General features: G+C 41.4%; 2 protein-coding genes across 3 annotated transcripts; both read right to left on the bottom strand.

Moving 5' to 3' along the window:
- Positions 1-14,503: 14,503 nt before the first annotated feature.
- On the bottom strand, positions 14,504-73,801 carry Egfl6 (EGF like domain multiple 6). Of its 2 annotated transcripts, none has more exons than XM_013144886.3 (12): positions 73,513-73,801; positions 58,055-58,167; positions 52,306-52,398; positions 47,970-48,089; positions 45,106-45,225; positions 42,618-42,752; positions 40,527-40,649; positions 33,000-33,326; positions 31,869-31,949; positions 27,960-28,064; positions 25,328-25,593; positions 14,504-15,360 (listed from the first exon to the last, which is right to left on the bottom strand). In XM_013144886.3, the coding sequence occupies exons 1-12, from the start codon at positions 73,584-73,586 to the stop codon at positions 15,265-15,267; spliced, it is 1,653 nt and encodes a 550-aa protein (XP_013000340.1). In that variant the 5' UTR covers positions 73,587-73,801; the 3' UTR covers positions 14,504-15,264. The 2 variants fall into 2 exon arrangements, with proteins under 2 accessions (XP_013000340.1, XP_003463076.2); XM_003463028.5 differs by having other exon boundaries at positions 27,960-28,061.
- LOC100717994 (eukaryotic translation initiation factor 4B-like) lies at positions 21,568-24,116 on the bottom strand. The gene has a single exon (XM_063242710.1). It carries the CDS (start codon positions 24,099-24,101, stop codon positions 22,017-22,019), a length of 2,085 nt encoding a protein of 694 aa, XP_063098780.1. The 5' UTR covers positions 24,102-24,116; the 3' UTR covers positions 21,568-22,016.
- Positions 73,802-113,372: the final 39,571 nt, after the last annotated feature.

Genomic DNA, 113,372 nt, shown 5'->3' with positions numbered 1-113,372 from the left:
TAACTGTGGGCATAAAGTAATCCAACAAGCGTTGATTGCAGAGTAGCATAGTTCGGTTAATTAAAGTAGTAAATATTAAGCAGTCAGGCGCACCCTGAACATCTCAGCTATGCATGGCCCTTGCCTGCAAGGTGTCAGGAAACTCACAGTGAAGTAGAGAATGTGAGATTCTCCTTTGCTGATCCTGTACTTCAAGATAATTTACGGAAAGCTTTAAGGAAACCAAGTTTTCTGGCTTGGATCCTGGGTAATTCTGTGACTGAGAAGTGTGATAGACTTAGCTAGAAGGAGGGAGAACAAGACCAGTGACTGTCACAATGGTCAGGATAGAGGATGCTTGATCATAGTTTGTGTAGTTTGGACAATGTTTACATTTTTGTCAGCATCACAGCATGATTATAAAGGAATCTTGTTTTCTCGTGACCCGTCACTGTCATAGACTGCTTTGTGTGATGCTGATGTTCTGTGAAATTAGAGGTCCTGCTGTGCCTGCTCACCCAACTTAGAACTGTTGGGGTTTGCTTTTCTTTTTCTCTGTGGCCTTTAAACAATTACAGTAATAAAATGTTTGCTATTGTAAACTTTAATACAATTGCCACTTAAAGGTCATATCTTGTTAAAGAAAAAAATATATACCACGATGTTTGTTAAAGCATGATAAGGAAGACTTTAACAATAGATATTGGGAGCATTATGACGGGGTCTTGCATTAGGGGAGGGAGATCAGGCCTAACTCCAAATATGGCACTGGCAAATAGGAATTTATAACCAATGAATGGAGTCAGAGGGGTAGTTGGAAAACTACCAAGAGGAAACATCACAGATGAGGGGGATTCTGGCTAAACTGACCTAATAAAATTGTTGGTGAAAACAGGCCTGAATCAGGCATCATCTGAAGGTGGGAGGTTTTTTTTTTTTTTTTTTTGTACCGGTGATTGAAGTCACAACTTCACACTTGCCAGGCAGACGCTTATACCACTGAGCTAAATCCCCAGCCCTGGGAGGTTGTTTTCTTTTGTTTTATGTTGATGGGCTTTTACTTTTCCTGATGTACTTACCTTCTCTAAGAAGCTCTCCTGATTACTTGCACCACAGATGGCTACCTTTCCTGACTTTGTCATGAGACCTGGTTTCCTGACCCCTAACCTAGCCTGTCTGTGGACTGCCTATTATGCTTAGACTGCTTTCTCCTCCTGTTACAGCTGGTTTATCATTTAGCACAGTAATTTAGCGGCACTTTTGCTAAAACTCAGTCTTAAAAGAAAGTGTGCAGACAGCTCTAGGAAAAGATATAGGAGTGTGATTAAAGTTTGGCCAGCAAAGGATCCTAGTCAACTTTTATTTTTGTCTGTTAAACACATCAGACGATATAATTTAGCAGAGTTTATTTGAGCAAACAACAAATTGTGAATTGGACAGTGCTCAGAGAACCAGAAAAGGTTCAGGTAGCTCCATATGCAGTATTTATAGATAATGGAAATAAAGTACTCCACAGAAATAGGTTGATTGATTGCAGCTTTGCATTTGCCTTATTTGGACACAGTTTGATCCGTTGGCAGACTGTGATTGGCTGAAGTTTAACTACTTGTGATTGGCTGAGACATGGCTATTTATTATATTTGTAGGTTAGGTTTTCAGGTTATGTACTGGGTTAGGTTACTGCCCTTATGAAGGAGCTCAAAGTACAGACAGTCTCAGGCTGGTAACCTCCTACTTATTTAACTTAACAAGACAGTGGTATTTCTCTTCTTTTCCCATTGTCACTTTTTGAGTTCGTTTTCAGAGTACTCTTCCTCTTCCTTGGAAACAGCCACTTAAAATACAGATACTATAGGTCTTCAGATCAACAATCTCTGGTTTTAAACAGTTACCTAATAAGAATACTTCCTTTGTGATTAGACTTGTAACATTCAATTCTTAAATATCTAATGTTTGTCAAAACAATTGTGTTGTGCTGGGGGTGTAGCTCAGTGGTTAAATGTTTGCTTAGCATGCATGAGGCCCTGGATTCAATCCTTACCATTAGAAAAAAACAAAAAACAACCCTGAAACAGTTGTACCCTGAAGGGATCAACCTGAAGGGGTTAGTTTATAAACCAGAAGTCACTTTGGATACTGTTAGTGCAGCTTTTTAGGGACATTACACCAAATTTCTCATGAGCCCTGTCCTGAGGAGGAGAGAAAGAAATTAATCAGCTGGGAGGCTGAGATAGGAAAACCATAAATTCAAGCCCAGCTCAGCAATTTATTGCTTTGGCAAGACCTCACTTCCAAAAAAAAAAAAAAAACATTTAAAAGGGGCTGGGGATGTAGCTCACTATGAAGGCTCTGGTTCATTCCCTGGTACTGAAAAGAAATTAGTTAAAATTCTGAAAAATAAAAATGACCCAGGATCCAGATTTTCCTTTGGTGTGAAGGAAAAATATGAGATCATCTAAGAGGCGGATTATACTTACTGTGTAGTCCTGCTTTGTCCACTACAGTTGCTACATATGCCTATTTACACTCGGATAAAATTTAAAAAGCAATGCCTCTGCTGCCATATCTGAGTGTCAGGTTCTCAGCTGTCACCTGTGGCCAGTGGGTACCATATTGGATTGCACAGCTGAAGAACACTAGCTTTGCTGCACAAAGGTCTGTTGAGCAGTGCTGAGTGACTTCAGGAATGAAACTATAATAGAGCTGGCAATGGATACTCAGAAGTTTGCTGAGCAGTTAATTCTCTTGGGCAATTTTTATGTAGGCAATCTATAAAAATATTCATTCCTATGATAATTAATTATACTTAGTTTTCTTGTCCTTTTTTAAACTTATCCAGCTGTTTCTATACTCTGCAATTCTTTTTGAAGAATATCCTTCAATGCAAGAGAAGCCCCCTTTCGATCTTTACTAAGTCTCTGAGTGGCAATATTAATATTTTGAGCTCACACAGACAGCTCTTTCCTACAAATTCCCAAGGAATGCAGGCAGAAACCTTAATGGGTTCTCTGGTAAGCTAATGCTACACATCATTCAGGGAACAGTTACAGATGTTTTCCATGGAATGAGGTCAGTAAAACTGCATGTTTCTGGGCCCTAAGGTGCTTACTTAAGTTCATTTCCTGATTAAACTGGGACTAGACATGGGGCTTAACCGGGGATTTTGTCATAGGTCACAGAACATAATGCATGAAATTAAAAAAAAAAAAAGAACTGTTCAAATCTCAGAAGTCACAGAATGTCCCAAAGCAACAACAAGGCATAGACTATAGAAACAAAAGCCTTGTGTTTAAGTTCAACAGTTCATATTGTAGGCCAGTGGAGGGGAAATGACAGAGCAGCAGTGAACATCCCCAGAGAAAGGAGACTCATAGAAGTTTTAGTTTCTGCACATACCAGGCAGTGTCTCACTTGTGGCCCACTGATGAATTAAAGCAGTGATTCTCAGCCAGGTGTGCAGGAAGTATGTGCTAAATACCTGGGGGAACTTCTGACAAAAACCCCAGCCAGCCTGTTCTCCAAGCTATACAGGACAGGTTAGAATAGGGAGGGACATTGTGCCTCTGGTTTCAAAACACTTTTCGACTAGTTTGAACATTTCACTTCTAAAAATTGTGTAAGGACTCCCTTCTTGGGTATAGCCTTTTCGACTTAATTGTCATTGATGCTCAAGTTGTATGTTTACTTTTGTTGTTGTTGTTGTTGATGAATAACTTCAGTACAGTGAAGTATACAAATATTAAGGTTACATCTTTTTTTTTTTTTTTTTTTTTTGGGTACCGGGGATCAAACTCAGGACCTCACCTTTATCAAACAGGCACTTACACTGCTGAGCTAAATCCCTGGCTAAGGTTACATCTTGGTAACACTGTATCTATACACACACACACACACACACACACACACACACACACATATACACACACATCCAGCTAATCGTCACCTAGACTAAGAGACATATAAACACTTCTCTTGGGCTTTCTCTATCTATTCCTTCTGCCACTATGGCCAGGTTCTATTTGACCTTTGTCTCTGTAGATTAGTTTTGTCTGCTTGACCTTCCTGAAAATGGACTCATTGTGTGTACTAGTTTGCATCTAGCTTCTTTCACTCAATGGCATGTCTGTAGAATTCATGTGGTTTTTCCTTCTGTGTAGTATCTGTTTTACAATTGATAGATATCTGAGTTTCTTTAAGGTTTACACTATGATAAATAAAGCTGCTATGAGCCTTTTTATCCATGTCTTTTGGTGGACACATGCCTTTATTCGTTTGAATATTGTTATGTTTTTATCTAGATGTCCCCACCCATAAAGCTTTGTGTGCTTGTGGGTGGGGCTTTTGGGAGATGATTGGATCAGAGGGCAGTTTATCTGGTTTGCCATTGAAAGGTGGGGTCTGGTCAGAAGAGGCAGGTCACTGTGCACCTGACTTGGAAGGGTACGTCTCCTGTCTTGGCTCCTCCTTTGATTCTCTTTGCTTCCCTGCTACCAGGACAAGAGCAACGTCTCCGAATGCCCCTCTGCCACGCCGTCCTGCTTTGGAGCCAGCTGCCTATGGTCTGAAACATGAATTAGAATAGACCTTTCCACCTGTAAGTCATGGGTATGGGTACTGTGTCTCTGTGACAAGAAAGGAACTAAGACAAGAACTGGTATATACCCAGGAGTGGAACTGGTGACAGAGTAGGTGTATATTTGTTTTAGTCCACACTGTCAAAAAGTTCCCTAAATGCTTGTTCCAGTTGACAATCCCCTCAGCAAAATGTAAGAGGTCTAGTTGCTCCATGAATTGTCACCAACACCTGAATTGTCAGTTCCTTTAATTTTAGCCATTCCATGGTAACCTACCTAGGTCAATGTTTCTAAAGAAAACTAATCAGAATGACTTGAACTTTTAATACATTCCCAATGGCCAGCCTGGATATCAGGCCAAATCTATTAAAATCTCTTGAATCAGGACCTAGATATCACTATATTTTTATACTCCCCAGGTGTTCCCAATAGGCATCCAAGACTCAGCACCATTGCCTTAAGTTATTCAGATTTTATTTTAACTTCACTCTAAAGTTTTCTCCAAGAGCCACCAATTTTTTTTACTCATATTTTGTTTCATTTTGTTGAGACAAGCTCTCACTACATAGTTCAGGCAGGCCTTGAGCTTACCATGTAGTCCAGGCTGACCTTGAACTTGTGGCATTCCTCCTGCCTCAGCCTCTTGAATGCTGAAATTAGTTATGTGCCACCACACCTGGCAGAATCACTTATTTAATGGTGCAAATAAAATGTATCAGTCTTTTAGAGAACTATATAAGTAAAACATGGCAGATAATCTTATATAAACACTCTGTTCCTTTCCCTTTATACATGAGGCCTGATAAACTCAGAGATCATGTAAAGCTCATTCCCTCCCATCCTTTGGAATCTTAGCAAGAAGCTGACATAGCAGATCTGAATTATTCTGGGGGAAACACTCAGTAGCAGTGCTCAGTAGTAGCACCTTATTGTGCCACCTTCCTTGGCTAAACTCTGGAGGCACCCACTGTCTAAAAGAGACCTTTTCCAGCTGGATATGGTGGCATATGCCTATAATCCCAGTACTGTGGAAGGCTGAGGCAGGAGGATTGCAAGTTCAAGCCAAGCCCAGGCAACTTACTGAGACCCCTGTCTCAAAACGAAAAATTAAGAAAGGACTAGGAATCTAGCTCACTGTGAAGGCCTTGGGTTTAATTTTCAGTGCTAAAAATAGAGGCTTTCCTGGAGCAGAAGCTCCTATCTCAACCTGTACAAGTGTATATGAATTGGAATAGGGACAGGTGGCCTCAGCTGGAGTCAAATGTACCTCTCTGGGGAGCAATGATGACATATTTGGGGATTAGGTATGTGTTGTTGCTTTCCTGCCTATGAGCTTCCTAGGAAACATAACCTAAAGCACCGTTTTACACAATGTCTCATTACAATTTAGAGTCAGAAACTAAAGCAAAGAAAAATTAAGCAGCCAGTATTTGATCATAGGTGATTTCATTCTATCATAGCAACATAGAACCTACAGTAGGTATTGTTTGATAAATTAGTGTTTTCCTCACCTGACTTCTGCACATTGCCAAATTCTATCAATAAACATTTAACTATTTAAGTCAGATTTTAGAAGATTTTTGATGATGTGCAAGTCATTGGTGTAATTGAAACTAAGCTGTTATACGCTTGAGTGGGCCTCATGTTTTTGATCTCTTATAAGCAGAAAATAGCTGGTAACTTTTGAAACTTATTCATCAGTCACACAGATTTTGCAAATCTGACTTGGAATTTCATCATTGCATTTACCTCTATTTTCCATTGCATTTTTCATTGTCATTCCATTTATCTGGTGCCTAGCGATGCTGAGCATCTTTTCCTCTACTTATGGGTCATTTGGCTATCTTCTTGGAGAAGTCTCTATTCAGGGATTTGCTCATTCACCTGATTTTTAAAAAATGTGTTAGTATGTTTTCAGTACATAATGATTACACTCCTTGTGTACACCCAGTTTATCAGGTGAAACAATTCAGACTGAAAGCCTCTGTGAGGCTGAACAATACCTTTCTTTCTTGTTCATTTAAAAAACACTGTTGGGATATGCAGATCCATCCAGGATAGAATCTAAGAGATGTTAATTTAAAACAGCTATTAATAGAAGATTTTTTCTATCACAAGAACAAAGAATCCTTAAAAGTCTAGTTCATTGAACCAGCTGGACTCTGAAGGATTTAAATAGGTAGAAAGTTCTTTTTCCTCACCAGTGCCTTGTGACAAGCTCCGCTGCTTGTCTCCTGGGCCCCTTGCCAGCTGCAGGGCTGGAGCTGGAGGCTCAAGTTAATCCCATGGCTTTGCCAGTCACTGTCAAGTGTAAAGGAGCAATCTCAGTTTAGGCCATTACCATCTGCAGTCTCATATACAATCAATATACTCCAATCACTTGTTCAATTCACAACCCTTGGCTCAGGTACGATCTGCATCTCTGTGGACCTATGAAAGACATGCAGGTCAATTTCTATGCTTTATTTAGTCACCCTTTTCCTAGTCTCTTCACTCTTTTTTTGTTCTCTGCAGGATCACAGCAGGAGGAAGAGAACGGGAAAACAGACTTAATTGATTTGTGTGTGGGTTGAATGGTGTGTCTCCTCAAAGTTAGATTATATCTACTTCCTAACCCTAGAACATGTATATGGGACTTTATTTGGTAAGAAGGTCCTTGTCAATGTAATTAAATTTAGGTTTTTGACATCAGATCATCCTGGACTATATTGGTCCTGAATCCAATGACAAGCATCATTATAAGGCACAGAAGGAAAAAAAAAAAAGACTCAGGGACAGAGCAGAAGGCCATGTGAAGTTGGAGGTGGCCTTAGGGTTATGTGGTCACAAACCAGGGAACTCCTGGAACTACTAGAAACAGGAAGAAGCAAGGGAACATTCTCCTGTAGAGCTTTTTTGGGGAGCATTGACCTGCTGACCCATTGATGCCAAACTTGTGGCTCAAGAATTGTGATAGGGGGCTGGGGATTTAGCTCAGCGGCATAAGCACCTGCCTTGCAAGCAGGCAGTCGTGAGTTCGATCCCTGGTACCGATAAAAAGGAAAAAGACAAAAAAAAAAAAAAAAGAATTGTGATAGAATACATTTTTCTTGTTCTGTATCATCCAGTTGTTGGTCATTTGTCATGGCCACCACAGAATTAATGATATTGGCATCAGAATTTTCCATCTGTTGGTGTTGAAATACAGCCTCTGTTGTTATTTCTATGGGTTCACATTTGGGACTTTTCAGAGAACCCTCCTTGTTCTGGTGGCCCCTACTCTTCCATTCTCTCATTCAGATGATGCACTTTCTGGTTTGCTATCAGCTCCTGCTTTTGGAGGAATGTCCCACACAGACTTGCTGCTGTGTCACCTCATTTGAAGGCTTCTTGGGTGGGTTCCTTCTAAGATAATCTACAGGAAGCTACTTGCTTGGTGTATACTTCACCCTTGGGAAACCCTCTGCAGCTAACAACCCCCTCAACCCTGGAAGCAGAGGCCACCCCCCCTGCAGCCTGTGTCATTGCTGTCACAGGCAGCCTTACCCAGACTTAGCTGGCTTCCCACCTACTGGCTTCTCCAGGAGAGCAAGGCACTGTTCAATGGAGGGGCACCTGTGTGTTTCACAGGTGGAGGCGTCTGCCACTCTACATGGTTCTCATGTTCTCACTCGCCTTGAGGAGGGGGCAGGAAAGAAGTGTCCAGACCTCTAACAGCCCTCTCCCAGTCTGCCTTCTGCACATAAGCTGAAGAGCAGTGAGGAAGCAGGGCTGGTGGAAGTCATTTTGAGCTCACGACTTAGCCCTGCGTACATGGTCTAGCATGTCTTTTTTTTTTTTTTTTTTTTTTGTACCAGGGATCAAACTCACAACTTTGCACTTGCCAGGCAGATACTAGCATGTCTATTTAGAACGAGTATATTCTTAACATTGTGCTCAGCTCTAAGGCCTTGTAGGAAACTCCAAGTTAGGAAAAGCTCCACTTAACAGCCTCCCTTCTTGTTCTGTTTTCTACACTGTTTGTCCATGTTCATTCATTTCTCTAGAGTGGAGGTTATTATTTTATTAGGTTTCTTGTGTTAGGGTCTCCTGATATGTAGTTCAGATGGATGTTGAACTCGTAGCAATCCTTATCACTCAGTCTCTCAAGTGTTGAGGGGTTACAGGCACACACTACCACACTGGCATGGAGTGGGAGTTATGGTGTCATGGACTTGTGGTACCAGAATTAGCAGGGAAATGATGAAAGACCAGTATTTCTGGCTTCAGTCTCCTCTTGGTGCATGTCATAAGGTAAAAGTTCACGGGCAATGCAAAACTTTTTACTAATTTGTTGCTAGTGGTTCTTCAAAATTACATTTAAACTGAAAAATATAGAAAAATATGAAAGAAATGAAATAAGGGGATGCCAACTTCACTCAAAATCCCTTGCCTTTCTACTCAGTTGACTTTCCCCATGCCATATAGACGCTTCTCAGGAGTACAAATGACCAATCAATACATGAAAAGATGTTCTATATCTCTGACCATTAGAAAAATGGAAATTAAATCAATGCTGAAGTTCCATCTTACTCCAGAAAGAATGGCCATCATCAAGAGATCAAATAACTGCTGATGCAGCGGTGGGGAAAAAGGAACCCTTCTACCTTTTTAATGGGACCACTGTGGAAATTAGTATGGAAATTCCTCTAAAATCCAAAATTAGACATTGCATTTTACCCAGCTATTCCTCTTCTAGGTACCTTTCCAAAGGAGTTAAGGACAGGGATATGTGTGCGCCCATTGTTTATTGCAACCAACTCATAATAACTAAATCTTGGAAGCAGCCTATGTGCCCACCAACAGATGAATGGGTAAGGGAGATATGGTTTTTATTCACAGTCAAGTACTACACTGCCAAAAAGAATACATGTGAGTCATTTGTGGAAAAAAATGGAGGCACCTCGAGACCACAATGTTAACTGAAATAAATCAGACACACAAGCTTGAATATCATATGGTTTCTCTTATATGAGAAACTTAAAATATAGATAAAAAGCAAAATAAAATATGAATAATAGGACGGAGGGACATAGATCTTTTTAAGAGTGGGAAGGGGACCAAGAGATGGAGGGGTGGGAGAGGGAGAGCAGAGGAAGCAGATGTGAAATGAATGGAGATGTGTCATGTCCATGAACGAACCCCCATGAGGAATGTAATCATTATGTACTGTAGACATGGGCTAATAAAGATTGAAAAAACAGTCCTGGCTGAAGTCCCTCTCCCAGGGGTTGGTTCTGCCTCTGTGTCGCAGATGCAGGAGGAACACAGACTGCCGGTTACTCTGGTGCTTGCACTGCCCCGTGAAATGCCCCATTTCCTTCGGCCCTCTGGCTTTCATCTTAAAGGGAGGTCATTCCATAGCGCAGTTCATCAGAGTAACAGAGACGTAAGTGATGAGCCACAAAGCACGGTTCTCTGTGGCTTCCTTCCCTTTTGTTCTCGCACTGTGGGACCTCCTGGCCCTTCCCCATGGACAGATCCTGTAGGTGCCATCCACAGCACATATGAAGTAACCTGGGCTTGCTGCCAGGAAGCACCATCATCAGCAGTGAGAGCATAAAGGATAGCCATGGCCTCTCAAGTGTCTCCAGGGGGTGGACACATTTGGCCAGAAATTTACCTTCCTGATTTATGGTGTCTGAGAGCAGCACTTTTCCAGTTCAGCTTCATTTTTCCTCCAAAGCAACTTAACACATTGGAGCCATTGCATCATTTAGCTCATACACCTAAAAGTGCTTATATTACTTGTTCTTTATTTGAAACCAGACTCAAAGGCCGCCTAGTTTTCTGGCTACTGAAGCCGTGGAAGGTGTTGACACTTTTGTCACTACAAGAGTGAATCACTTAGGCTGGTGCGATGCCTGGGGTAATTGCATGCCCTCAGCCCCATATTTTGAATTCAAGTGATGGACTTTGGTATGTTGGGACCACCTAATTTTGAGATCATATTCTGAACACCAGCTCAGGTACCCCTTCCGCCCTAGGCAGGGGACAGCCACATGACCTACACTGCACTGACTGTAACCCCTGCCTGGAATGTGAATTGTGAGCAGAGTACTGTAGAGATTCAACATGGTGACAGATCATCCAGAAATGGTGACACCCTTCTTAACCTGTGCCCACAGTGGCTCCCTGTCTACACTTCTGCTTCTAGCGCTGGGGCCTACTCCCAGGGTTGGCTCCCCAGTCTTTCTTTCCATTTACCTGCACACTCCTAATTTCCCTATTGTCACAATCCTTTGCTATAAGTTAATCAGGTTCCCTTTCTGCAGCTTGTTACCAGCAAACATTGACACAAACATTTTAAGGTGGCTTTGGGATTTGGGGAAAGTCAGAAGAGAATCTGTGTTGGCATGGTGCTGAAATTTCCTTCTTCCTCGTCCCTTTGATTGAGGCTTTGGAAGTTATTATAAAATATTACTCAGGAAGCTGGACACTTAACATTCTTATTCCCAGTGCCTGAATCATAGAAAACTAATTTCCCTTCGCTTGTCAGAGACCAGCCAAGTGTGACCTAGAACATGTCAACTTTGACAGGGGTGATTTGAGAAGGAAGGAAATGTCTGCAAGCCTGGATGCTTCAAGTCTCAGGGTGACTGAATTGGAGGTTTTGGGAGAGGCATGCATTCACAAGACACTAGAGAGAGAGAACAGAGATGCTGAATTTGCTGTCTGGCGGCAGCCACGCAATGCATACAGTGTGCCACAAGAGGGCGAGGCTGGAATTGAGGATTAAAACAATGCACAAGGCAACTGGCAAATGTCTCCTGCTCAGTGCGGGAGTGTAGCTTGGACTCATCAAGACAGAAAAAGGGAGTGGGGTGGAGAAACTTTTAACACTGTCCAGAAAGAACAATGGATGAGATACCGGTGAGAACTCCAGGCCCCGGAGCAGTAGGATCATTTCCTCAGGCCTCTGCCCCAAAGGAAGTTGACCATTTCTCAATGTTTCAGTGACATTCACCTCCAGCAAGCCTGCTGCTGTCCAGGGCCACCCCTTACGCTGTATGGAAGGCCCGGGGACGTCCCCAGTGTTAGAGCCTTTGGTGAATGGATTACACAAGAGTCAGTGTAACTTCAGTCACAGCCTGCTTGGTGTTGATGGGCATTTGCTGTTGACGTCCCAAGTCATCTGGCAAAATGTCACACAGATGAGGTTCATCTTAAAGGGAGAGGTAAAGTGCCCTGGTTTCTCTTCAACTCATGCATACCTTTTGCTTTTAAAAGGAGATAATTCTTCCATTTTCTGAAATAAATTCCTATTGATGTGTGACACATATATTGAAAAGTCAGTGCACAAATCTTAATGCTCATAAAGTGAGCATACACATTCAAAAAGCATTAAAAAGCAGACTTATCAGCTTTCCAGAAGTTTATCCCTGGTGTTCCCTCCACAGTACCTTCCTGCAAGAGTAAATGTCAGCCCCGCTTCTCCACCAGAGATGAACTTTTCCTGATTTTAAAACTTTTATGTAGTATCTGCCGGGAACATTTATGTAGTATGTGCGCTCTTGCTTTTTTAATAGTTTACCTGTGTTGCTATGGGTAGCATTAGGTTGTTCATTCTCATTTCTTTATAGCATTTCCTTGGATGAACATTTACTTTGGTCCTTTTTTGTATTTATTGATGTATTTATTTTATTGCTTCAGGGAATTGAACTCAGGATCTTGTGCTTGTTAGGCAGGTACTTATGCCACTGAGCCATATCCCCAGCCCTGGCTCTTTTTTAAATGTTGACCCACTCTAAACCTTGGAGGGCCTCAAGCTTGCCAAAGGAGTTTTTAAAAAACCTCACTTAAAACCAAGGCACTGAGATAATTCACCAATATTCAATAAAAGCCAGTTTTTAAAGCAACAGAGACATGCGTCTAGCCACTATCTTTGTCGTCTTTTCTTCCTTGGGGAGAAATGATCAGTGTCTTCAACTGCTGGTCTGATAGCACTGTTCCTTCTATAAGGACTGCATTTATCAAAGTTATGCTTTATAGTCATCATCCAATTCAACCTGACAGGTTTCCAAAGTAGTTCAGTGTTCTAATAGGTAACACTTTGACTGAAAAACAAGTAACAGCTTTTGGAGCAAGTTATCAGATCAAAACATGCTCCAAAACTTGATAATTCGCCCTCAAAATGGAGAATGGTTTTACTTGAGGTTATCACCTAACTGCTATCTTACGATCTGACTGGAGCAGGAGTTAAAGAGCTGTCTTGGGAAAATAACTTCCAGAAAGTCCAAGTCCCTTTCACCCATAAGTGAATTGGGCTGTTATCGAGGGTGGGAATGTTATTTGCTATGTCATGGCCTGGTAAGGAACCGACATTTCTATCTCTTCTCTCATCTGCAAGCTAAAAGTCTGCTTTTGGGCAGTGAATCTCTGAGTACCTTGGGGTTGACCCACCTTCTGCACAATCCAGTGACAACTTCTGCTCTCTACTTTATTTTTGAGGATATTTCTATAGTGAATGGCCTGAGAGAAGAGAGACAGTGCCTCCTGGTGCACAGACTGGATCCTTGATCAAGTCCTTTCTCCTGCCAGTGCAAAGTCTGAGCAGGTTTTTTATCAACCTTTTTAAAGCATTGGAGGCTTCTAAAACTCAGGGTTTTCAGCTGTGGCACAAGCCCACTGTGTACCTGGTGTGTGCATTACCCAACCTGTGGGACTTGGCTCTGTGGCTTAATTGTTTCAGAGGATAGCAGACAAACCCGGAGAAGCTTCTATTTGGGAACTATCTCAGACATGTTTGTTTGTTTCTCTCTTTTTTTTTTTTTTTTGTGGTACCGGGGATCAAACTCACAACCTCACGCTTGCCAGGCAGGCACTTAGGCTGCTGAGCTAAATCCTTGGCCCTCAGCCATGTTTCTTTATCTGTCTTATTTTATTTTATTTTAAAATTGTTATTAATACATCTTTTCACTGCATTCCTCATGGGGAGTTGTACATGCACATAACACATTTTCTTTCTTATTTATCCCCATCCTCTCCCCTCCATTCACTTCTTGGTCCCCTTGTCTTTTACAAAAGATTTACCTCCCTGTTTCTTGAGGGTTTTTTTTGGGGGGGGGGTCTTTTCCTTTTTATCGGTACCGGGGATCGAACTCACGACTGTCTGCTTGCAAGGTAGGCACTTAGGCCGCTGAGCTAAATCCCCAGCCCCACCTCCTTGTTTCTTATCATCTATCTTTTATTATGCTCTTTGATTTATTTGTATGTCGGGTTTATCCTGTAAGAGAAACCATGTGATGTTTAAGCTTGTATGTCTGATTTATTTCACTTAACACTATGACTGGACCTGTTTCTGAGACAGAATCTTAAATAGTATTAAGATGCTTCTCCACTGATTGTGGGATTATGTCCCAATAAACCCATCATATATAAAAAAATCATAAGTCAAAAATGTATTTCATACATGTCACCTATCGAATAGCATAGGTTAGCCTTAGCATACCTGAAATGTGCTGAGAACACTATTAGCCAGCAACTGAGAAAAATCACATAATACAAATTCTGTTTTATAATAAAGCAGTGAATATCGCTTGTAGAGACACAGATGGGAGTTTTGTAGACATGATATGATACAAAAACACAGCATCCAAAACCTGCCAGCACCACAGGAAAATATGGGCTGCTTCTTCTCGTGATCCTACACCTGACTGGGAGATGCGACTCGCTGCTGCTGCCCAGCTTCATGAGAGAGGATCATGTCACACAGTGATAGCTTGAGAAAAACCCAAATTCAAAATTTGAAGTATGGTTTCCATGCAGTGCATATTACTTTTGCATTACCATAAAACTACAAAGACTCCTAGACTGAACCATCATGAGTTGAAGGCTGTATGATGTTATCTTTAAGGAATACACTATCATGCAATGCTCTTCTTAAACTTGGGTGACAAGAGATAAAAAGAAAGTATCACTCTGTTTTGGAGTGCTATTACCTGTTAATTTAGTTTTTGGTAGTTGTCTGACACTGAGTTCAACTATATACGCCAATTTGCTTTGCAGTTATGAGGTCTCACAAAGTGATCATCTTTCACATAATAGTAATGATAAGAATAGAAAATATTTCCATACAGAAAAGAATGAAAACTTCATTTCCAGAAAAGCAGGTAATCATACACACATATAAACATATAATCAACAGCAAATTTTCTTGCTTAGGAAAATCTAAGTCATAACACAAGGTAGTTATTTAGATATTATTATTACAAAGACTTTAAATATACACACTTAGCTATGAAACAGCAGGCTGAGCCACAGAGACAAAATTTAAATTTAGTATCATAGTTTCCAAGAAGCACCATAAAAGTCAAACAGTTAGACATCTCTCTGTGAATTCTGTTGTTGTTGTTCAAGAAATGTTGCATGGAGAAATTCAACAGCCTCTTAGAAAAATAAGATATACTGGGTAGAGAGGAAGGGATGAAGTATCATTGCTATATTTTTATAATGTACTGGGGAAAAGATCAGAAATGATAGAGAAGACACAGTGGCACTGTATCTAAAGCAAATATCAGCACATCTGATATAAGAAAGACACTTTACAGTGTTTCTATTGATATGTTACAATTTTCAGGTTGTATGTCTAAAATGGGGAGTCTTATGATGTCACATCAAAAAAACAGAGAACTGACACAAAAAGCCAAATTTTATGATATAAAAGACAACAGTAACGGTCAACCTTGCACAGTTAAAGACCAGGGGGACAGGAGCCTGAAAGGAGCAGGACGCCGTCCACTGCAATTTCTCCAGTTTTGCCTTTGCCACGTTCTGCTTCAAAAATTATCTAACAATAGAGAAGGAATAATAAATTACTTCAAAATATGCAAAACAACAATCTAGCCAAACTATTTAACAGTTATTAATAAGCACTAAACCCAGGCATTATTATGGTTTAATCTAGATGCCCCCCAATCCTCATGTGCTCATAGGTGAGGCTTTTGGGATGGTAACTGAATCACAGGAGTGTGATACTTATCCCTGATGCATTTATAACTAAATGTGAGGTTGGGAGGTGAAGCCTGGTCCAGGAGCTGGGTCACCTGGAGGTGTGGCCTGGAGGGATTTAACTCCCTCCTTCCTTAATCGCTCTCTGCTTCGTGCTGCCACACCATGAGCAGTTTCTCCTCTGTGATGCCCCTCTGCCATGCCACCCTGCCTTGGAGCCAGCTGACTATGAACTGAAACCTCTACAAACTGAGCTAAATGAACTCCTTACAGTTGTGGGTGTTGGGTATTGTGTCTCAATGATGAGAGAGTAACTAAGACATGCATTATTATTGTATAGAAACTGGCTTTGGCATTCACTACATAGTAATCTTTTGACTATATAGGAATAGGGTTTTCAGACACTGGGTATCCACACTGAGAGCTCTGTTCGGAGAAAACAAAATTACAGCTAACTCTAGATTCTGAAAAGCCCTATAAAGCTAAGAAGGCTAAGACATAAAGGAAACTTTGGAACAAGAAAGCTTTAAAGAAAATAGATAAAAACAACAAAAATAGTTTTCCTTATAAAAACCAGGTTAAAAGAAATTGAATATTTCCATGAGCATCTAATGCAAAACAATATAGTCAAAAGGGAATTATTTTGATATTCAGATTTTGGTAGTTTATAGTAGTATAGTTTGCTTATATGTTTGGAAATTGTCTAGAATGTCATTTTTCATGTGTTAAAATGTTTCACAGTATGATGCTGTAACCATTTTAAGAAATCTATTAATAGTAAAAAGAAAAAGCAACTTTTTGTACTTTAGAAATTCCCAAAATCTATAGAACAGAGGATGAATACTAAAGAGAATTATCTTTGAATACAAAATGGTAGAGAACTCATTTAACAAAATTAAATATATAGCAACTATTTTATATTTACTGGCTTATCTAAAAATATTTTCAAGTAGCTATGATAAAATAAACATTTGATAAATGAATGTTTATATGTTGCTTCGATATTATAATGCTTTTAAAATAGTTGTCTTAGCTGGGCATGGTGGTGTACTCCTGTAGTCCCAGGACTTGGGAGGCTGAGGCAGGAGGATTGCCATGTGTTCAAGACCAGCCTGAACCGCACAGTGAGACCTTGTCTCAAAAAAGCAACAAAACAACAAAAAAAAACCTTTGTGTTACTTTTATAATAAGAACAAATACCAAAAATACTTTCCAAATTAAGTGATGATGAAAATAATAGCTACAATTTATGGGGCATCTATTCAGTATGATTCAGTATGAGTAGAGGCTTGACTCCCATACTTCTGATATATTTCCCAGAAATAAGAGAATAATGGGCCTATGTATTCTATAATTTCAGGATCAGAAATAAGCAGACTTAGAAGATAGAAAGATGATTTTGATTCAAAGATAATTAAGGTTTCCTTGAAACAAAAGCATTAGAGAAAAAAGAATACTTAATTTAGAACATGTTCTTCTTCTTCTTTTTTTTTTTTTTTTATCGGTACTGGGGATCGAACTCACAACCGCCTGCTTGCAAGGCAGGTGCTTATACCGCTGAGCTAAATCCCCACCTCCATGTTCTTCTTTAAAATCACACACACACACAGTCTGTCAAAATGGAGTTTGACAATAGCCCATGCTGATTATGGTTATAAATAGATAAACATGTATTCACATGAAACATAAAACACAAAATATGAAAACATTCGTTACTCTGCTGTAATTATAAATCTACTTTTTTCAAGAAAGAAATTGACCTTGTCTTTTAAAAATATTTAATAAATTTAAACTTATAGAAAATTGGCATTTTAAACTGGGCATGACACCACACACCTGTAATCCCAGCATTCTGGGAGGCTGAGGCAGGAAGGTTGCAAATTTGAGCCCTACCTGGGCATTTAGCAACCTAGGGAGATCTTGTTTCAAGAAATGGGGTTGGAAGGAGACCAAGGATATGGCTCAGTGCAAAGGCCCAGAGTTCAATCCCCCATACCATAAAAATAAACAAACAGAAAAACTACAAAGAAGCTAAGAAAACCTGCGTTTTAAAGAAAGATCCTTGAAGAATCATGCTCATAGTAGCACATGCTTATACTCTAGGAGGCTGAGGGAGGGGGATCACAAGTGTGAGCCCAGCCTGGGCAATTTAGTGACTTAGCAAAGATTTTGTCTCAAAATGACATATAAAAATGACTGGGGATTTAGCTCAGGGTGAAGACCCTGAGTTTAATCTTCAGTTGGAGAGGAGAAGAGAAGGCAAGGGAAGGGAGAGACAGAGACATAGAGACAAAGATATGGAGAGATGCAGAGATGGAGAGACAGAGACAGAGAGAGAAAGAATATGATGCTCAGTCACTATTATAGACTCCCTTCTTGCTTTGTAAGAAATTACAATTTTCAGTGTAATAGAGAAATTTAGGCTTGCTATCATTGCTGTATCCAACTTTTGAGGCTTTCTGAAGCGAATACAGAAAATCTCGGTGGGGGTGGGGTGGGAGTGACAAGAGCCTGTGACTATCATTGCTCAGATCTCTCTTTTGCTTTCAAGATGGTCACATTTTCTTGAGAACTGCTGGAAACAAGCTAATACTAAGAAGAGACAGCACGACTGGGTATAGAAGTCTTTTCTTTCTCTATTCTCTTCTCAGGAGGGAATGCCTTTCAGGAAGACATTCCCTTTGGATTATTTGATAGAGGAAAACTGAGCCAAAGAGCAGCTCCCTCACAGCAGCTGCAGTGAACAGGATGATGAGGGTGAGCATGTCTACATCTTGGGATATGGCGTCTTTTCTATCACCAGTATCCCCTGGAAAATTGAAAATAAACATCACAGTAATTATTTGGCATAGTAATTTCTGTGTGTTTCACTACATTTTCCTTACCCTGTCCCCCACAAAATGTAGGCAGCCTTTTAATATTCCCTTTTATCAGACTTGGGATATGACAATCAAAACATGCTTTGCTGGAAGACAGTGACTTTCTTGGTGTTTGCTCCTGGCACATTTAACTGTTTTGAGGAGACTATCCTAGTACAAGGTGGAGAGCTAATGAGAGAAGCACTGAGAGGAGAAGCTCACTTCTCCACAACTAGGAAGAACCACCACTGCCTTGCCTTGGCAGAGGCCTGAGTGGGCGATGGTTGCCTGATGCTACTATTTCAGCTGGATTTTCAGCAACAAGATTATGGCATTGAAGTTGAAGAGATGAATGGCTTCAAGGGTCACATGGGGGTATCCCTAGCCCCACAATGAAATGAAGATGTGCTGTCTTCTTCTGAATGTCTGTGCCACTCCAGTCTTTCAGAGGCAGGAGACACCTTACAGAGCAGCTCCTCTGCGAAGCCCATGTGAGCAAATAGTGGGGATTAAATCCCTCCTGACTAATAGGGGATTGAATTCCCTTCTGAATTCACATATAACTTCATTTCATGGAAGGATATAACTTATCTGTTACACTCAAGTGCATGCATTTAAAGTCACCAACCATGTGCTACAAATATCTATGGCAAATTTGACAATGGAAAACTGGAATACATGCTTTAGTCTGGATTATTCAGTGTGATCAACCTCCAATATCCCCCATCAAGGTTTCTCACAGTCTTGAAAAATTCAGGACATAGGTGCCAGCACTGTTGCCTTACAATGTGGTGGCTGGCCAGGCTCTTGGGGACCATGGCTTCAAAATGTGAATTTAGAATGGCACTGTACTGATAATGTACTTTCTCCCAAGCTACCAGAACGTGAACTTGATCAGCATGGAAATAATTGTGAACGTCACACTGAGACATATTTCAACTGTCCAATGGGAAATGTCATCCATACATAGCATGGCTTGGGGCTGCCATCCCCCAAGCATGCTGCAACCATGACAATGTAAGCATGTGGCTTGAATTTATACTGATGTAAATGCACCGCAATGAGAATACATTTGAATTACTGCATGCGTCAGTCCTGAAAATGAACTAACCACTTTTACTGCAAAGGGAAAGAGTGGTTATGAAATTCATTAACTAGGGCCCAATATACAGTTTTATTTATAGTCATGTCTTATGAGGAAATTAAAATAAGACATTCTGCTTTAATTAAAGTGTGGTAAGTAAATGAAAAGATGTTAAACTTAACACCTGACACAAGGGACTAACTAGACTTTCTGTCTGGTTCCTATTGCCAAGAAATGGGATTGTACTCACATTAATCATCATCTTTCACAAGCAAAGTATAAATGGATTCCGATTCACGGATCTCCCAATTGTGCTCCCTCTGATCCCTTCTTCCTGTATTTCCCTTTAAGTTTTTTCTTTCACACACTGACCCAACTTTTCACCAGGGTGCACCTTGGCTGTATCCAGCCTCTGGTCCCTGTGATTTTTTTTTTGAGTTTTAAACATCAAATTTATTTGTAGAAAAACAAAACAAAACAAAACAAACCCACAGGATGGGAATTTACATCTCAAGACATCTCCCAGGTAGTAAGTCTACAGGTTACAAATCATTTTCATAGAAGATATTTTTGTACAAATTTTACATGTATCCAGGAGACCTAAACCAGTCCCTGTTTCTATTTAGTGGAGGCAAGGAAGGGGAGTGGGACAAAATAGCTTTTTTGTATACAACTATTCAGAAGAGCAGACGTAAAGAGAGTAAACTACCTTTTCATTATCTACAACCAACGGTTTTAGAAGAAAACCCGTTCAACTTTGGGTATGTCTAAAAGCTTGCGTCCTAATTACTTACCAACCCCACCAATTAATGGTAATTTACTAGGTATACCTTTAGTCCACTTGGTAAATGGCTCATTATGCCCACTGCCGCAGCTCACAGGCACAGGGCACACACCCTCTGCAGGGCCAGAAAGGCTACCCTAGGACCAATGGGAGAAAGGCTTGCAAATAAAGAGACCAAGCATCATCTGTCAGCAGCACCAGTACTGCCCAGTGAGAAGAAATCTTATTTACCAAGCTGACCCCCCACTAAAGCTATTGTGTTCCAAGAGAAAACAGGACCTTGTGAAATATTTACCATTTATTCTCTCAAGCTAAAAACCACATCCCCTCCCACAAGCAGAAAGCCACACACTGACCTAGGCCATATAATAACCCAAGCATTGGTGTGGGACTTCAGTGAAAAGTTATGAAAACAAACTAAACCCCCAGCTCCCCCAATTGAGGTTGTAAGAAAAGCTTCCATGTAACTGTCCCTATTTCTCTACTTATTCATCACCAAAGATCAACCTAGAGCATTCTGGTCTATAAAAAGGGTCAGAGCAGGAGGGAAGGAATGAATTAAAACACATCAAAGAACTGATTTTTTTTTTTTTTGAGAAAAGCAGTGATTCTTCATGTCACAGCATCCAGTGGCTGAGATAAAAAATGCCTAAGAGGCCGCATCTTTAGATCTAGAGACTAGTTTTAGGGAGGTTAGAGCAGCATGAAGAACATGAGATTGTTAGGAGTCTGAAAAAAAATTTTTTTTGTTTTGTTTTTTGAGCCAGTCTCATTATTATATAGTCCAGACTGGCCTTGAACTCACTTTGTAGCCCTCACTAGCCTCAAACTTGCAGCAATCTGCCTGTCTCAGCCTCCCAAGTGCTGGAATGACAGGTGTAGGCCACCATGCTGGGCCCTAAGAGTCTGGATGTGTTAAAGCTTCAAGGTTTCCAAAGAATGTAAATGTATTTAAACTTTCAGAAATGGTAAGAGAAAGGGCACAACCAAGACACAAGAATGGGAATTCCCATGACCCCTAAGTGCTTCCTGCTCTAGGAAATAACCATTCATGTGTTTATCAGGTCACACCACTTCCCCCTACTACCTGGTGCAAAATAATCCATCACCTCCCTAAATCTCTCCTCCAAGCACAACTTCCCCATTATTTTGGTCCCCAAGCAATTGTATTCTTCAGTGGCCTGTAGACACACTCTCATCTACCCCCCTAGGGGGTAAACACTAAAGGCATTTCCCCTAGGCTGGCTCCATCAACTCAGAATAAAAATAAGAGGAAGGGTTGGCAGCCTCCTGGAGACAAACAATTTGAAAGAGAAAATGTACCTTTCCAAGGATGGAAAATTTATTCAGATAATGCTTGAGAATTCATATAAGCCACAACAAGAATGAAAAGGTAGAAACCTCACTGTTCCTTATCCCTCCCCTACTGCTCAACCACTCCAGATATCATATCACTGTCATTACCATTTTTGCTAAATGGAGGCCCCTAGGCACTAATCACACAGGCAATTGCATGGTATCCTAAGAACACAACACAACTTTTCCATTAAAAAGCTGTAGTCTCTGTTTCTGACTATAATGGTGATTCTCCGGTTACTTCAATACTTTAAAAGGCTGCAGCAGCATGCAAAAGAATTTCATTTTAAAAAAAATTTAAGAAAAGTCTCCAGGAGATGGTGAGCTTTATTTTGCCTTGACTGGATAGAAGTTTGATTGGTCTTGAATTCCAGGCTGGAGAAAGACTAGGAGAAAGCACAGGATGTAGAGGTCTAGTCAGTGTAGTCTTCTCCTTCATTATCATCTTCACCATCCATGCCGAGAGCAGCATACTTGCTTGCAGAACTGAACTTGGAGGCTGGATTTTCCTCAAGTTTCTTTGGCTCAGGTGAAGATCTAGAGTCTTGATCCTTTTTGCCATCTTTCCTATCTGACTCCTTCCAAAGGTCTTTGTTCCCTCCATCTCCTGGACCACGGATGGAGTTCCCAGTTTGGCCTTTTTGGGTACTCATTCCATTATTTTCATCTTTCCTTGATGGTCCCTCCTCAGAAGGCTGAGCTGGAGCTAGTTTCCCCCCACCACTTGTAGGAGATTGGTGCTCTGTGTCTGAGCTCTGAGATCGAGCAGGAGCGTTAGAACTTCGCTTCACCCATGCATTCTCCTTCGGTGGAGGGGCTGGCATTACTTTTAGAGGCTGATCAGGTTTGGGAGGCTTACAAGTTGGAGAGTGACAGTCTTCCTCCTTACTGAGTGTTTCATTTTCTAGAGACTTCTCACTCTCTCTTCTTCGGGCATCCTGGTCTAACTTACTTCTGCCAGATGGGGCTGAGGTTCCAGTCTGTGATGATTCGCTTCCTGTCCTTGATCTTTCCTGTTCCTGAGTTTCTTCACTTCGCCAGCTTGGCTGTCTTTCCCAAGGCCGTCGTTCTAGTTTCGGCTCATCCAGCTGCCGTTGCAGCTTCTCCTGCTCTTTCTGTAGCCGTTCTTCCACTTCTCTTTCTCTGGCAGCCGTGTCAACAGGCTTTGCCCCTCCAAAGATAGAAGCTGCTCGACTGGACTGGGAGGTACTAGCAGAAGAATCATCTTCCTTAGGAGTACTCCGAGGCTTTAGGTTCAGTTTGGGTCTTTGGGGGGGACCTCTGTCATCACGTCTATAATCGTCCCGTGAGTAATCATCTCTGGAGCCCCAAGGTCGATCATCTCGTCTGTCATACCGGTCTTCATATCGGGCTCCTCCTCCTCTGTAATGATCATATCTACGGTACCCACTACCAAAGGCTCTTCTGCCACTGCCTATTCTGGAATCATAGCCTCTATCATAGTCTCTGCTGCCTCGGTCATCATATCGAACTCGGCCTTTATATCGATCCATACCCCGGCGTGGGCCATCCCGATAGCCATCTCTATCCCGATACCCATCACGGTACCGGTCTGGATCATAACGATCTCGATACTTGTCGCCAAAGCTATCATCACCTCTTCTTGGTGGATAGTCATCAAAGCTGTCTGTGGCAGGACGTGCCCTCCAGTCTGTGTCTGTTTTGTCAGAATGTCGATTTCTATCTCGCCAGAAAGAACGATCATCCCGGCCTTTATCCTGTGCTTGATCAGCAACATCCACTCGAATTCTCCTGTTACCTAGAGACTCTTCATTGAGACTCAGGGCACTGAGCAGGGAATCCAGGTCCTCAAACTCAGCATAACCAAAACCTTTCAACCTGTCTGGATTGCTGGGTTCACGTGGCAAACGCACTGCACGGATATTTAAGCCTCTAAAGAATTCCTTAATAGAGTCTTCTGTCACTTCATAGGGCAAGTTTCCTAGAAAAGCAGTGTAGGGTGGCGATTTGGGAAGACGGCTCCGGTCGATATTGGGTTCCCGAGCAGCTCGTGGAGCAGTGGGAAGGATGGAACGGTCAATTGGAGGTGCCCTATACACATCATCATCGTTACTGTGCCAAGGGGTTGAAACATCTCCTTCCAGGTCATCTGTTTCATCAGCCCAGCTGACTGGTTTGGGAACATAGGTGGTTCCTCCACCAGTCCCTCTATCCTCAGCCAGAAAGTCGGTTAGGGGGATAGTCTTCCCCTTCTTCTTCTTCTTTTTTGCTGAGGCCGCCATGTTGGGAGAGGGAGAGAGAACCCAAAGGACCCGGATGAGGCAATCACGTGATGATAGCGGGTGCGTCGTGGTAGGAGAATCTACAGTGAGAGGGGGCGGGGATGTGAGGACGCAGACAGGAGGCGGGGAGCCACAGTCTAGGTTTGTAAAGCGGCGCGAGGAGGTGGTGCCGGTCCCTGTGATTTTGACCCTTCCTTCTAAAGAAATAATTCCTGCGAAGGTCACCAGCCACATGTTGATAGTCAAACTCAACAAACAATTTCTTTTTATTTAATTTGTTCTTTCTCAGTGTTTCCATAAACCAACTTCTTTATGACTGTTTTATAGGCCTACCTCTGCAGTGAAGGATTAATTCAGCAGATCTGAGTTGTCTAAAACCTGTACATTCTAAAGAAAGTTGGGCCTGTGACTGGCTCCTGGAAGATAACATTTAACGTTGGAATATCACATCTGACAGATTACGATATTATTTACCTGAGACCTAGGGTCAAGCCAGATAGTTTATTCTAGCAATGCAATTTATGAAGACGATTTTTTTTGGGTCTTTTTTGATTTTATCGGTACCAGGGATCGAACTCACGACTGCCTGCTTGCAAGACAGGTGCTTATGCCGCTGAGCTAAATCCCCAGCCCCACAATGCAATTTATGGTGGGAGACTTGGATTACATGGTATCAAGCTGACCTCTGAAGAGTCTGGAGACCGACTAACTAGTCATCCACATCAGCAGATGCGGGGGCAGACCGACTGACTTCTTAACAAAAACTTTGAATACCAAGGCTTGGGTGAGTGTCCCTGGTGGGAATACTTGCTGAGTGTTGTCATGCATGGCTTCTGGCAGAACTAAGAGTTCCCATATGACTCTCCTGGGGGTGGAAAATTATAAGCTTGTGCCTGGTTCCTCTTGGATTCTGCACTATGTGCTTCTATCCTTTGCTTATTTTAATCTCTGTAAATTGGTATCATGAATAACAGCTTTTAGAGTTCTATGCAAACTTCTGGTGAATCACTGGATGTGAGTGTGATCTCGGAGACACCCCTTCTCCCCACCAGCAACAGGTACTTTCCCAGTTCAGTTAAAAAATAACATTTAAAAAATCATCCTCAGGCTACCATTTGTTACACCACACTCTGTGCACAGAATAAATGAACAAAACATTTTTTGTTTTTACCTCTTAAAGAATGTCCCAACTGGTATGGGAGGAAGCTGGCAAGAGGAGCCAGGCACAAAAACACAGGTCTTTTCCATGGAACATGATATGCATGCATCTGACAAGTATTGGCATTAGTTGTATTGATTAACCTCTTTGCCTATTTTACTCCGCAATGGAAGGTCTTTAATTATAGGAGGAATGTATTCATCTTTATGTCTCCAGTGCCTAGGTACTTCAGTGTTTTGTTTTGTTCATTAAGCCACTGAAAAAAATGTACGTATCTACTTTAACCATTTTTTCCACTTACACTTTTGGTAGCATCAATCCCTTGATGCAACTGAATTTTTCCTGTCTTCCACTTTTCATCCTCACTCTTGGTCTCTTCCCATGCCAGTGCATTGTTACTGTTTTTTACAAACACGCGAAGTTTCCCTACTTTGTCTCCTGCCAACCGGTAATCGAAGAGCAAGCAGAAGTTGCTTTGGGGCTGCAGGTTTGGGAGGAGAAGTTTCAATCGTCCGATGTCCTTCCTGTGCCCAGCCAAGGCCGGAACTGTCATGTAATAGCCAACAGCTTAAGAGAAGAAAAAAATGCAATTAATAAGGCCACTATAAAGGGTTTGGCTTTTCTATATGAAATAGGTATAAAAATAAACAATAGTGTCCCATAGGGAAAGCTGAAGATCTTTACATTTTGAACACAGGGAAAAAATATTCATTCTAAAATGGATTTTAGGGATTACACAGTTGAAATCCTTTGTCATTTAGAAAGGGAAATTGAAGGTCAGAGAAATGGGGGAATTTGTCCACAATCACAAAGCTTGGAGTAGCAGATATGGGGTAAGAATCTAATTAAATAGGCCTTTATCACTGCAGGTAATTTGCAGCTAATAAGGACCTTATGTTCCAGAACTTTATTTCCACCTTGATTGTTGGACTCTTGAAATGCAGTACCCCACTGAGCCAGTGATCTGCCCAGTGGCCAGCTTCTTAGGTGGGCCCATAAACTGGTGTTTAATCTACAACACACCTGGATTTATCCTGATGGTTTCATGTACCTCAATTACCATGTTCAAAGTGTCGCTCTGAGATCTGACTTAGAATGCCTGAAAATCTTCTAAGACTATTTTAACCTACGGGAGTAGACTTCTGTTTATCTCCAATCTTCTGATTGTGGTTTTGATGAACCTGAGCAACAACTCCTGCAGACTGGGGTCTGAGGAAGTGGAGAAGAAGGTGGAATTCCTATAAAAACTTAGGAGGATGACATTGAGGTTGGGCTGGAATCTTTTAGTGCAGTTCCCACAGACACTTGCAGAACCTAATGCCTTAGTTTTCACTGGACTCAAACACTGTCAGGTCTTTTCCAGCTAGTAGAGCCATTAGATTCAGCAAGTTGAAATACAGCATGCCCAGTGGGGCTTAAATTTCAGATGAACAATATGTTTAAGACATACTAAAAAGTAGTCATTGCTTCTCTGAAACTTAGACCTCCTATACAGAAACTGTATCAGCCACACTCTTCTGTGAATCACTCTTCCAGCTAAATCTCACTTTGAGCTGTCTAAGGTTTATCCCTTTAATAATACTGATTGATCTCGTTTCTTTCCCATATTTAACTCTGTAGAGAAAGAAAGACTTACCTAGAGAGGAGGTGCAGGAAGGGAGAGTGTATGACTTGAGTGATGGAGAAGCTGAAAACTCCAGGATTATTGTGGATTGGGTGCTTGTAAATAGGAGACTTCCCACTGATGGGACACTCAATGTAACACATTGCTGCCTGTGTGAGCTGTCAAGATCTCAAGATAACATGTGGCCTCCCAGTGTGATACAGCTCTTTTAGACATAAATTTAGAGAAGCTTCAGGAAGAAAAAAGGAACTCAGCTTAGTTATCAACAAGGTAGCTTCTCAAAGATGTGTTGTGTCCAACTGGTTAAATGTGCCCTGTGTTCATCCTGAATCTTCAGTTATAGTTCTATTTGCACAACTGCCAGTGGGATAATGCATCCCTTCTACCCTAGGCCCACACTTTAAAGAATTTCTTTGGAGATATTCAAGTTTTCTAGTTGTATGTAAAGGCTTCAAAGGAAAGACTCAGAGAAAAATTAATTCCAAGGAAGGATGTAGAAGAATCTTTTAGCTGAAGGCCGATCCTATATATCTCCAAAGTTGATTGGTAAAGAATTGAAGTCCCTGAGATGTAACAGTTGACCTTAGTTGTATAGTCAGCTTTAGGAGAGAGGAATTTGATAAGTGCTCCTAATGGCTCTGCAAGAAGGACACTCTACCTGAGAGGAAAGCTTGAACTCATCAACAGTGGTGAAGAAGGCAGCAGAAAGGCAGTAAGTAAGCACATGGCTCAGAGCTGTGTTTGAGGAAACTCTAAGATCAGGGGCCCAGAAAGAGATCTTTCAGCAACTGAAGAGAAAGTTCGGTCCAGGAGTTCAAGCTGCTGACTTGACACTCAATGTAGCGACACCCTCAAGTCAATTTGAGGCCAAAGGGAGGGGGGACTCTAGTAAAACTCTCAGTTTAGAAAGATGTCATGTTTCAAGATTTACTTTCTCTGGAAGAACAAAATGAAAACTATAGAGCACCACTGCTTGGTAAACTGGGCCAAAAGAACAGCTTCCTCCTGCCAGCACTCCTAAGCTTCACATGACTCCATGCATCTTTCTCTCTCAGAAACAGGAAGATACATATAGAAGAGGTTTGCTGCCACATCATTTGTGGGGGCAGGTAGGTGAGAGGAGATTAAAGAGGGAATATATGCTGGACTGAGTTTGCTATCCATCAGGGAGAACTTGAAGGTCTACAGTTTTTAAAAAATGACAAACAACATTGACCTGAGGAGTGACAGGAATAATAACCCTCCGTCACTGAGAAGCCTTCTTTCCCTTTGTCACAGTATAGAATATGAAATAGTGAAACCTAAATACCATTATCTCGATCAGCAGGATTCCAGTCAAAATCATCTTCTCTGTCTTGTTTCCAGTCACACACTCCGTTATCAAAGCTGCAGTCAGCAGAGATATTTAAACCTGCTTTAAAAAGAGCATATTTCATAACCATGAAGAGCAGTAGAAATATAACTAAAATTTGGAGCTTTGGAGGGAAATGTTATATTTTTAGATGTGTAGAGTATAGATCAGTGGTGGTGAACCTGTGGCACGCATGCCACAGTGGGCTGTTTGTGTCATTGAAAGGTCTAAGGGGTTCATTATCACTGGTAGAGATTAATGCAGCTGAAATGCCCTTAGGAAAAATGCCACACTAGATAACCTGTTTTGAGTTAAATCTTTGAGGTCATTCTCAACAAATTATGTTTTAATCTTATGAAACAAAAATGAAAACAAAAAAATCTGTGCTTTTTAAAAGACTAAGTAAAGAGCAAGACCTCCTTGAGCAAAGCAAAACAAGCAATATAACCAATTGATCATAAAATTTAGCCAGGAATATAAATTCTCCTTTACATAAATAAACAAGTAAAGACCTTGCCAGAACTTTCTAGATGATTTATCATATACGACGTTTCACGTAGTACATGACACATGAGTTATCAACATTCTTGTAGTACATCATGTTTTTTGTTTGCTGGATCATATGATGTTTTGACATTTGGGGGATTTTACAGACTTCTCCATCAGGGCCAGCTAAATTGAGAACATGTCTCCTCGTAAAGAAACCATGGTCTTTATCTAATTCGCATGTACTGTTATGGTTTGGATCTGAAATGACTTCCAAAGGCCACATGGTATAGGATTGTTTACCACCCTGGTGCCTATTGGGAGGTGGGGCTTATTGGGAAGAGGTGAGTCACCAGGATGGGTTATGGTGGGGCGGGATGGGGCATTCCTTTGAAGGGAATATTGGGACCTGGGCTCCTGTCCTCCCTTTCAGCTTCCTGGCCATTGTAAGGTGAGCAGCTTTGCTCTACCATCCACTCCTCACCAATATGTTCTGCCTCACCACAGGCTCAAAGTGATGAGGGCCAAGTAACCATGGACTGAAACTTCTGAAACTGTGAGCACAATAAATCTTTCCTGCATGCAAGCCGATGGCCTCAGGTATTTTGTCACAGTGACAGAAAACTGTCAAACACACACACACACACACACACACACACACACACACACACACACAGAGTCAGTATTTCCCCTGCCCTAAATCATCTCAGTGCTAGGTATCAGGCAGGTTAGGGGCAGAGTCTGTTCCCCAAGGCCTTCTGCAGTTATCCAGACCCCTGGCCATAACCTGATGCTTCTTCTCCTGGGACCCTGTGTGGCATATTGTGCACCCTTCTCTTAGGAAATGTGATTAATAAATCCCTCTTTCAATGCCTTTGGCCTCTCCATGTCGCTTAGTCACTTTCAACAATTAAAACAAATGATGTACTAAATGACAAAACCTTTTTCTTTCTTTACTTCAGAATCCCAACATTCCAGTTAGAAATTTGCCATCAGCATGTTGGATCAACTGAGTGGACATGCTGCCAGTCTCTACATTGCTTATGGGTTCTTTATGGCAGAATGACTACTTTGTTGAGATGTAGTGGAGAAATATCTTTGCAGAGTCAGTTAGTGTAGGTTTGAGGCTAGCTGTTCTGGTTACTTTTATGTAGATCAGAGGCTGACAAACTGACAACCTGGCCTATTGCCCATTTTTCTAAGGTTTCATCAAAGCACACCTGCTCATTCATCTCCATACTGTCCATGGCTGCCTTTGTGCTCTAAGGACAGAGCTGAGCAGGTGCTGTCAACACCATGGGGCTCACAGAGCATAAAATATTTACTACCTGGCTCTTCCCAGAGAAGCATTTGCTAACTCCTGATGTAGATATCAAAAAATAGCACCGTGAAAAAGGAAGATTGAGAAACTTATCAAAAATGAATTTTGTGACTTTTAGCTATTTATGCTGAGGAATAAAGGAAGGGGGAAAATTCAAAAGCAGCTGATTTTGATCATTTCTATTTGCCAAATATTTCAGAAATATTATGTTATTTGATTTGATTTTTCAAAAATGTTTATCATCAAACCCAATTTCAGGAAAGTAAAACTGAGGTTCAGAAGTGACTTGTCCACATTTTGCAGATGTTTAGTGCTGAGATTGAACCTGAGTCTCCAGTTAGACTGGAATCGAGGGCTGTCTGTTCTGTATACACCTTAACAAGCACAACCTACTCCTTTTCTTATTTCTCTTTCTCCTTCACTCCCCATTTTTACCTCTGTTATCAAAGATAATTTTAGTTCCAATTTTCACATGAAAAAATGACAATTCTTGCTTTCAGTCATCAATATTTTTTATGAGTGCTTTCGTAGTTTGAGGTATTGGTGTTGCCATCCCAAAATCAATGGAACATCACTTTTTCAGTTGGTTTATGTGGTGGCACATTTATCCCAAACTCCCTCCTCCTGCTCTTCAGTGCACAATTAATGGGGCATGTAAAGTGAGATAATGGGGTATTACATAGCTAACCTATCCATAAAGAGGTAAAACTCAAGACTTTGGTCTCTTGAGCATATTTGCTCATTAGCATAACAATGATCTGCAAAATGCTTTCAAATCCTTTCTCTGGTTTAACCCATGCCAGCCTTAAAGTAGATGCTGTTGGTGCCACGCCAACATCTGTCAGTACTTAGGTTCCCTGGTAGGCATGTGGCTCTTTAGTGCAATTACAGCTCTGGGTGTGCGGGTGTTGTGGGGCTGGAGCATTCTCGGCCCAAGCCAGGTGTGCTAGAATGCTGGTGATTTCTTTCCCTGGGGACAGCCCTCAAGCAGAGATGGACAGAAAATGCTAGACAGATACTTCTGTTTCCTTGCCTTTGGGTGGGACCAGTAAGTGCTGGGGTTGGATGTGAACTGGAGTCCCACTGGAATCCAGGAGCTCTCCTGCCTTGCAGAAGAGCTAAGTGGGATGCAGGTCCACTTCCCACAGTGATGCCCTTCCCTGCTTTCACAGGAGGCAATGTGTGCCGGAGACTTAGCAGCACTCCCTCAGAGCGGCCTTCAGTCAAGCTCATACAGGACTTGGTGCATGTACTCTAGGTCCCTAAGGCCTCCTGTAGGATCATTCTGAGCTTTGTGGGCTACACTGTCTCACAGACTTCCCCAATGGGACTGAGCTCTGGGTCTCTACCGTGGAAATATGCCTGGTAACATACCCTTTTGTTGACTCCTTCTCTCCCCATTTCACTTCTCTGTACCCATCCATTGTTTCCAGAGTCATTACCTCCATAAGCCACTGGCACCCAAGTTCTTGTCTCGGGTCTATTTCCAAGAAAACCAGTCTAAGCACCTAAGAGAGGAGTGTTGCTCTCATGAGTGAAAGCAATAGAGTAAGTATGTCTAAGTGACTTGCTCAAGGCAAAGAGCAAGCAAGAGAGTCTGAGTGCACACTAGAGCCTTCTGACTGGGACTGAACCTCCCCACACACACTCCTTACTCAAGGACTGCTGAGATCACGAGGCTGTGGCCAAGGGCAGCGTTTTCCACTTTCTGTGCTCCATTAAGAATCATGGAATAAAAAGTAAAGTAAAAAGCACAATCAGTCTGGGGATTCCAAGGGGCCCAAATAGTTCCTTACATACACTTAGTGAGTTGATGTTCTATCCACATAGAATGCTTGCCTCAACTTGGGAGCAACAGAGAGAAGAAAACATTACAGCATTGTAATTACTGGTACTAATCACGCAAAGGCCTATTATTTTAATCCTGGTACTGTGCATCATGAGGCAATGACTTTTTCCTTGGGCTTTTATGTATGCAGCAGTAATTCAAAAACAACCACCTCATCCTAGGAAGAAATGAAAACGACATGGGGCAGTGAGTGCGAGAAAGCTTTATTTACCTTTGTATTCCAGTCTGGAACTCAGCGTTTTTCTTGGGACCAGATCCAGACCCAAATTACCTGCTTCATTCACCTTAGGAGCTGATAAAGAACACTTGATCAGTTAAGAAAAACTTATACCCCTATATGCTGTGAAGGAATAAATCCAATGCCTGAGAAAGCAGGCCTTATCATGGATTGCAATCACAGCGAGTATTCTAGCAGTGTCCCCCTGCCATTTCCAAGTCATTCACATTGGTGCCAGCGTACCAGTTTAGAACATCTTTTTCTAGAGGTTCTCTTAGTGAGCTAATTGTTTACACACATCCCTTCTCACCAGTTTCCAGAGCTGTACTTCCTGCAGACTTTCAAGGGAGCTAACATCACTGGTATGCTATTACTTGTACTGGTGAGCCTGTGTCTACTTGTCCTTTGGTTTATTCCAACTGACATTTGTACATATGGTCACCAGTCACTGAGCCAAGAACAGACGTGGCAAAATATTAGAGGGAGCAACAGGAGATGGCAACGGAGTCTTCAAGTTGAGATCCAGGTTGAGTCAACATGGAAACTTCCTGAAGGGGCTAAGACTTATGGTGGATTCTGCACAGCAACCAATGAAAAGAGGAAATTGGTGCTTACCTAGTTCATGCAGAGAATTTAAACTCTGCCTTAGCACTTTTCCCCTTCTGGTTTTCTTTTTTGACTTTTAAAGGCATAACCGCACAACTGTGCCATTTTCATAGAGCTGGGCTGTGACAACTGACTTTGAGAAGTGAAAAGGTGGAGCCTGGTAGATCCACACAGTGACAGTCTCTCTGATGCGGGGTGCCTGACAGCCAGACAGCTGTGCTTTCAGGACCAGCAAGCTTCCCATGCTGTCAGAGGAATGGGGGAGCTACACCAAACAAACGCGAAGCACCCAGGTGAGGGAACAGGATTTGGCCTGCTTGTTTCCCAGAGCAGCAGGTTGGGTTTGGCACCTGCAGAAGGTATTCATCTCTAGGCCTCGCACTGAGAGATGCCTGCTTCTTAGTGTGTAAGCCCCAACCCATTTTACTTAAAGTGTGAAACTATCTAGTTTTCCACTTGTCAGGAGGAAGCACAATTCATCCTTCATGAAATGTATAAAATAACAAATGTGATACTCACAAAACACATCTCCTCGGAGGCTTCGCTCCTGCTCCACGTCATTCTTCAGGGCCTTCTCTTCACTTTTCTCTTCCTTGAGTCCCTCTTTGAGTTTTTCTCTATTCCCTTTCTTGTCTCCAGGGGAGTTCCCACCCCTGTGAAGACTCTCTTCATAATTGATGGGCTCTGAGGTAGCCTTAGGGGCGCGAGTCCCAGTGGGTCTTGGGGTGACATTTTTCATTTTTATCTTCTTTTTCATGCTGTTTTTGTGAGCAAGCAACTTCTTAATCCTGTCTTTGATGGTCCCAGGCACTCTGGAGACTTCCCTTACAGAATTTTCAGGGATAACTGAAACAAAAAGTAAATAATTGAGAAGTACCAGTAATTAGTGGCTGACAAATAGGTCACTATTAAACAGCAGAACACATTGGAAGCGCTGTAAGTTCGTGCTTCCAGAATCAACCCATACGAGGCTCCACCATGTGAGATTTTTAGGAAGCTATATTTGCATCTGTTTTGAGCAGCTCTAATGTTATGGTGGTTACCTTCACTACTTTTTGTTAAACACTTCCATGTTGCTTCAGAAACTAGTAAAATACCTGCTGCTACTCAATTGCACTACAGATCTCAAAGCAATGGAGTTTTTCCAAGGCCCTCTAATATTTCTGCTTTCATGTTGGCACCAGCCTGATATTGTCTAAGGAACTCCAGGAGTTTGTTCAAATTTGATATTCAAACAATATAGCCAGGCAGCATTAAGTTGAACCATATAAATTGTCGGTAATGTGCTGTTTGTGACCTACGAACATGGTGGCTTCCGGTTCACTGTACACAAACTTGATATCCTTTCCTCCCACTTTCTCCTCTTTAAGTGCTTAAAACTCAATCAACCACTATTTAAACCTAAATGATTTCATTTATTGAATTTTTATAGAACCTTTTATATATACTATTTTATATCCACTTCCTACTTGTGGCCATGAAATTAAGTTGCTTTTAAAATCATACATCTAGATTGACAGGAGTCAGGGACTCCTAGCCTGTAGTGAGTCAGGGACTCTGGGGAGGGGGTAATGTTAGTGTAGAAGAACTGAAAAGGTAGAACAAGGTCATTAATCTCAATATTCTTGTTTTGTAGCTGGGGCAACTACGTAATGGTAAGTGACTTGCCCAAAGTCACTCAGCAGCTGGGAGTAGAGCTAGGACTGAGAGTCAAGCATATGAATGGCTCTTTTCCTGATTCTCCTGTATTCTTGCTTTCAGGGTTACTTTTCCCTATATTGGTTCTCTATCCATAGGCCTCAAGGTCTATGATTCAAAGATACATGTCCTTCTTCTAGGCATATACATAATAATTAAGAATATCTAATAGGTGTGGAAAAGTAACAGTTTAAAAAATTAAAAACATTGATCTTTAAAAACCTAATAAATTTTCCTGTTATAACACCTATAGGTATGAGCTGGTCTAACGCTAAGCAGAGGGTTTGTAAACACTTGGGTCAATGCACTCAAATCTCCTGCTTGGATATAGGTTAGACTTTAGAGGAAATTGAGAGAAGGAAGAAGACATCATTTCTGATGCTTAAAGTAATACTATAAAAATTGTGTTGGGATTTTATTAGGATTTTTTTCTTGGCAATGCTTTACTCTCTTCTCCTGCTTTGTTCCTTCTTTGTCATTTGCCTCACTCAATCTGTATCAAAGTAGTAGAAACATAAACAAAGAAACATTAACAATATTTTGAATAATCAAAAGAAAATGCTTTGAAAATAAATATGCTCTTAATTAGTACATTCCTTTGACATCGATCTAAGGGTCAGTAGGACAAAAGTGCAACTTTTTTATTTTCAGTGAAATGTCCTGGTTATTTATCACTGTGACAACCTGTACTTATAAGTTGAAATCAAGCAGTACTCACAGGAGTAATGCATCATTACTCACGTTCCTGACCTTCATGGGGTCTCTTGAGCTCCTTTGCCACAGGTTGCACGTTCAGCTTTGATTATAATGTGCTGGTCACACATCGACCTTTCTCTGGAGGCCCCACTGTGTAATTCTGTCTAAGGTCCTCTGAATCATATCCCAGTACTCAGCATGAAAAATTAACAGGAAACACTCATTCCCTGCAAATTAGCTTTGTGCAATCACTAACATAAAACCTTTAATAAATAATGAGGAGAGGATTTGAGCTTACAACAGGCAATCCTAAACATCTGCTTTTAGTTTTTCACTTTGAAGTTTCAAATTTTCATATCAAAAAAAGAAACAAACCCATCAAAGCACCATAACCTTTGTATCAACAATTTCATTCCCTTCATATGCAAAGAGAAAGCCAAAGCTGAACAAAAATAAAACTGCAGTCTATTGATATACATAACTGGATTCAGTTTTATCACTTGATATGTATGACTGATGAGTTTTCGAAATTCTTAATTATTGCATCATTTCTTTGGGAATATGAACATACGGGAGGAAGTTACAGTAGAAAATCTTTGGTATGTTTGAGAACTCAGACACACAAACAAGGAGTGCCAAAGTCTTCAGGTCATGGGCCAGTTTTGAAGTTTATATTTTGGGGGAGGGAATAGAGATTTTTGTAAATACCTGCTATGTCTACAACATTTACCTATCCGAAAATCTTGATTTTAATTTCACATCTTTGGGGTAAGGCTTTATTAATGGAGATCACTGTTAAGTGAGATTTTCCTACCTAGGAGGAATATGACTTTGACCTTCGTTCACTTGTTGTTAGACCACTATCATCTGCTAAGAAAAACGTTCCCAAGATCTGAGGTGAGGTCTCGCTCCTGGGAGGTCAGGCTTAACCATGGTGGAGGATCTATTGAATTGTGGGACCCAGGGAGCTAGAGTTGACCCCTTTAGATGAACATGTCTTCATTCTGTACGGATCATTTCATTTAATCATCAAAATAATATTCCTATTTTGCAGACAAAGAAACTGAGGCACTGAAAGGATAAATCATTTATATTCAGTCCACAGGCGGGAAGCCAGGGGATCTGGGAGTCAAGCTAAAGTAATCTGATCCCAAAAGCTGTGCTCCTGGTAGCTCAGTGACACAGTTTCATTTTCTAAATTGAGTGTTACTCCCCTAATTGGGTTTTATCTAAGTTTTTAATTTCTTGGGATGAAATATAGCTGCTGTCAAACCAAGACCAAACTGTCTAGTGGTGTATTACTAAGACTCGTGTATCCTAGAAGAGTTAAAAATAGACATACTTACAGGGAAGGTGCCTTTTCCCTTGGGTACAGGTGGTGTAGTAATATTACTACAGTGCAGAGTCCGGATTCTCAAAACAACAAGCTCATGAGAAAAGCCACATAGCAGGGGTAGGGTGTAGCTCAGTGGCAGAGTGTTTCTCTAGCGCGTGCAAGGCCCTGGGTGTTATCCCCAGCATCATCCAAAAAAATTGTGCCATCAATGCTTTATATCGTATAATAGCAATTCATGGGCAGATGAATCTATTTCAACATGCTTTATGATGCTGAATGTTAATTGAAAGCAATTCTCTTATTTTTGTTTTTATAACTTGTTTTTACAAACATAAGAGCAGACTTTTTAGTGTCCTTTAAGTAATAGGTTTGTTAAAATTGATTTTCAGCAGAAATATGGTCATTTATTTCACAGAGAATGAAAGCAAAAAGGAAAAGGGCTGGACAACAAGTGAAAGACTCAAAGATAGTTTTTTCCTTTAAATAAACATTCTAGTGAAAGACTAAAGAAATACTTCAGCTGCAGAATGGATAAATAACAAAATGCTGTTTGCACATGTCAAAAAGAACAGTAAATTTGAGGTTTCAAGGAATAAAGAAAGTTTTGTTTTACCCCTAAATATATTTAGAGTTGTATGCTCAAGGAAAAACGGAAGTTTTCTTGACAAAAGAAATATTTGTGAAACCACCACCACCACCACCACCGAGGCATGGTGACGTACACCAGTAATTCTGGCACTTGGGAGGCTGAAGCAGGAGAATCTATGTGAGTTGTAAGCCACCCTGAGATACAGTGAGTTCAAAGCCAGACTATACTAATTGCGAGATCCTGTCTCACAACAAACAAACAAACAAACACAGGCAAAAATGAAGAAGAAAAAATGTTTGTCTTAATGTGAAATTTTAATTTCAAAGCATTGGGTTACTATACAGAAGACACGGGCTGCATACTGTGACCCAGTGGCATGCTGAAAGCAGTTGTTTTCCTGGGGGCATGAATAACACACTATTGTGGCCCAGGGATCAAAGGATGAGGAAGATGACTCCAGGTTTACTCTTGGAAATTTTTTCTAATGTCTTCAGTTCTTAGACCTGGGGGTAGAGGGAGGGCACGTGGAAGTGAGGTTTCCACTTAGAGTAAGAGGTGTCTTCCCTAGGGTGCTACTATGTGTCACAGCATTTTTGCATTTGCCTTTATAGCATTTTAGAGCTGAATAGCTGGCTCTTAACAGAAGATTGAAATGGTACTAATAACAGTAACTACAGCTAACTTTTTGAGCATCTACTATATACCCAGTAGAACTAAGCTCTCTCATTTAACCCTCATGATGAACTTTGGGAAGAGGCATTTGTCTTAGTGTTGAGCAGAGCCTGAGACAAGGATTTGGGTGCACGTGGTTTATTTGAGAGGTGATTCCATGAGGCACAAATAGAGGAGAGGGCACAGTGAGACAGGAAGAGAGAAAAGCCAAAAGATGGTGTCTTGATAGGGAGGTAATCACTGTGGGTAACTGGGGCTCAGTCCCACTAGGAACATCTGGGATCCAATGTAGAACACGCCCTAGAATAGCTCTACCGTCAGAAGGGGAAGGCAGGGTGTCTATCCAGAGATGCCTGTCCCACACTGGTTGAAGGTTTCCCTCAGCTGTCAACTGCCCCCCGCCCCCCCGTGTCTGGGCTGCATCAGGGTGCTGAGTTCTCTTTCAGACAGAGCTCTGATTCTCATGCTTATAGCAGCACAACTTGTACTAGCTAAATCTTGGAAACTGCCTAGATGCCCCACAACAGATGAATAGTTAAAGAAAATGTGGCATTTACACACAGTGAAGTACTGCTGTGCCATAAGGAAGGATAAATTTGGGTAATTTGTAGGAAAATGGGTGTGCCTTGATGCCATGTTAAGTGAAATGAATCAGACACACAAGCTTCAATATCCAATGGTTTCTCTTTTATGAATAATTCAAAGGATAGTTAATTAAAGAGGAAAAACAAAAGATAGGTACTAAGGAACAGGATAGATCTTCAGTAAATAGGAAAGGGGACCAAGCCATGGAAAGAGCGGGGAAGAATGGGGGCAAAGATCCTAAAAAGAATGAAGACGTGTTATGCACATGTACCAACTCCCCACGAGGAATATAATCATTATATACTGCAAAGGTATTAATACAAATTAACATTTGAAAGAAAAATATAAAAAATAGAGAAAGCCCTAAGGCCAAAAGCAGGGAAAGTCCATTGTACCATGGCTAGGGATAGACACGGAAGTGTTGACTTTGCCTCCTTGGAGTTACAGTGGCCTGACCCATGATAAGTACCCACAACAGGCCTACCATAAGCTCCATTATAGATAGGAGACACTGAGCTCAAAGGGGTTAAGAAACCTGCTAGAGGTCCCAGCCAGTGCGAAGCACAGCTAAGGTTTAAAGCCAGGCCTGGAATGCACATATGCACATGTTCAAACTTGGTGGCATCAGAAGATGCATGGGCAATAGGTTCCTGAGCACTCATTAAATATGGGAGGTTGATGTATTCCTTATCCTGTCTGGCTTTCTCTCTCTCTCTCTCTCTTAGCACCACACCATTGGGTACTTGTGCCCAGAAGGCTAGACACCACAGTATTGAGTTGCTGGTGACTGAGCAGTCACTTAATCCTACTCTTACGTCATCGTAAGAGTCCCACCCAGAGCCCCGAGCCTGAAGGCCTGTGGTCATGGAGTGTCTACTCAGTGGGACTCCCTGCTCCCTTCTTGGATTCCTAACAGTCATTTTGAAGACAGAATCTAACATCCACCCATTGGTCTTAATCTGCCACGGTTACCTACTTTTATTTCACATATCTTAAAATATTTCCAGGCACAGTTTACGCTTTTCCACACTATTTCTTCCCCAGTCTGCAGGTTGCCCTGTTCTTTGGCAGTTCTTCACAGTGCTTGATTTCTAGAGTCATTTCCTTTGGTTAGATTCTCAGTGGCACTCAGCCACAGCCCACTGGGGTACCATGGGCTTTTATGAGTGTGCAGCTAAATGCCCATCATGGTATACACAGCTCATCTTTGTGTGAGCAAGTGGATGCTGTTTGTATGATCAGGAACATTGACCACATGGGGGCATGGCAAATGACGCAGGGCAGGGTATGATTTGCAGCCGTACATGGTGGAATATGGGAGGATTCTGCTAAGGGGTGCATGAGATATTTGAGACAGGGAAGTAAACAAGGGAGCACAGTGAGGCAGTGCTACCAGGGATATGAGTGGAGGGATAAACCTAGGACACTTTAGATGCCAGGAGACACCATTCACCAGGGGAGGGCCTGCCACTGCGACCACAGCTGTCTTACTCTAGGGGTTCACCATGATTTCTAGCTCTCTTCTCTTTCATGGTGTATGAGAGGATTATTAGGGTTTTTTTGTGTGTCTTTTTGACACAAGGCTGGCCTTGAGTTCACTTTGTAGCCCAGGCTGGTCTTGTACTTGCAATGATCCTCCTGCCTCAACCTCCTGAGTACTGGGATTACAGGCATGCGCCACCACACCTGGCATTATTAGGGCTTTTTGCCCTCTGATTTCAGACATCTCCAAGCTTAAATAAGATCTTATACATGACTGACTATTCTTCTCTTGCTGCAACAAACCATAAGGCCTTAGATTGGTGTCCTAATGCCATAAAGTGGCCAGGCCACTGTCAACCTGTGTCCCTAAGTAACTATATTGAAAAGCAATTTCCTGAAAACTTTCTTTGGACATAACACACGTGAGAAGTAGACCTTTCTTGTTAACAACAAGAAAGTGTCATTTTATAGTTGTATACCTGGATTATAAATTTAAAGTTTTAACTCATAATTATTAAAGAAGTCACCAGCAAGAACAATGGAACACTTTACTATGCATCAGAAAAGCGAATTCAGGCTTGACTGTGAGGAAGTGATGCTCTCTGCTTCAACATACTTTGTTTTAACTATGCATTCTGGAAAATGTCCTGATTCACTTAAAGGATGGCTTGTTACTGCATGATACCCTAGGCTATCCTGACAGATATATTTCCTCAATGTGTTCTGCCTAATGTCTTTGTTGAGTAGTTGAAAGTATGTTGTGACCAGAAAAATATGAAGGACCTTTGCTATTCTTTAAGTTTGTGACTACAACTTTAGTGAGTATTTGAAATGTCTTCCAACTCACAAAGGAACAAGGCTGAGGCAGAGTTAAATTGCGAGAGAGAGAGAGAGAGAGAGAGAGAGAGAGAGAGAGAGAGAGACGAGAGACAAAGAGAAATGAAGGGAAGAAGCTATTGCAAAAACACCATGTCCAGATGCTACTTACCAGAACACTGGAATCCACTGCCTTTGTATCCCTGCTTGCATTTGCACTTGAAGGATCCTTGGGTATTGAGGCAGTTGGCATGGGGGCTGCATGCATGGATACTCACAACACATTCATTTATATCTAAAAATGTGAACATCCCAGTGAGCAACTTTATGATAACAGGGTTCACTGGGACACTATCACTTAGACTCGCGCAACTCCAAGACAAACCACTGAACACCATCAGCAAATCAAGTGCTGCCCAAAAATGGAGCAGTGCTGGGGCTGGGGATTTGGCTCAGCGGCATAAGCGCCTGCCTTGCAAGCAGGCAGTCGTGAGTTCGATCCCTGGTACCGATAAAAAGGAAAAAGACAAAAAAAAAAAAAAAAAAAACTTTGTTTACCAAAAAAAAAAAAAAACTACTAGGGGCTGGGGATTTAGCTCAGCGGCATAAGCGCCTGCCTTGCAAGCAGGCAGTTGTGAGTTCGATCCCTGGTACCGATAAAAAGGAAAAAAAGACCAAAAAAAAAAAAAAAAAGGAGCAGTGCTGGCTGGGAGCCCTGGCTTTGCCTGACCATGCCTGGTGGCAAGGAGCGACTCTGCAGCTCACCTCCTCGCAGCCATGCCACCTCCCACTTACTCATTCCTGGCCTGGGAATCTGCAACACACTCAAGGTTTTTTCTTAATTTTTTCATCTGTCTAATTTAGAACTAAATAACAGTATCAGAAAGTAAATTCTATATTTTGAAGGGCTTGCAACTCCTAACAAACAAAAGACAAGATTAGCCAGGAACCACTGACATCATCAGAACTCAGAGGCATAGGTATTTTGTTCAAAGCCTCCTGGAAGAAAGGATCAGGCTGGTCTGAGCTCGTTTGTTGGATTTAGAGCTGGAAAATTTGCCAAATTCCACCCAAATGAGAGGTTCATTTGCTCCACTCTCCATCCTGCTGTCTATCTACGCATTGGTAGACATGGCACATAAAATGGCTTATTGTTTTTTATCCAGCCATAAAGTGAGCTCACTTTGAAAACCTTGGAGCCTTGCTCAGTGTCAAGTCTCCAGCTCAACCTGTGGAACTTCCCTGGATGTGTCAGCAAGGGAGCACACATTCTGTAACACAGAACTAGATGGATCTGCAGGAGGGCATGGGAACAGAGTTCATGACAGACATGGATACTCTGAGCCTGTCTCAGACAGATGCTGTGTTTGAGAAGTTTGGAGGGAAGAGCTGTGGATATTTCACAAGATGATTCAAACACAATTAAGGCAGTGTTGCCCCAACATGACTACCCAAGACATATCCTGTGAAGTCCTGAGCATAGAGTTGAAAGAAATCCTATTTTTCCAAAGAGTTAGCTTTCCATGTCATGAACACACCTTTATTACACAAGTTCACATGCACAAGTACGTAAAGGGGAATCTAGAGGGAGCCCAAATTTCACAACAGAACAATATAACAAGGCCAAGGAGAATGCTTTTAAGGGCCTCTCCAAACACCCCACCTCTTGTGCCATTGAGACTTGGGGTCCCTTCTCTAAAGGATAAAATATTTTACTTCACAAAATTTAAGTCAATAGCTGATAGGTATCAGAATTTTATCAACGAGTGATTTTGGTGACTGCGGGAAGGGAACATTTTATTTGGAGCTCAAGCTATGTAAGAACTGAAAGAAGAGAGAGGAAAGAGCATGTGTCCTTGTCATCATTCATTTTTCTAAAGCCACCCTTGTGGAAGCTGCTATGAACAGATCACCAAGATCTTGTTAGTCTTCCTTCTATCAAATACAAATATTGCTTTATCATTTTCATTTTATATATGTAATTGGAGACAACCAAACCAATCCCACAAAACTCATCTCAAGATGTATCCCTCTCTACAATAGAACTATATTGCTTAAATCTTTATTGACCTGACTTCATATGTGTTGTCACTGGAGGGAGTCCCTAAATGACAGAAACTTAAAAAAAAAAGCCTCTATATTAAGCTGGTCACTACAGCAGACTGTTCATCTGACAGACTGAAGTGACATCAAAATATCTGCATAGAAAGCTAATAGGCTTGGGGGTAGGAGGAAACAACAAAGAGGTGCCATTAGTTCTTACCCACACAGTCATATCGTCCACTGCTATATTTCAGTTCAAACCCAATGTGACATTTGCAGTAGTAGCTTCCAAATGTGTTCACACATCTCCGATTGAAGGGGCAGACTGCTTTACCAGAGGCACATTCATCAATGTCTAGGGTGTAGAACCAGAAGGTGTCAGCAATGGCAAGAAAAATAGCCCTGCACTTTCAGCCCCAGCATGCAATGAGCATGCGCATGCACATGCGCATGCGCAGCCCCCTTACCAGGAACTGATTATCTGATGCCAGTATCCTTTCTTTCAGGAAGTACTCTAGATCCCCACCAGGCTTACACCCAGTTCTTCCCTTAATGTCTTTATGCTCCGTGCACATCTTTTCTTAGCAGCGTTTCTTCCCTGTAATGTCATTACTTATAGTCGCATCTGCTCTGATGTCAGACCCCAACTCTTTAGGGGTAAGGGGCTTGTGCCTGGCACTTGAGATTCACACATCATATGTGCAGTAAGTGAATAAATATTTTCTCCCAATAATATTTACATTGTAGAAAAAAATAGCCCCTTATCAAGTTCCTCCTACTGCAGAACTGACCCAAAACACAGAAATGTGGTCGTGGAGGAATCTACTTCTACATACATGGTGGGCAATGGTGACTGTGTAATGATGCAATGTTAGCCCAAAATAGGTGTGGTCCTCTTCTACCACTGAGAGTGACGTTACTGAGGGGCTGACAGCTGTGTTGACTGGTCACTAATTCAATCTCTGCTTTAAGTTTCGTACATCAAGTCAACTAGGTATTTTGCTGTCCTTCCAGACTGTAGTTAAATGTGCAAGCTGGTGCAGGCTTATTGTTGTCCTTGCATTCTTACAATGACAAGTAGTGGACTGACCAAAAGTGTTTTCAGTGATCACTTTCATGCCCATCCTCTTTCCTTTTTGGCTAAAATGGCACGCAAGAAATCCAATGGGTAGAAATTTGGATTCAGTTTGGCTAAGATTCAGCCTTGTCCTATGAGTCTTATTTTACTAAAGAGTATTAAATGCTGTGGTTCTACTTCAATCTTCAATTACTTTCAAAGAGAAGACACCATTTTTAATTTACACATATATTTTTTTAAAGTGTTCAACCGATTTAGGACCTATTTGGTTGAGCATACTAAATGCAGTTCTGTATATTTAGGATAAATGCCTAGCACCTTGACTGAAAAATATTTCTATTGCTTTGAAGATTATTAAATCATATGGCTATTTGATATTGAGTCTAAGATTAAGAACTTTTACAACATTCAGGTTTGGATTGATATTCCTTATAGAGGCTTTATACTTCATCTAAATATTACGTGTGTTTGGTGCAATTATTATAAGTATGTACAGTTTGGTGGATGATCATAATTCAGACTTGCAAACTGAATCACAAGATATATAGTGTTTCAGTCACCCAGGGTGCCACGTGGGGTGCCTCAACCATAACCTCTTAGCTCTCAGTATTCATAGCTGCTGTAGGCTGCTCGCTGGACCTGTGACATTCTGTTTCAGTCTCCATCTGGGCCAGGCTGGGAGTACTGGGGAGTCATGCTCTGGAGCAGCCCCCCATTAGTGAAGGGCAGAAGTTGACAGAGTCACCCCAGCACCCTTGCCCTGGCGGAAAAGCTTCGAGCAGCCTCCCCCATCTCCCAGAGGTGCCTGTAGCTCATTTAACCTGTTCACTAAAGTCACCTGGCACCAGTGTCATCCTTTCCCTGAGTCACTTGTCTGTTCCTCCACTGGGTGTTTCCTGAGATCGTATCCGTACCAACTATTCTGCTCAACTTCCATGGAACCCAAAGCTAAGATACGAAATAAGACAAAGGAGAGCAAGAGACTGTAGTTCTATGCCATGGATTTGATGAAACCTAAAGTTTCATTAAATGAAGGCTTTGTATGGTCCTTGATTAATATTGTTGATTTAGTCTGCTTATTTTCTCCAGTCAAAAGTAACTATGGAATACTTAGCTTACGTAATTTAGAGCAAGTTTTCTTGGTGAAATTGGTTACTTGCTAATTTAAATTAAACAACATAGAAGGTATATGCTATTTTCACTAATGGTATGTCCAAAGATATGTAAATACGTTTTTTTTTTTTTTCTGGGAGAATATTTGCTTGAACTTAGAATATCGCTCAAAGGCCTTAAAATCTTACTCACCAAGTGATGACATATGAATAATGGAGCTTCTAGTAGATGGTACTTGAAGTAAAACATGCAGGGCAAATACACTAAAATAAAATTATTTTTATCTTTTTTTCCCCCACTGTGCATCAGGCAATGAAGAATGAAGAATACTAGAGAAACATTCTTTTTAGCATCCACAAGTATATTTATAAGCAGAAATGACTGCAAACAACCTGTTAGAAATGGACACACACTCATATACTTGGAAGTTCGCAGTGATATATAAAAAAGAGGTTATTCAGTAAAGGGGAAGTCGAGGCAGGAGAAGTAGAAGTGGAGGCCATTCCTACCGTCCTACCTAGGCACACCCTTCCATTTGAGGCCAGGCGAAGTCCTGAGGATGGACACAGACATCGAGGTCCTTCCTCTGTGTCTTCGCAGCCATACTGGCAATTGGTCTTGGCACAGGTCCGAGAGTCTGCAAGAGTAGACCAGAATTAGCCTGTCCCTCCTGAGATGTCAGGCATACATGCTAAGAAGCTATCTCTGGATTCTGAGATGTTGGATGCAACATGTGGAATAGCATTAAAGGACAAGTTTTATTGTATGTGAGTCCCAAGTGGAAAGCCCAAAGGAATCAGAGCAGATGTTAGTGACTTGATGGCTCCTGGTGAATCCTGCCCATAGTCTGTTTGCTTGGGTGAGGCACTGACCCTGTAAGTAAGACATTTAGCTTTTTGATTACATCTCTTTCTCTTCTTGTGTATTCTTGGGCCAGTCCTTTGTGTCACTTGGCTGATCTCTATGGGGTACGAAGTAACTGCTCATTTAAACTGTCAGTCTGAGTCAGTAGGGTAAAAGACCCCATTTTTGAGAACCCTCCATGCATAAATAACCTCAATAACAGTCATTGGACCACAAGACCTATATTAAAATATATGGCAGATACTGCTGATCAGCTGCCTGAAAGCCACCCTGGACCCATTTTTCTCTAGTTATTCTCAACACGGGGGCTGGAAAACCAGGTATTTATCTTTTTTTTCCAGTTCCCTTATGGCAAGGAGTAGCCATGTGATCAGTGTGGCCAAAGAAATATAAAGAGAACTCCACTGGAGGGGGTGGAGCTTCTGGAGAAAGATATTGCTACATTATAAAATGGTATTCATCCATTAGTGCCACTTCCTTCCACTGAGTTTTGTCTACCTTTGATGTGTGAATGACAGCTGGAGCCAAAGCAGCCATATTGCCACTACGAGGCCACTAGCATAAGAATAAAGCTAACGGCTGAGGATATAGCTCAGCAGCACAGTGCCTGCCTGGCAAGCACAAGGTTGTGAGTTTGATTCTTGTTGCCAAAAATAAATAAATAAATAAATAAATAAATATTTAAAAAATCAAATCAATAAAAGCATCCTCACTCTGAGAATGGCAGAGACTGTGTCCTTGCTGAGCTGCCATGGAACTGCTTTGCCTCCAACTTTTTCTAGTAAACGAGATCATTTAGTTGGCTTTTTCTGTTACTTGTTGCCAAACATAACTTCTTTAGCAGGGGTCCATCGTACATGGGGATCATAAACACCTGAGTGCTAAAATATTCCTATGGTTTCGGCCTGATGTCTACAACAATGGTGAATACAGTGGTTCCATCCACCCTCTTTGGCAGCATGCCAGTCACCCAGTGGGACAAAACAGATGGTGAGGGGCCAGGCGGAATCCAATCAGCACCGAGAAGAGAGGTCCTGGACACTAAGCTATAGACAGGGAGCACAGGGAACCCCCAGACAGAAAGAAGATACAGGAATAGGGACTGAAGGTGACTTAGCAAGCACCTACTGATGGTTATGCTATTCATGTCTTCTTCTGTCTTTGGCAATCCTCTTTTAAACTTTTTAAAAGTAACATAACTCTATCTTTTCATTTGGGGAAAGAAATCTGATCTAGCTCTCATGAATGTTTCAGAAGCATCTCTTAGCATCTTTTTGGAAACTTGAAGAGATCATTGTAAAAGTGGAGACAGTGGTCCTCTTCCCAAAGGGGGAGGAGGCTCGGGCAAAGTTCTACTTGGTTGTTTTTCCAAGGGCACTGGCTTTGTAAGAACCCATCAAACTATGTATTTGCTTCCATGAGTTTCTGTATAATTTATAATAAGAAGGATTTTTAAAACAGGACACTTTGAATGGCCACTTTATCTCTTGAGCTTGCTTGCTAATGGAAGATCTGAATAACTAGTGGTGTGGGGGCACCTTGCCAAAAAGAGTCACGACAAGGAGGAGCCGGGAGTTGGGGGCCGTGAGCTGTGCACTAGGCAAGATTTTATAACCTTGGGAAAGCCCAGGATGCGCCAGGGAGTCTGCGTGACTCTGTAAACATATGGAGCTGAGTTTGCTGGGGGCTGCAGGGTAGAGAAAGGAGAGATGAGAGAGAGGAGGGGAGAGGGGAAGGCAGGCAGGGAGCATGGGTTTGCTTTTCAGCTGCAACATAAAACCTGAAAAGCCTTTCCTCTCCATAAATGAATGGATGTAGACTCTAACCCTCCCACAGGACAGGGGTGTTTCTTTGTCACAGAAGGCCTTTTCTTTTCAGGAATGTGAGTCGGAATGCATTTCCAATGGGAGCCGCTAATCTTTAGGAGTGGGACAGGGGCGTGAGAATGGTAGCTGGAGGGGAGGATCATGCCTGGGATTGCATGGAAATGTATCGCCTCTCCAAAACAATATGCGCATGTTGGTCAACGTGCTTGATTGCAGGATGGAACCCAACTCACCCCTGCCTATATGGAGATACAGATATAGATGCATAATTTATTTTCCTCCCAGTCTGTCCTTTTCCTTTGTAAAGTAAGTGTCCAGAAGAGGTGAAGCCTATAGAGACAGAAAACAGACTGCTGGCTGCCAAGGGCAGTGAGGAGGGAGGGAGGGACAGCTAATGGGGATGGAATTCTTCCTGGGCTGAAGGTGTTCTAGAATTTGACAGTGGTGATGGCAGTGCAACATTCTGAAGGCACTGAATGCCACTTTTAAAACTGGTTATAATGATGGACCTCATATTTTATATATTTTACCGTCCTTTCTTTTTTAAAAGTAAGTGCCCCCAAGATGTTTTACTTTGGGGCATTGTTGGAGATTGAACAAAGATCACTGAAGTCAGCCTTTTCCAATGCATCAAGTGGCAAAAGCCAAAGCTCAAACGCTGGCCAGGAGTGGCCTGGGTGCTGGAACTTACTGGCACAAGTCGCATCTGGCATGAGCGTGTGGCCGCTGAGACAGAAGCACTTGTAGCTGCCATGTGTGTTCACACATCTGTGCTGGCATAGCCGGGGTTTGATTCCACACTCGTTCACATCTGCCGGGGTTGTTGGAAAATGGAGAAAGGTTAAACGCATGGAGAGGCACCCGGGTGCAGAAGGCTAGGTACCAATCTTGGAAAGCGCAACTGGGCTGGCTTCCCTAGAACCCAAGGCTACCTAGCTGCCTCCTGCTCTGCCATCAAGTGCCATCTCGAGAGACTGGTGAGGATCTGAGGCCGATGCTCATTCATCATTGGAGAAAATGGAAATTGGTAAAAACACTTTGAAAACTGGCAGAACCTACTAAAGTTAGATACAGATATACCTGTACCCTTGCAAATCCAGTCCTGAGCACATACGTAACAGAGATGTGGACTTGAGCTCACCAGAAACCACAAACATCCACTAAAATGATCCTAATAGTACTAGTTTTAATAGCTCAAAATGCAAATTAATCCAAACACTTCCCAGGAGGATAGATTGATGACCTGAATACACATGCATTGGAATACTATACGGCAGTGAGATGAGCCTCACAAACATGATACTAAGTGGAAGAACTGAGGGACACACATGCTTACATACTGTGTTACTCTATTTATATAAAGTTAAAAAAACAGTTATAAATAATCTGTGACCTATGAGGTCCAGATATGCTTTTCTTTTTGGGGTGGAAGCGAGTAGATGGAGCATGGGATTACTTGGGGAGGTGACTGCTAAGTTTCTACTTCTTTTGATTTAGATACTAGTTTACATGGGTGTGTGAAAATTTATTGAGTCATACACATTTGCTATATGCACAAATCTATGTGTAGACTACTGGAATTAAAAAGTTATAAATACACAATTTAGAAAGATCTGCCTTGTATGCTTTCCTAGGCAGCTTGTGACAGATGCCAACAGCATGGCCTCCTTTCTGTCACTGTTTCAGGTGGCTCTGGACTGGCCCGATTATCTCAGCTCACACCCTTCCAGAGGGAGCCCTGCCAGGCAGCTGGGTGGTGAGAACAGAGGACATTTAATCCCTTGTAAAGGGGTTCACAGGGTGTTGTTAAGCAATAAGAGTAGTGCAAAAGCTATAAGGTCATAAATGTGTAAATCAATAAAGAAATGAATAAAGAAAGAAAATGTAAGAAAAAGGCAAGACATGCTCTTAATGTAAACCATGCTTGTCTTTAGGTGGTAAGACCTAGGGCAGTGGTTCCCAATCATTCTGGCACCAGGAACCAGTTTTGTGGAAGACAATTTTTCCACAGATGGGAGTGGGTGGGTGGTTTTGGATAATTTAAGGGAACCCTCAACCGAGGTTCCTCACATGCGCAGTTTGCTATAGGTTTTGTGCTGCTGGGAGAATCTAATTCACAAACTGATCTGGCAGGAGGGGGAGCTGAGGTGGTGATGCCAGCAATAGGGAGTGGCAGTAACACAGAGGAAGCTTTATGGTTCACCTCCCCTTGTCTGGTCCTGTTCCCAACTGGCCATGGATGGGTACTGGTCAGTGGCCCAGAGGCTGGGAAGTCCAGATGGAGGGTGCCTTTCTTCTCTGTGTTTTTCAGTACTCTGTGTTTTTCAGTACTTTCTAAAAACCAGTGGGAACACAGAATTGCTCTTGAACATGTGGTCTTGCGTAGTGGCCCCAAATCTTACATCGCCCAAGGAAAGACAAAACCACCACATTCCACGGAAAATGCAAAATCAGTGTGGCCATGGGCACAACAGCGTGCCTTTCTCTCCTGACAAAATCTGTATGTGGGGCTCTTCCAACATCCTTGCCGGACCTTTGAAAGTCCCTTCTCCGCTGCCTGTGCCCTCTGCCCTACCCTCTCCCCAACAAGATCCTAACAGCATCAAGCAGGAGAGGAGGCTGAAAACTGACAACTGGACCTAATGGCAGGAATGCCCCATCACCTGGCTGTAACTCACAGCTGACTCCCTTGTCTCCTGGAAGGAGCATTATTGGGAAAGGCTGCAGTTGAGGGCTGAGGCCTGTCACCCTGAGTGGATATATGTGGCCTTTGATCAGGCTGCACATGGCAGGGAGGCTGTGGGGGAAAGACAGACCCAAACTTGAGCCAACTGGACCACTTCCTTAGGGCTAATATTTTACCAGGACTTGAAAACCAGCATGAAGAATATGGTCTCTCTTTCAAGTCTCTTGAGAAAGTATCTTGGCATAGAATCCAAAATATGTGGAAAATTGAATTTTGCAGTGTGCAAGCTGTGGTGAAAGATATAGCTTAGGAGCACATGATTCTTTTTTTGTTTTTTGGAGATGGATCTCACTGTGTAGCCCAGGCTACCCTCAAACTCAAACTTCCTGCTTCAGCCTCCCAGGTGCTGGGATTACAGATGTGCATCGCCATGCCTGGCAGGAGTGCATGATTCTTTATGTACTTCTCTCAAGCAGTGGGATAGAGATCTAAAAAGCACCTCTGGGGCCCTGGCCTTGTCTCCATGTGGGCAGGATGACACGAGAGACAGAGACTCTTCTCAGAGGCTGCAGGGCTGCCAAAGGATGGAAAGGCAACCCTCAGTGTGTGCTGTTAAGCTGCAGGCTTGGAGGCCAGGGCTGGGATGCCTAGGGAGCAGAGGAAGCCAGCCTGCGGCTCAGTCTCCACTGTCCCTTCTAGAACTCTGGCAGCCTTTCTTAGGGACAGCTGGACTGAATTTGCTGCTCTTTGTTCAACTTCCTAATAGGATACGAGACAGTGTTTCAATGCCGCAGTTTTGTTCATGTCAAATTTCTTACCCTCTGTTGATGTTTGAGTTCAGAGCATTCTTTTTTTGCAGATGGTACTGAGGATCCAACCCAGAGCCTTCGCACTTAGCTAAATCTCAAGCCTTTTTTGTTTGGAGACAGGGTCTTGCTAAATTGCCTGAGTTGGGCTTGAACTTGTGACCTTCCTGCCACAGTCTCCCAGGACCTGGCTCATACCATTCATTGCTGGAGGAGGTGTTCAGTGCATTGCAGGGTGTTTAGGACGATCCCTGGTGTCCATCCACCAGATACCAGTAGCACTTCTCACACTCAATGTGAAAACCAAAACTGTCTCCAGATATTATCAAGAGTTCCCTGGGTGGCTAAGTCAAAATTGCTGGTCTACTGCACTGGCCAGGCCACTGGCTCCAATGAGATATTTTTATGCATCATCCAGATCTCTCGACATCAGCACTGTAGGATGTTCTGTGACATCCCTGGCCTCTCACCACTAGGCAATCCCCTCCCAAATGTCTTCGGACACTCACCCTGGGGTAAGGTTCCCAGATTTGGCAAATAAAAATACAGCATTTCCAGTTAAATTTGAATTTCAGACAAATGATTAAACCCATATAAGATTTGGAACACACATGCATTCTACAACTGTTTGTTGTTTAACTGAAATTTAAATTTGAGTGGCCATCTGAAATTTGAACTTCACATAAATGGCTAATCCCATACAATACCTGAAACAAACATACATTTATTTATTGTTTACCTGAAATTTAAATTTATTTATTAAAATACAGTAGGCATCTGTATTTTATCTAGGGCATGAAATCAATGCAGTTTACAAACCACTGTGTTAGATATTATAAATAAACACTTTAAGTCCTTCAGATAAATAGCCTAGGACAAATGTCACCAACTGTCTTTTAAAATGTATCAGTTACAAGATGATGAGCAGCATTCACCGAAACAGTTCCATTGTTAGATATAGATAGCATCCCATAAAAGGATTCAAGAGTGCAAAGATACGGATAGGGCAATGCTTGGCTGAGAGCTGTCCGCAGTGGCAGTACGTTAAGACAGCATAAATGATTGGTGGGAAGGTCTGTTTCATCACTGGTGACAGTGATCACAGCAGGGGCCAGGAAGTGATATTGGCAAGTAGAAGGGTGATCCGCGCTGACTGAGGCAGAAGCCCCTGAGAGTAGTTTTGCCAGAGAAAAGGGCCCAGAGGATGTAGAACAAACTTCTAGCTAGATTGTACTAAGAATTAAGGGTGGCCACTCTTGCTTTGTCATTTATATCATTTTGCACCGCTAGGTTTGATAAAAATAAAAAAGTACATTGTTAGGTACTTGTAAAGGCTCTTTTACTGGATATCTTGACAAAAGCCAGAAATTTTACATTTATCATGAGGAGAGATGGGCTGAAAAAGAATCTTGTCCCGAAATCATGCTCATGTGAAGATTCAACTGCAGTAACCTAAGAAATCCCAGGTGCCACATTTGTCCCAAACCCCGCTGCAATAGTGGAATTTGTGCTCCAGCCGCAGCTGGTGCGCTGACCTTGGCTGCAGCTCTTCCCGGTATATCCTGGAAAGCACCTGCATTTGTTCGGTCCCACGCACTCGCCGAACTTGCACCCAAGTTCGCAGGTGGCTGTGAAAGGAAAAGATGAGGTGAGCACAAAGGTACAGAAGTGGTTGCTGTTTTCTGGGTGATAGAGACTGCCTCAGGGCTGTACAGAGGATGCTCTGTCTGCTCTCTAGTCTAGACAAAGGTTTCCATGAACGAGATTGTCCATATGAACGACATTGTCCCCATGAACGACATTGTCCCCATGCCTGCTCCCCACTAGTGCCACTTTTTCCTGCTCCTTTGCTTAGCATCTTCCTGCCTTTTGTGGTGTGCAAAGAAATATACAGGCTCCCAGACCTCAGTCAGCCAGTTGTGCATGTCATCACAAAACACGTAACCAAAAAGTGAAGACACGGAGCCCACAGTAACCCTGGGCAAGGTCCAAGGTCTCTCATCCTTCTTTCCATCTCATGCCATATTTTCTGTCCTAGTTTTCTTCTGAGTGGTCAAATGCTTTTTAACGGTGTGCTTATCAGTCAAACGGACAATCCACAACAGATTGGAGGCAAGAGAGTGCTCCCTCCAGCCCTCAGGATGGGAACTCAAAGGACGATGAAGATGAAGGAGAAGAAGAAGAAGAAGAAGAAGAAGAAGAAGAAGAAGAAGAAGAAGAAGAAGACGACGACGACGACGACGGAGGAGGAGGAGGAGGAGGAGGAGGTGATGATACAGGAGGCGGCATGATAAAGGCAGGGTTTGCTTTTGTATGCTATTCACTTCTGAATCACAACACCTCACACAAAGAATGCAGATGATCAATGTTTGTTTAATACATAATGTAGGAGGAGAAACGACTGGGATAAAATGTAATTGATTGATTTGGGGACCAAAAAACCCACGTGTGGTGGCACACACCTGTAATCTCTGCACTTGAGAGGCTGAGGCAGGAGGATTGCCAGGAGTTTCAGGCCAGCCTGGGCTACACGGTGAGTTGAAGGGCAACCTGAACTATGTAGAAAGAGCCTGTCTCAAAAAAACAAAAGGGTACTGGGAGAAATGGGCTAGAGATAATTTGGGATGTGATGGCCTAGAGAGTACTGGTAGGATATACTGAGAGAGAATTGGAGAAATATGAGCTAGAGAGCATGGAAAGAATGGCCTAGCATATACGCAGAAGAAAGGGTTTAGAATACCAGGAGGAGTGGCCTAGAGAAAAGAAAAAAAAAAAAAGAAAAGAAAAATATAGTCAAAGATGATGGCTGTTTGAGTCCACCTCACAAGGAAAAGATGAGTACACTGCAGGCTCTCAGCCATTTCTGGGCCAGTAGGAGCTCAGGAGACGATCCCCCAACAATGGCCCAGGAATGCGGCTCATGGTCTGCCTTTCTGTTCCCTGGCTCAGCAAGCCTGTTCCTAAAGCCTTTAACCTCACGTTCTGTTTTTGTAGTTGTGAAATTCATCACCCTTCTCTCAGTTTCCTCTTCTCAAAATCTCAGTGATCTCTGTTTTTTTCCTGGTCCCCAAATCACTCAGTTACAGCACTCTATCCCTGTTTCTAACACCAACGGAGCCTCTGAAGAAATGTTTCCTCAGTTAATGGAAACCGCCTTGTCCCCTGATGTCCAGGATACTATGCTGAGCCCTCTTCTCTCCTCGCTTTTCCTAGTATGGCCTGTGACTGGTGCCTCACTGTGGCAGGGTTCACAAGGCCACCTTCTTGTTTCCTGGCAGGCCAGACTCCTGTGCAGTTAGCACCCAGAGCTCTGGGTGCGACAGGAGGAAACGCGACTTCTTTCTAAACAGAATCTCTGCCTGTTTTTTCCTCTGCTCCCTTCCTTGCTTCCAGAATCCTCCTAAGAGCAGCCCACAGTGGAGTCTTTGTATATGAATCTCTTTTTTCAGGCCCTGCTCCTAGGAAACCTGATATCAGACATGACATTCAAGGGTCCTAGAACCCAGCTCTGAGCATGTCACATGTCACACAAAGTCCTCCTATGATCTGTTGGCTCCTGAATACACAATGGATGCAGAACCAAGTCAGACCCACCATGACCTGGCCTTTATCTTCTTTTTTAGCCCGAGTTTCCACTGTCTCCTAGATGTGAGGCCAACACTATGGCCAAAGCTCTCTAGAGCACCCTTTGCTCTCAGCCTCTTTCTATTTTACCTCTCCCTGGAGAGCCCCTCCCCCACGTTCTGGTGGTTAGTGTCCTACTTACCCTTCAAGGAATGCCTTCCTAGATTTCTCCAGCCACATATGAATTTCCACCCAACTTTGAGAACTCCACAGTGAAATGGACCAGAGCAATTGGCCAGTCTTTTTCTTATTAAAAAGTTAGGTACAGTTTTGCTTCTATCCTTAACTTCTATCTATTACTGAATTCTAAGTGCTTTTAGGACAGGGACCTAACATTCATTGTTATTTTTCCTGCAGCATTTATTATAATACTGTAAGTATGCTTTACAGTGTGTGCAAATATTTTTGAGTACAAGAATAAATAGTAATGAGTAAATAGGTATAGAACATTTAGTTTCAGGGGAACATTTGAGGGCCCTAGATAAATCATAACTGAGAAGGCAGGGAAAAATGCTTTCCAACAAAGTTTTTCCACTTTTAGAGACAAAAGAGATAGATTCTAATTTCCATTGTCTATTTTGTTGCGAATGTGTACTTGGTGATGCAGCTTTAAGTTCAGATGTTAAAAAAATAAATCTTATATTTTTTTAAGCCCTGAAGAGCTCTGATTGTTCCTGGAAACTGACTTCCAGTGTGATCCAGACAGGAAAGCCCAGGATAAATGCCAAATAACACACAGGAGAAATGGTGAATAATACCCTGGCTCTAAGGTCAAAGCTTCAGAAAGATGTTTTCAATTTACAGTAACTTAGGATCTGTGACTTGAACAGCTAATACATAGCAAAGGGAAATTCAGTCTATGTCCAAAAGGGCCAGAGAGTGAAGTATGCTTTCCACAAAGTACAACTTTTTTGTCCAGTTCGCCCCACAACTCCTCCATCTGTAGTTTTTCAATAGGGATTTGTTTGTGGACAACTCTTTATTACATCTCGCTAATATTATGTACATTTTAAGCTTAATGATATGGAGTTGATGCATGCCCTGTTTTAGGAACAGATTTAGACAGGGCAGAGCCCAAGAGCTGGAAAACTCCAGCACACACAGAAGCAGGGGCTTGAGAGAAACAGAGGGCGAATAGATGGATAGAAGAGAGGCCCATGCAGACTGGGGCCTCCCAGCTCAGGCTTTGGCTCTGCTTGTTTGGCCAGAATGATGAGTATTCTCCTAGCTGTGTGGCCCACTCTGATTTAGAAATCAGAAACCCAGCACTCAGGGACTAAGGACCCTTGGTATTAGGTGCTTCAAGAACTGTATCATTTTAGCTGGGCATGGTAGACCATGCCTGTCATCCGAGTGCTCCAGAGGCTGAGGCAGGAAGATCACTGTGAGTTTAAGGCCAACCTGGGCTACATAGGGAGACTCCATTTAAGAAAAAAACAAAAGAAAGAAAGAAAGAGAAACAAAGAAACATATGACTTTACCATCCAGAAAGACCATGCAAATTGAATAAAATGTGGCATGTACTTTAGACCTAAAAGTCATGCAACTTACAACTTAAATATTTGCTCGGGGCAGTAGAGGTGCCAATGATCTTTTCAGCTTGCAAAACTTGCATATTGAACATTCTGCTCAAATCTTCTACACCTGACCTTTTAAAGTCTTGCTTCAAATTCCTTCATGCCTGTGTGTATATATATAGTCATGGAAGCATTGAGGCTGTGATTGGCTGTGCATATGGCAGCCACATTGCTCTGATCAGTTAAAGAATAGCCCTTCTAGAAAGCCCAAGCTCGTCCTCATTTATGCACCAGTGACCAGCCAGGCCTTTACAACTTTCCTGGCAGTAGGTGCTGAGGTTCATGCGACTGTAAGAGAAGTTACAAATCATGTGTCTCATGTGACTCTTACCCCTTTCCACCTGACTGACTTCAAATAAAAATGTTATGTTGTCTAGAAAAAAACATACAGCCACATTTAACCCTTCTATCACCTGGTACTTTAATAAACAGAAAGAAGTCTGTGATGAGATTCATTAGTCCCTTCTGACTAAATAGCAGTTTATAAGGTATTTTCTGTGTGTTCCAGGTCATAAACACACTTTTTACTGCTTATGCGTTGTACTCTCTCCATGTGGCAGGGGAGGAAATATTTAGTGAGCTACCTACCTTGTCCAAGGTCACTTATCATTAGTCAGTCTAGTTGACAATGCCATTGTTTGTGACACTTTTATAAATCCAACCATAGGGAGGATCCATTTACCCATTTCATTGACACAATTCCCAGGGAGATGTTCTAACTTCACCTAACTGGGCAATGGTAATATTCACTTTTTTTTTCTTTGAGATAGGGTCTTACTAAGTCACTAAATTTCCCAGGCTGAGACTGACATTATAATCCGCCTGCCTTGGCTTCCCAGAGTGCTGGGATTATAGGTGTGCACCACCATGCCCTGTTAATCTTTATTTTTCTAGCATCGTCACACTCTTACTATCCCATCACAAGGGAACTGTGGGGATGTGAGGATGGGGCATCAATGACTTCCACTGTCGCATGGATTTCAGATATTATCTAGTTCTACCTTCACCCATGGCCAATCCATACATTTTTGAATCAGCTAGAGAGGAGGAGGGTAGCTGGCAGCAATAGAAGGTAGCATTTTTATTCCTGAAACTATCTAACTTCTCTCTCTCTCTCTCTCTCTCTCTCTCTCTCTCTCTCTCTCTCTCTCAAGTGCTTTTATGGAACATGTAATTACATTATCACACTTAGCAGATAAGGGGCTGAGGTTTGGACATTTGCCACCTGCTATGGAGACAGGGACAGACAGGTTCTGACCCTGAAGAAATGTGCCTCTGTTCAGAAAGTCATCTGGCATTTGTGCAGCCAAAGCAAGCACCAGAGAGTCATCTAGCATGAACGCAGATTTGACTTCTTTACACAGCAGCTCTCGGTCATTATGGAAAGTCCGATAAAAAAACAAGGTAAAACTCTATGCTCATCTCTGTCCTTTCCAGCCTTCTTGAAATTACTAGAGGCTGCTCCAAGGCAGACAATGTCTTTTATTTGTACCAGGTATTGAACTCAAGACCTTGTGCTTGCCAGGCAGGCGTTTATGCCACTGAGCTAAATCCCTGGTCCTAGATGATGGTTCTTTAGTTTGCAATTTGTACAAATTGGAAAAATACTTAAAATTTTTGCACACATGTATGTGTTTCTTACTATAATCTAGATACTAGCCTTATGAATTTTAAAAATGTGAGTAGCCAATCTGTCAGGCAAAAGCTTATTTTTTTTTAATGGTTAAACCCTACTGGCTGGATGATTAATGATCAAAACATACATTTCATTTGAAATCAGTTGAGAAAACTATACTTAGAAGAAGGAAATAATTGGTTTGTTTTTGCCCATCTCAGTCTCTCCAGATTAAGAAAAATATAAACAAAAACAAACAACCTAATTATACTTACTAAGATCATAAGGCAGATAAGAGACAAGACAGCCTCCTAAGGTAAGTCATGTTTACTGTGACAGTGTCAGTCACAGTCTGGCTGGGAGAGATTGCTCTACATCTGAGACCTTGGGGATTGGTAGTTGTCCACAGATAAAACTCTAAGGATCCTGACCTGAGTGCAAGATGCTCTGAGTTTTTGCAAAAATTACCTTCACAGACTCCCTTGTTGTTTCTTCTCCAGCCATAGCAGCAGGCCAGTTTAGTTCCATAGTGACAGAGCCCAGTTTGGTGTGCCAATACCAATAACCCGTGATCCCCTGGACTGTGGAGAAAGAATCACATGTCAGTATTGAGAAAACAGAAGTGGCAGCGGGGTCTCTGCTCTGCTACTGCAGGAACTGGACAGAGGTCAAATGCCTGGTTAATTCCAACAGACCTGAGTTAAGTGTTAAATTCCATTTTGAAAGCCTGAATTGTGAGGTTGCCAGCCTCAACAACCATCCGTTGCTAGCTTTCCTCAATAGTTTGTCCGTTTCGTTTACCCAGGGTTGAAACAATTGGGTTACATAACCAATAAAGCTAGGCACATGAAGCCAGCTGATGCATGACTGTGATCCCAGTAGTCTGGGAGGCTGAGGCAGGAGGATTTCAAGTTTGAGCCCAGCCTGCTTAATTCAGCAACTTAGCAAGACTCTGCATTAAAAGAAACATTTTTAAAAAGGGGGATGTAGCTCACTACAAGGACCCTGGGATCAATCTGCAAAACTACCCAAAACAAAGCTGGGGCAGATGAAAGCGACCTGAAATTTACATTTTTGAATCTGGTGACTTGCAGGCAGTGTGGTTTTGGCCAAGACAAGAGCTCCATACTTTACCTCACTGGGAAGACTGAAATCACTGCGCTCTAGGGATTGTACAGCGCCAAACCCTCTCATGTTCCTTAGAAAGAAACCAAGCCCCATGGTGCAGAGTCACAGTCGCAGCACAGTCAGCTGTCAGGGATTCCAGCCCCAGGTGCCTTCTCCTCCCACACCACCTCCTGGAGACACAATTTGCTAAACTCTTTAACTATCAGGCAGGAGTTGGCAAAGGTTTTCCGTAAGTGGCCAAATGGTAAATATTTTAGGCTCTTCTCTGTCCATGAGCAAAAGTGACCACAGGCAGCAGCTAACAGATGAGCACAATTGTTTCAATAGAACTTTATTTATGGTCGCTGAAATTCCAGTCTAACATGCTTTCAAGTGTCATGACATAGTGGTCTTTGGATTCACAGTCAACCATTTAAAAATGTAAAAACTGCTCTTAGCTCATGGGCTGTGGAAAAATGGGCCCGGTGGGAGGTAGCTTGCCTACACTCCCTGATCTAGAGGTTTGAGAAAGGAAGCTCACTGGACCCCACCAAAAGCCATGAACAGTAGCCAGGGATGAAGCACTTTACTGTCTTGGTGTGGACCCGGGTTGCTGTCACACTGGAAGCTAAGACTTACATTGTGTATTTCATGGAGGGCTGTATTTGATATTCCTAATTCATATTAAATTCTCTGTAAAAATGGTTTCTGGGCTCTTTAACAAACAAAGAATGCACATTTTACTATGTGCTTTCTGCAGCAGGACTGCATTCTATGCTAGTTAATAGTATCTTAGCCAAAGTCAGGCAGTTAAATGACCTTATAGGATTCCCTCATGCTTAGTGTCTCCCATGAACCTAGTTGCTCAGTTGAGAACTGTGAAGATATGGCTCCGAACAGTGCATCAATGGAAAGCACAAAATACAAGGGGGAGCTTATTCTTTGCTTCGTCTTGAAGGGCCCTTTCTCCATTTTAAAACAGAATTTGTAAATATTCACTCAAGCACTCAGAACAGGATTTCTCCAGCTCTACAGAACATATTGGTCAGACAATTCTTTGTTCTTGGGGCTGCCCCATGCATTGTAGGACATTTAGCAATATCGCTGGCTTCTATAGGTGCCAATAGCATACAACCTTCCAAATCGCCAAATGTCCCCCTGGAAGGCAAGATTGTCTTCCATTAAGTACCATTACTTTAGATTGAAAAATCATCGAGCATTTGCTGTACTCCAAGCAGTGATTTAGGTACACAAAAAACAGTGATGAAAAGGAGTGGTCCTTGCTGTCTGAGGCTTACCATCTCCTATAAACAGTCTCACTGCTGCATAGAACGGCATGGCAGGTATCATTACAACACTCTGCATAGTTCTTCCTTTTTTTCCTTCCTTCCTTCCTTCCTTCCTTCCTTCCTTCCTTCCTTCCTTCCTTTCTCTTTCTCTTTCTTTCTTTCTTTCTTTCTTTCTTTCTTTCTTTCTTTCTTCCTTCCTTCCTTCCTTCCTTCCTTCCTTCCACTCCTCCTTTCTTTTTTCCTTCGTAACTTCCTCCCATGTTGGGGGATTGAACACAAAGCCTTGAGCCTACTAGTCAGGCATTCTGCTATTGGGCTACATTCCTAGCCCTGAGACGCTCTGACAGAGAAATAATGCAGCCATTTGCCATAACCAAATCTACATATTAGGTAATTACACATACCAGATACTGTACTAGGTCCCAAGACTGTTGAAGGGTGTATGACAACAGCCTCTGTCCACAAAGAACATAGATTGTAGGGGCAAAGATGGGTAAGTAAACATAATTATACTCCAACGTATGAGCCCTAAAAAGGAGTGAGTTCTCAGAGCTAGGGGAAGATGCAAGAATCGTTGGGTTGGGATGGGAATGTGAGGGGTTTGCTAGAGAAAGTGGGGGCTTATATGAACCTGGTAACTGGTGCAAATTACCTAGGGAAATGAGAGAAGGCTGTATGGTGGAGATAATTCTCCAGGCAGAGAAAATAAGTGGTGCAGAGAGAAAACGGCATGCAGCCACTGAGAACGTGGAGTTGGTGGCCTGCAAACTGGAACATATACAGGGACAGTGTTTGGAGCAGAGGAGGGAAGGGGAAGCTAGAGGCATGGTGGGACATGGAAGGAGTGGGGAGGGCATTAGGAGTCAGAAAGAAAAGGCCTGTGTCCATGCAAACATTTTCCATCCTGAAGGCTCTGGAGAGTTATGGAAGGATTTCAAGCAGTGGGAAAGATCAAGGATTTTGCAATGTACACAACAGCCTCCCTAGAAGTAGTGTGAGCTCAACAAACTCAAACAGGATTGCTGAAATTGTTGTATGTGAAGTCACACAAAAATGAAATTTTTTGAAATATGATATTTTTTAAAAGCCTAATTAGAAGCCAGCCTGGGGTCTCTGGTACAGGTGGCCAAACCTATTTCATATGTACTGGTCCAAATGAGTTAGTTAGGATTGCAAAGAATACTGTCTGGTGTTAACTAGCAGGAGAAAGTTACCAAAAGATGAAATTCATATACTGTTTGCACATTACCACAGCTCTCCAGAGAATTCCTCTTTTTCTCCAGCTTTATTGCTTTCACATGCATGCCTTCAGGTGAAAAGGTGAAACTGAGAAATCTGAGATGTATTAATTTCTCCCGTCATCATTTTTGACATTGTATGGATGGTGTCATTTATAAATCTCTCCAAGTGTTAATGACTAACACTTGGACGATTGAAGACTTGTGAATAAAGTAAGCTTTCCTATCCCTTCCTAGGAACTCCTTCCCCTGTAACAAATGCAGCTTAAGAGCACGGCTCTGTTGGAATTTGTCAGCAATTTATTATCAAATCTAGCCTTATTCTCACTTGTTTAAAAGGTGCAAACAATAGCTGTTTAAGAATCAACTTATGAGTGAGAACTATAAAATGGATACTGATAGTCAACTACACAACTCAGAAAATAGCAGTGCAGCCCATGGCTGCTCTGGGAATGCAGTAACATGTTCTGTGCATATTTCTTAAAGCAGACCATGAAGCATACGTCAGTGCTGTAGGAAAAACTATCCAAGAGGCCTGAGTTTGTAAACGAGCAACATGCCTTTTAATTAAGCACTGCGAGGTCTATATATTCACTTCATTTTGAGAGACAGCTTTAAAGAGCCAGCCACATCAGGGACTTTACTGGTTTAGTCATCAAAGCACCATCTGGTCATGAAAAGGGAAGGATAATTTAAAGGGGAAAATCATTAGTAAATAGAATTGCTAATAATTAACTTGCTGATTTGTAGATGCTAGAGGAACTGATTTATTACACCAAGAATCCAGTTCTGTGTTCTGGGTTGCCAGTTTTTTTTTAAAAAAAATGCACATATGCAGCTATTTAAGATAAGAGATAAAAAGAAAATTAATTATTCAAGTATGTATGTTGAAGACAAAACAATATGATCCTGGGGAGGGAAGAATGCACCACAAAAAACACAGTAATAGCACCACCAAAGGAGTAACAGCAGAGCACATTATCTTGTAAAAATTCTAAAAACTACAGAGAAAAAAGCACTGACTTTTATCTCTAGTTTTCAAATGACAAGTCCAAGTTAATGTTAGATAATTAACTGGATTATTTTCTCAGCATCCTCTCCTTCTAACTGCCCTTTGCTGTAATTTCGTGTCCACTTGCTAACTTTCCCATCACTAGCTCAGTAATTCTTCTACTTTATTACCTGGTTGCATTATGGAAATTCCCATTTTTTGAAGTTAAAAATGACCAAATACCCGTGACTTCATATATTGCAACTTCATGAGTGTGGAAGAGAAGGTTAAGTGCTCATGAAACTCATGTCTAGGTTTCCTGGGCACAACACTATGCTTCCCAGCTGCCTGCCAGTTGGGTGGGGCCATGTGACTGGTTCTAGTTGTTGAAATGTGGTAGATGGAATTCAGGCCATTTTGAGACCTTGCTCACAAAACTCCCATAGGACCCTCAATGTGCTTTTTTCACATGAGCCCATGGAATCAAGAGGAGCCCTGGGACTTGGAGGAAGATGGTGCTCCAAGCAGATGAAGACTGGCCCCAGGTAAAGGCATGCAGCAGAATCTCTCAAGCATGTCTTCTACTGTGACACAGGCAAAGAAACTTCCTATAGTCAGTCACTGCAGTTTTAGGATGCAGGTGATGCAGGTTGACCTACCCTGATTGACATAGTATTACAAAAACCAGTTATTTTCCTAAGGTCCAGTGTGTGTTGTTTTTTCTTTGTATGCAATTCCATTTGTATGTGTACAAAAAAACGCACAAAGCTATTGGTATGAATTACATTTAGTTTCGAAATTATGAGGCATGAAGTTTTAAAAAAAATTGGTCCAGTACATTATGTAGAATATCAAAAATGAATAACTAAGGTATGCTGTCAAGCATTGGTACTTACTACATATCTAAATATAAATGAGCTTTTGTATATTTGACTGGATGGACTCAGCTCCATGGGACCCGATAAAACTCGGGTAATAGATCAAAAGCAATTGGTCGACCTAGAAAGAGAACCTTGGATCTTCGACTGATCCAATCTCACCAACATCTTCTGCCATCTTGGGAGGCCTGCATGGGCTGGCTAGCTTCCCTTTCTTTCTGTCTCTTTTCAGCAGTTTCTTTTTAAAGTGTTTGCTTACATAAGACCCAGAGAACCCAGTCTTGAGGTAGTGAAGTGTTAGTACAGGTGAGCCGCTCTCTGTGGAACGGAGACCGTGAGTGGTGGAATTCTGAGTTAAATGCTGAATGCCCCAGAGTTTCTTTAATGCATTATACAATTTGCTGTCTACATTCATCAAATTAATCAGAAAATCACTGTCTCCACAGCTGAAGTTAATTTTGAAACATTCCAGGGATTGTGTAAGTAGTATAGTATTTCTGCATAGGATTCCTTATTGTCTGCAAAAATATACTGTGCCAGAATTCTTAGTATGCTTATTTGTGGTCAGGCTCCAGGAAACTTCATGATATTCTCCAAGATAAATTGAGAAGTTAAACATCTTTTGCTGATGTTTAAATAGATTCAAATGTCACTATGCAAATAAAAATAAGTTTTTCTAAATAGCGATAACAAGGTCCAGCCATGAAAGTTCTTGTTGTTGTTGATTTTTTTTTTTTGAATGACAAGTTCATTGTACCTAACCACTTAAATTTAATTTTAGTTTCTCATTCTTTTTAGGAGGCAGCATCCAGGTTCAATAGGCCTAAGTTTACCCCAAGCCATCTCACCTTCCCAGCTATATAAAGGTCTAAGAGCCAGAGCCCAGTAAAGCCTGGCCCAAGCTGATAAGTTCTCCTAGCCCGGTATAGGTTCTTGTGTCTTTAACTTTTTCATGCCATGATTGGTATGGAAACCACGATAGTAATAAACCTCAGGCAAAAGTTGGAACTTTCCATGGCTTCTTCTGTTTCTCTCACTTATCTTCCATGCTCAGGAGTTAGGTGCAGATCAAGGGTGAGGAGGGTCTTAGTTTGGGCTCCTCCAAAAGCAGGGAACAAGACCAGGATTTGTGTACAAATGGTTTATTTGGGAGATGAAAGGAATATTGATAAAGAAGCAAGATAAGGAAGAGAAGGGATTCCATAAAGCCTATGTTATCAAGATAGCCACATTTGTTCCCATGCACATGCATTCACTCATTCATTCATTCATTCATTCAAAGTGAGCACGGGTGAGAACGTCACAAGATGGAGATAGGGAAGTAGGAAAAGGCTGGATCAAGCAGGGCCTTTTCTATCATTTTAAGAAGAATGGATCTTATTCTTCATTTGATGACAAGTCATTGAGAGGTTTTCAGAAGAAGGCTGACATGACATGATTTGAGTTTGAGGAACATTTTGGGGCATGGACTTGGAAGGGTAAAAGAAGAAGAAACAAAGAAAAGCTATCAGGTGGTTCAGGTGAGAGATGATAGGGGCCAGCAGGAGGAGGAGAAGGAGATGCACTTGAGACAGGGGTTGTCACAGGACAGTGCCAGATGGAATTCACAAGGGAAGGAGAATTCCAACTGTCAGGTTTTTGTTAGTAGAAACCAGTTTGGCTGCTGTTTGGGACGGAGAGAAGAATGACCAAGAGTTGAGTCTTGGATGTCCTAAACTCAGAGATGTCCCAGTGGACAGGTCAGCAATATGGCAGAAAGAGGCCCGGCCTTGAGATGTGCCTTTTGAAGTCATCTGCGCATAGATGGTGTTGAAAGCACTAAGACTGGCTCAACCATCTGGACAGAGTGTAGATAAGGAAGAAAACAGGGTCAGAGTCTGATCTCTGGAAATCCGGTACTTGAAGTTCCTCCGAAGAAGGAGGCTGGTCGAGGATGCTGAGCAGGAGTCACAAGTGTGGGAGAAGGCGAACCAGAACATGTTGGGTGGTGGTTTGAAACTATGTCCACAGATTCTTTGTCACTCTTCCTTTCAAAAGGTGAAGCTTAACTCATCTTCCCTTAGGTGCTCTCTGTTTAGGGCCTGGCTCCCAACAAACAGAATATGGTTGGGAGTGATGCAGGGTAACTTCCTAGATCAGGACACAGGAGCTATTCTGCTTCCTCCTTGTTCTCTCTCCTGCATCGGATTCCATGGAAGCCAGGTGACCCTCCCTGTGGAGGGAAGCTGGGGTCTCCCACCAAGAGCCAAGAGATTGTACCATACTGGAAGCAGATCCTCCAACTCTTTAGCTGACCGTAGCATTGGCCAACAGCCTGACTGCAATCTGGCAAAAACTCCAAACCCTTTGTGAACAAAAACTGCTATAAAGCAAACAAACTCTGTCTGAATAATCTCCACCCCCCCATTCAACTAAGGTGTTCCTGAATTCCCAATCCACAGAAATGGTGTGAGATGATAAGTGTTTTAAGCCACTGAATTTTGAAGTATTATGTAGCACAGGAATAGATAACTAACATATGTGATGCCCAGAAACTGAGAAAAGGAACTACCAAAGAGCAAGGTGATGATCGTTGTAGAGGCATTTGCTGCTCTGATATTTTGTTTCCTTTATAGTATTTTACTTTTTGCAGTACTGGGGATTGAACCCAGAGCCTTGTGCATGCTAGACAAGCATTCTATACTGAGCTATACCCCCAGCCCTTGCTTTGGTATTCAAAAATTTAATTTTGCTTTTGTAATTCATCAAACCCGATACTCTATGGATTATGAGCACACTATTATTACATACATTAGGAAACAAATTCTGCTTATTGAACTAAAGTATGGTTCATTACTTTAATTGTAATTCTGTGCAATTGTGTCGCAATTTTGTGCATGGATTAGTCATGACTGTATTATCTGTTAAAGAACAGAGCCTGCAATGGCCTATTTTGACTCTCTAATGCTCTCAGAATAAAGTTGAAGATCCTTGGCTGGACATACTAGGCTCTTCATGGCCTGGTTCCAGTCTGCTGTTTGCCTCTTGGCAGCCAGTGGGCTCATGACCACTAGACACGTGCTGGCCAGTCTACTCTGTATCTTGGGCAATTCCTTCCTTTGAGTTCTTTTTGCAGGGATCTACCAATCTGTGACAATTCATTTCTATTGCCTTGGGTCCTGTTTAAGGGATTAATAAACCAAAGTTTTGGGTATGTCTGGGTGGGCCACGAAGGCACAATCTTTGGGACTTTATCTGGTTCCCAGCCCTTTCCTTTCTAGTGCTCTTCCCCTGTGCTCTGCATCTGGCTGCCATAAAGTGAGAAGTTTTGCTCTGTCATACTCTTCCACCATGATGGTCTGCCTTGCCTCAAGCCCACAGCAATGGAGCCAAGAAACCATGGACTGAAACCTCTGAAGCCATAAGCCAAACCAACTGTTTCCTCCTTTAAGATGGTTATGTAAGACATTTTCTCCCAGTAACAGTAAAACTGACCAATACACTATTCATGTATTCATTTATTATACAAAACCTACCACCAAGTAAGCACTGTACTACTTGCCTCCCCCTTGTTTCATACCATGTACTCCCATGGATCTGTAATGACACTTTAAATGTCATGCCCTGGCTTGAGTTTCCCTGATGTTCTCAGACACACTTGATTTTGCTCCTATCTGTAATGCATGGAATTTTTTTTATGCTTTATTTTTGTCTTTTTCGTTTTTATCGGTACCAGGGATCGAACTCACAGCTGCCTGCTTGCAAGGCAGGCACTTATGCTGCTGAGCTAAATCCCCAGCCCCCTGTTTTTTTATGTTTGCACACATGAAGTATATTGTTTTATATATATGTAAAGAAATACTTATAATACATACACATTCATTCATTTGAAACCATTCATTATATACAAACAATGCATCTTTATCTCCTTTGCGTGGTCCTTCATTTAACCATCAAACATTTATTGAACATCTACTATGTGCCAGACACTGAGCTAGAAGCTGGACCTATAACCCCAAGACTAGCTCCTCTAGGGGAAAAATAGACATTTTCTGGGCCTACAAAGTTGTCTAGTGGGGTTGGCAGATAGATACATATATCTAGCATTCAAGAGACTGTTTGAACCTGTCAGCTGTTCTGTTACTGTTGTTGAACTGGGCTGCATTAACTTTAACTCCCTTTACTATAGGTTTTACATACTTAGGACCTACAGGTTTAAAATTGGTTAATTATTGGCATTCATAAATGGGACCTGGAAACCTGACTGAAAGAACTGGAGGCACTACTGATCTGTCTGGACAAAATGCTCTGTTCGATGGAAAGTGATTTAATTGTTCTTGGAAGACACCATGGCCTTTATCTGACACTTGTTCTCTGGGCAATTCAGTTAGGGCAAATCAGTTAGTCACCTAGTTATTTCCCCACTGATTGTCTAAAGTGGGGTCATGTTTACCAGAGCTCAGGAGGCCACCTTAAGCCATGAGGGCCTTTCCGTGGAATCTTAAGGTGGCAGTAAGCAGGTCCTTAACTCCACGGAGTGCCATGCCAGTCCAGTTACTCCTGTGTGTGAGAGAAACACACGCCACATGGTACGCCAAGATTATGTGAATTTTCCATCACAGCCAATTTTGAAGGATTAAAAAGGCAATGTTGTTCTATGTTTTCTTTTTTTTATATTTCTTGCTTAACACCCCTAGTGTCAAGTGACTTATGAGAACCAGTTTTCAATATGCATGTAACCAAAAAAAAAAAAAAATCAAGAGTAGGTAAACTTCAGCTCTGTGAGGTTTCTATCTTCTCTGAGGTCATGATTTTCTATGACCTCAACAACATAACAACCTATAACAAATCTTGAAGACCAGAAACCTATTTTCTCCTGGTTTTGGAGGCTAGAATTCTAAGATCAAGGTGTTGGCAGGATTTTTGTTTTTTTGAGGTTTATCTCCTGGGTTTGTAGATGGCCACCTTCTCCCTATGTGCTCACAAGGTTGTTCTTCTGTGTGTGTCTAGATCCTGATCTCTTCTTATAAGGACATTGATCATATTGGGTAAGGGTCCATCAGTGTAACTCACCTTGTCTTTTTCTTTTCTTTTCTTTTTTTGAGACAGGCTCTCACTATGTACTTCAGGCTGGACTTAAACTCACTATGTAGCCCAGGCTGGCCTTGAACTTGTTGTGATCCTCCTGCCTCAGCCTCCTGAGTGCTGGGATTGCACCACCCCATTCTGAAGTACTTGGGGCTAGGGTTTCAATATATGAAAGACCCTATGAAGTCCCATTCTGAAGTACTTGGGACTAGGGTTTCAACATATGAATTTGGGAGAAACATAAATTAGCACATATTATCTTAGATCACCTGTATGTCCTGCCTCCACTGTCCCCAGGGGAGGTGATATTGTAGAACCTGTCAGTAGAAGCACAAGTTCCCAGAGGTAGCACCCTCTCTCACCAGATCAGTGACTAATGGGTACATTGCAGTACATGGCCAGCCTCACTCTTGACACCCAAGAGTTGTATCACTTTGTCTGTGTGAATGGTGGGTTGAAAATATACAAGCCTCTCCCCCAATGCCTTCAGTCAATGACAGATAGGAGTAGGAGTATAAATACCCCCAGCTTCCTTGTCTTCAGGAGAGATAAGTTCAAGGCTCATGACCAAATGTCCCCTGGAGTCCTCCAGCAGGATTGTATCTCCTTGGTAATTTATTTTCATAACCTTTCCCTTCTCTGTCATGCATCCCTTCTTTCCTACCAAACTTCTAGGGTCACCTCTCAAATTAACTATGTCTGCTTTTGAAAGGATGTAAGCTTAGAGAGGAAGGTGGTTGGTATTGGGAAGGTGGTGCTTGATCACGCTGGACTACAGTCAGGCTGGTCAGACTCACTGGTAATAATGTGTGAGCAAGCACTTTGTAAAACTATCAGCTTTAGAGGCTGGGGATTTAGCTCAGCAGCACAAGTGCCTGCCTGGCATACACAAGGCCATGAATTCAGTCCTCAGTATAAAAAAAAATCAGCTTTGTAAAAAAAAAGTATTTAGTTATTTTGAGGAAATAAATGAATATTGGAACATCACTGGTCTTAGAACAGAAGACCAACTAAATATAATTCTAGAGAAATCCCATACTTCTTTCAAGGTTTTTCTGTGCTTTTATCTTTCAAATGGACACCTATTTTCTAGGGTCACTGAGAGAATTTATTAAAATAACTTTGAAAGAGCTACCATATAGTAGGGTCTCAATATCTGTTGAATGTCAATCAATTTATGAAGGTTAGATACTATACTTATTCTAATTCTAATGATTACATCACCATGATTTATTTATGTAGGACTTTAACACCTCCTAAGTCAATGAAATTAATTATTGAAATAAGATTGCTTGCAGCTGACTTATATATTGATTAGATGTTCCCTGATAGGGACTGGGGATATAGCTCAGTGGCATGGCGCCTGCCTAGAAAGCATGAGGTCCTGAGTTCAATTCTTGGTTCAAAAAAAAAAAAGATTATCCATGATGACTATTTCCTAGAAACACTTGGGTATCAACTTTTAGATATAATCCTACAAATTTTGGTTTTAAGAATTTTGGTTTTAAGAGATGAATATTATAACAGGTAAAAAATCACTAATACCATGTTTAAAGATAAAACACTTGCTGATAAAAGCAAGAACAACGGACTCATAGGTCACGGTCCCTGTAGAAGGCCAAATAATGTCCCCTCCTCCCAAAAGACATCTAAGTCTAAATGCCTTGGAAGTGTGAATATTATTTTATATAGCAAAAGGGACTTTGCAGATGTAATCAAGGTAGCATTCTGAGATGGGAAAATTATTCTGGATTATCATGATGGGCTTCATATGATCACAAGTGTTCTTCTTAGGGGGAGAAAGACAAGGAAGAGCAAGAGAGAAGACAGGGTGACAAAGGAAGAAGAGATTAGAGTAATGTGGTCACAAGCTATGGATTGCTGACAGGTTCTAGAAATTGGAAAAAATAAGGACTAGATTGTTACTTGCAGCCTCCAGCAGAAACCAGTCCTGCCAATGCCTTAATTTCAATTGCACAAGACTCATTTTGGACATCTGATTTTCAGAACCGTAATACTATCAGTTTGTGTTGTTATAAGCCATGAAATTTGTGTTAAATTGTTATGGCGGTATTTCCCTAGCCGGGCACCAAGAAGAATTAGTTCTCCATGTATGAAGTGCGATCACAAACTTCAGTGAATGTTTAAAAATTTATTACAGTAAAAGACACATCACCAGTAATCCACCTCAGAATACCCTCTCTGGCTTTGAACATGCTTATCCCACTGTTCTGTCATGTTCTGCAACAGTTCTGGAAGTCCTCTCTCATGAATGTCTTTACAAGGTGTGATAAAAAGTACAGTGAATGCCGCTGCTGAGTGCCATCCAACAGAATAAAAACATTCCAGTATACCCACATCCACTTTATTTACCAGATCTGGTACTGTGGGATTTTTGGCTCTTCCCAAAGTCAAAATGATCATGAAAGGGGAAAACTTTGTATGGATTCAGGACATCGAGGCAACTAGAACACTACAACTAAAGATAGTCATGAAAGAGGACTTCCAGAAGTGTTTCAGAAAGTGGCAACAAGAACAGAAAAAATGTGTTCAAAACAAGGGAGAATATTTAAAGAGGTTTATTGGCAATGTGTAACATTAAACAGTTAAATATTTTAAAAATTAAGTATTTTGCTCATAACTCATAATGTATGGTTACAGTAAGCAGGCCCAGTAACTAACCCAGACACTGTCTCACCACTCACATTATTTTTACCGGAACATAGAGAAATGTGTGTAACAGCAAAACATTTTAAGTAGGTAGGAGTTTTAAGCTTTACTTGCAAGAAATGCAGTTAGTAAGATATTTCTCTTAGGTACCCAAGGCAAACAGATCCCCGGTGTTGGGACCTGGAGTGTTAGAAATGGTGCTCAGATCAATAAATGCTTTAGACCAGTGCTGGAAATGTAATCGACACATACTGCACATAAAATTTTCTAGCAACCACATTTAAAAAAATGTGCAACAGGTGAAATTAATTTTCATAGCATATTTTATCCAATGGAGTATATTCACAGTGTTACAACATCAACATGTAATTGATACAAAATGATTAGTGAGATAGTTCCTGTTCATGTATTCACATATCTTGAAATTTCACTGCATTTTATTCATACAGCACACCTCATTTTGGGCTGGATACACTTCAGGAACTCAGTAGCTACCTGCAACTTCTGCCTACCACACTTGCTATAGTGGGCACAAAAATTCCAGAGTATCTAAACAGTTCTGATACCTAGAGGGCATGAAAGGTGTGAGACGGCAAATTGTGCTGTTTCAGAGGAGGCAAACACAGGCAGCTAATGAATTATGCATTTGATGGGTGTTAATTGTCTACTATGCACTATGAGGCATATAATCTTCCAGGTCACTAGAAACAGTTGGTGCTTACTTTAGAAATCTATGTGCCACAGCTTTTACTACAGAGTTGACTAAACTCTCAGAAAATAACCACTCTGCACACTTTCCCCCTTCTCTGCAAATGTGTTGCCCTGAAGGTGGAATTTGGAGTTAATTAAACCATGGTCCTGGGAAGTTCCTGAACAGTCAGCCATTTGAGATTTCCAAGAGAGTTGAGCAGATAATAAAGTCAGGAACCCAATCCTGTGTAAAGAAACCACGTTTCACATCTTGAGCACTGTAGAATCCTTACATGGATTCTCCAGTTTAATATCCTTCGGTTTACTGGGGGAGCTTTTTGGCTTTTAATTTAATTTGGTGGCACTTTGAAAGTGAGGCTCCGGGAGGTCAGCTTGTCCTCTGCTAAAGAACTCTTAATCTCATCTCCAAACTGCACTCAGACTTTTCTAAAGTGCGCTTTCTAGCCAGATAAGAACTGCCAGCATCCAAGGAAAATGTGATTATAAGCAAATTGCATCCCCTTACATTTTTATCATGGGAAGGAAATTGAGACTTCTGATCAGACATTCTGAAGATCTGGCTTGAGGCTCATTCTGTTTGAATTTCAAAATCAATACCATAGCTGACTCTGATGAAAGGCTTTTTCCTGTAAGTCAAACAAACTCAGGCAGGCTTCCCTTTAAAAAGTCTGAGCCCAAACAAGGCTCTCCTGCCCTCCCCAGGAACCAGCACTGAAAGTTCAGCCTTCTCTGTAGCCCTATTGGGTGATATCCAGAGACCTCTTTTCTTTGTTGCAACTTGAGGAAAGAGGTAGAGGAGCCATCAGGGTTGTTCTGGGTGGGCATCTAGTGGGAAGAGGCCAGGGGTGCCGCTAAATTTCCTACAGTGAGTGCACAGGAGAGCCCCTCACACGCACCCCAGCATATAATGATGTAGCCCCAAAAAGTCAACAGTGCTGCTGTGGAGAAACCCACTGTAGCAGACATGGAAGGTGAAAGAATCTGCCACAGCCCAGGGCCCAGGAAATCTTTTCCTGTGCCTCTTTCCCAAAGACTGCCTTGCTGCGCTGGGGAAAGAGCAAGCACGCTGGATAGCAGTGCCTGGGTTTGCCTCCCAGCTCCATCACTTCCTGGCTGTGCCTCTTTGGCCAAATTACTCAGCCTCTCTGTGCCTCGGTTTTCTCCTCTGCAACATAGGGGTGACAGTACTAGTGCACTCCACATAGCATAGTGCAGGTCTTTAGGTGGGTCATAGCTGTAAAGTGCTTCCAACCATGCTTGGTCTACAGCAAGTACTGTGGCCACATGTCTTTACTAAGCGACTTGGCAGAGATATAGAGATAAGTTTCAGGGCTCAAAAAGCTTCTCTGTGTTAAGAAGTGGCTTCAGACTCTGTATTGTCATAGCAAGACTGAAAATTGTTGTTGTGTGGCAACTATGGTCCTTTCTTTCCAGTTCAACCACCCGAAGCAGAAGGAGCCGGCCAGGAGCAGCATAGCAGCCGCTTAGCACAGGAACCTCGTATAGACCATGGTTTCAGTCCCTCCTTCCCCCTCAAAGCCAGCGACTCAAAACCAGTTGGTCCCCTTGGGATACAGTGGCAACCAGCAAATGGTACACAGAATCCAAAGGGCCACTCACGCACACAGCGGCCCCTGCAGAGAGAGGGGTCTCAGACCACCAAGCCTGCACTGCACCACCACTGCCCCAGACTGTGCGCAGAGCCTCGGTCCCTTTTGGCACCTTGGCGAGTGACGCAGCCAGGTGGGCCACAGTGCGAGCAGACACACACGATGCAAATCTCGGTCAAAGGGGAGCGGAGAGGACAAGGCGAGTGAGGGCGGAGGCGGCTGGCACCCTGCGCACATCCCAGTGTGGCGCGCGTAGGTATACATGCACACAGGGTGTCCGCAGAGTGTCCACGAGGACAGGGGTCAAAGAGAAGTGGCTCAAAAGAGAGAGTTGAGGCTAGGTCGATGGCCAGCCAGAAACTCACCTGGCCGCGTTTCCTAATCCACCTGCCACCCAGGGGAGCAGCAGCGGAAATGCGAGACCCCAGGGCGGCTGCATGTTCAGTCTGAGCGTCACCTTCCTCCTCCTCCTATGCCCCCCGGGAAGGTGCTTGTCTGGAGGCTGGACCCTGGATGCCACCTCCTCTCTCCTCGGCTGCTCGGGGGCTCAGCTTGTCCTCAGCCTGCAGCGTGCTCCCAGCCCCAACCGCTGCGAGAGGCTAGGGGCGCCGGCGAGGTGCGTTGGCTCCTCCACAGGGAAGCAGCCTGGAGCAAGAAAGGGAGGGCGGGAAGGGCGGGGAGGGCGGGGCCCCCGGGCAGTGCACATCTGGTTGGGACCCGCCTCCATCCAGCCCGACCCGCGCCGCCTCTGCCTGTGCACCCAGAAACGGTCCTGTTTCAAAGCACAACCTATAGCCGCGTATTTCGGGTATGGGACACCTTTGGATGAGTCCCGAGCTCTAGGGATTAAAGATGTAGTTGAGAAATCAAAGCAGAACCAAGGGCACAGGTTCAACACAGCTGGTTGTATTATCTCTCTCTGAGTTAGGGTTTCATACTCTGACAGACTGCGAATCTCATGGGATGCTGGAGTTGGATGGTCACAAATCCGGCACAACCCTGTCACTTGACAAATGATCTCTCCCACTTCCTTACAGGGGACTCTAAGTGAGATGGTAATATAATAGCAGTGAGGAAACCGATGGCAGAAATGGGTGTTTTGATGTGATGAGTAAAACACGGTGAAATGTGTCATTTAAAAAAAATTACAGGGCCGGGGACATAGGTTAGTGGCACAGCACATGTCTGGCAAGTGCAAGTTCCTGAGTTCGAGTTTCGACCCACCAAAAAATTACAGTAAAGTGTGAGGTCCTGAATTCCTTTCCTGATACAAAAAAAAAAAAAAAAACAAAAAAAAAACAAAAAACAAAAAACAGAAAAGAACACATTAACATTGAGTCCCATCAGGATATACTCGTTTGCTTCAAAAATAGGTATTTCATCATTCTTGTCTTTTTCTTTTTAAATTCATTTTGGAGGGTTTCCTCTTTATTGATGTGCTTCCTACCATCCCCCACAATTTCAGTCCCTCCCACTAACCTCAAAAAAGTAGTAGTGAAAGGAAGGAGGATGGGGCTCTGCCTCCCCATTAGAAAGAGACAGAAACCAAAACAATCACTGGGTGTGATGGACTGACAGTCATGAAGTCTAAAGCAGAGTGTGAAAGGCGGCACAGAGATGGGAAGAAAGAGGGCAAATGACAGGTGCAAAAGGCCATGCCCTTGACCTTACCTCCAGCAGAGAGGGGCTGGAGAGAAGGCCTCAAACTTTAACAAGTACAGGTCATGCAAAAGGGAGGGTGCGTTAGAGCCTGCAGGTGGCAGAAATCAGGGAAGGGCCACAGTTCTCTCTGTGAACCATAGGTCTCCAGCCTCAGGGGCAGCCGCTTCACGGACTGTAGACACTTCTGTCACTCTAGGCACTGCGTAGAAAGAAATCTTTCTTTTTTTGGCCTTTTTCCTTTTTATCAGTATCAGGGATCGAACTCACGACTGCCTGCTTGCAAGACAGGAGCTTATGCCACTGAGCTAAACCTCCAGCCCCTTAGAAAGAAATCTTCATGGTGTTCCTGGTGGAGCTAATCTATGGAAGCCATGCTGGGTGGAATGACATTGTTGACAAAGAAAAACCAGGCATCCTCAGCTCAGAGATGAATTCGCTTATGAATCAAGTAGTAGAACTAACACTGTGAGGTCACAAAGCACCAGGTATATCTTTTTTGTTCAGGTCCCCTAGTGGAATGTTGGAAGCCTTTCCTGCTATCACCAGAACCCGGTCCTGGTGTTCCTGCAGGATCAACCACTCTCAAAGTGGCACTTCTCTAACCTGTGCTGTTTGTATGTGAGCTTCATCCTTCCAGGCACCAGGCTGGATTGAGCTGGGCTGGCCTCTTGCACTTTCTAAAGCAGCTCTGGAAGTTCTCTTTCCTGAGTTTTTTCAGTTGTGCTGTTGTGCCTTCCTTGAAGTCCTGAATCCATTCAAAACATTTACCATTCATGGTTATTTTGACTTTGGGGAAGAGTCAGAAGTTTCTCAGTGCTAGATCTGGTGAATGAGGCAGATGAGGACCCACCATCGTGTTTTTCCCAGCCTGCCTTTCGGTGGAATGGCCCTGGGTAGCAAGATTCACTGCGCATTTTACCACACCTCACAAAGACACTTTTCCAGTTTGGAAATGTCAGAGGACTGAGAGTCACTGGCTTGCCTGAGATCATACGATGGAGCATAGAATCAGGCTTGGAAACTAGGGTTTTTTCCACTGCTGTTAGATAAAAAATTTTGTTCTTATTCCTTAGCAGCTTTACGTGTTAAAGGAATCTCAAGAATATGCAGTAAGATCTCTTCAAAATTCTTATTAAAACCCTTTTTACTCTTCCTTGCGTTATTTCCTGGAAATATTAAAGTTGAGAGGCAAGAATATAACTGCATATCTCCACATACCTTAAAGAAAATAAAATGTAAAATTTATCTTGGTGTGAGTTTTCAAACAAGCAGACACAGAGGCCAGGAAGCATTCATTCTGGAGGTACAGAGGTCCCTGGGAGGGGAGTGAGGGATGAACTGGGAAGAAGACGGTGTCAGGAATATATAAAGTGACTGTAAGCAGCTGGAACTCCAAGCGAGCACAGAACACGCATCTCCCAATGATCTCTCCCAGAGTGAGGGAGCTGGGGTATTTATACTCCCTCTCTACTCCATCATCACCTGATGGTTTCTCCCAGGGTGCTGATCTTAGGCCTCTGCCTCCTGTGCTGAGGGCAGAGTGGGTGAGTTTGTTGCAGGAAATTTCCCAAGCCAAACCAAGCCAAAGGGAAAACTCTTTGCACTGGGGAGATAAGAAGGCGGCATTTAATTTTTACACCAGCAGACTGCTGGATTTTCATGCCAGTGGACTGTTGCAGGAATAATTCCTCTTAAGCAACCACCCTGCATCAGGAAGGAGTCTCATCTATACAGAATTAGAAGTGAGAAGTACAAAGCAAATATTGACAGACTATGCTAGTCTTGACACAATAGAAACATTCCAGGAACCAGGGGAGGGGACTCTTACTAATTGAGCACAGTTAAGGGCATTAGCATAATAGAGAAATATTTTGGGGAGAGGACCTTTACTGAATGAGCACAAATCAGCCCAGGGTGCCTTACAGTATAGACAATTACTCTGATTTAGTGTTCATCTGCAGGTGGGCTGTGAACACTGTCAGGGTCTTCCTAAATGTTCAGTTACAAACCACTTTTACCTTTAGCTAAACCATTATTTATTAAAGCCCTGAGTTTGGTTAGCCTAAAGTGTTTACCCTGCTTTCTTAGTATCCTGAGTTAGATTAAAAGGGCATCTTGCATTAATTCTTATCAGTCTCTCTCTAGCTTCAATTTCAGCAGTTTGATGCTGTTTCTGGTTTTGTTTTTCAGAGCCAAAGCCTCCTCAGTAGGCTGAAGGAGATAACGCATGTCATAAGTAACTGGGTGAGGTCACGCACTCCTCAGCCAAACCCCTATTATTTTTAGGGTTGGGGGTGCTGTGGACAAAGGAGCTGGGAGGTTGCACGAGGGATAAAGAACCTGGGAACAATGCATGGCCAGGTGAGACGTCAGATCCAAATTGCCACCTGGAGGCAGGTGTTTTTAATAACCAACAGAGGTGCCGCTGACTTTGAAGCAGAACCTGGCAACTAACTCCTCTTTAGGGGGCTCTGCTCCATTCTACAAAGGAAAAGCAATCTTTGATCAGCATCTCATGAAATCATCTGGGCCTTGTACAGTGCTACATTTTTTTCAATCTATCTCTGTTCAGTCCCCTGTGTGGGACAGGTGGCTGGGATATTTTTGTGCTTTCTGATGCACATACAACTTTTAGCATGGATGATGTACCGGCACTGAGATCCAAAAATTATTAAAATAGCACCTAAATAAAATGCCAGGTTTAAGAGTGCCTAGGTCAGTGTTTTCAAACTTAATGCCAGTGCCTGTGACCTGGGCACCTTGCTAAAATGCAGATTCTGCCTATATGTCTGAGGCCCAAGAGTCTTGATTACCAAAAAGTCCCCAAGTGACGCTCTTGCTGTTCACCTGAGGACACTTTTTGGTTGATGGAAGTTTAGAGGTCACCTGGACCTGTCATTTTCCAGCATAGCAGTATATTTGGTATCACCTGGGGGGCTTTGACACTAATGATGCCTGGGCCCTACTGCCACAGGTTCTAATGTCTGGGCTGTAGTGTGGGCATGGCAACCTTGAGACACTCCCTGAGTCCAATGGCCAGCCAATGGGGGGGGGGCACTGGTGTGAGCCAACACCCACACTTCACAGCTGGAAAACTCAGCTGGAGCCTATGAAGCTACTGGCCTGAGATGTGTCACACGTGGTGAGTTAATGTCCCTATATCTTGCCACATAGATCCTCCCCCATACTTCATGATGTTTTCTTGGTCATCGTTCCTACTAAAGACAAAAATGACATTCATTTTGTCCCAGTATCATGTTCTGAAAAAGGTGTGTTTTCTCAGTCTGTTTGTTTCCTCCCTCCTTGTTCAGTGGAAGGAGTCAGTGGAGACTTTTGTGACTCTTATGGCCCATGGTGCTAACAGCTGTATAGGAAGGCAATATCCCATTGTTTTCTTTACTCTGTGCCTGCCCAGATCCCCATTCATGGAGCTCTATGGTAGAAGCAACTTCCAATTACCTTGCCTTCCACTTCTTCTTTTTTCCTCTTCCTTCCTTCCCTCCTGCTCTAATCATTCCCTCCTTCCTTGCTCAAATATTTAGGGGTCATATAATGTGCCAGGCCCTGTGCTAGGCAGTGGGGACCACATGGTGGAAATGTGTCCAACAGCCACTTGCTGTTTCTTGTGTCTTCCTGGTGTGGTGGGCTGCATGACTTAACATGCATTTTGTAAATTGTATGGTCTTCGTTAGCAGTGTTAATCTTACCTCTCAGAGCAGAAAACCTGAGGCAAGATTAAAAGTTAAAATGATCCCTTGATAGATCTGATAGATCCAACCCCCAAATTTTGCCAGCTTTCAAAACTCTCCTTTTGGGAACTGAAGAAGAGAAAGAGACTGATGTTTGTGGAGTGATTATTGGATGCCAGATACTTTATAGCTAATAGTTATTTAACATTGACAACACGTGTATAAGACAGGCATTCTTACCCCCTTACACAGATGAACAATGTAAGTGCAGGTAGTTAAACCTTTTTTCTAAAATTACCTAGCAAAATAATGGAAAAAGCATGGGTTTTGAAGTTAGCTCTCAAGGAGATCATTTTTGCCATCAAATTTCTTTCTTAATAGCAGAAATCTGTAAACTGGTGCTGGAGGAGAAGGGTCAATTCACCATCAGAAATAGTGCAGAATATTTTATGTGTAGGGGAAGCTGTTCCGACAAGAGGCAGTGCAGATTTCATCTTGTTTTTATGGAGGGCATGACCCTTTAATGGCAGTGCTAATTAGAAAAGTCCCCTTGCCTGCGAATGAAATCTTATTGCTTGGATGTTAACTCCTTTGACTTTTGACAAAATTTGCTGAGTTCCCAACTGCAGGCACTCAGTGGGCAGGGGCTGTCCCGTCTGTTTCTGGAGGTCAGGAGGATTACAGCTTGGGCTCATCTTGAAGATTTCCTTCCTGGTCCATGTATACATATCCTTTGCTATTTTCCTGCTCACAGTTGAGTGTAATAATAATGTGACATACTGCGGCACGTCTTGCCTATTTGTTTTTTTTTTTCTTCACTAAACATTATATAATGGTTTTGTGAGAGCTACACTCAGCCAACCCAGTTTAGACAGCTTTAAAATATAGACTGTTACTCAAAGTCACTCCAACTTGACTTGGAAAACTTTGGTTGAGAAATGTTCTGTGGGCTGTAAAATTGGAACTGCATTTGTGATTTTCCTTTTTAAACATTTTATTTATGTATTTATTTATTATATTTTTGGTACTGGGATTCAAACGCAGGTCCTTGTGTATGCCAGGCAGGCACTTACACTGCTAAGCTATATCCTCAGCCCTTGGTTTTCCTTTTTTTAAAAAAAAAAAAAAAGTTGGGGCTGGGTATTTAGCTCAATGGCATAAACACCTGCCTTGCAAGCAGGCAGTCATGAGTTTGATCCCTGGTACTGATAAAAACGAAAAAAAGACAAAAAAAAAAGTACAATTTCCTAAAATAAAAGTAGCCTTTGTTTAAAAATATATATCCTATTTTCAAAAAGTTTGCACATATGCTTTGTAGGCTCATTCATTTCTTTAACAAGCATTTGTTGCCCCCTGGCCAACTGTGCTGGACACTGTGCTTGGCTGGGACACGAATAAAACCTAATTCCTTGCCCTGGGGGACAGAAATGCAAACATATTACCAAAATTAATGGCATCAGTGTTAAAAAAAGTACTTCAGGGTGCCATGGAAGCAGGAAAGAAGAAGTTCAACTCTGTGTGCTCTATACATATAAATGTCTTTTTTTTTTTTTTTTTTTCATTTTTTATCGGTACCAGGGATCGAACTCATGACTGCTTGATTGCACGGCAGGTGCTTATGCGGCTGAGCTAAATCCCCAGCCCCATACATATAAATGTTTGTCTTTGTTTTATCCTTTACTTTCATGAGTCATTTTGTAAAATGACTTTAAGAAGGCAAGATTCTTTTGGAAAGTAGGAAAGTAGGGAAGTTTGCGAGTTGCAGTCTCTCAGACAATAACTTGCCTGAAACACATTGTCCTGGCACACAGAAGTTGTGCTACTCTTAAGTAGGATGGAAAAATCAAGAGAACCAGGTTTCAGTTCAGGGTTCTACCAACTGATTTGCTTAACTGAGACAGGTCAGTTTACTGCTTTCTCCTTTATGTAGACATTTGCAAAGGATTCTGGATCTTTAACTATTTTCCTCTAAAGTTCTGTGATTCTGACGTTTTATCTGGCAGAAGTATGGGAGACACAGTCAACAATGACCCCTGATATCTGTATTTTAAATTGCAAAGTGGGTTAATGTGAGCAAAGAAGGAATTTTGATTGAACACATGTTAACACGTTCCTACAATCTCATTTAAGTAACTGGCTGCAGTAGTGGTTTGTACCTTCTGACCCAGCCATCCTAAGCCAAGCTGACTATCACAATAGATATCCTGACCATACTGCTCCTCTTTGAGGAATGTGGAGTTGGGACACTAAGGATGACAGTCAGTGATAGGGCTGAAGGGTTGAGATGGGAGAAGTCAAAGCATTTACAAGCTGAAGGCAGGGCAGGGGACTGGTGGGGAAGCAGGAGGAGCAAGACCAAGGAGTCAGAAGGGAGAAATGCTCAGGCACTGGGTGGCCCCAGATATATCTCCATCTGCATATACACCGATAGTCATATCTATATCCATTTATATCTTCATCTGTATTGTCTATATATAAAGAAATCATATATAAGTGTATATCTGTATAACTCTCCCTATATCCATATGTTTATATCTATATGACTATATTTCCATCATTACATTTATATGTGCACAATTATATCTTTATATCTGTATATCCTCTTTCTGTATGTCTGTCCATGTATCTGTAAATATACATGTATAACCATCAATATATCTGCATTACTATATGTATAATACTGCATCTCTTTCTCTATGATTATAGCTAGTTTCCTATATTACTATTGCTTCATCTGTGCTTGCATATGTATCATTATATCTCTTCTACTATAACCTTAAGCACATCTGTAGCTATCTCTATTTCTTTACTACTCTTTATCTATTGCAATATCTCTCACTAGCATTATCTCTCTATCTCTATCTAGTTTGTGCGTTTTTTATTCCATTATGGCTTGCATTGGTCTGCTGTCCTGCACCTCTGCAAGAGTCCTTGAATGTTTTTATTCCCTGTCCTGTGGAACTGAGCTTGTTGAGTGAAATCCTGTTTCCTGTTCCAGAGGAATCCTGACTAAAACACCGCTCCCGTGTGGCTCCTCCTCTTGGCATGGGCTGCCCAGTCTGCACTGACAGGTCAAGGAAAGGAATTCACTGCCACCAGAATTCTACAATGGGAAAAAGACTCGCAATCATGTGAGTTAGGATTCCCATTTTACAGATGAGAAATCAAAGTGAGCCTCGCTCCAGCTTGGAGTTAGCCTTAAGGTGTTAGAGGTAGTAAGATGAGGAAATGGGGAGAGAAGCAGGCCACCTGAATGAGTTTGTGCTCATCAGGAAAACGAAATCCACTGAAGAACTGAAAGACACACATTGTTTGAAGCCTATCACAGCTGATGCTGTTATTGTCTCACACTTGTTGGCATTCTCCACTAATTGCCAAGTGCTTCCCTTGAGCACCTGTAACTTTGTCAAAGGGAATTTTCGTCTCTGATGGCAGCCCCAAACCAACGATAGAGAGCGATTTGGTGACAGACTCCCAGCCAAGTCACTCCGGGCTGGGAGAGCTCTGAGGTGTGTTCTACTCTGGCATGCAAAGTTCCTCAGTGGGAGTAACTTGATAAATGATAAATTACTGGTCTCCTCCACTCCCCATGCTCTTCCTCTTATTTCCTGGGATTGCCTTCCAAATACCCTACTGCCACTTACCTGCTTGCCTCTGTGGAAACTCCAAACAAAATACGTATATGAACTAGTAGAAATAATCTCTATCTGAACATTGATTACAGCTTATAGCAGACTTGAAAACGGAAGCTCCTTTTAAGCCCTTTGTTATGGTTTAGATTTAAAATGCTCCCCTCCAAACAAATTTCATGTGTTCAGATGGAGTTTTCAAGAGGTGATTGCATCATGAGGGCTCTAACTTCATCAGTAGGTAGATTAAATCACCCACTGAGATCACAGCTTGAAGGCATTAATGAGAGTTGATGGAAATTTAGGAGTGGAGTCTAGCTGAAGAGAGTGGGTCATGGGAGCATGACCTGGGAGACTAACTCTTGAATCTGTTCCCTTTCTCTTTGACTATTCCTTCTCTTTCTCAGTTTCCTAACTTTTGAGGAGAGAACCTTTCTTCCACCACATCATTCCACGACGATGTTCCTATCTTGCAGCATGTCAACCATGGACTTAAACTTCTGAAACCATGAGCCCAAATAATCTCTCCTCCTTTAAGCTTTTTTCTCAGGTATTGGTTCACAGTGACAAAAAGCTGACCAACACAATTATCCTCAATTCTATTGATTGTGTGAACTCTGAGGTTCCTTCTGGCTACACAGAGAATAGTGGGGTACTCTGCTCTTCTTTCATGCATAACTATTTCAGTAGGACATGTCCATTTATTCTAGACTGACTGTAGCCAAGGGGACAAAACTTATAAGTCTCATCCTTAATCTTGGTTGGTTCCACACCTTTCATTTTACCAACTCATTAGCATGTGGTATTTTTTGTATGGTTTAAAATGAAGAAAACACATGTTTTATTCTCAGTTGAACAAAGTACACCATAAATTCCCTAAGTGACACATTTATGGTGTATATAAATTCTAGTATTTCCTTCTTTTCTCAAATCTTTTGAACTGCCTGAGTATCACAGAAAATAATTTATGTAACTGTGAACTTATGGTTGAAACACAATATAATAATATTTTTCTTAGATACTATCATCTCTCTCTCTCTCTCTCTCTTTTTTTTTTTTTTGGTACCAGGGGTCGAACTCATGACCTCGTGCTTACCAGGCAAGCACTTGAGCCACTGAGCTAAATCCCCAGCCCAGATACCATCATCTTTACTAGCCAGAAAAATGCTTTATAATATTTTGTCATAATATTTTGTTAAACAGTGTTTGAATTATGAAAATAAAATACTTGTTTTGCTTCTGGGTTCCATTAATATCAATAAAACATCTTATAATTACATATATTTAGGAATTAACAAAACATCATGGATCTAATGGCAATATTTTACTTTGGTTGAAGTTTACAGATAAAAGGTGATTTCATTTGCTTTTTCATTCAATAAAGGTTTACTTCATGCTTGTCATGTGGTGTGCACTGAGGGACAGAAAAGGAGACAGGAGAAAATTCATTCTCTAGGAAACCTTAATGAGGGAAGACAGACAATAAACAAGTAAACAAATACATAAGGAATATAACATATATGTTTAGTTTTAGAAAGATTTTTGTAAAGAAGTTAATATTCTGTTATATATCCAGGCTCTTTTCCTAATTTTCTTTATAATCACAGTAAACAAAATTGAGGATTTTAGTGAAGTTGTATGTCTATATTTAGCTTTGCACATCATTTATTTAAACCATGTCTGCTTTCTAAGACATCTTTCAAAGCGACATATTTTTACAAAGAGTTTTTAAAATAGCAAAGCATTCATTTGGTCTCTTGAATAAAGGGGGGGAGGGGAATTAAATACAGCTTTGTGAATTGCAAGTGTGACATTGGAGCTCATGAAAAACAGCTGTCCAAAACATAATATTACTAAGGCTGGAATGGGCAAGGGATTATTCAATATCAGGAAATGTGGGAAAACAATACAAGTGTGAACTTTGATTATAAAACAGCATAAGGTATCCCTCAAAGGAGGGAAAATACTTTAATAATACTTGTGCTGAGTTGTTGAGTTTTATTTCTAGTTTGGGAGCGCTAAGTTAAAAATCTCCTATTCCCCATTGTTCTTAATGAATTGACCCAAAGACTGGACCCCACATTCCTGTGAGTGTCATGTAGATGTGAACTATACTATTGAAGTGGAGCCCAGCTCTGACTTCATCCTTCTCAAATTTGCATAATCTGTTTTCCCGTAATGAATGAGTCCCAAGCATGCATTTATGAGATCAAAAACAGGTGAACTTCTAAGACTTAGAAACCAAGTGATTTATTTAAAACTTCCAATTTTTGGTAAAGATGAATCATCTGATGGCACATTTCTTCACCAGTCTCAGAAAGTCAGTGAGAATACTTTTAGGATACAAGGCATTTAGAAAGATTGTCTTCTAATTCAAGTGTAAGTAAAATATAGGTTTTGTACACTACCTTTGAAAGAGGTGGGTCACAGTCTGTTGCCCATGGTATTGTTCAGTGATTCTCTTCTGGGGCCTTCCCTTTTGGTCTACCTCAAATTTTTTCAACGCAAAATGAGAACTCTATTTTCCATTCTTAATCACAAAGGCTTTAGAAATGGAAAATGATAAACTACATGACAAGTTTTGGAAAACAAGCTTTTAAAGCAGCAGAGTCCCCCTTTTATCTAGTATTATCTGTCTTTGTTTTGACCTCCTCTTTTTCTCCTTTTCCTTTTCTCTTCCTCTTCCTCCTGTTCTCTTTATCCTCCGCCTCCCTCTCTCCCCTCCCTCCTCATTGTTCTTCTTTGATGCTGGGAATGGAACCCAGGACCTTCCACATACTAAACACATGCTTTACCACGGAGCTATGTCCTCAGCCCCTGTTTCGACTTTTTGTTTTGTGAAATAAAATTTCAAAGCTATATGGGACCTTATGAATGATTTGGATCATTTTCACAAATAAGGAAATGACATTAAAGTTCAGTCTCTTACTAGCTGTAGCATACAGGTTGAGCTATGTTTCTCTTTTTCCCTTTCCTCAGTTGAGACATAAGAAGAACGTAGCTTTCTGGGTCATTATAAAGTTAAATGAGTTAATATCATCGCAGCCCTTAGAATGGCAACTGGTAAAAAGTCACTGGGGCTGGAATTGCTTTTTATAAGACTGGCAGAGTTGGAATGGCAATCAAGGCTTGAACTCAGTTCAGTGCTGTTTCCACAACCCCACAGTGCGACCAGCTGTCAAAACCAACATTGGTTTTGGACAATTGGGGTCAAAAAGAAGATAATCTCTCAGTTGTATTGCTGACTAACTTAGCAATGAAATATGCATTTCAGAAGGCCTAGTTTTCTGCATGATGGCAGATATAAAATCAGTGTTTATTGCAAGAATTCTGTTAATGAATTCTAACATTAAAAAGCTTATTAAAAAGACATGTTCTGTTAAGCCTCCTGTTTTCTATAACAAACCCTCTAAGCCTTCATTCTCAGCTATGTAAGATCCCCAACACATACACAACCATCTCAGTGGAAAAGTCAGTCCAAAAATACTGTATCATGTGTTGGAGTAGGAAACATTCGTGTTTTAATTCAAAGCATATACCCTTCCTCACTTTCTAATTCTAGCCTTTGATTGTCTTTTGAACTAGTTTACAACTCTAGAATTTGTAGGTGACTGTTTGCAACACAGTATCACTTTTATAGACATGTAAATTTTATCTTTCTAGAGTTCAAATGACTTCCCCTTCCCCCATGGAAGAGATCAGTTTTATTTACATTTGTACATTCATATCAATATTCTTTTTTTTTTTTAGTTTCTTTTTAATTTTATTTAAGGAGAAAAGAAAAAAAAAAGCAGGGAAAGGGTACAAGTTATACAGATTTACAGAAAAAAAATGAACAGTAGGAAATCACTAGTTAATGGATTACATATTGTCATCTTAGAAATAATTGTTCAAGTCACAAAATTAAAGCTTGTAAAGTGGACATTCCATCAATGATACTGCAAACAGTTCTGTTCATTGATCCAATAAAACTCTGTGATATCATTTTCTATCTTATACACTTAAATATACATGCAGTTATATAGTTTGGAGCACTTTCTTTTCCTCTCTTTTGTACCATGACTATTACACATTTTGGGTTTCATTGCTCCCACGGTTCTTATTACTTTTTTGGAAGACAGTAAAACCAAATGTGACATAACAGAACAGAATCGGTCAAGTCAAAAGGGTGGACATAATAGATAATGTAAAAACATAATACAAGGTGATCAACAATGGTTACCATAATGCCTCCCGCTATCTCTAATAGAATTGCCTATATCGTTAGTTATAATACAATAGAACAAAACAGTAAAGAATAAAACCGACAAAACCAAAACATTGGAGACATTGTAGGTCTTCAAAAGTAGATAAAAGTCAACAAGAATGGGCGTCATAATGAATCTCATTATCTTCACAGCTGATGCCTAAACTTTCGAACCTGATACTATCCAGCAAAACAGAATAGGGGAACATCAGTTAAAAACCAGATGGTGAGAGGAATACAGGGCTTTAAATCAAGGTAATGAAAAGTCAAAGTGGGTTACTATAATATATCCTGCTATTTTTTTTCCTTTAATTAAAAGGATAAAGATAAAAAAGTAAATAATGGAGTGGAGATTGAGATAAAAGAGGGCATAACAATGAAACAGCACAGATCAAAACATAACCATTTAAGCAGAATAGTGTTTCACCACCAGATAATCCTAACCTAAAAGTAGTTACCATGTTGTTTCTTTCTTTGAAATCCTTGAGTACAACTTCGTATACTGTAGCATTAAGTATATCAAAACAATGTAAAACCATTCAAGAGAATGACAGCATTACAGAATATTTAGAATCGACTAACAGAAAATGAACAATGGTTTCTGTATAATCTCCTTGTCTTTAAAAGGTTTTTGCTTATACTATCGTACATAATAAAATCCAATAAGATACAGCCTATTTAGACCATTGGAGACAGAAGGACAAAAGCTAGATGAGACTTCAAAACAAGATGATACTAAATCAGTATTACCTATTAAGATGTCATTTTCTCCAAAATAGCTGTTCCTATCATCCAATCTTCTCTGCCTCATTTCTGTTGAGCTCTTATTCTGTCAGTAGCTGTCAGTTTGTCTTCTTCATTTTGTTCTCTGCTCCATTCGTTGTGGCCTCTCTGCCATTATTTCTGGATTCTTTGTATTTTTCTTTTTTTAGAATATCCTGCAATACTCTCTGTAGAGTTGAATTGGTGGTTGCAAATTCCCCCAGTTCCTCTTTATCCTGGAAGCACCTTGTTTTTCCATCAATTTCCAGGGACAGTTGTGCAGGATATCTCAATCTTGGCTGGAGATGATTATCTTTCAAAGCTTGAATTATTTCCCCCCACGCTCTTCGTGATTTGATGGTTTGTGCAGAGAAATCTGCTGTAATTCTGATGGGTGTTCCCTTGTAAGTAGTCTGTTTCTTGTCTCTGACAGCTTTTAATATTCTGTTCTTGTATTGAATTTCTGGAATTTTGATTATTATATGCCTGGGTGTAGATCTGTTTGGGTTGTAGGTGGCTGGGGTCCTGTATGCCTCATACATCTGAGTATCTTTACCTTTTGCTAAATTAGGAAAATTCTCCTGGATTATTTCTGTGAGTAGCTTTTGTAGTTCACTTGTTTGTGTCCCTACTTCTTCTTTTATGTTCTTAATCCTTAAGTTATGGATCCTCTTATCATCTTCTTGTCTTTGTATTATTGCTGTTTGTTTCTTTGTTATTTTTAAGAAGTTTTTCATTTCATTCTCCCATATTACAAGTCTGCCCTCCAGTTCAGATAGTCTGTCCTTAGTTTCTTTCAATCTGTTATGCCAGTCTTCTATAGACTTCTTAGTATCTTGGTAGTCCCTTTGAACCTGCTTCACGTATTCTATGCTTTCTCTGTTTTCTCCATCAAACAATTCTCCCCTTTTTTTCTGTTCTTCCATTCCACCACCTGTTTTTTCTTGGGTGGTACTTAGCATTTCTCTAACTATTCTGCATACTTCTAGCTTCAGGTCGTTGATAACTTCATTCCTGAATTAGTCTATGAGGCTCTCTATATGGCGCCTTATGTGTATTGGTGCGGTGTCTGCTATTGCCTGTTTCTCAGAATTGGGGGCCGAGGAGCCTTTCTTGTTGCTGCCTCTTTCCATGCTGCCTCTTCTTCTCTGTTCCTTATATATGCAAGCTTATATAAGAGGCCCAGCTTCTCTCCCAGTCAGCCACAGCCTGATCGAATTGCGCCAGTTAGGTGTTCCCGCTCACCGCTGCGCACCAGGGAGTTACGGACCAGGCAGCCTACCCGTCTCCCCTCCCGGCCACCGTCAGGTTGTGGGATCTGGGTTGGGACAGTCTACCAGGTCCGCCGGCAGCGTCACGCAGGCCAGGCACTTTTCACCAATCCCGCCTGAGAGGGGGATGTGTGGCTGGAGTCACCACTGCGCCCTGCTCCCGCAGGACTGCTCGGGCCCAGAAAGTCCTCTGCTGGAGTCAAACTGTGGTAGAGTGTCAGTTTCTCTCACTCACCTCACCACAAGTCAGTGCACGCCTCCCTGCTGTTCGCAGATTGCCGTTCTCAGAGCTTCTGCGCGTCTCTCTCCTTGCCGAGCCGCTGTAGAGGCAGCCAGCCGCCGCACAGCGGGAAACCCAAATCGCGGCTTACAATGGCGCAGGGTCCAGCCTCCACACCGAGGCTTTTCTGTTCCTGTTTTAGCACCAGGACTGCATTCCAAGTTGGTTTCTCTCAGCCCAGTTCGTTCCTGAGTCAGCAGAGCATATCTCCACCTGCTTATGTCTCCTTAATCCGCACCATTCCTGGCTTCTGAGCCGAGTCTTTCAGAGAGCCTCCGGTAGTTGCTGTTATCTGTCTGCCATGGTCTCCCGGAAGTCCATATCAATATTCTTAGGCCTATGTATATGTCTTTTTGGTTTCTCCTTTGACATAGGTGAAGTATCTTTCTAGACCCCCTAGCTATAAGTTGTACAAAATCTTTAATGTGTGTATCTTTTATCTTTATTAGCCACAATTTTACTTTCTTGGCAATTCAATAGTGAAATCATAACTAACTGATATGTGGTTTGAATGTATGAAATTTATTATAGGAATAATATGATATGAAATATACCTTTTGAATATTATGTTTATATTTGTGGGGCATTGGTTTAATACTTTAAAAATTCCCAGTTCCTGTTCCTTTAGCCTTTGTTACTTTTATTAAATTGGATTTCCAAAGTCAGTTTTCCTGCAGTTTATTTTAATTTATCTCCAATAATGTTTTAAAATTTGAACAAAACAAGGTATCTTCCACACCAAATTTTATTCAAACAGAAATAATGAAATTTGATGTTGAAATAAAGATATCAGGAGCACCCATATTGACAAGGGAAGGCTTTGAAAAAATTTAGTGGCAATGATGCAATGTATTGATTTTGTCTCAAAGAAGCTAGAAATGACAACATTATTGTTAGCAGTTATTCTTACTATGGACAAAGTCAAGGCAATTTTGTAAGCAATAAAGAATGAGATTACTTTCTAAGGAGATGGGCAGGGATGACTCGGGTTTGATTATAAAGGGTGACAAAGTCATCTCACTATATCTGGGACTTTTTGATTTAGCATAGAAAGTCTCCTGTCTTAGTAAAGTCCTTAGTCTGAGAAACCTGGGATGATTGGTTGGCTCAGGTTTGAATTACTGAAAAAGGGTAATGATATTGAGTGTAATCATGAGTTTTCAGTGATCTTCACATTATAGTAGAAAGAGCATGGAGTTTGGAATCTGACTTGGTATCAAATTCTGATTGTGGTACTTTTCAGGACAGCCCTGGTCTTTGTTTTGAGTGTGATTTTTTTGGCTCCAGTGTAAATTTGAGTAAACTTATTAACCTCTCTGATGTTCAGGTTAATGAAGATGGCACATCTTGATTCTAAGGTGGTTGAAGCAATTGTTGCATGGACTCCAAAGCTTTAGATTAAAAACTGGTGGTCAAATTAATGCCAGTGAAATTAAATTACCAGGATGCTGAGCATAGATGTTCCACCTCAGGAAAGTTGCCAGCATAAATAGAGACATGGAGAAGAAGAAGATAGGCATTGAGGTGTTGAGGCGTTGTGTGTTCTCCTACAAGTTGCTGTTTGAGCCATTGGTTCTCCTGGAGAAGCTCTGGTCCTTACATCGAGCATTGCTTCCTGGCTCCAGAGGGTAAGATGTGTGCCACTTGATCTCCAGAATGAACTCGTCATGCTTGCTTCCTGGCATGTATTTGACTGTGTTTATCGTTGGAGGATCTTGGGACCTCCATGCATGGAGCATGGCTGTGGTGCTTTTCAGGACAGCCCTGGTTTTTGTTGTGAGTGTGACTTCTTGGCTCCAGTGTAGAACCCTCAACCTACCAGCACAACTCCTTCACCCCTCTGGCATAGACTTTCTAGCTTCCACCACTGGCCTTTGGGCCTTCCCAGCACAGATCCATAAAAGAGACTGGTGTGAATCCTTCTTGTGGGCTCTAGATCTCCAGTTAGACTTGTGGGAGGCACTGTCATGAGCTCTGGGTCTTCATCTGGACTCATGTAGGACATTGCTGTGGGATTCAGGCTGTTGGTTGAATATTCTATGTCTTGGGTATTGTAGACCATCATAAAATAATATTATAAATTCCATGTCCTGATTTTAATTGTTCTCCTTACAACCCCTAACTACAACACTCAACAAGCCTGCCATGTCATGACTCATACAAAGTTTCTGAGAGACATTTTTTCTCTCTCCCTTCCTACTGAAAGAGCAAATAAGATGCATTTGCAAGGGTAGGAGGTAGAGGGCACTGTGAAATGCTGAGCAGCAGTAATGAAGATAACAGCTAACAACACAATGGCTCATGTTAGTGGAGTCCTATGGGCTGGTTATTCATCTAAATCCTCTACCTGAATTATGTGATGTAATCTTCACCCCTCATAGCAACCCTAAGATGTAGATGCTGTCGTTTAATATCTTCATGTTTCAGATGAGGAAACTGAGGTACAGAGACTGGTCCAGGGTGTCACTGGTAATAAATGCCAGGCCAGGACTCTGATCAGGAGACTGGGACTGTGTCAAATTGAAGGGTATTTCATGGGTAGCTATAAATGTACTTTGTGAGCTCAAAAAGAAAGTCAGAGCTGTGGTTTAGGATATGAGGGTGAATTCCACAGGGCAGCCACAACCAAGATGAACAGGAAGGAGACGGAGTTTAAAAGAGCAAGGAAGGTGAGGACATAAAAATAAGCAAGTGACCAATGAATCCAACAAGATCAAGGATGAAACAATCAATGTTGTGTTTGGAAGGTTCTATGGAGATGGGAACCTACTATAAAGCAATCTCTTTGAATTAGTCTGTATGCAGTCCTTGTGGCAGAGATGCCCTGGAGTTTGGGAGCCTGGGATATTTCTTAAGGAGTTTGGAGAAACTTCCAAAGGGTTATCTCTCATATAGGTCCTACAGTAGCTGGCACCAGGTATCTGATCTACCTGCATTTGGACTGTGGCATAATAAATAAATAGATAGTAATGGGTTATTTTGAAATGAGACTTCCCTGTTTCTGAAAATTCAATAGCTTAAGACAGGAATGGGGTTGTATTTTTACTTGCTATTTGGAAATAGCAGAGGTAATAGTGCAACACATCACCCATGTGTCTGTGGTGAGGCTGGTGCAATAAAGCTACTGTATTGCCAGTACATAAAACTATAGCCCTGACAGTTCTATAGAGCACACAATGCTTGATGAAGGTCTTGGGTGATGATTATAATAGTTGTTATCTGTAATGTTTAAGAAATAATCACAAGAAAATATCTACATATGTTTAGTAAATACACCATTAAAAAATATTTTCTGTCCACCGTCAGTGGCATCCATGAATAGAAACCCACAAAATATGGAAGACCAACTCTTATTCTACCACTTACGATGAGTTTTCTTGTTTTCTTGCCTCTCCTCCAAAGAATTCTGAACCTGACTCCAATCATGACTTGAGATCTAAGTGACAGATGACAGGACATATGGTGAACAGGGGATCATATTAAGCAACATTGTAAAGTTATGACCAGTTGAATCCAGATGTGGGAAACAATGTAAGAAATCATACAGAACAAATATTTGTACTGTATGGGGGGAGAGGGAGAGGGAGAGGCAGAGAGAGAGGGAGAGAGAGAGAGAGGGTGCTAAGGCTGCCCAAGTTTCCGCCCCATTTACTTAATCAGAGAGACAATGTACCCAAGGTCTCCCAGACCATTTGCATTTGCTGTAGGAAGAAGCTTATATCTTGAATTACTCTGTAGTCTTCAGCTGTCATCATCATGGGTGCCAAATATTCTCTCTGAAGATCTTGGCTATTTTGACTGGGGAACCTGCAGATAATTAGGAGTGAGGGTCCCCCTCAGAGGCTCCTATGGAGGTTGGGAAGCCTGGCCCTTGGGTAGAAACTGGGAATAGGCCATTAGAGAGTCAACTAACCTTGATACCGTTGCGGCTGGCTAGGTGAGGGAAGGTGACAGGCCCAGAAGAGGCTGACGTGGACTCCAGAGCAGCCCCATATAGGTATCAGTTTAAGTCATTTACCTGATGTTTTATCATTTCCTTCTGTGACCTCCAGTCATTCAGTCAAGCTTTGTTAAACGCTGAGCAAAGTTTTGTCCAGTGTCATGGTTAACTGTTCGATATGGCCTGGAGCTGTGGCATATTTGGCTGACATACTGTTATAAGTACAAATCTAAACCAACATTAGAAAAAGGAAAGAATTTTTTTCATAGCTATTTCTCTGGATTCACTCAAAAAAACAATGGCTGCGTGTGACCTGAACTCTGCCATGGCTTCATATGGCTGGAGCTGAATAGTCTGTGTTCTTACAGTGGACATACATTTGCCATTGCATCACCCTTGTCATGGGTATTAGCCACTCTGTCATTTCTCTAACATGCTGAGAACAGCTGTTATTGATCAATACGTTTGAACTGCTAGGTTTTTTTTAGAGGAGAAATATTTCTTTGTATCTAGTTTCTTCTTCAAAGAAGATGAATTGAAGGTAAAATGTCAGGGTAAACATTTTCAAGAACAATGGGAAAGAATGAATGCTGGCGTGATGAGAGCCATTTCTACTTAACACGCGAATTATTCTTTCCTCTATATGTTATCTACCTTCTCTCGTTTAGCATCTGATTCCTGAGGGTGACTGTGCTTCTAGAGGGTACACATAAAATCGGGACCACATAAGCAGTCTCCAAGACAGGTTAAATTGTGAAGCCAAATTGTCCACTGTTTTGTGGAATTTTAAATTAAAAAAAATTAATTGCAAATCACAGGAAGATAATGCCAAAAGTTCAGTGAGACCATTCCAAATTTGTTTCCAACCTGGAGAAGAATGTATAAATATTCTAATTGAAGCTTTATAGTGGTCTTTGATTTTGGAGAAAGAAGGTGATATGGGGATTGCTAAAAACACCCCACATTTATCTGTGGAAAGCCCTAGAAGACAAAAAGGTAGTTGTTCCAAAGTAAAAATTTCCCACATTTACCAAGGTACTAAATATTTTGGGTATTAGAACTAGGGTCATAACTACGTTTTATCTCTTATCAAAATGTCTTTCTTGTGTACATTCAGAATAGATGACAATCACTTTAGTAAATATTCTATCTTTAGAATATAAAGAAAAGGTAAGTTATATTCAAATGATTTTCATTGTTACACGTAATACAAAAATACAGTTACAGGTTTCCAAATGTCAGCCTCTGATATAAGAAAAAAACAAGTTATACAAAAATGACTCTTTGTGTCACCGAGAGTTGTACATGACACAAAAAATACAGTCACATATTTCTCAAATGTCGGTCTCAAACATTCTAAGTGTTGAAGTTCACAGTCTATCTATTAAGCAGCTGCAAGCAGTTCATAGAAGCAACTCTAGTTTGAATTGCCAGAAAGAATATATTATTGGGTAGAGATATAGTGGCAGGGTTGTTATTTCTAGACTTTAGGGAATTTAAAGATTTTTTTTAAGGGAGTTTGGCATTGACTGAGATAGGGCTGCTGCTTTAAATAAAGTGTTGCTTTTGATGCAACCCATAGTTTATGTATTATAAAATAGGCCATTTTGAGTTTAGAACTGTAGAATTCAGGAATTTTTTTTGTATTTGCTTCAGGAAAAGCATAGGACAGATCATTTCACTCTCAAGTCCAAGACACGATGATATGGCTCTAGGAAGACCACGCCCAAGTGCTGAGGAACTGTGGTACATAGGGACAGAGAGCCTGGACTCATGAAGAAAAATGCAGGCTTTAGAATTTTGGCAGTAGCAACTAAGGGAAAAGAGTCAGTGAAAAAAACACAATGTTCAATAGCAAAATGGATATAAGTGATAAAGAGGCCAAAGATAATCCCAATGTGCTGTGGAGCAGCCTGCCACTGATTGAAAACAAGCAGTCTAAAAGTACATTACATGTATAAAAAAAACATAAAGTTAATTCTTGTGTAGGTTCAATTATAAATTAGAGAAATTTCTCGAGCAAGAGCAATGTCCTGTGTGCATCTTCCAGGCATGGAGCTGAGGATCAGATGTGTGAAAAAGTAGTTTAGGCACACTCCAAGAGTATTTTTTGAATAGTAAGGCATGCAAAAACTATCTTTAGAAGTTTATGACTCCAGATGATTATAGAGTGGGGTTTATTGGTTAGCAATATTCTGTCCTCTGAAGTCATCGTTACGATATTGAAAATACTGAAAGATAAACTTTGGCAATCTAATCTGGCATTTGTTTTCTCTTACAATTGTTTTTTATAGCATTTGTTCCAAAATTTATAATTATATCTTTGAAGAAAGTATTATGTACGTTCAAGTTGAGAAGTAGCACTGACCCTGAATGTAGACATGGTCCCTCTGAGTACAGGGTGAATCCAGGCAAACCTTGAGAACATCTAGTGATGTTGTAGCCATGGCAACATGATACTGCAAAACACATCACCCAGGTGTCCATGGCTATGCTGGTGAAAACAACTCTAATGTTCTGTCAGTCATTAAAAGGATAGCACGTACAGTTACATAGAGATTGCCAACTGTTGTTACTCTTTTTAATACTTTCAATGCCATTGTAATGACTAGGATAAATTATTGCTAGCCAAGAAGTTCCAACCTTGTGCTATTTACTAGTTGGTTGAGTTATTTGCTTTTCAGAAGGCAAATTCCATAAGAGTAAGGACTCTGTCCAGCTTGTTCACCTTTGTATTCCCAGTGCTCAACATGATACCTGGCTCTACAAATACTGTTGAGTGGATGATATTATTCAAGATCCCTTGATTCATTTACCCCTTCAGTACCTGCTTACTGATTGCTTAAGTGACTGGTCCTCTACCAGGAACACACCAGGAACTATTATGTAGTAAAAAGGAAGTGCTATTCAAGTGCTCATTCCCAAACTGTTAGTTTGCTGTCTAAACTGAGATAAGAAGCTTGTGCTAGAAGATCAGATTCCTGCATCAATAAGCAAAATGTCTACCCAGGATGACATTTATATCATAGGAGGACTTTCTCAATGAAGGCAGCAATTCATTGATTTTGCCCTTCTAACACAGACTCTTCATCTTCTCCGACACTGGAGGTGTTTGAACTAGTGCTCCTGGGAAGACTGCATTGTGAGTAGTACCAATATGGAAGAGAGAAAGCTTAACAACTTTAGTGAACACATAGGCAAATGAGAGAAACACACATTTAAAGACATAATTACAAAATTTTGAATCAAATGCTGTAATAAAGAATTGTGGGAGAGAACCAAGTATTATGGGATAGAATGAGAATTATAAGAAATTAATGCAATTATGGGAGCAACAAGAGAATTTTGGTAACAGTATGGAATTGTGGAGGTATCACAAAATTGTGGAGCAGAATGGAAGATTGTGGTAAATCAAGGAAAGAAATAGAATTGTGAAAGACAATGACGAACTGTGAGAGAAAATGAAAAATTATTAGAGAAAAAAGAACTATAAGAGAGAATGTAAATTTTTGAGAGCAAATATAGAATTGTTGTGAAATAAAAAGGAAAATGTATGAGGCATGGGAAGAATTAAAAAATATACAGAAAATTGTTGGAGAAATAGGAAATTTGAGTAAATCAAGGCCTCATGGGAAGGAATGGAGAATTGTGAGCTCCATATAAAATTGTGGAAATAATAATTGTGGAAGATAGTGGGAATTAGTTATGCAAGAAAATGGAGAATTGGGGAGAACAGAGGATTGTGAGAGTTACATGGAATTATTGGAAAGAAGATGAACTATGAGACAGAGGACTGTGAGAGAAAATTGGAATTATGGGAGAAAGGATTATGGGCAAGAGTGAAGGATTGTGAGACTCACATAGAATTGAGGGAAATACCAAAAATTGTGAGAGAAAATTGGAATTATGAAATAGGCATGGAGTCATAAAAGAGAATGGGTAATTATGGGAACCACATGGGATTGTGGGAAATAAGAACCATTGGAAATAGTACTAAATTGTGGGAAAGTGCAAGAATTATGAGAAAGAGTGAAGGATTGTGGGAGCCATGTGGCATGGTGGGAAAGAAGAAGAATTGTTGGAGGGAAAGGGAATTATGGACATGAAGTGGAAGTGTGAGAGAGACAGGGAATAGTGAGAGCCAGTGGGAATTACGTGTAATGCTTGGGATTATAGAAGACAACTGAGAATTGTGGGAAGCATATGGAATTGTGAGAAAGAAGAGAAATTTTTCAAAAGACAAGTGTGGGAGGAAAATGAAGTTATATGAAAGGTTTATAATTATGGGAAAGAAATGAGAAATGTGGGAACCACATGGAGTTGTGAAGAATTTTGGAATATTTAGAAAATTACGAGAAAGTGGAAAGTATAGGAGAAATCAGAGAATTGACAGAATGAATGGGAATCATGTGAGAGAATTAGAACTTTGAGAGAAATTATATAATTGTCAAAATGGAGAATTGTATGAGAGAATAAGGTATTTCTAGGAGAATACAAAAGGGCTGGGGACTTAGCTCAACAGCATATGTGCTTGCTTTGCAAGCACACAGTCATGAGTTCGATCCCTGGTACCATAAAAAACAAAAAACCCACAAACAAACAAACAAACAAACAAACAAAAGAGAATACAAAAGACTGCTCAAGAAACAGAAATTTTTGATAAAGGTAAGTAGTTGTGGCACAGGCATTGAATTATGGGAAAGAATGGGGTATTATGAAAACAATGGGGAATTCTGGGAAAGCAGAGGGATTGTGGATAAGACAGAACTTGTATTGGGTAAACAGGGAAATGTGGAATAGAATGGAAAATTGTGGAGGAGAATATAAAACTTAAAGAATGAAAAATTGTGACGGAATAGAATAGCAATGATGTACGAGGAACTATGAGGGAGAGTGGAGAAATTTAAGAAGTATATGGACAATTGTGGAAGCCACATGGAATTCTGAGGCAAGTGGTAAATCATGGGAATGGCAAGAAACTGTGGGAAAGTGATTGAATTGTGAGAAAATGGGTAATTGTGGAAGAGAAAGAAATGTGGGAGCAACAGGAAATATAGGAACACAAGGCATTGTGGGAGAGAATGGTAAATTGTGGGATCTAGTGAAACTGTGGAAAAGATGGAGTTGTGGAAATAACAGAAGCACATGGAAACAATAGAACTATTCATAAGGTGAGGGAAACTGTGAATTGTGGGTGAGTATGGAAAATTGTAGAAGAGAATGGAGAATTGTAAGAAACAGAATTATGCAACTCTGAGAAATACAAAAGCAGCACTGATCTTTCAAAAGACAAGAAACTGTAGTTTTGGAGTGGTGGCTTATTTTACCAGGATCAACTTTAAATTCAGTTTGTAATTCTAAGAGAGCTGCTGACTTACGTTTGCTAAGCCCTCGGTTCTGAGAGCAGCAGTTTACACCATATTATAATAGGACTGGTAACCTCCAAGGTCTGAGTTGTAGAATGATGGTCTCTGTTCTCTCTCCTCAAGGCTTGTACACCACATGTGAAAAGCTAGATACTGTGGCTCAGTAGCTGTCACCTTTGCTGTACCTATGAACTGCTCCTCAAATTCTACTTAAAGCAACTGTGGGACACTCATTTTTCATGGCATGTTTTGGTGGACAGTTCAAAAAGCAAAGAAATAAAAGCAACACATACATTTGGCTGAGTGGTATTTCCCTTTTTTTGTGCCCTACTTTCCATCAAGTGCCAGGAAGTCTTCTTATTTATTGGGAAATGGAGCTTTTATCATTTTCATGAATAAATGTGATGACAATGCTGATTCTATCTTGGAAGTATTATAAATATAAATCATTGGCTTCAGAATGAACAAAAATATTTGCATGTCTCAGGCCAAGAGCTGAGGGCTTCATATCGCTGCATTTATACATCAGTAATTCAGTCCTTTATTTCATAAGTATTTATAATTATAACCAGGGCGGTCTCCTGGATGTAATTCAGAACTCTTTCACCCTTCAGTCTATAATACTTTCCATATGTTGCTTCAGAAATGCAATGTCTTTCTCTTTTCTTTTCTTGAAGGGCAATCAGCTTTTAAAGACATTTAGGAATATTTTATTTTCAAATGGGAGGAACAATGTGGTATTACAGATAGTAAATTTCTTTTTCAGTACTTTTGTGCTTATGATACTCTATGCTATCTTTGACTGAAAGATGATAATCACAGGAGATAAAAGTTGTTACTTCACCTTCCCAGGAGTCGATGAGTGCTGGCAGCGAGTAAAAACTAAATTCAACATAACAGACACAAAGGCATTTGGAGGAAAGGTATGGTGGCTGGTAAGTTGAGTTGGAGGTGGAGGAGATTGTCATTGGCCAGCTTTGTGTATGCATGTGTGTGTTTATGAGCATGTATGTATGGATGTGTGTGTATGCATGTGTGTTTATGGGCATGTATGTATGGGTGTGTGTGTATGCATGTGTGTTTATGGGCATGTATGTATGTGTGTGTGTGTGTGTGTGTGTGTGTATGTGTGTGTGCGGTGCTGGGGATCAAATTCAGAGCCTCATGGATGCTAGTCAAGTCTTCTATTACTGAGCTATATCTACCATGAAGCTTCTACTGAAGCAGGCTGAGCATAGTACTAATTCTACTAGCAAAAGTCAGAAGTCTTATTAGTCCAAGGGGAATCATATTTTCATTGTTTGGCTGCTTATCATGAGCTAATCCATTTTTTCTTGTTTAAAAACTTTAAAACATATATCCTTTAAGAGTTTCAAAGGCTACCAGTTAAAAGCCAGCCTTGCCTTTACTAATGTCCCCCTGGGCACTTAATATCAGAGATATTACTGTTACCAATTTCCAGTGTAAAGATAATTTGTTTTAAAATTAAATGTGGTTCTTGAACTGAAATTATGTTCCTCTAATATTTTTCAGTGTTGGATTTAGCAAAATTTCATTCCAACAAAATAAATTTACAATGAACTGAAGTTAGACGTGACGTGTATTAATGAGTGTAAAGAGGTTAAGTAGCAAAACAGTGAGTATATTTGACTGGGTGACTTCTGTGCCAGGGAAAATATTTTTGTTTCATTTCTATTTGTGACTTTTTTTTTTTGGTCTGTTTCCTTTTTATTGGTACCGGGGATCGAACTCACGACTGCCTGCTTGCAGAGCAGGCGCTTATGCCGCTGAGCTAAACCTCCAGCCCTTTGTTTCATTTCTAATCTATAAGTTACCTTACCCAGAATCCTATAACTTTAATTTCAACTTCTGTGTACCTTATAAATGCAAAACCTAGAATGTGCCCAAATTATGCAGTTTGCAATGTCAAAAGACATGCTCAAATTAACAAGGAATGGTGGCCAGTACTTTCTGGGCTATACCAAAGAGTGAGAGATGGGATTTCTTAAATCTGTGCTGTGACAATTAGGGATAGCAGAATCTGAATCTTTAAAACACAATCAGAAAATGTCATATATTGCATAAGAAGCAATCACAGGGAAAGATTAAGACTTATTTGCAATTGGGACAGACAGAGAAGCTTCCTTTCTCAATAAGGTTGGCATGAAATGTAAAGTGATAAGGGACGTGAGGAGAGATGGGCCAGGGTTTCAGTCAGGCTGTCACTGAGAAAAGGTTCCATTCTGTTGCTGCTTGATAAAGCCAGGGATTCAACAAACAGAGTGAGGGGAGAAGAAAGAGCTTTATTCAGTGGCCAAAGAATGGAGAATTAGGACTTCTGCTCACTAATAAATTTCTCAACTGCAGGGAGTTGAGGGGTTGCAGATACAGGATAGGAATAATGAGTTTAGACTAATAAAGTGGAAGAATGTGCATGTACTTTCCAGGAATAGGCAGAGATATTCTGGAATCCTGGGTGCCACCTCTTTTCATGGTCTGGCATTTCTGGTCATGGTGGCTAGTAGGTGCTGTTAGTCCTGAAAGTGGAGAGAGAGGCCAGGCAAGCCTAGATCAAGTGATCCCTGTACTATAGTTCCGGACAAAACGTTTCTTAAATGAGGAACATACAGAACTGAGTAGAATTCAACCCAAAGGTTAAGGCAGCAAAAAAAATAGATACAAGATGAAGACAGACATGCCGAGTCTCACCCAGGCCCAAATGTCACTGCTTTCTGCAAAAGCAGCCTTCACATCTCTGGAAAGTGACCTAGGCAACTGTTGGCATCATAACTTAGTTTTAGAAAGCAGAAGAAATGCTACCTACAGCAAAGCTAGTGGGAGACTAATAATGTGTCCCCCAGATGTGCACCCTAAAAATAAGTGATTATGTCAACTAGAGCAAGTGGAGCTGGGGGTTTTCTACATTTTTTCTTCAATAACAAGGCCAGCAAATGGTGGCAAGATCTCAATAGGGCTGTGGCTTAGTCTAGGTCTTTCATGAAGATTCCTCAAGATGGTGTTAAAGCACAAGGATGTTACTAGGGGAATGTTGTAAGAGAAGCTGGGGGTAGATCTGGGCAAGGCTGGGGTGCCATTAGATCTCAAGGCAAGCATGAGGCTGCATGAAGGGAACAGAGGTAAGAAGGCTGCAGACTAAAGAAGCTTTGATGAAGCTTAGACTCAGAGTCTACCATGCCTCCCAGAACCTGGCTGCCTTAAACCCATACACACTCAGGCATCAGCAGGCAATGTGGCCTCGGTACAAATGCCATGATGGGTTTCAGAGTCTGCTGCTGGGGCCTCTGGTCACTCACACTCCCTGCAGTCAGAAATCTGCAAGGTACATTCTAATTGTCATTGTGGGTCAAGACAGATATATCTCCAGCTTCCTGCTTAAGTCATTCCTTTCCACCCAAGGTCAGCTTGAGAGCTGATTGCACAATCTATCCATACGTCCTTGTCCATTTCTTACTTTTGTTGTACTGAAGATGAAACCCAGAGCCTCATATATGCCAAGCAAGTGCTCTATCATTGTGCAACATCCTCAGCCCCAACCTAGTCTTGTTTAATTTCTATTTCCTTCAGCTAACTAGCAAGAAAGTTGTGCATAGTCCATTGTTCATTTCCTGAAGTTTGATTTCATTGTCCTGAATTAGTTTTTCTGTTGTCATTATGACATTGTTGATAAGCAAGCTCTTCAGTTGCTAAGAGAAACTGATGAATTTTGGTGCTCAAAATCAAGTTTCCAGCTCTGAGAAGCAGCAGATCAAATTAACAAATACTCCACACAACATGGGTTCTGATAAGGCCTGCCTCTTTGGTACCTGTACTCCATCAAAATATGATGGAACAGTGGCAAGCTGATGAATAAATGAGAATATAGGCTAGTGCTGAAAACATATGAAAAATAACAGATCCCAATAGAAAGAGAAGATTCTCCAACTCTGCTAATCTCCTCAATGTGGCCGAATTGCAGTGTTTCAACAAAATCCCTTTGAACAGAGAAATAGGAGCCCTCTATTTGCATATATTTCAGCTAGAGCTTGTCTCCTATTTCATGGTTTGTTCTTCTAGTTTGTATGAGAAGTGGAGATTAGAAAACAGCACATTCATAAGAATAGGCTACAATACCTGGCTGTGAAATTAAAGCCAGGGGGAAAGGGGGTTGTTGCTTCAGTGTGGATGCTAACTTTACTCACGCCGTGCCCCTGATATCTGTAAGAGTGAAACTCAGAGCTGACTTAACAAAACATTGCAAAGTTTTTTTGTTTTGATTTTTTTATTCTTCAGCACTTTTACTAAAGTTTCAATAAATACAGCTCAACTCTTTCTACTTGCAAAGTCATTTTGGAAGAACTATAAAGAGCAACAATTTGTGCTTCTCCATATATTTCATTTAACATGTGTTTATTTTAAAATTTGGTGCTTAACTTTTTAATTTATTTTTGAATGTATCAAATTCAAAAAATACAAGAGGATATGCCATAAAACGTCCATTCTTTGTCTCCCTGATGATTGGATTTTTCCTGAGCTCTGTTCATTTGGACCACAGCAAGAGGCTCAGAGATAACCTGCCCTTCTAGGGTCCAGACCTTGTTACAAGGACCCCATTCCCACCAGCCTCATTTGACTTCAATAAAACTCCCAGATGACCCTTTTATCAACCTAGGACAAGGCCAGACAATTTCCCTAGTCCCCACTCTTTGCTTTAAACTGATTAATTGAATCCTTTGACCACTGATGAATTGGAACAAAATACTAAAGTTTGGTCTGGTCTCTCTCCTCCCAGGTGCTAGAACTTTGGCCCACATTCACCTTGAGCCAGCACACAGTCCCTGTTGAGAGCAGGCTGTCCTCTGAGTTAAATCTTCTCTGATCTACTCTCCGATGGTATTCTCGATCATCATTCTAGTTCTCTACCCACAGTTCTTTCTAGCCTTATTTTTTCCTCCCAAGAAGAAATAATTTTGCCTGCACTTTGAAATACTTGTAGATCTTACAGTTAGTATGTTCTCCTATTGCAACAACCCCTTCCCCCCCTTGTAATGATCTTAATAATCTTTCATTATTACATCTGGGCTTGTTTTTTATTTGATAATGTCTTAGTCACTTCCCCATCACTGAGACATAACGCCTGATACCTGCAACTTAAAGGACAAGTTTATTTTGGCTCACAGTTTATAGAGGTTTCAGTCTATAGTTGGCTGGCTCCAGGGTACGAAGTGTGGCAGAGGAGGAGTTGCCCATGTCATGGTGGCTGGTTAGCAGACAGGGAATCAAGAAAGGAGCCGGATAAGGAGATAATTCCTTTCAGGCCATGACCCCAGGGGCTTGCCTCTTTTGACCAGATCTCACTTCCTAAAACCAAGTCAGCTGTAAGCCCTCATAATCTAATCATCTTCCAGAAGCCCTGCCTCTGATCACATGAAGCTTTGGGGGACATCTAGATGTGAACCATAGTAGATATCAGTCTCCCAGTTCTCACTGGAAGCAATCAAGGTAAGCATTTCTTTTTTTTATTTAAAGAGAAAAAAGAAAGGACATAAAATAACAAAGCAGTAAAATGGTACAAGTAATACAGAATTTCAAGAAAAAATATACAGTAAGAAATCACTAGTTAATAGGTTACATATTGTCTTCTTAGAAACAGTTGTCCAAATTATAAAATTAAAGCATATAAAGTGGACATTTATACAGTAATATTGGAGACAGTTCCGTTCAATGATCCAACAAAAGCTCAGTAATATGGTTTTCCATCCTACACTCGCAAACATACATGCGGTTATATCCCTTAGTCCACCTTCCTATCCTCTCTTTTTTACAATAATAATTACACTTTTTGGGTTTTATTACTCCCACAGTTCTTATTACTTTTTTTTGAAGAGAATAAAACCAAACGTGACTAAGCAAAACAGAGTCAGTTAGAACAGAAGGATGGGCATAGTACATGATGCAAAAATAGAATACCAGGTGATCAAAAGTGATTGCCGTAAGGTAACCTTTTCTTAAAGACCCTCCTCTAGTATATGTATACTGATTAAAACATTTGTAATTACTTACATTGTTTCTACCTTCCTTATTTAACAGTGTACTTTATAGGTTGTTCCCTGTCGTGTTTACAGGCTGTCAAGGCTTCCATAGTGATTTATTGCAGTGCCAGAATTTACATAATCAATCCCTGGTGGCTGGTTAGCAGACAGGGAATCAAGAAAGGAGCCGGATAAGGAGATAATTCCTTTCAGGCCATGACCCCAGGGGCTTGCCTCTTTTGACCAGATCTCACTTCCTAAAACCAAGTCAGCTGTAAGCCCTCATAATCTAATCATCTTCCAGAAGCCCTGCCTCTGATCACATGAAGCTTTGGGGGACATCTAGATGTGAACCATAGTAGATGGTTGCTGCATATACTCCAATGCAATGACTTTTGCATGCTAGCTGTCCTACTATTTCTTAGCATCTCATGACATTTTAGGATATGTAAATATGAAAAAAATGAGAGATAACACAGGGAAGCAGTTGAACTACAGTGGCAAAATAGATTCTTTTCTTCCAGTGCTAGAGGTTAAATCCAGGCCCTTACACATGCTAGGAAAGTGCTCTAACACTAAGCTAACTCCCCAGCCCCTGGAGTTGTAAAATAGATTTGAGTGTATTATAAACTTCCCTCAATAATATTTATTTTAAAACATAAAATTGCCCAAATCTTGCAATATTCAGGGAAACATTCATACTAGTATTCTTCAATTATTTTTAATACTTCAGACTAGTAACTCAGAAAAATAGACAGTAAACACACCTCCAATTTTTTATTATATGACCACAAACACAGAGTTCATGTATTAGTCTGTTTTATATAGCTATAACAGGCTATCTCAAATTGCATCATTTATAAAGTGAAAAGATTTATTTTGGTTCACAATCCTGCAAGTCCAAGATCATGGTACTTGCAGATGATTGGCTGGAATGAGGAACGGTGAACTGGTATGTGCAGAGAGGAGGGGATAAAGGGGATTGGATGATGCTTTATTACAACTGGCACTCTCAATAAATAATCCACTCTCAGGCTGAGATATACCCCAGTGGCACAGTGCCTTCCTGGCAAACAAGAGGTCCTGAGTTTGATTCCTGGTACCAAAAAATAGAAATAACTAACCCACTCTCAATAGAGCTACTTTAATCCTTTCATGAGAGTGGAGCCTTATGACACCAACACCTCTTGAAGGCTCTACCATCTCTCAGTACAGCGACATTGGCGATTCAAGTTCAACTGCATCCAAACTACAGCTCTCATTATTTTCCTCTACTGGACTGCAACAGCGAAAACAAAGCTGGTGGTGAAGTTGGCTTAGAGTTTGCCGTAACTATTGGTCTGGAGATTTCCTTCTGTCATCTTACCTTCCCTGCTAGAGACATAAAACTTTCATTGTCCAAGTGTCAAAGTCTTGCTTATTCTCTTCCCTCACACCTTTGTCATCTGCTGTGATCCTTTTGTCCTGGGCTCCACCACTCCGATTCAGATTCTATGATTTCTTTCTACTTTAATCTATTGCATTAGTCTGCTATGACAGACAGAGTTTAGGGTGACCCCTAGTGATTCCAGGTTCAAAGTCTGACGTGCTTGTGCAACCCCACTCTCTTTAACTGTGGTTGAGACCTATGACTCGCTTATAACCAACACAAGGGGTGATGAGATGTCATCTCGGAGTGGGTTATGTAAGATGGTGACACTTACTTTGCTAGCAGACTCTACTTTCTGATAAAATGTGGACTAGTCGCTCAGAGGGAGAGAGCACAGTTTGTTATACCTATATTCTCTGACAAGATGGTCACAGTACAGCTCACTTTAAATGTGGAGGGAGCAAATCTGAGTATGATGGTTCATTTGTGCAATCCCAGGAATAGAGAGGCAGAAGTGGGAAGATCTCCATGAGTTCAAGGTGGCTGTGCTATGCAGTAAATTCAAGGCCAGCCTGAATTGTATAGTGAGACCCCGTTTCAAAGAGGGGGGAAGGGGAGTAGTTTATAATTTTTAATGTTTTCTTAATTATACTGATAGTTTTATTAGTACTGGGATTCTAAGACAATTTGATGTGTAATATGAGGTAATACAAATTGTTTGCAGTATTCTATCATCTTCTGTCTTTCTAAAGCAATATTTTTGGTGTCTGAGAAAGGAGTTTAGAAGTGCCTAAGTGAAAGTTCTATATTCATGCATTTGAGTTGAAAGTATCATTAGGAGATCGTGAGTGAGTGTGTGTGCGTGTGTGTGTTCCTTATCCTTTACTACCTGCTTTGGGATTCTGAAATGCTCTAGAAATAATGACTGACTCAATAGCAATGAGCATCCTGCAGAGGCAAGACTGATCTCACTATGAGAAGCCCAGGGCTTCTTAGAGAAATAACTTATTCCAAGCCTGGGCCGGGAATTGTACATGATGAGCCTGATACATCTATCCTGTAGGATAGCAGGGATGCTCCCAAAGACAACTAGAATCATTTCACAACACTCAGGAACTATCTGGATGAGGCTCCAACTGACTGACTATAATACCATTTGAGTTTTAATATCGATAATAATTGAAGTTGATTGAAATTCATCCCATATGTTTAAATATGAGTTCATAATAATATTTAGGAGGAGGAGGAGCATATTTCATCATCTTTAGAAAGGAATGGTGAACCAAATTGTTCTTGAAAACTGACAACAAAATGAATCAAGCTTTTATCCTCTATGATCTTTACCAATGAGTGACAAATAGTATATGAGTGGAAGTGTCTCTCTATAATAGTATTTTAAGTCAGACATAGTGGCACATGTCTTTAATCCTACCACTTGAGAAGCTGAGGCAGGAGGATTGCTATGTTTGAGGCCAGCCCGGGTTACCTCATGAGACCCTGTCTCAAAAATAAAACAAAATGAAACAAAACAGAAGCATTCCAACTAATCAATGAAAATGGAAGGATACAAAGAGAAAATAACCATTTTTCAGTCTCCAGTGAATGCATAGAATATTAAACACCAATTGCTGGTATCATCATTAAAAGAGAGACAATTAGACATTATGACCCTACTGATAGGAAAATACATCCTCTTTCTGTGTTTATGCTAAAAGGATCTGACCTGAGTCTGGTATGTCTCTATCTAGCAGCTGAATTCCAAGAAATATGAAGAACAAAAGAACATATTCAACTGCACCAAGAGTGTGTTATTTATCTAGTGCTGCCTAACAAATTACTCCCAAAGTTTAATGGCTTAAAGCAACAGTTTACACTTACTGTCTCCCAGATTCCATGAGTCAGAAATTCAGGAGTTGCTGAGAGGATGGTTCTGACTCTGGGCCACCTATGAGGTCACACTCAAACTGTCATTTGATGTTGGAGTCATATGATTTGACTGGGGCAAACAGAGCTGCTTCTTCTGCCAGGCACATGACTGGCAACTTGGCATTTTTCATGGTTTGGTTTAAATGTCCCCCAAAGGTGTTGAAGGCTTCTGGTGTGATTTGGAAGTGGTGAAACTTTAGAAAGTGGGGGCCAGTTGGAGGAAGTAGGTCATTGAGGGCATGCCCTTGAAAGGGACACAGGATGCTAGACCCTTTCTCCTTTCTTTGCTTCTTGGCCACTACAATGTGATCATCTTTGTGGATCATATGCTTCCTGCCATGGTGTTTCTAACTTGCCACAGGCCTGAGGCAATAGGACCAAGCAATTATGGACTGCAAACTCTGAAACCATGAGATACAACAAACCTTTGCTTCTTTTAAGGTGTTTTCTTCAGGCATTTTGTCACAGCAGTGGAAAGCTGACTAACATGAACTGGTGACTGCTGAAAGGCCTCCACCACCATGGGCCACTTGTTAGATGTTTGAGCGTCTGCATGACATGGTGGCTGGCTCTCCCTGAGGAGCAATGTGAGGGAGAAAAAGAAAGGCAGCAATAATGTCTTTTATGATAAGTTATACAGAAGTCACTGTAACAATTCCATATTGCTACTGCATTGGAGGAGCCTATACAAACATTCAAAGAGCATAAAATGAGCACCATTGACAGCCATTCAGAAATCTGGAAAATAGAAGTATAAATCAGCCAGTGTCACCCAGTGAAATCTCTACTGCTCAAATAATCTAGGTTCTTCATCAGATAAACTGTCGGGAAAAGAAAGTATGAGTGAGAACTTGTAGATAAAAAGAGACTGAAAAATAACAAATTAACATATACAGGAAGATTCTACTATCTAGGAACACATATTTGGGTAAGAAAACTCCTTGTATTTAAAATTAAAAGAAACGATTACTTGAAAATCCAGAATGATGATTATTCATGGAGAAAAAGAGTAAAGGGCCTGGGACAGGGATTGAGCATATGGCAGAGGCTTCAAGAGTAGCCAGTAAAATTCTTTCTTGACCTACAGACATTTACAAGAGAGCTGACCTTGCAAGACTTTAATGAAGGCGCGCATTTGCACTGTGTAGTTTCTGATAGTCACATCTTTCTTTACAATGAAAATACTACATTAAAAAGTGGAAAATCCTAATGTTGAGGCACAAGGTTAAATCTTCTTAAGGATATTTTTCCGATTTGATGCAGAAGTCTCAGTTTCTTTTAATATTATAAATTAGGTCCAGAGCATAGATTTTTTTAAAATGGTGTTTTCTAAAGCATGAAATACATGCATGGAAATGGATTTACAGTTCTTCTATGGGGTTTTCCTCCCACCATCATTCAAGTTAGTTAAAATAGCAACCTTAAATGACTTCCCATTAACTGTATCAATATAATTACATTCTTTCTCCAAAATCAAGTTATTGTCTTTGCAATGGGAATAAAAAATTGAATATGATGGAATTCCTTTTCACCCATGATTTATGGATGAAAGGAATTTTTGGTGCAAGTAGCACTGGAATCCTGGGCCATAATTTCTATATGTTGTGGTATTATTGTTGTAATTGTTGTTTTGTTTATTCCACACTATTTTCTAAGAAGAGACTAAAGACATCAATCACTACAAATTTGTCAAATCAGTCATTACAAATGTGTTGACTGTATGCTTTTTAATCCATTTCGCTATAGTTTTCTGGCTGTACTGATGAAGTAAATACTTGGTAATTTTAAAATAATATAGTTGACTGTAGGTAGAGGAGCTAGTGTCCAACATGTGTTTGCTTTACCAAATGTTGTTTCCATTTTCATCCAAGACCTTCCCAAAGAGAATAACTTGGAGGAAATAGAAGCATCTCAATGCTTTTTAAATGTAAAGTTACTCATGTCTGTCTGCTCAGCTGCCCTCAAACTGAGGATCCTGTCTGAGTTCCAGGACTTTTTCTGACATCCACTCATCATTGTCTCTCGTGTCTTTGTGGTGTTAACGAGGAGCCTAGAAACAAAAGGCTTTCAGTCTTTGCACACACACATGTATGTTATGTAAATGGTATTTGTGACTGGTTGTGGTGAAGATATATGTGTTTTCTTTAAAACGAGAGAAGCGCCGTTATACGAAGGTCTGAATCTGGACTCACTTTCTTCTTCACTCTAGTGAGATCCTTTATAATATTCTGTAAAACAGGGAGCCAATTTCCTCAGCCTATAAAATATCTAGAGGTATTCAAAGTTGTCTTCAAAACGCTGGAAACCACAGCATCTGAGACCCAGAGGAGTAGCCTCAGCTTCACATATGGGAAGGTTGTTAGAAGCCCAAAGGCATGTCAGAAATGTGCAGTTTTCCTTCACTCTAGAAACCCTGCTGACCTTTGTGCAAGATGCATTCTTGTGGACACAGATCTGGGGAGGTTGGTTGGGGACTGCTGAGACCTGGCAAGAAGGTGACGAGGCTGAGGTGGGGCAGGAAGGGGCTTGGGCACTTGATATTGTAGCTAGTGCAACAGATGACGCAAGTATTTCATTTTAATTAATTGAAATGTAAATCATCACAGGAGGCTAGAGGTTACCATCTTGGACAGAGCAACCTTAGATAATTTCATGAGGATCATGAAATATGATTTGGCTCACATGCATGTAAACTCTATGCCTCTTCTAGAAGGATTTCTTAGCTTCTTTGTATGTGTTGGTGGCTGTGTTCTTGAGCATTTGTGTCATTCAAAGTAAGTATGTGTGTGTTTCAGTTTGTCCCTCTCTTGCATGCTTGCTGTAAGAGTAGGTCTGTCCTCTGAAAACAAACTTGTTTCTTTCTTCCCAGTGGATTTCTTATACAGGGAATGAGAAACTAAAGCATTGGGCCAGCACACTACTCACTCCCCCAGCCCAGCTTAACTGAGAAAATGAGAGTCCCTGGAGGGGAATTTGCCAATGGAGATCTCTCCAGCCAGGGAGGCTGGGCCAGTCTTTACAAGACTTGGTTACCTTCTCCAAACAAAGGGCCACGTAAACTGTAATTACTTACAGATGGCGAATGTAGCTAGGTGACCAACCAAGGTCTTGAATGTATAGTAGCTTGACAACAGCTACTTCTCATTTACCTCAAGCCAGAGATATGTGGCTGTTGAAAATCAAATACAGGATCCAAATTTGCTTGCTAACTCACTTCAATGCTCTGTAAGCAGAATTTCTGGGGTATTGTTCTTAATTAAGAACTTGGCCCAGGACAAATGCTGTGGTAAACCATTGTGACCACATTTTGCTGCCCTGGTTTGGATCACAGGATAGCCTCCAAATCCCAAAATCAGATGGTAGCAGCTAAAAGCTAGACCCACAGTGCATGAAAAAGAGAACATACATATTTGTTAATAAATGATTAACAAAATGATTCATTAAAAGTGTGAGTTAAGTGGTTATGATGCAATAGACCTTAAACTGGATGCTTGAGACACAGAAAGGAAGAAACTAAGCATATGCCTCCCAGATGCTTGTTATCCTGTGGAAGAAAGCAAAAAAGACCCCAATAGTACAACAAACTGTGGCAACGGGATGTGGTCGCTAGAGTCAACAGGATACTGTGATTGTGGAGCCTGGATTCAACCTTGGTCTTCACCAAGTAGCTTCCTGGAGGAGGTGGCCTGGGAGCTGGAACTGAAAGCAGAATAGGACTTTATGAGGGTTGACTTTAAGGGATATGCTAGATCTAAACCATAACAGGTGAGTAGGAGTGTTTGTCTATATGCACAGAAGCAGAAACCTGGTGTCCATGGGGTAGACCAGGTGGGATATACTGACTCTCAGTATGTCAAGTGAGCTTATAGTAATGATCATAGCACATGGAAAAGAATGTCTAAAAGCAGAAATCAAAAGAACAGTTTTGACTCAAAGTCCATGGTCCAGAGAGCTGCTGATAGCTGATTGATGTATCCCTCCAGACTATAACTTTAAGAGACAGCTCTTTTAGTAATCACTCTGTGTGTGTGCTCATGTACATGCATGTGAGCAGTATGTATGAAATGATCACACTGTTCAGATCAGCTCCTCTGTTTTCCCCCAATCATGACCTCCCCATGTTCTTTTGATGTCTCCCTCCATTCCTGTGCCTGGAAACCATCAGGATATGGCCTGGAAGCTTACTCAAGGTCTTTCTTGTTGACACACAGTCTTAGGCATAAAGAGTTCTTTTTGGCCACCAGGTGTTCTGGTCTTGTTGGGAGATTTAGTTTCAGAACTTTGCATGCAAAATCCCATCCCATCTATGAACCCTGGATGGACTCCCCAAGTAGGGCTGCCTTGGAATTCATTTGAATGTTCCCTTTAGACTAGTACCTTGCTAATTATAGTGTGGTTCACAGGCCAGCAGCAGCACTGCCACAGGCTGAATCCACATCTGCGAACCTCCAAGACCCCAGAAAGTCTGTGAGTGCACACTATACTTCCAGAAGCTCTGGCTGAGTCAAGAGATCTCTTTCCCTCCCAGAAACCCAAGCATTGATCTTTGACCTTAGCCCACCAACCCTTCCTTGTTGCCCTCACTTGCTCTGGCTTTTGAAATCTCCCTGAGCAGGAAATGATAGATTTCTGAGGGCTTTGTTGTAGCTACTTCTTGCTGTTACCAAGAGCCTCATGTTCTCTTCCTGACCCTCATATGACCTGGTTCTTCCTGGAATTGTCACTCTGTGCCTTGCCACTCTGCTGGTCCAGCTCTGTGGATTCTGTCCTCTGCCTCTACCTCGTGGGAGTGTATGACCCATGATGCTCTCCTGCCAGGTTCCAATCGCAACCAGTTGTGTGACTTTGGGCAAGTGACACATCTCTTTGTGCTTCCAATGTAACAGTAGGGGTGCTGATTTCACCTGCTTGTGGAGCAATTGTGGGGAAGACTGCATAAGTTAATAAAGTTAATAAAGTGCATTCTAAGCATAGTGCACAGGAGCTCTTTGTGGCAGCGACACCAAAACCCACATCTATTTCTTCTCTCTGGGTTCATAGTAATACTTTAAAAGTTGGCACTCATGGTTGGATTTCCAGCCTTCCTTGAAGTTAGGTGTGGCCACAAGAGCAAGTCGGAGCTATGGAAATGTGAATGCAAGTGATGAACGTTCTTCCCAGTCTCCGCCCAAAACATCTCCCATGCATGATTCTGCATGTTCTTCCAGCTGCATTGACTGGGAAATACCTCTGTGTGGCCTTGGAGGGTATGTGTTGGGAATAAGCTTCATTGGCTGCTCACTCAATCTGAAATGTGATAGGTAGAAGAATTGTACCTTTGTTGTGTTGAAGTCACAATACATGTTACAAGTGTGATTTATATCAGACACCATTGTTGGCCCTTGTGAGCCTTCCTGCCTGCCCTGTCCTCCCTGCATCCTCCTCCTTAGAATGTGACTCCATCTGATTCCAGTGACCACCAACTTCTACTGTGAGTATTAACTGTACTTTAAGTCTTCACTTTTGCACAGGAGTGGAGAGTGAATATTTTGTGCTTTGTAGGCCGGACAGTCTTGTTGCCACTCTACCACTGCCAAAAGCAGTGACAGCCAATCTGTAAGTGATGCTTGTGTTCAGTAACATTTTATTTACCCAAACAGAAGCAGGCCAGATTTAGGTTACAGTCATAGTTTGAAGACCTCTGCTCTAGGGCAGGTTTTGGTGGAAATGAGTTACACCTCAGAAAATGATATTTGACTTGACTGGCTTTGAGAACTACCATGCCAATCATATGTATACATTTCCCTTGAATCCAAGAAGTTTATACTCTCAATCCAGGTTACTGGGGCCCAAAGAAAAGAAGTAAGTTACGAACCACAGTCACACTCTCAGGTTGCTTTTCTGAGATAGATAATTTAAAAATCCATAGTCTGTTTGTCACTTTTATTATTTTACTTCTTTTCTTTTGTCAACTAGATGCTACCATTTGTCCATTATTCTAGATTGTTCTCTAGTTGACATGGTTAAGCTGGGAGCTATATCTCCCCGAGGACTCCTCCTTACATGGTTCTAGGTTG

Source organism: Cavia porcellus, unplaced genomic scaffold (assembly GCF_034190915.1).
Source record: "Cavia porcellus strain 051 isolate PalLab524CR breed Dunkin Hartley unplaced genomic scaffold, mCavPor4.1 scaffold_33, whole genome shotgun sequence".
In the NCBI taxonomy this organism is placed as follows: Eukaryota; Metazoa; Chordata; class Mammalia; order Rodentia; family Caviidae; genus Cavia; species Cavia porcellus.
The sequence above is the reverse complement of the archived record's forward strand: the minus strand, read 5'-3'. Positions and strand labels throughout refer to the sequence as shown.

Bases quoted from the DNA above. Each gene is read 5' to 3' on its own strand.
- LOC100717994 (XM_063242710.1), bottom strand. From the start codon at position 24,101: ATGTGGCTGGTGACCTTCGCAGGAATTATTTCTTTAGAAGGAAGGGTC.
- Egfl6 (XM_013144886.3), bottom strand. From the start codon at position 73,586: ATGCAGCCGCCCTGGGGTCTCGCATTTCCGCTGCTGCTCCCCTGGGTG. The intron at 33,327-40,526 runs GTAAGTAGCATC...TTTTTGTTTCAG, and splicing joins CAGTGGATTCCAGTGTTCTG to TTATCCCTGAAAATTCTGTA. The intron at 15,361-25,327 runs GTAAGTGGAAAA...CTCTATTGTTAG, and splicing joins GGATTGATGCTACCAAAAGT to ATAATTTTTGAAGCAGAACG.